This window comes from Poromitra crassiceps, assembly GCF_964638095.1.
Source record: "Poromitra crassiceps genome assembly, chromosome: 1".
NCBI lineage: Eukaryota > Metazoa > Chordata > Actinopteri > Beryciformes > Melamphaidae > Poromitra > Poromitra crassiceps.
The window spans coordinates 45,819,669-45,963,847 of NC_139623.1; the positions used below are offsets into that span (position 1 = coordinate 45,819,669).

The following is a 144,179-nucleotide window of genomic DNA, read 5'->3' on the forward strand; positions in this document are numbered from 1 at the left end:
AGGATGTGACTTTGAGCCAGCAGAAGCCCTCATCTCACCACCATGGAGTCAGGTTCAAACATCTCACCACCATGGAGTCAGGTTCAAACAGTGGCTCAGACCAAACACTCTGCAGGAGGCCTGCACGATATGGACCAAAGATCATATCTCAGCATTTTTAGGCTGAATGGCGATACACAATAATCTCTGTATATAATATACATATATATAATATCTCTGTATCTGCGTGCGTGCGTGCTTGCGTGCGTGCGTGCGTGTGTACAAATCAAATATCACAATATTTTTGACCAAATACCTCGATATTGATATTGCGACAATATTGTAGGGATGACTATTGGTGCTTTCACAAAATTATTTATTTTTGGCTAAATAATCATCAGTAATGTGGATATAATGACTAAGTAGGTAAAGGCAGATATTAGAACAGCTACAACAGTCTGGTAAGTTCAGAAAATGACACCACTTCACTGTAATGCAGCCTTTAAAACCAGGAAAAGACAACATGCCATATTATGATATTACCATAAAGTCTAAAACAATATCACGATATCGATATAATATTGATATTTTGCCCAGACCAGTAAGCTATTGCCTTAAACAATGTCAGCGTTTTCATGTCCATGTCCTCATACTCCTCCCTATGTGTGGATACGAGTATGTGTTTCAGTCCATGTCCTCATAGTCCTCCCTATGTGTGGATAAGAGCATGTGTTTCAGTCCATGTCCTCATAGTCCTCCCTATGTGTGGATAAGAGCATGTGTTTCAGTCCATGTCCTCATAGTCCTCCCTATGTGTGGATAAGAGCATGTGTTTCAGTCCATGTCCTCATAGTCCTCCCTATGTGTGGATAAGAGCATGTGTTTCAGTCCATGTCCTCATAGTCCTCCCTATGTGTGGATAAGAGCATGTGTTTCAGTCCATGTCCTCATAGTCCTCCCTATGTGTGGATAAGAGCATGTGTTTCAGTCCATGTCCTCATAGTCCTCCCTATGTGTGGATACGAGCATGTGTTTCAGTCCATGTCCTCATAGTCCTCCCTATGTGTGGATAAGAGCATGTGTTTCAGTCCATGTCCTCATAGTCCTCCCTATGTGTGGATAATAGGCTATTATTAGCATGTGTTTCAGCCCATGTCCTCATAGTCCTCCCTATGTGTGGATAATAGCATGTGTTTCAGTCCATGTCCTCATAGTCCTCCCTATGTGTGGATAAGAGCATGTGTTTCAGTCCATGTCCTCATAGTCCTCCCTATGTGTGGATAATAGGCTATTATTAGCATGTGTTTCAGCCCATGTCCTCATAGTCCTCCCTATGTGTGGATAATAGCATGTGTTTCAGTCCATGTCCTCATAGTCCTCCCTATGTGTGGATAAGAGCATGTGTTTCAGTCCATGTCCTCATAGTCCTCCCTATGTGTGGATAAGAGCATGTGGCACTAATGGAAACTCTATTTTGGGCTAAACCCACTGAAAGATTAAGGATATTATTAATGCATGCATATATAAATGTCATGAAGGAGTGAACGATGGAGGGAGTCTGGAAAGAGACGACAGTGCCTGATATAAAGGGCTAATTATAGACATATAAAGGGCTAATTATATACATATAAATGGCTAATTATAGACAGATGTGGCAGAGACTCGTGGCTGAGACTTAGTGGATTATTGTATTATTATTCAATGACACAGGATTTTAACTCCGCTGACAACTTCCACACGGTGTGCCCAGCCACCTGCCGCCGCACTGCGGGGAGGTGCGGACGTTAACCAGGCTCAGGGGCGGAGCGACCCTATCAGCCCAGAGGGGGCGAAGCTCTTAGGGGGGCCCCATCAATTTTTTTTTTCTTTGAAGGCCAGGCCAGGCAGCGAAGAAAAATTTGCCTTTTTTGCATGTTTGAATCGGTTTTAGCCATATTTAGTGGAATATCTCATTTTAAACACACCAATGTTATTGTCTATTGATTGAATTCCTCTCACACTCACACCACTGACTTTATTTAATAAACTGTAAAATAGCTGATAGCCCCTATATCCGAAAACACAATTTGTCACTCATTGAGCCAAGTAATATTATGTCCAAGAAAGCCTACAGTGAAGCCACTTTACAGACAAGCTTGTTCTGAAGAAGAAAAATAATGCCTGGTGGCCTGGTGGCCTGGCCTGCAAAAAAAAAAAAAAAAAAGAATTGATGGGGCCCCCCTGATGAGTGGGCCCCGGGGCGGGCACACCCTCTGCCCCGGTGTACGCTCTGCTACTGACCAGGCTACTTAGAGCAGCATTTCTCAACTGGTGGGTCGCGACCCAAAGGTGGGTCGCGGGGCCGTTTTGATTGGGTCGCGGACATTGGCCAAATTTTTTTTTTTTTTTTTTTTTTTCATATTTTATTTGAGTTCAATTCAGATTATTGAAACTGGATTAGCCTGACCAGTTTTACTTGTTTAACAAGTTGAAGCATATGCTCTGCCTGTAATTCAAGAGAAATCTGCCTTTTCATTTCATATTTAATTTTAGTTCAATTCAGATGATTGAAACTGGATTAGCATGGCCCCAGTTTAATTAAAAGTTATGACCAGTTTAACTAAAAAGCATATGATTCCTTTTTATTTCATTAGTTAAATTCAGACTATTGAAACTGGATTAGCATGACCAGGTTAACTTGTTTTATTATTATTATTAACTTGTTTAAAAACATATAGGCATGTAATTCAAGATAAGTCTGCCTTTTATTTCATATTTCATACAGTTCAAATAAGACTTTCTGAGCATGACCAGTTTGACTTGTTTAAATTTAAAAACATATAGGCCTGTAATTCAAGTCTGCCTTATTTCAATTGGTTTTTAGCCCTAGTTGCACTTCTGTTGCACTTTTTTGTTCATTTGAGGTTTATAACAGTGCATGAAGGCATTGTGCATTAAATTAATGCGCTATTTTTTGTGCAATAAATTTGAGTGGTTTAAAAAAAATCTGAAATTTGGGTCGCAACTTCATGACAAGGAAAATAGTGGGTCCTGTGGCTACACCAGTTGAGAACCACTGACTGAGCTGGCAAGGGAGCGAGAACAGTCCTGAGAGCCAAAGTCACGCCCTCTTCCAGGTTCGGCATATGACCTAAGATATTTTATTCCCCATTAATTTTTCTATAGAGATGTTGTAGAACGCTTTTAAAAAGTAGTTTTATTTCATCAAACCAAGCGATTCAGATATATTTAGAATCAGGAGAGACCATAACAATTTCACTCGGACCAAAAAACAACAACATTGGATTTTTTTTTAATACGCCTTTTGTGTGTGGTTCGAGTTAAATGTTATATGGTCTCTATCCACCTTATTTCTAGCTGCCATGATGCCTATGGGTTTTTCTTCTGGTGTACCGGTAATCCTCCCAGCCTTGTTGCTGACAGCTTGACACCCATCTGGGTGAACGGAGCAAATCACTAATCAGGTCCAGCTTGGCAAAAATCTCGTCGATAAATATCCCTTTAAGAGCGCAGTGCATCTGCATCATGTGTAATCGCCTACTGTGGCTAATAGAGATGTAACGGTATATGAAAATTTCACATCACGTCATTATCGTGACCAAAATGATCTGTCGTTAATTCCTAACCGATTTCTGCCATTAAAAATTCTCTCTGTCTGCACTCACTAATGATCTGTGTCAATTAGGCTATGTTCTTATCACCATTCAATCAAAGAGTATAAAACTTGAAGTGTGAATGTACATATTTGGCACCTCACTCGCATCGCGTCCGACACCATCTCCCTATACTGTAAGTCCGAGAAAACAGGAAAGGTAGGACAAAGGAATATAGCCTATTGAGAGTTAGTTTCTCTTATGCCTCTTATTGAGCCTATAGGGGCCTATATTTATTAGGGATGGGCATCGAATTTCGAATTTTCGAATAATCGTTGTTATTATCAAGGTCGACTTTTATTATTGAAAGTCGAAATTCGAAAATAAAAAAAATGTATATTTTTTTTTTTTTTTTTTTTGTGAGTGAAATGTTGCATTGTCTCCCCTGATTCTAAGTATAGTCGAATCGCTTGGTTTGAGCAAGTAAAACAATTTTTATAAGCATTTTAAAGAAGAATTTCGTTTTTTTTTAACCTGGACCCATCTCCTGGCAATAATTATTAGGAAAGACAGGCTCACACTTGGCCCCAAATCAGCTCCATTTTACAACTGACTTGGACGCTATTGATCTCAAAACAACGCTAGGACGGCCAGAAACGCCGCGGACATCGCTGGGTGAGTGGCCAAATCATAATTATTGCCAGGAGATGGGTCCAGGTTAAAAAAAAACGAAATTCTCCTTTAAGCAAGGTTTATGGAAAAATGAATGGCGGATGAAATCCCATGAAGAGGGAGAGGGGGTGACTTTGGCACCCCTTTGGCACTCAGACCTGAGCCTACTAAATATTTAATGAACCACTCATGATTGTCAAAATTGTTTTTTATTTTCGAAAATGTCAATGTCATGTAACATGTTCTTTACTTCAGTGGTGCAATGCTTGTTTGAGCTAAAAATCCACAGCAGAAGCTTTTTCTATTAATTAATAAAGCCTTAGACTTAGAATCAGGGGAGACGATGCAACATTTCACTCACAAAAAAAAAAAAAAATACATTTTATTTTATTTTTTTTTATTATTTTTTTAACATTTTTTTTTATTTTTTGGAATTTCGATTAAAAGTCGACTTTGGCCAGCGAATTTCGAATAGTGTTTTTGCTAGAAATGCCCATCCCTAATATTTATATCATAAGCATTTTATCTTTTAATATTTCATCTTATTGTAGATCATAATTAGGCCTACAACTTTCACCTAATGATTTTCACTTTGATATGCTATGGCGTATCAGCATGTGTTGTCTATTTGGGTAATTTTAAGAATGGCTTTAAATCTGTTTTTGCAAATGAACTTTTCATATAGAAATAAATAAATACTGTAAATTACCATTAACAGCCACATGGAAAAACAGACTTTATTGATACAAGAGCGATCATTCAAAACATTTTTTTACAACGAAATACAGGCCCATTATGATAGGTTAGTCCTACATATATTTTCCAAACGCATTCACTGCAAATAAGTTACCAACCATATCTCCGCTTGTCACAACAAAGGGAGACCGCGCACTTCAGTTGGACGGCGGTCTTGGATTTCGGCTTTGGAAATAATTTGTGTGGGATAAGGTGCGTATATGTGGGCACTTCTCAGTGACCTCTCTTCGCCACTAAGCAACTGGGGGCGCTGGACTTAAAGATGGGTCAGGGTTTGCGTAGATTATTTGTTTACTTTTAAACGGTTTTCTTGTTTTGTTTTTTTTACATCTATACGTCTGTGTGGGATACCTTTACAAGATGATACTGGGTGGGGAAACACGGATTGGATCGAGTAGATAGTCACTGGACAGGTTAGTCATTTTAGTAGGGATTCTACGCCAGGATTGATAGATGAGACCCCAGGAGAGTGGGAGGGTCGTCACACTTTTAGATGTTTTATTACAGAAAGTGTATGAAACCCATGACCAAAATAGTCATACATTCAGTCGCTGTGTTACTTACGGGTGGAATTGTAGTGAAATGAAATGCCCGGTATTACCTTTTTTGCTGGGAGTGGGGACGCCCTGGAACCCCCTCAGGGACCCATGGGGAGTCCCTGGACCCGACTTTGAAAACCACTGGGCTAAAGTCTGTACTGTGTAAGTATTAGGGCTGCAGCTAACCATTACTCTCATTTAAGCAATATCACATGAGAGGGAGTGCTGTTGTTGGCTAATATCGTCACGGCTGTGATTCGGTCGTAGATAATCACAGCCGTGACGATATTAGACAGCATGACCTCAAGTGTGATATTGCTTTTATACAACAGTTGTACATCATAAATAAAGCTATTCATCAAGTAATAATAGCATTTTTGTCAAGTAATTTGCGACAACTGATGATTTCTGTCTATTATTCGCCTCCGCCAACAAAAACAGTTCCCCCAGGATTGCACTAGTATTAGTTACCAAGCAAGCAGAAACAGTAATATTTCCAACCGGTGAGAGGCAGCAATGTGCCGCAAGGCATCTAGACTGCCGCAAAGCTATTAGGAGCAGCAGAAGAAGAAGCTCGCCTGATAGCTCGCTAACACATTAGCACTAGTATTTTAGCAAACTATCAGAAACAGCGTTATGTTTATGATGTTTTAATAATGTTACTAGACACATGTAACTCTATAGAGCCCCGTTGTAAGGTCAGTTTATCAAAATAACACATTTTTAAAACGGTTTTACTTTGTGGAGTAAATCAGCAGCTATAACAGGCTGGAGGAGGCTCACACCATGGATGTATACAGTCAATGATTTAGAGCAGCTGTGAAGCGGAGTGATATACACACAGTGAAGCGCCAGTGCTGTTATCGTGAAATATCAGCACTGCTAGGATCCCTCTTGTCCAATCCAATTGCTCGGCCGGAACTAACTGTTGTATAATATCAATTAATCTCTCGATTATTTTCTCAACCAATCGAATCGTCGTTTGGCCTGTAAAATGTCACAAAATGGTGAGAAATGTTGGTCAATTTCCCCCAAAGCCCAAGATAACATCCTCAAATGTCTTCTTTTGTCCTGAGCAACAGTCTACAAGTCCACAAACCAAAGATAATCACGACTAAGGAGACCAGAAAATATTCACATTTAAGAAGCTGGAATGAGAGAATTTTTTTTATTATTTTTTATTATTAATGTTATTATTTTGTCCTTAACTCATTGAGTGCCAGCCACTTTTGGAGAACGGACAGTGCCAGAGTTTCAGAGCGTTTTCTGTGATTTCTCGAGGCCCACAGAATATTGTGTGATATTACTATGTAAACACCGAACACGCACAAAGAACGATGAAACTCTATTGTATCAGCAGCAAGAAAAAGTTTATTGATATCATTTTCCGTTCTTTAGCTATCAGCCAGAGAAGATAGGTCAAAAACAGCAAAAACAGGCGTTTCCATCTAGAAGCTGAGATATTGAGCCTTTTGTGAAATTAAGCATTTCAAGCAAATCACTGACTCTGAAACTAATATTTTCTGACCTGAAACATCTGAACAGTAATTTCCTTCAATATAACAGCACCCCCACCCCCCTCTACTGCAAACTCCTCCTCCGTGGGTGTGTCTCTGGTGGCTCTGCTTGCTCTGCTGCTTGTCAGGCGAGTCTCTGCTGCTTGCGGATCCACGTCTGGATCGGGCTCACTCGTTTCTGGGGTTTCGGTTGTGAGCTGGGATGAAGCTGCGTCCGATTCTGGGCTTTCTGGGCTTTCTGCTGCGCGTTTCAAAGTGTGCTGCACCCAGAGTCTATTTTCTGAGCCCCCCACCGTTGTGCGCCGGCTCCCAGCGCGACAGCGAAAAGCCAAACCATTCTCATGAGAATGGTTTCATCACGGCTTTTTCTGCTGTTTTTACTCAACTTTCTCTAATCTGGAGAGCACTGTCGCCACCTAATGGGTCGGTAAAATAGGTTATATACATTCAACATGCCCCAAAATTTTACAGGAGATGTATTAGGCATTGATCCACGTCCCACCGTCAAAAAACGCAATTGACGACAATTGTCGTCATTGGCACTCTACGTTAGTAATCGAATTGACGACGATTGTCGTCATTGGCACTCAATGAGTTAAAAATGAGTCTACTCTAAACAATGAATTGATTATAAAAATACAGTAGTTGGTGATTCATTTTCTGTCAATCGATTAATCAACTACTCGTTGCAGCTCTAGTAATGATGATGGGTTCAAATTTGGCCTCAAATTTTGACCTTTGCTGCTCATCCCCAAATCATCCCTGTCTTATCTTCACTGTTAACTACCAACACAAAAAACAAAAAGGCCAAAACAAAATCTAAAAAACGAATCTTTTTTCCAAGGGATGCCTGGCTAAGGAAGCAGCATAAAGACAGACATAAAAGTTGCAGACAGACAACACGTGAAAAGAAGCCAAATTCAATCAAAAAATATAATAATAATAATAATAATAATAAAGGTAATAATAATAATAATAATAATAATAATAATAATAATAATATATAATAATACAACTTTGGCTTCCTGCCATTCATCATTAGATAGTGTTGAATAAAGAACAGAAGTGATTGATAGAAAATTATTTTCAGGGATAACGCTTTCCTGACCTGAATTGTCCTCCTGATGACCACAGCGCCTGGCTGGCGATAGCGCCATGGTAAAAAACCACAGAGAGACAATAGGCCAACCTGCCTGGAATGAGTCCCCTGTGAGTTCAGCTCTAGCTGGCCCTTTGAAGACGGGGTCAGGATGTGAATGCTGGCAATCTGCCAACTCCTCTGATTCAGGCGAAGTCTCCCTCAGGCCGGACGGGGAATTTCCATATAGTCACGCAACGTGGATGCACAAACATGTTGTCCTTTTGAACGCTGTTATATAGATTTAGGTTAGCAGAGAATTGTAAACAAATGTCCCCCACTGAACCTGAATAGGATGCACAGCTCAACCATTATGTGATATGCAGTAGCCAACATATTTGTGATGTGTATGATGAGGTGAAGGAGTAGAGACTGAATGGGTAGGAAGGAGTAGAGTTGTTGTTACATTTTGATAAAATGATTTAACCCAAGAGAGTTGATTTCCTTTGATACAACTAACATGGCTTCCATAGTTTAATAATGCTGCCATGTAAATGAGCATTGTTTGATGTGTGGACACAGAACATGAGACAGAGTTAGAATGTTCGTCACATCTGACACTGTGACTGATATGTTCTTCTAAGTGATGCTGTTGCCATGGTAACACATCGGCTTTCCGTGTCTCGGTAATGTTTCCATGACAACATTATCAAACAGTCCGTGGCAGCCATAGAGAGCCGCAGTAACGAGTCCGGAAATCATCGATGCTAACAGCCCTGGTTCAACACAGTTTTCGCCTATGGGAGTTTTGAATGGGTTTTTGGCGCGATGCTTCTAATAATCTCTCTGGGCAACGCTGGCTTAATCAAACGCGAACCAGTGTTTAGTAACATCATCTTCACACACGAGGACCACTTTTACGAGTTTTGAAGCTTTTACTTGCCGTTAAAAGGACGGCTAGCTAGCAAACGGCTAAATGAGACTACACTTTTGAGTCGATGGGGATATATACGTCAATAACGTCACCACTTCAAAGGGCGAACACGGAAATTCTCTTTCCCTCACCTGGTTCAGCCCGTTCATCCCGGGGTAATCAGTGCACACATCAACAACAGTCCAGGTTGAGTGCTGACGTGACGTGGAAGCCTATGCGACAGTGTGTAGTTCTGGATTAGCTTAGCTGGAGCATTTTACTTCTAGGGCTCGCATTTACGCTTCAAAACTCATGAAAGTGGTCCTCATGTGTGAAGATTATCCCGCTGAACCTTGGTTCGCGTTTGATTAAACTTGCGTTGCCCAGAGACCTTATTTGAAGCATCACGCCAAAAACCCATTCAAAAATCCCATAGACAGAAACAGTGTTGAACCAGGAAGTTCGGGACTTCCGCATTCAGCCTACAAAAATACGTCATCCCTGCGGCTCTCTATTGTGAGCCTCCTACCCAAATGACCAATCTAATCTAGTTTATTTATAGAGCCCTTTATCACAGTCAGGTCTCAAAGGGCTTTACATACATGTCATATACATGTCACATACAATACTACATCATACATACTGCATATACCCATGATATAAATCAGTGCTTGTCAAGCTTTTTCACGTCAAGGACCGCAAATGTAGGAAATACACTAGCAGATTTTGAAATCTTAACTGTGATTATGAAAAGACTGGGAGTTTACACTACACGAATGGTTCATTAAGACTTTTTATCACGACTGAAAAACTCACTGAAATACATTACACGACTGGAATCACAGATCAAAATACACTACCCGACTGTGCCCCCAGCAAACTCACATCTTTCAAGTTATAAAGTGTCTTGAACCCACAACACAAATAACCAGCAAACTCACGTGACCACACTACCACACTAACCATACGGAAGCTAGACATCATTTTAGTTTCAAAATAAAAGCGCCAATGTATTACTGCATGACTCACTATGGGTTAAAATTGACTTTTCGAAGCCACAACATTACGTTAATTTAAAACAGGTTTCTATGCAAATGTGTTCTTTATGTCCTCTTTGGTACTTGGGGTATTTCGGATTAAACCATTAAACACACAAAACGGTTGCAATGGTATACTTTTATTTTGAAATTCGTAACGGGACGTTTAGGTTTTATTCTTTCTAACTTAACCGTGAGCAAACCGGCATAGCGTCTTCTTCCCTCATTCACGTGTGCCTTGGTGTCAGAAATATCTATTGTATGAAGACTAGCTATTTGACTGCTTTTGGCTCATTGCCTCCTAGTTTTCCATTGGATATTGATAGGATTCCACATGCATGTGTGAGTTGAGTTGAGTTGAGTCGGGTCGTTGAACCAGTTTACACTACAAGAGAAATTCAAACATGTTTGATATAATCGTTGTGGCTCCGACGGGCTCTGACTGGAGTCGGGAGGCAGTTTACACTTGACGATTATAAATCTGTACCCATAATACACTAACAGATTTTGCTGCTAATTGGCACAACTGCCCACAACAACTGCAGACTACAGTCAACAAAGACAGACTGAGCCCAACTGGAAATGTAAAATCGGAGGGAAACTCTTGTAGTGTATTTTAGGTATAAGCTGACACAAATTAGATCACGGACCACCACTTGATAAGATTGTGTCCCAGGGTCCCCCATCTGATATTTGAGCTTTTGTGACGACCCTCCCACTCTCCTGGCCCCATCTTTTACAGGAGCCTGGTGTTGGGGTCGTTAGGCTGATTGGTTACACCTGGGCTCAGTGCACTCATTGGGCTTAAGACCTCCAGACTATTCAGTCTCTCCCGCTCCTCACCGATGCACCTTTTGCTCTGTTCATTTGTGTTGTCTAGTTATGAGCGTAGATTTGACTGGGAATGACCTTTCCATCCATTTGAATTCCGTGGATGAACATCTAGCACACCATTCCTGAAAAGCAATTGTATTTGTTTTGCACCATTGCAGATATCATTGTGTTGCGTAATCCTTTCGCCCTCAGCGTTATGGCTGGAGCATGGCTCACTGTCTTATCTGGGTTTTCTTAGCTGAATCTGTGAAAAACTGTTTGCTGTGTGGCGACTTGTAGCGTCATGGAAACGCAGAGTCGTAGCTGTACACAAACACGCACGGCGGCCAGACAAACACGCTTCCACTGTTCCTGTGTGACGCTGTAATGCGTCTGCTCTGAGATGAGGACAAAAGAACGGTCCGTTTTTGTTAAGGAAGGTTGACCAGGAAATGGGCCCTGTCTGTCTTCTCTGTCCTTATCTGACAACATTCTGCGTGGGGAAATGGCCGTTCATCACCCTCTGCTATCAAAAAGAGAAATGAATTAATCCAGGCCTATCTGGCTAGCAAGCAGAGCCAAGGTGGTTTTAATTGATCACTTCTTATAATTGCGTTCTGCTACAGGTCTGCAGCAGCCTGACATTTGTGATTGATGGAGGCTAAATTGTTGTCCAGTTGATCTGACTTTACCAAACTGTCATAACTGAATGTGCTTGTATTTGGCATTGTTGTAAAGATAAACTCTGTTCCCATTTCAAATTTAAATTGTGAATGTTTAAACACCGATCCAATCAGCTGGGGCGTAGCCTATGACTTCCGTGCCCTGCACGATCTAACGTGATGCTTCATTTAGGTTATTAGGTTATTTGTTTTAAACCAAATAACATTTTCAGCCAGCTCCTTAACGCCATAAAGGCCAGGCTAGTCAAACCTGTTCATAAAGGCCAGGCTAGTCAAACCTGTTCATAAAGGCCAGGCTAGTCAAACCTGTTCATAAAGGCCAGGCTAGTCAAACCTGTTCATAAAGGCCAGGCTAGTCAAACCTGTTCATAAAGGCCAGGCTAGTCAAACCTGTTCATAAAGGCCAGGCTAGTCAAACCTGTTCATAAAGGCCAGGCTAGTCAAACCTGTTCATAAAGGCCAGGCTAGTCAAACCTGTTCATAAAGGCCAGGCTAGTCAAACCTGTTCATAAAGGCCAGGCTAGTCAAACCTGTTCATAAAGGCCAGGCTAGTCAAACCTGTTCATAAAGGCCAGGCTAGTCAAACCTGTTCATAAAGGCCAGGCCATAGATATTATATTACTATAGATGGGTCACCGCAGACTCCGCCAATTCTAACAAATGGTAGCAGCAAGTCTCCTAAATGGGCGTGGTCAACCATTGACTCAGGCCTGCCGAAAGTCTCCTAAGTGGGTGTGTCCATGGAAAGCCATGGGCAAAACCCCTGTGACAAAATGACAGGAAGTGAGTTGAAGTTGGGTCATCTTGCTTGAATTCAGGGATTAACAAGTAGTCAACTGACTATTGACTGTCAATCAAATACATATATATTTTGTAATTCTTTAGTTTATTCATCTACACATTCATGATTTCACTTTCACTTATTGGAATTACTGATTGATTGATTGATTGATTGATTGATTGATTGATTGACATGACCTGGGACTGCTCTGCTCTTGCTTGACCTCTATCCTGTATCAGACAAGCTCACATACTTATTTTTGAGAAGAAGAAGAAGAACTGGAAGGACAAACCCGTCTTTATTTGTCACACGACAACCCAACCCACGCATGTGACCAGCCACAGACACACACACTCGTGCTGACGGTGGCCGGTGAAATACTGTATAGTCTGCATTTATCCCATCCAGGCTTGTCCTTCCTCTGGGGGGCAGGCTAGGAGAGGCGGGCAGCTTTCTTGGTGTACAGCACCCGGGAACCAACTTCAGTTGTGGTCGTCACTACTGCGTATTTCTTCATATTTCTTCTGCATATTTTTAGTGGGGGTCCATACCGATGTTTTATGGAGGAACCCCAGGAGAACATGCAAACTCCACACAGAAAGGCCCTTTTGACGAGATGGCCCACCTGGGCAGTGGGTACTGAGAATATGGGGGGTACACCGACCCTCAGCACCCACAGGCGTCCCAGACGAGAATCGAACCCAGGACCTTCTAGCTGTGAGACGACAACGCTACCATGCGCCACCGTGCCCCTGTATTATTGCACCTATATGGCTGATAAATAATTGAGTGGAAATGACTGTAATTCCCGCTGCCACTCTCTTAGAGGTGAAGACTCTGCTCTGACACAAGGGTAATTACCTGACTGTTTCAGCAGTACATTATCGAGCTATACTTTATGAAGACAATGGAGAAAGTTATTATCATGCATTATTTTAGCATTTGTCATTGAAAAACTGTATTAAAATCCCTATAGGGTTGTTGCATTTGATACTAAATGGTAAATGGTAAATGGCCTGCATTTATATAGCGCTTTTATCCAAAGCGCTTTACAGTCAGCAGGGGACCTTCACCCAAGCTACTAGCTTCAAGGGCAACATCTACTGTAGATCATTCAGGACCATGGGCCTTTTGTAACTGTACATATTTTTGTGTCTTGAATTATAGTATTAGAATAGACTACAATCTACATCGTTAACCAAGGGAGCAAAATTAATGAATCAACAACATTGATATTCACAGTGCCTATATACAATAATTCGTATAGCAGCACTAAAACAAATTACACGGAACTGGCTGGAAACTAAACCACCAACTATTAATAAATGGAAACTAACAGTTGAAGAGATTAAAAAAATGGAAGAAATCACATACAAATTGAGGAATAGAGAAGATGAATTTGAAAGAAACTGGAGTGGGTGGCCCCTGGAAATAGGAGTGGAAAATTAAAACAAAACGTTGCTCATTTCGGGTCTGGAGGTGGCTGGATTCCTCCACCCGTTCGCACTGGGCCTGTGGGCGCGACCAGTATCCAGAGGTTTTCTCTGGGTGCTGGTCGCGCATGGAGACCAGGTGTGGATGAAAGGTGATTGGGGTAATGAGTGCTGCAGGTCCCCCCCCCCTCCCCCCCGCCCCTATATTTACTTTGGTGTGTGTGTGTGTGTGTGTGTGTGTGTGTGTGTGTGTGTGTGTGTGTGTGTGTGTGTGTGCGTGCGTGCGTGCGTGCGTGCGTGCGTGTTGGGTAATTAAATGCTTATTTCTTTTTTATGTTATTTTCCCCCTTTTTTATTTTTATTTTTATTTTATAGTTTTTCTTTCTTTCTTCACACTTTTGGTGATGTACACAAAATATATACAAATTATAAATGTCGCAGGATGAATGGAACAATGAAAACATGTTGAATGTCAATGATATACCTGCAATAAAGTATAAAAAAAAAAAAAAAAAAAAAAAAAAAAGATATTCACAGTGGGCGGGGCTTTCAATTGTAGTTATTAAAAATGGTCAAAGAAGAGAAAGAATGTGTAGCCATCTGTATTTAGCCATCTACACCCTGCTGTTAACCAACCATGTCATCAACGCTGTACCTGAGACAATTAGAAAAGCAAACTTCAGACACACAAAGCGGCACAGAATGGCTTCGCAGAGCATCTAATAGGCAATTGCCATGAACTGTGATATTTCCACGTTTTAATGAGCTTCACGAGAGAGAGCGCTAGTGAAGCAATCACAAAATTAGCTTTCTCTGAAGAGCCGATTATGTCAAATCTACGACGTATTTTACCCAATTAACTCCATGTCACTTCTAACCTTTTCAGCTCATCTTTATGGAGGCTGCATAGTAAACTGACAGCTGAAGGTCGGGGGGGTCAGGGGGCAGTTGTTTCCAGCATGCTGCTTTATTTTTAGATGTGTAAATTATACATGGCATTACATACACTAAAATGATGCATTACTACTGAGAATACTCCAATTATTCTCGAGTACTGACTCTCACTGCTGCCCACCACCATACTGATGCCTGTTTGCCAACTTTGCCAAGTTCACTTAATCCTTAGGCCATGTTCAGACTAGGAGGCCAAATCCGATTTAATTAATAGTGACCTATTAATGACTTTATCCAGATTGGTTTTATGAGTCTGGACGCTCCAAGTCTGATTTGTGTCACTTGTCCCAAACCACATATGGAGGTCATTTCCAATCTGCTTCAAATGTGCTTTTGACTGATGTCTTCAGTGCGGACGCGCAGATCCACCAAATCTGATTTCTGCACAGAAAAACCATGTTACCAACATATGTATTTACTGACACCCACGTCGTTACCATAGCAACCCATGCAGATAGGCTGTTTAGGTCTGGACACACAGATCCGACTTGAAAATCAGATTTGTGGCAGTGCGGACACACTCCCAAATCAGATTTGGGAAACCAATCAAGAGAATGATGATTAATGACTTTATCAGCAAATCGGATTTACCTGTAATGTGAACATGGCCTTAAGACTTAGAGCAGTGGTTCTCAAACTGTTTCACGTCAAGGACGTCTAAACACACAAATTAGACCACAGACCCCCATTTGATGAGATTTTGTCCCAGGGTCCCCCATCTGATAAGATTTGAGCTTTTGTGACGACCTTCCCACTCTCCTGGTCCTGTCTTGCAGCAGCCTGGTGTTGGGGTCGTTAGGCTGATTGGGGGCACCTGGGCCCGCTCTCATTGGGCGTAAGAAGACCTTCAGACCATTCAGTCTCGCTAGCCTCTTTTGTTCTGTTCATTTGTTTATTCAAAATATAAGTTAAATTGGTGTATACACCAAAGTAAAAGTTTAATCAATAATGTATTAACTAAAACTAGAGGGAAATAACTATAGACAACACAAACTACATTAAACAACTAGACAGAACAAAAGGTGCATCGGTGAGGAGGGGGAGAGACTGAATGGTCTGAAGGTCTTCTTAACACGTTGAGTGCCATAGCCGAGATATCTCGTCTTACATAATCCAACGGTTAAGTGCCATAGACGAGCTATCTCGTCTTACATAAACATTTTTTTTTTTTGACGGTGGGACATCAATCAACCCCTTTTACGTCTTCTATATCACTATCGGAGGAAGAGAATGTGTATAATCTATTTTACCGACCACTAAGTGGCGACAGTTCTCTCCAGACAGAGACAGAGAGAAAGCCACAGCCACGGGACCCGTGGACCAAAAGCAGCCGCCTCCCGCGGAAATGGCTTGGCGATTTTACAGTCAGAAACGAACGAGCCTCATTCTCATACTGTAGGCGGGGACGCTTCGCGCTGCTGCGGTGGGGGGTTCCAGAAATGGACTGGGTGAGCAGCATAAAGCCTAGAGTCGCACGGGGCTTCATCGGGGCTCTCAAACCCAAGAGACAGTGAGACCTATCCACACTCGCTGCCAGGGAGAGAGGCTGCTCAAACTCGCTGCTCAAACTCCCAGCAGCAGAGCACTCCGCAGCACAGACGGAGGGAGGAGTTTGGAGACACACACACACTCTCTCTCTCTCTCTCTCTCTCTCTCTCTCTCTCTCTCTCTCTCTCTCTCTCTCTCTCTCTCTCTCTCTCTCTCTCTCTCTCTCTCTCTCTCTCTCTCTCTCTCTCTCGAGAGAGAGAGAGAGAGAGAGAGAGAGAGAGAGAGAGAGAGAGAGAGAGGAGAGAGAGAGAGAGAGAGAGAGAGAGAGAGAGAGAGAGAGAGCGCACAGAGTGGGAGACAAGGGCACCCATAATCACAGGCACGTGAGGTGGTTCTAAAAATCCATTTATCTCCAAACTCTCTGAAAATCTCTGAAACCATGCTGTACTCAACGGCTAATATCTACATAACTACTAACTCTGCAAACTAACTATTTTAGACAGAGAAAGCACACATTCTATTAGTTATTTGATTGGTGTTCACGAATTCTTAACAGAAAATAATCCTCGGCTCTTGTAAAATGAGCCAGAATCCTCAAAAAAAACCTGGCACAACTTACCTACAGGATTGAAAAAATGGCTGGCACTCAATGTGTTAAGCCCAATGAATGCCCCAACGGCTCCTGCAAGACAGGGCCAGAAGAATTTGTTCTATCTATCTATCTGTTTTAGTACAGAAAGTGTATGAAACCCATGACCAAATATATTCTGTCATTGTGTTACTTACTGTATGGTTGGAATTCTAGTCTAGTGAAAATTAATTATTACCGCTTTTTGCTGGGGACCCCTGGAAAACCCCCTCAAGGACCCCTGGGCAGGGACGTGGGAAGTGGGGGTGCTTAGGGTGCTGCCACACCCTCTGCTGTTTTGTATTGGAATTGCAATGTCAACAGAAAATATGTATTAAAATGTGTTTTATATGCTTTATACTGCGATATTTAGGGTTTAGTTGAAGACTATGAGCAAAGCAAAGAGGGTGGAGATGTTATTTTTGATGTTTGGTTTATAATAATAAGATGAATGAAGAGCAGAGAGGATGAAACGCGTTGCGTTTTTTGTGCCCCATGTCTATTTCCTTTGAAGATGTACATTGTTTGTAAACTGGTTTCAGTACACATGTACTTTATACTTTGCTATTAAATCTCTCCTCCTATCTTCCAAAAAGCAATTTTTTGTCTTGTTTATCCTATTTTTGGCCTTCTGCGCTTTCTTGCGCCACTTTTTTGCTTCTTCCTAATAATAATAAGATAATAAAATATAATAATAATAAGTTCAGTGTTTCTGCCTGTGTTGCTGTCGTAGTGTAAAACGACCTAAAGGCAGAGCAGGTGGTGACATGAAAGTGAGTGAGGAAAGGAGAAAATACTGAATAATGGCATCACAACAATATAATCTCATGTTAATTTAAAATGAGATATTCCTCTAAATAGGGCTAAAACACATCCGGAAAACATTTTAAAAAAATCTGGCAGCGCACTTGCGGGCACCACCGAGATTCCCTTCCTTGCAGCAACCCCTACTTAAATAGAGTTCCAGCGTCCCTGCCCCTGGGGGTCCCCGGACACCACTTTGAGAACCAGTGCCTTAGATGGCTGACTTCTCAGTGGCTGTTAAAAAACTTTTCCATATTATTAGCCGGCCTGTTCCAGACATGACTCACTAAATAGTATGTTGACAGCTCTTCTTCTGACAGCTGTTGTTACTCCAAACACGGCTCAAGGCTGTCAACATATTCCTGGTGTTTTGTAGAAATATGACGTGGTGTGTAAAGGTTTGAGCTGAGTGTTTGGTGTTCCTCAGGGTGCCCGGTCCGGTGTGGGATGTTAGTGGACTGGTGGCGAGCCTTGGCTGACGGAGCATGGTGAAACACCAGCCCTTACAGGTCTATGAGAAGCAGCACTTTTTGTCCTTCGTCACTGGGATCTATGGTTGCCGCTGGAAACGCTACCAGCGTTCCCATGACGACAGCTCCAAGGTAAGAACATATTATCACCAAGTATGGATCGAATAATAATGATCGTAACAATTCTAGTAATAATGGGATTGTTCTATTATCAACAACAGCAATAATAACTAGAATGTCTACATTTCCTACCGAAAATGTAATTGTGCTTGCGTCCTCGCCATGCACCGCCTGGCTTGCAAGGTCCCTGCCCATGCAATTAGGGGGACTAATGCTGCCTTCCAGACACCTGGGACGTGGGTGTTTCCCATTGGAAAAGTCCCAGTCCCCACCTTCAACACAACCCTTTGAAACTGGTGGAGCCTGGGCCGGTGGAGGTCAGGAGTTTGGACTTAACGTCCCCAGATCGAGATGATGGCTTGTGAGCTGGAGGTGGATGGATGGAGTCTATATGAGTGTGACAGGAGCATCTATGAAAGGAGAGCAGAGCAGTTTTCACCTGTCCACATGCAGCAGCATGACCGAAGCGTCAGATTAGCTCGCGAATAGCGGCCAAACCGCTTGACAAAACCCTTTGCCAAGTCAGAGCATGTCCTCAATGAGCCGCTCATTTTGAGGTATGGCATGTCTATGTCGTGTGAAAGATGTGGGAGTTATTACGCGTGGAACTTTGTGGCAGATATATTCCGGGCCTTGCCCCCCTTAATTTTCCACCCCGAGTCCTACGCCGCCATCCGTGAGTGTTGCCCCCCTTAATTTTCCACCCCGAGTCCAACGCCGCCATCCGTGAGTCTCTACGAGTTACGGTTGCGGAGATACGTTGCTGTAGCGCCCCCCATAGGCAAACAATAGCGCCCCCTACACGCCAAATGACACTATCTCTTCTGAAATCAACTCAGAAGTGTCAAGTGTCATACAAGAAGGAAGGCTGGCCATAATGAGAATGAATCCGCACTTCCTGCCGCCCTTCAAAATAAAACCATTTAGAAGGGACAGGCACTGAATGCTGATATAGCGCCCCCTAAAGGCTAAATGACAAAATACTTCTGATATAGGCTCAGAGTACATCCCTCCACACCTGTACCAAGTTTGGTTAGCATCGGACGATTTTTGTGAAATAGGCCCCACCCACAGAAGATTGGAAGTGGATTATATCGCAATGGTGTGTTTTTTTTTTTAACTTCCAAATCAGTGTTGTGCAGGACACTCCCAACATGATGTGTGCGTTGGTTTGGTGAAGATTGGACAAAATTTCAAGGAGAAATGGCAAAAAAACTGTTTTGGACAAAATGCAAAATGGCCGAAAATCTAGTCAGACGGAAATGGGCGTGGCCTAGTTGAGTAGATGCGGGAGGACCCAAGGAATCCAGGGAAAAAAGAATTTTGATGATAGACCCTACGGTTCAAAAGTTATGGACCAAAAGGTAAGGAGGGCTGTTATAGCGCCACCATATGGTCAATTGGTGCAATTTTTTCGGGGATAGTAAAAGACCCCTCCGTGCACCTCCCTACCAAGTTTGGTAGCTCTAGCTGTTATGGTTTCTGAATGACAGCTAATTTACTGCAAGATTTTGCAAGATTTTTCCAAACCCCATGCAAGTCAATGGGGAAAAAAATGGCGCTTAATGGCGAATTGTGGCCAAACCGCTTTCACAAACCCTTAGCAAAGTCATAGCATACATGTCCTCAATGAGGCGGTCATTTTGAGGTCTGGCATGTCTATGTGGCGCAAAAATTGAGGGAGTTATTACGCGACAAACTTTTTGGCAGATATAAGAAAAATAATAAGTATGTGGGATTTCAAGATTGTGCCTTGCTTGTCAGCAAGCACAATAATAATAAGTATGTGGGATTTCAAGATTGTGCCTTGCTTGTCAGCAAGCACAATAATTATTGCTTTTATCTCGGAAACGGAAGGTGCAATCGTGATTCTGCCCACCACTAGCGTACTTTTTCACCCCGATTCCAACGCCGCCATCATTGAGTCTCTACGAGTTACGGTTGCGGAGATACGTTGCTGTAGCGCCCCCCATAGGCAAACAATAGCGCCCCCTACACGCCAAATGACACTATGTCTTCTGAAATCAACTCAGAAGTGTCAAGTGTCATACAAGAAGGAAGGCTGGCCATAATGAGAATGAATCCGCACTTCCTGCCGCCCTTCAAAATAAAACAATTTCGAAGGGACAGGCACTGAATGCTGCTATAGCGCCCCCTAAAGGCTAAATGACAAAATACTTCTGATATAGGCTCAGAGTACATCCCTCCACACCTGTACCAAGTTTGGTTAGCATCGGATGATTTTTGTGAAATAGGCCCTACCCACAGAAAGTTGGAAGTGGATTATATCGCAACGGTGCATTTTTTTCAAAAACTTCCAAATCAGTGTTGTGCAGGACAGTCCCCACGTGATGTGTGCGTTGGTTTGGTGAAGATTGGACAAAATTTCAAGGAGAAATCGGAAAAAAACTGTTTTGGACAAAATGCAAAATGGCGGAAAATCTAGTCAGACGCAAATGGGCGTGGCCTAGTTGAGTAGATGCGGGAGGACCCAAGGAATCCAGGGAAAAAAGAATTTTGATGATAAACCCTACGGTTCAAAAGTTATGGACCAAAAGGTAAGGAGGGCTGTTATAGCGCCACCATATGGTCAATTGGTGCAATTTTTTCGGGGATAGTAAAAGACCCCTCAGTGCACCTCCCTACCAAGTTTCGTAGCTCTGGCTGTTATGGTTTCTGAATTACACCTAATTTACTGCAAGATTTTGCAAGATTTTTCCAAACCCCATGCAAGTCAATGGGGAAAAAAATGGCGCTTAATGGCGAATTGCGGCCAAACCGCTTTCACAAACCCTTAGCAAAGTCATAGCATACATGTCCTCAATAAGCCGGTCATTTTGAGATCTGGCATGTCTATGTGGCGCAAAAATTGGGGGAGTTATTACGCGACACAAAAGTGGATAGCAACTATAATAATAAGTATGTGGGATTTCAAGATTGTGCCTTGCTTGTCAGCAAGCACAATAATAACAGTAATAACAATAATAACAATAACAACAACAATAATTGTAGGTGCTGCACAGCAATGGGTCGTGGCCGGGCACAGACAGAAATGCTCACTTCATTTTTTGCAAGTCCAAGTCAAGTCTCAAATCTTTTAGCTATAATCTGCTGCATGCAATCCAGTCTGCTTAGAACACTGCCATTAGTGACAGGGCTGAGGCAGAAGTAAGGCTGCAGCAGGTGAAGTGCATGGCAGTTGAACAGAGAAGCGGAGAGAGAGAGTAGGGACAGTGGAGCTAGTGGGCAGAGAGAGATAGACTGAAACATTGCTTATTTATACTTTGGCATGTATGACATCACCGATGACATCATAGCAACAACTATGACATCACCCACCCAGTCTGCTCAGCCAGGAAGGATGACATCATTGATTAAATCATCACTGATGACATCATTGCTTCAGTGACATCACATCATTAGTGTAATTACGGTAATTACGGTGCTCTTTAGGCTATTGATACGTCTCAGGAATAATTCAACACATTTCCATCAGTGTGGTTCTGAAGGCCCAAGAACCAGAACCAGGTCAGGTTTTGTCCGTGGCAGCACACCTAACGTGTAATCACCCACAGCAAAGCTTTTATTCAGCCCCAGTTTTAGATTTATTGGGGTGGGGTGAACTGGCTGGTTTTGATTTCGATTGACCTCACTTATTCTGGCTCATGTGTATGGGTTTGTTTGTAAATGCTTCGCGAGTACATTGTGTGTGTGTGTGTGTGTGTGTGTGTGTGTGTGTGTGTGTGTGTGTGCGTGTGCGTGTGTGTGCGCGTGCGTTCGTGCGTGCAGTTATGCAGTAGTGTGTGAATGGAATGGATACAGCATACTTTTTTGCTTTTTGTTTACCTCCTTTACTCTTCTTGATGGTCATCATTTTGCTTGCTTGCCTTTTTGATGTATCTTTTGGCTGGGTTGTTAATCTCAGTTGTTTCAGGCCCGCATTGAGTGTAGTTTACATGGTTGGGCGGCGGTGGCTCAGGAGGTAGAGTGGGTCATCCACTAATCAGAAGGTCGGTGGTTCGATCCCCAGCTCCTCCGCATGTCGAAGTGTCCTTGGGCAAGACACTGAACCCCAAATTGCTCCCGATGGCTGTGCCAGCACCCCAGCTTGCCGCCTTCGGTGCCGCCTTCGGTGTGTGAATCGGTGAATGTAGGCACATTGTAAAGCGCTTTGGATAAAAGCGCTATATACATGTAAATGCAGTCCATTTACCATTTACATTTACCATTTACCATGGTGGACTGATTTAATGGTTAAAAAAGGGGTTTTAAAATTAAATTCTGTCCTGCTGTGAAAAGTGGTGACAATGTAATGACAATGTAAAAATGTGAGGTTAATTTTACTTTAAATGTGAAAATATATTCAAGAATGTTTACAAGAAATATGTCAGAAAGCAATCTACTGATATGATCAAATCTTTTGGAAGTCGATTTTATTGATTCTTTCAGTATAAAACAAACTGAACAATAGAGTTTTTCTGTTTACATTTCGTAAAATGCTTATAGAATTGGTTTACTTGGTCAAACCAAGCGATGCAGCTGGAACCAGGAGAGACCATAGAACATTTCACTGGGACCAAAACTTTGCGGTTTGGTCCCAGTGTTTAAACCGGAAGTGCATGGGCATGACTTTGCCTCTCTATATTAGAAATCTCGCGCGCTATGCACGTGAGATTTATAGGCTCACCCACTGTGCCTATCAGTGCCTATGACATCATCAGTGATGTCATAAGATGATTTTGCTCTTATGACACACCTATGACATCATCAGTGGGACAAAAATTTAAACAGACAGACATGGATTGCCCACTTGCCCCTTATATATATAACCCTATACATATATACAGTACATACATACATACATACATACATATATATATACATATCTATATATATATATATATATATGTAAGGGATAATGTATTGTGAGCCGGTGATTACTGGCGAAATAATGACCGACAGGTGAATGATTGAGCCCGACGCGCAGCCCGCTCCCACCTGAAGGTCTTTGTGTGTCGGCTCCCAGGTCAAGCAGAGTCCTCAGCGTCTCCTGGTGGCCACAACAAGCAGCACAGTGCAGCGAGGATCACTGCTGCTGGATCACTTCTGCTGGATCACTTCTCTAACACAAAGAGTCAGTGCTGCTGGATCACTTCTCTAACACAAAGAGTCAGTGCTGCTGGATCACTTCTCTAACACAAAGAGTCAGTGCTGCTGGATCACTTCTCTAACACAAAGAGTCAGTGCTGCTGGATCACTTCTCTAACACAAAGCGTCAGTGCTGCTGGATCACTTCTCTAACACAAAGAGTCAGTGCTGCTGGATCACTTCTCTAACACAAAGAGTCAGTGCTGCTGGATCACTTCTCTAACACAAAGAGTCAGTGCTGCTGGATCACTTCTCTAACACAAAGAGTCAGTGCTGCTGGATCACTTCTCTAACACAAAGAGTCAGTGCTGCTGGATCACTTCTCTAACACAAAGAGCCAGTGCTGCTGGATCACTTCTCTAACACAAAGAGCCAGTGCTGCTGGATCACTTCTCTAACACAAAGAGTCAGTGCTGCTGGATCACTTCTCTAACACAAAGAGCCAGTGCTGAAAAAGAAGATAAAATCGATGTATCAAGTGCGCAACAGTAAGCATACTGGATTCAAGAGACTCAAGCTCAGCTGATTACAACGCTGACTCATTTATCGGCTCGTTTATTCATCTGCCGACAAACACGCCAACAGACAACATGGATTCCCCCCCGGGCTCCAGTACACCTGTGGAGCTGACCGGCCTAGAGCAAAACAACCTAGTTGCACTCGCAAGTGGGGAAGACCGAGGCAATCGGAAAAGAAAGAGGCTGTCCAGCCATGAGCTGCTACAAAGGCCCGAACTCACAGACACTGAATATAGTCTCATCGTGCTGATTGAAGAGAAAATGCGCCTACTCGATAAGCTCAACAAACTGGACATGTTGGACGCGCTGCAAACAGAAATAAAAGAATTGAAAGAAACAATCTCTGCTATGAGATGTGAAAATGAAGAGCTGAGAAACGGTTACCGGAGTATGGAAAGAGAAATGTATGAATTGAAAAAAGAAAAGGAAACTCTGAATGAAGCCGTGACGGATCTGCAGTACAGATCGATGAGTGATAATTTAATTATCACAGGCATACCTGAAGTCCTGGGTGAAGATGTGGAAAAGCAGGTTAAATCATTCTTCCAAAAGGAGCTCCAACTCTCAGAGGAAGAAGTAAAAGATATCTCCTTCACCCGTGCACATCGGCTGGGGAAAAAAAGAGCGTTTGCGGAAGCGGCCGCTTCCACAATTATTGTCACTTTATCACCAAGAAAGAAGAAAGGGGAAAAAAGCAATTTTGGTTGCCGATAGGCTATGGGCCCTATTCTCCCACAGGCCTTCGGCACTAATACGGGCCTTAAACGCAAAAAAACGTGCCTTGCGCCTGTTTTGGGACGATATCAATATGGCTTTACGCTGCCAAATGCGCTTTAGGCCGAATGGGCGTGGCGCAGTCCCAGAATGGGCCAGAGTGGGCGTGTCGGCGCTAAATACCGGCGTACTGCTATCTTCCGACCTGGCGTACATTTAGCGCTTTGCGCTTTTGAAAACCAGGCCTATTCAGAGTGCGCCAGTTGCGCGGAGCGCTCCCCTCTGGCTCTCTCCCTCCCCTCTGGCTCTCTCCTCTGTCACCCTTCTCTGTGTCACTCTCTCCCTCTCTCCTCAGTCTGCCAGGCACAATACCGACTGTCTCTGACTCCCTCGCTCAGAGTCCCATAGAAAAAATAAGCTGTAAGTTCACTGCAATGTGAATGTCCCAACATGCATCGTGCTTCTCCATTTCGCTACTAAATAGCAACCAAATGAGCCGAAAACCTATATTAAGGGAGGATCTAAATAATGTGTAATGGTAAGACAACCTCCAATTGTAGAACATTTCAATATTGGACCAAATCTGAGGGAGGGCCACCGCTCAACCCAGCCAAGTATCGGCCAAGGTGCTGGAAAAATAACTAGAGTTACAAATATAAAAGGAATTTCCGCACACTTGAATCTGTACAGATTTCACATTTATTAAGCGAGCTTTCGGTCGACTAGACCTTCATCAGAGCATACAGATCACAAATGACAGGCAGGCTTAAGACTCCTGCTCTGGTCATCAGCAGTATGCCAAACACCTGTGCACACTCAGGTAGAATCAACACCTTCTGGGATTTGTAGTTTTTGGTGTTTGTAGTTCTCAGGCTGTGAGTCCCACTGAAGGGACCTACCAGACTAACTGAAAAAAAGTGTAGTGGAGGATCTAAATAATGTGTAATGGTAAGACAACCTCCAATTGTAGAACATTTCAATATTGGACCAAATAAAACATCAAAATGAAAACACCACCCTATGTGAAACATATATGTCCTACTGGGGCTATAAATATCCCTTGTCGATTTAACGTGATTTAGATAAGTGACAGCGGAACGCGCTTCGGAAGCTTCTACTGTCATCTGCTATACTGTGATGTCCGCTCCAATAACTTGGCCCTACTCCACATTTAGTTTTACAATAAAAACACATTTATGCAATGACTTTACATAATGTAGGCTATATTTATGTGCATCATCCTTCCTGCAGCAGGCGAGAGAAAATGATATCTTTCTGGACAAACTTTCACCAATCTAATAGGCTATATTTTTCTAGCTGATGCATTTAGAACATTATTTCCACTTTGATCTTGCTATAGTGTAGCGTATTTACATGCTTGCGGTATTTAAACTGCAGTTAGATTGGTTTGAGAAGCATAATAATATGGAATAATAGCCTATACTGGAGACAGACAAGACTGGATGAAGGGAGGGGGGGGGGGGGGGCAGAGCGCTTGGCTTTCGTCTGGTTTTGCGGGACCAGTGGAATTGGAGCTAAAAAGGCAAGTGTGCGATTCGTTTATTGCACTTATCCAATGAACTGAAGGTGCATAATTTTACGCTTAAAAGGCGTGGTTGTAATGGTTGAGGCTGCGTCTAGCGCCAAGACCAAGATATCAAGTGCGCTGGTCCACGCCCACTGCGCCAGGCGCTCGGCGTAGAAACTAGGCCGATGCAACGATAGGGGGCTATATGTGAACGATAAACTATATATGGATCCAGATCTCACTCCCTGGCTTAAAACACGACACTGAGCCCACTGTGGCCTTTTTTGGCGAATTAATTGGTATAAGGCCAGGCTGTATCTATTTTCTTTTTAAAAAGTAAATTTTTGGACTAACCTGGATGGCAATTTTGTTTGTCTAAATAAGTAAAACACCAAAAAAATAAGGAGAAAAAGGAGTCTGCACTATATGCTGTCAGACTCGCCAAATCATTCTTTTGTTTTGGTTTTGGTTTAGTTTTGTGAAATGAAAATACACGTTTTGTTTATTTGTGTTTTGTTTTTCTGTTTTATTTGTTTTGTTTTTGTTTTATTTCCTAGTGTTTTTGTCTCTCTCTTCCCTCAGCCAAATTCCCTTTATTCCCTCTCAGAGTTTTTGCCCTTATTTTTGTTTTGTTTTGTTTTCAAGAATCACACATCAAATATATGGAAGACTAAAGTATGCCTGAACTATTGATATCAAGCTTTAATTGCAATGGATTAGCTGATAAGAAGAAAAGGAGAGACGTTTTCACGTGGCTTGCAGATAAAAACTTTGATATATTTTGTCTTCAAGAGACTCACTCTACTCAATTGGATGAGACTATGTGGAGAAAAGAATGGGGGGGTGATATTTATTTTTCACATGGATGTTCAAATTCTAAAGGTGTGATGATAATGTATAAAAAGAAGGTGGATATTGTGATCAAAGAAACGATAACACATCCTGCAGGTAGAATCATTATACAACATATTTTTGTGGACAGCCTGGAATTTGTACTGATAAATCTGTATGCGCCTAACTCAGACGATCCACTTTTCTTTGAAGACATTGTCAATAAACTGCAAGGAAAAAGTCTTCACGATAAGAATTTAATAATGACAGGAGACTACAATACTGTATTGGATGTTGATTTAGACCGAAAAGGCACACAAACTAAGAACTATCATTTTAAAGCATATAGGGCTCTATCGTTGCAGCGGCGCAGTTTCTAGGCCGAGCGCCAGCCGCAGCGCAAAGCAGTGGGCGTGGAAAGGCGCACTTGATATCTTGGTATCGGCGCTAAACTCAGCCTCAACCATTATAACCACGCCTTTTAAGCGTAAAATTATGCATTGTCCGCTCATTGGAGAATTGCAGGGAAGAGACACACGCTTGCCTTTTAAGCTCCAATTCCTGGACAAATCCGGTAAAACCAGACAAAGCCAAGGGCTCCGCCGCCCCCCCCTCCCTTCATCCGGTCTGTCTATCTCCATATATAGGCTATTATTCCATATTATTATGCTTCTCAAACCAATCTAACTGCAGTTAAAATACTGCAAGCATGTAAATACCGTAAAATACCAATTATTAGCCCGGCGTTAATTGACAAAATATGTAGCCAGACCCCGCGTCAATATGGGACCTGCGGCAGTTTGGGACCTGCTTTAATTATTTTTGTACAAAAATATTGCTCAGCAAAGATTGTAAATAGTATGAAATTGTTTATTTAAACCATTTATTTTAATGAGTTGGCTACAGTCAGCACCCCACACAATTGCTTGTCTATGGGGAGAGCCGCGCCTCCCTCTCAGCGCAGCAGAGCACATTGCATGCCAGTTCTGGCCTGTACATGAAATCAAATAAAATTTGAGCTGAACTGTGACCTACCGGTATTTACCACTAAACTTTCTCCGCTGAAGGTGAGAGAACATGATCATCATGTGAGCAGATTATTTGTTGCATGCGCTGCCTCCTCCGCTGTTCATCACTCACGGAGCACCCTCTTCAGTAGCGCACATGTGAAAGAGCGGTGAAATAAATACCAATTAGAAGCGGACTTCTATGCCCGCTGGCAGGGAAATATACCATAGGCACATTTCTCAAAATAATTATTACACCAGAGATGTCGGTTTTAGTGTATAAAAATCTTCAGGAAATGCCTACACAATTTTCAGAATCATCAGATGTTGAGGGAAAACGAATTTTGATCAGCAAGTTTCGTGCATGTGTTTTTTTTCCTCGTTGTTCCCGTTTCCTCGTTGTTCGTATTCTTCATCCGATTTTTCTTCTTCATTGTGTTTGGGAGATGCATTCAACAGGATGTCGCAAAGGTAAAAAGAAAACATTGAAAAAACTAACCGGGCGTCAAATTGGGACCTGCTTTTATGTACAAAATATGTATCCAGACCCCGCTTATATATGGGACCCGCGGCAATTTGGAAGTCGGCTTCTAATTGGTATTTTACGGTACATGCCTATAATGTCAATTATCTGAATGAAATAATAATACATATTAATTAGGAATATTAGTAATATTAGTAGCCTAGCTAATTTCGGGGGGGGGGGGGTAATAAAACGTAGAGCTATATTACACATAAATGGGGATTATTATGATAGCCTAAACTAAATTTATGAAACTGCATTACAGCTTCACCCAAAGCCTGAGAAGGGTTGCAATCTTATATTCTATTGTATTCTAAAGTATTTTTTTCTATATATTGTATTCTCCATTCACTTTCCTGTCCCCGGTGCACAGAATCCTGCTTTAGGCCTGCTTTTCAAAAGCGCAAAGCGCTAAAAGTAGGCCAGGTCGGAAGATGGCTGGAAGATAGCAATACGCCGGTATTTAGCGCCGACACGCCCACTTCGGCGCATTCAGGGACTCCGCCACGCCCATTCGGCCTAAAGCGCATTTGGCAGCCTAAAGCCTATTGCTATTTTCCCGAAACAGGCGCAAGGCACGTTTTTTTGCGGTTAAGGCCCGTAATAGCGCCGATGGCCTGTGGGAGAATAGGGCCCATAGTGCCATCTCTAATATCATGACTTCATTAGACTTAACTGATATATGGAGACTGCAAAATCAGGCAAGCAGAATAGACTTTTTTTTAACATCCTTCTCTTTGACCACAATGATAATTAAAGTTGGGATTAAGGAGAGATTTAGGTCAGATCATCACCTCATATTTTTGAGCATTTGTACCACTGCCTCTCAAAGGGGCCCAGGCTATTGGAAACTAAACCAACAATTACTAAAGGATAAGGAGTTTATAGACATAACAAACAAATTCATAGAACACTTCTTTATAATAAACAATAATACAGCAGATCCTTTGGTTATATGGGATGCGTTTTAAATGCTCACTGAGGGGGCACTGCATTCAGTACAGCTCCAGAAGGATAAAAAATTGTGTAGAGAAAGAAAAAACACTGATAGCTGAAATAGAAGACTTAGCACAACAGATAGATAACAATGTAAATGTGACAGAAGACCAAAAGCGTAGTCTTGAGTACAAAGAAAAAGAATTGGAAAGAATATACTCTGAGAAAGCAAATATTACATATCTAGGAAATAGAATAGAATGGTTAGAAAAGGGGGAAAGACCAACAAAATACTTTTTAAATCTACAGTACAAAAATGCTGTAAAGAAAAATGTATTGAAACTTATAGTAGGAAATAAAACTATTGAAGAACCAGTGGAAATTTTGACGGAACAATATAAATATTTTTCGGAGCTGTACTCATTTCAGAGTCCTCTGGTGGGGGTATCGCATCAAAATATTGGTCTCAACCTTCCAAGGGAGGCCAATGTCATGTTAACAGAAACCGACAAAGAATCTTGTGAAGGCTTTATTACAGAACAGGAGTTGCACCAAGTTGTTAATGCTTTAAAAAAAGGTAAAAGCCCGGGAGCTGATGGCATTCCTGCCGAATTCTATGAAACCTTCTATGAATCTGTTAAAATACCGATGCTTGATACTTTTAATTGGTCATACAGTAAAAAAAAACACAACAGGAAGGTTTAATTTCATTGCTGTTAAAACAAGACTCTGGTGGAAAATACAAGGATCCGCTCTCTGCATATTTACCGTAAATTCCGGACTATAAGACGCACCGGTCTATAAGCCGCGGGACCAAAATTGACTATTTTTTTCTTCTATAAGCCGCACCGGTCTATAAGCCGCGGGTGTTTTGATGTTTAATTACCATATGAAAGGGTTCGTGCACAGAGAGGAATGTCGGGAAAGAGATGGATGTTTGGGGAAGCTCCCATTTATTAACATTTCAACAAAACAAAACAAAAGTCAGGTCACTAATCCCCAGACAAAATCACACAACAATAGGCTATATGTGCAGCAAACCTGTAACCAGAGAAGTCAAGTCACTAATCCTCGTCTTCCTCTTCTTCCTGCGTACTGAAACCACCAAAGTCCTCATCTTCAGTGTCGGAAACGAACAGGTTCAGGGTGGCTTCGTCAACCACTCTCCTCTCTCCTTCATTGTCACTCAAAACCAACGAACTCCTCTTCGTCACTGTCGGCATCGAACAGCCTCTGAAGCCTCTGACGGCCCTCAGCGCCAGCTGTGGCGGCGTCATCCTCTTCATCCCGCAGCAGTCCAGCGTTTTGGAACCCGTTGGTGATTGTGGATGTTTTCACACTCCTATAATATTCCGCTTCTACTGCTCGTCTTGTTGTGAATATTCCTTGATCTTCCTTTGTGTGAATTCGCCGAAGTTTGTGATTTTCTCCTGGTAGTCGGGGGAGGGAGTTGGCCGAGTGGCCGTTTGCTTACCGTAATTACCATATGTAAGTGGTCACGCACAGAGGGGATTGTCGGGAAAGAGATGGCTGTTTGAGGAAGCTCCCATTTACCGTATTACCGTAACATTTCAACAAAACAACATAACACAACACCACCGTTGTTTATTTTTACAGTGCACACAGTGTCCGCGGTGTGGTGAAAAGAGGGCAAGAGAGGAAATTAAAACAGAAGTGGATTTATAGTTAGAAAGAGTGCTAAAGAAGAGAGAATTCCGTTTTTTATTTTTTTATTTTAGTTACTCACAGTACTATTGACCAGTCCAACTCAAAAGATATTCGGCAGTTTCACTTTGAGCTCTTGTTCCGCCGCTGTCCATCAATGGTTATGACGAGTCTCGCTGGGTACAGTACGCCAAAGCGATATCCATTGACTCGATGATGCTGTTGTATGTTGCGCGTTTCTGTTGCACCAACGCGGACGGTGAGGGGCTTCTTCCCCGCAGCCTGGAGGATGAGTTGACGGTCGGGCCAGCGGAGTAGGCAGATGAAGATGGCCCTCGGTGGCAGGCCGGGGTCTGGACGTGGCCGAGGCGCCCGGTGTGCCCTGTCCACCTCTGGTGGTTTCTCGCCTTCCTTCAGGTCCAGGATGTAACACAGGATTTTGCCACGAAAGCGTCCATGTCACCCATCTCAGCTCCCTCTTTTACATTGATCAGGCGAATGTTATTTCTTTTACTCCTGCTGATTAAGTCATCAACCTGCGTGTGCAGGGTTTCGATTTTGCATTTTATCCATTTTCGGACTCACTGTGTTGTTTTTGTCCTCCAGTGCGCGGATGCGCTTTTCCGCATTATAAACTCTGTTCACGGTTGCCTTAGTTTCTTTAGTGAGTGAGTGGATGGACTTCTGCACGTTTTCAAACTTGTTTTCAAGCTGCTCAAAACCTCTGAGCGATGTCGGACTTAATCGATAGTGTTTCACGGAGTAAAAGTTTAGCCCAAGCCGTGTATCTCCAGCCTCCAGCAGGTGAGTCATTTCCTCATTCATGGCGTGATTGCTTCGTCTTTTTCTTTCTGCTTACCTGTGTTGTGTTATGTTATGTTATGTTATGTTGTTAAAAGAGGGCAAGAGAGGAAATTAAAACAGAAGTGGATTTATAGTTAGAAAGAGTGCTAAAAAAGAGAGATTTTTTTTTTTTTTTTGGAAAAAATCCATAGATAAGCCGCACCGTTATATAAGCCGCAGGGGCCAAAAAACGGGAAAAAAGCCACGGCTTATAGTCCGGAATTTACGGTATTTATTTTATCAATAGAAATGTTAGCTCTGAAAGTAAGAATGAATAAGAAAATAGAAGGTCTGAAAATATATAATCTGGAATCAAAAATCTCAATGTATGCTGATGATGTCAATTTTCAAATCTGACCAAATGTTTCTTCCTTCACTGCAGTGGTTGATGAGTTAAATGCATTTTCAGCTATTTCTGGTTTGAAACCTAATTATGAAAAATGTACTGTGTTAAGAATTGGATCTTTGAAGGGTACAAACTTTGAGCTGTGTTGTAATCTGCCATTAAAATGGTCAGATGGTCCAGTGGATGTTCTAGGTATACATATCCCTAAGAACATAGAACATATTACAAAGGAAAACTTTGAAAGGAAGCTTCATAAAGCTGATAGACAACTACAGGCTTGGAGAATGGCAAATTTAACTTTATATGGAAAAATAACGGTGATAAATACTTTAGTTATTCCTCAGTTTGTTTATATTCTTATGTCATTACCTTCACCAGGAGAAGAGCTGTTTAAAAAATATGAACAACATTGATTTAAATTTTTATGGGGTGGAAAACCAGACAAAATTAAAAGGGCTTGTCTATATAATGATTATGAGCATGGTGGGCTCAAGCTGTTGAGTCTTAGAGCTCTCAACTTTGCACTGAAAGCATCTCTTATACCTAAATTTGTTTTAAATCCACAGTGGTTCTCAGCAAGATTGTTGATATCATTTCATTCACTTTTCAAAAAAAACTGTATCCTTATTTTCAGCTAACTCCTTTTCAGTTTACTTATTACTTATTATTAAAGAGAAAGTATTTTCCATATCTATCAGGCTTTTTAGAAGAGGTCATGGTCAGCTGGCTTCAATACCAATATCATCAACCTGAATCATGTTGTGAAATTCAAAGCCAATTGTTATGGTACAATAGAAATATTTTACTTAAGGATACACCTATGTTTATTGAATCAATGTTTGAAAAAGGAATATTATTTTTGAATGATCTTTTGAATAGTGGGGGTGAAATCATGTTGTATGACGAGTTCACAGTAGTATATGGTAATGCTTGTGACTCCTTTACATATAATCAACTTTTTGCAGCTATACCTCAGACCTGGAAAAGGAAGCTATATTAAATACAAAACAAATGGTATGCTGCCCTGACATAAAGGATACAACATGGATAAATAAGAAAAAAATAAATAAAAAAATGTATCAGTTTCATATGTATCTTAAAAAAATATGTGCAGCACCAGTAGCCATTCAGTCAAAATGGGAGAATATGTTGGACATGTGTATCCCATGGGACAAAGCTTTTTCTTGTATTTACACAATTAATAATAATTTTACAATTAAAATTAATCTATAGGTACTTGCCTACGAAAAAGATGCTTAAAAAATGGAGCATCCAACAGTGTGACGTTGCATTATTTTGGATTAAAATTGAAGAATGGATTTCTGTTTACAGCACACATTTCTATAGCTGTCCTCTAACTATAATGTTTGGGGATTTAAGGGATGATGAAGAAGGAAAAGACCTGAATAAATAATGTTGTAATTATGATGGGGAAAACATATATATTTAAAGCTACGAAAATATACCAACTAGATATTGAACGTTTTAAAACATTTCTAAAATTTCAGTGGATTCTTGAAAGGGATATTAATAGAAATAAAAAACAGAATTTAATTTACGAACGTGGGTGGGAAACTTTGAGTCGGGGTGAGGGTTGGAGCCAAATGGACATAGGCTGAGGAAATGGTTTTGTACTTTTTTTTTTTTTTTTTTTTTTTTGGATTTAAACTTTTGTTTACTTTAATGTATGCTTTTCTGCTGTATAAGCAATAACTATTTTCTTGGTATGTATGTATGTATGTTTTTTGTCTTTTTCCCTTTCATGTGTCTGAGCTGTTTTTGTTTTGTTCATATGTTGTTTGAAAATGAAAAATGTATAATAAAAAAAAAAAAAAAAAAAAAAAAAAGAGCCAGTGCTGCTGGATCACTTCTCTAACACAAAGAGTCAGTGCTGTTGGATCAGAGGCCAATCACAAACACACAGCTGCCTCTCTCCCCAGCCAATCACAAACACACAGCTGCCTCTCTCCCCGTTTACAAAGCATCATGTAGTCAGACGCACAACGCTTGTCTGTTAACAATGAATGCTGTCTCCACACTGACACAGTGATATCTCACCCTCGCCATGTCTGTATATTTATGAACAGCTTAATGTCTTCTAAGGCTCAGCTTATCACTGCTCTGACTGAGCCTCTGCCACACCAGTACTTACAGTACTGTTGACAGTGGTGGCTCCCCTATAGACGGTTTTCACCAGAGCGCAACCCCACAGCACTTCCTTTTTCTCAGCATTCGGCAAACTGCTGAAATATTCACTCGACATAGTTACTTTTGTTTTCGCCGCTCAGCTGTATAGACGGTTTTCACGGAATGATCAGTCCTGCACTTGAATGTTTTTTTTTCTTTTATGTCCATAGCAAACACTGCAACAGGAAGTGAGCGGGGGTTCAATTTAGACTGTTTTTGTTGTCAAGTTAAAACCGTCTATAGTCACTCCAAGAGAACTGGATTGTGTGCAATAGAGAGCCAAAGTGAACGTCACTTCCTGCTTCAGCACTGTACCAGAGATTTTCATCCGCCATTTATTTTCCCATAGACATTTCGTAAAATGCTTATAAAAATAGTTTTACTTGGCCTCTCTATGCATGTGTGTAGTACACCCTGCTTGCATATTAATGATATTATCAACTTTTATGTGGTGGAATAATGTAAATAGAATATTTGTTTGTTGTTCGTGCAAGCTGGGTCAGCCACACTTATATCCCTTGATTAAGCCCTTGATTGTCCATAGTTTGGTTTTTGAATTTTCTCTTTTATACCAGAAATGGTTTCACTCTCAGATTGTAGGTAGAGACACCACTGACTGATGTTTGTGATTGTTAAATTAAGGTATTTCTATTACTAGCTACTACTGGGACTATTAGCTGGTTGCTATATAGAGATGTGTGATAACTGTACAGTAAGTTCCCGATAATACGATTCCCCTGTGAATGCTAGTTTTGCAGTCCATTATGCATTCTTGTTCAGTTGTTGTTCAGATATAATAAAGTGCATAATTAATGTGCATCACTATACTGTACTGTATAATGAATGCAGAATCACGGCACAATTTAACCATGTACACTGATTGTGACAGCTTTTATTTAATTTTTAATTTTTTATCTCTCAGTAACCTCAAGCTCAACTGACACTGACCTTGTCCCCATACAGAATATGCTGCAGACTAGAGTACCGAGGTAATCAGTTAACGAAGGAAAGTAGGACGGCTCTGTCATGCTTCCATCAGGATTTATGGGTGGCGTCAGAAGTGGGGTGACCATGGATGTATTAAAAGAACTGGATAGGGGACGAGCCACGCCCACCCATGCATTTGGACGAAGGCTGCTCACTGGCGCATGAAGCCATCATGGGGGAGTTTTCTTCCTGGTTTTACTTACTAACCAAGGCGAAGTGCGCATGTGTGCCATGACGTATTCCATGACGTCTCCCACCCCTCCCACCCATGGATGTAGATGGAGATGAAGGAAATACACCCGTATACGGCTCTTAGTGGCTTCTGAAGAAAAAATGCCCCATAAAAAATTATTTGATAATTAAAAGAGTAATTTTATACTTTGAGTGACACCCGGAAAAAATCACCCTGGGTTTTACAGCTGCCGGGGTCCCCATGCAAGTGGATGGGAATTTTCCTTTCTGGGCTGCATGGCGTCACGTGACTTGCAATACAGAGCTTCGCCACCATGTTCAAATGGCTTCACAGCCCAGCGCTATTCTTGGGGGCTTGGCTCTGACCTTTGGAGGCCATACAGGACTCAGGAAGTGTTAGCTCAGACTCATGCTATGACTGATAGGCTTGTCTCAATTACACTTGGCTGAGGCTCTGTTTAAGACCCCACACACACACACACACACACGCACGCACGCACGCACGCACACACACACACACACACACACACACACACACACACACACACACACACACACACACACACACACACACACACACACAGCCACTTGTACATATCAGCCCTTTCTCCTTCCAACTGGGTTCCCACTGTGTATGGAATTTGTGGAATAGCATGGAATTTAAAGAGGGCTATTCCAGACAGGGGAAGTCAGGCAATTTGAGAAATGCTCTGGCAAAGTCGAGGAATTTTACAAACGGGTCATTTTACAACAGCAAAGCAGAATGTCTTTCACATTGTGCTTCACACACATTCATTGCATTAGATGGTGGGTTTCATCTGTTTTGCTCCACGGGAAGGACAAGGAATCCGATTTCTAGGTCATGGAAGTGCGTTGACTCGGGTTATGAAAAGCCATCGAAAGGCAACTGGCTTTTACATCAGGGTCACAGTGGGAGAACCCTGCCTTAATGAATCATTACTTAACGCTGTTCAGGCAACCCTATCGATGTGTTCCAACCTATTTATTTATGTCGATGGTTCCAACCTGCAGCCGCGAAAGTATGGGCAGCGTTGTTTGCGGAAAGATGAACAACGTGACTGGCTCACTGCCTCACAGCCATGTCCTGTCACCTGACTTACAGCTTGCTGCTAAACCAATTAAAAACAGCCCCTGCTACTTTGTCATATCCCCATCTTCTGCTGTCCTGTTTTTCCTGGCCGCACCAGACTAGAAGATACTGTATCCCCAGCTAGTGTGCCCTCTCCCCTCTAGGTGGCTCTGCTGTCTAAAAGTGAGACCTCTTACATATCTTTGTGTTGAGAGCGGTTAGCATCGTCAGTGTAGCCGTTTGCTCCCTGTCCACACGAGTCTCATTATTTCCAATAGCTCATATTAGCCTGGTGGAGGTGGTGAGGCCAGGCACAGTGAGGCCAGGGCCAGGCCCAGTAGGGCCAGGCACAGTGAGGCTAGGCACAGTGCAGCCTGGTGGAGGTGGTGAGGCCAGGCATGGTGAGGCCAGGCACAGTGAGGCCAGGCATGGTGCAGCCTGGTGGAGGTGGTGAGGCCAGGCACGGTGAGGCCAGGCATGGTGCAGCCTGGTGGAGGTGGTGAGGCCAGGCACAGTGAGGCCAGGCATGGTGCAGCCTGGTGGAGGTGGTGAGGCCAGGCACGGTGAGGCCAGGCATGGTGCAGCCTGGTGGAGGTGGTGAGGCCAGGCACATTGCAGCCTGGTGGAGGTGGTGAGGCCAGGCACAATGAGGCCAGGCACGGTGCAGCCTGGTGGAGGTGGTGAGGCCAGGCACGGTGCAGCCTGGTGGAGGTGGTAAGACCAGGCACAATGAGGCCAGGCACGGTGCAGCCTGGTGGAGGTGGTGAGGCCAGGCACCGTGCAGCCTGGTGGAGGTGGTAAGACTAGGCACAGTGAGGCCAGGCATGGCGCAGCCTGGTGGAGGTGGTGAGGCCAGGCATGCTGCGGTGCAAAGCTGATCAATGCTCAACAGGATCTGGTGACTGGCCGGCCGTACACTCCCCTCCCCCCACAGCATTAGCTGCTAATCCTGTTAATTACTGAAGAGAGGTGTCCTTGAAAGCAGCAGAAACGCGCTTCTATACCTTTGGCCCACAAGTCAAACCAGCTAGAGGACAGCTGAGAAAGCACAATAGTGATTCAACCTAGGGCTGAGCGATATATGGACAAAATCAAATATCACTATGTTTTTGAACAAATACATCGATATCGATATTGCGACAATATTGTAGGGATGACTATTGGTGCTTTCACAAAATATTTGCACAATGAGATCAGCAATGTGGATATAGGCTAATGACTAAGTGGGTAAAGGCAAATAATACAACAGCTACAACAGTCTGGTAAGTTCAGAAAATGATATTATTTTATTGTAATGCCAGTAGGCCCCATCTTATACCCGGGAGTTGAACATTATAAAACACATTTCCTGGCATACGCAGGCAGTTGGACAACCTGGTAAGTTCTGAAAATGTGTCTATTGTGTTATTCCAGCTATCGTTATCGGTTGTTAGGTTATAGTAATATTAAGCCGACAAATAATGCAAAACAGCCTGCTAACACAAGCGACTAATGCTAGCCTGCATCCGCTAAAACCATTGTGTATTAAAATAACCGATAACGTAGCTGGAGTAACTAATAAAACACATATTTTCTGAACTTACTACTTCAGTCGCCAACCAACGTTACTTCCTCGCGCACCTTTCTCAAAACAATGTCCTTTTTATTGCGGTCCATCGATATGTCTGGTAGATAACAGATCAAGCAGTACTGTGTCTTGTCTATGTAAAACTAACGCTAGATCTATAATATGAAGAGCCTGTCCAGCCAATGACGGCTTGAGACTGGCTGCCACAGCTGTCAATCATCCCTTTTTATATGTCAAATAACTAATTAAAAACAAACTGATCCGAAAAATGACCACTTGCACTTTACACATGATAATAACTATCTAAAATGATACAAACCACCGTTGGAAAAAAAAAATCTGACGTGTACAGTGATTATTTCTGTTGTGATTTCCCCATCCACTAACATGGGGAGGCGGGCCTTGTGACCTATACTGGCACCTGCCGCCAGAGTGGTGATCTAACATGCAGCGGCTTCACTGAACGGGACCAGATCCTCTGTCCATTTATATATGCCGATGGTCCCGACCTGTAAAAAGTGAATTCGGTTAACCAGGTCGTCCAGCTCAGAATTACAGATTGGAAATTCGGGTATCATCCAGAGCTCCGCTTTGTCCGAGTTGACGTCATAGCCACATCAAAATGGCAACTTGTGTCGTTAATGGTAATCACAGAATTATTATAAAGGTGTTTATTGACGTTTTAACACAAAATTTGATGTCTTAATTATGTAATGTTAACGTTAATGTGTTTGTGTCATCTATGTTTCCCTCTGATGTTCTCTTAGCATTGTTAGCTAGTAGGTAGCTACAATGCTAACTGAACACAGGTTGCTGTAGCAACCTATAGCCTGTGTTGGGATTCCCCCAACACCCCCCCCCCACCCACCCACCCCCCGAACGGGAAGTGTAGCGTGAACGCAAATATGTCTGGGGTGGAGGTTCCGTGTTGAAACTTCCGAGTTGTCTTGAATGCGGTATAAACACCCGTTGTCTGGTTAAAAAAATCAAAACTTAGTCTAACAAGTCCTCACAGTGCATTGAATTAAATGGTGCATCTTGCTGTCTTGCTTTCCAGTGGGAGTGTACATGGTTGGTGATCTTGTGCAGCTCCTTCCTCCTGCTGCTCTTCTGGGCATACTTCTGGTTGGTGGCTCAAAATGATTTCAACGAGTTCAACTTGTGAGTCCCCTGTCATGTCCCGCTTTGAGAAAACATGTGACCCGGAAGTGAAAAGCTGCCTCACCAAATCTCCCCTCTCCTACCTCAGGTCAGTGTACAACCGCTCTGGAGAATGGAAGGACGAGACCATCCCCATCCTCGCATCCACCACCGTGGGATTCAGCTACATAACCTTCCTAATGGTAGCCACGCATTTCATACCATGATGCAGTAGATGTTTGCATACTTTTGCTCCTGATGGTTAAGAGCAGTGTAACTTGCTGAACTTTGCTTCTCTTCCAGATTTTAGCATTTTTTCATATTTCACTGGGGCAGCAGCTGAACCTCTACTGGGTTCACAAGGTACTGTGACTTGTATTTTCTGACTATAGCGTATGGCCCCTCAAACTATTCTGTTATCAGACTGGTGAGTTGAACCTGGTGTGTCTGGTTCTGTCTACAGATTGGAGTGTTGGCTACGCTGCTCACCACCATCTCCGGTGTGGTTTCTGTCGATGATATATGGGGGGGCGAGTGGGACATCGTCCTTATATCTCTACAGGTCAGTCTGTAGGAGAATACAAACCACATGAATGGGATTTTTATCATGTTTAATCTCACTATACACTAGAGCCCGACCGATACTGGATTTTTGAGGCCGATACCGATATTAGGGAGTACAAAAATACCGATATCGATATATCGGCCGATATATATATATTTTTTTCAGATTTTTTTTATCCAATTTCTTTCCCCCATTAGTGCTAATTTTTAATTTATTTATCCTGGTTGCTGCTCCACCCTCTGCCGATCTGGGGAGAGCCGAAAACTGGCTCCATGCTTCCTCCGAGACATGGGCAGTTAGCCAGCCGCTTCTTTTCACCTGACAGGAGAAGTTTCACCGGTAGGACATGGGAGGATCACGCTATTCCAACGAGTTCCCCTCCCTCCGAACAGGCGCCCTTAACGACCAGAGGAGGCACCACATCAGCAACCCTCAAATATCGAACACTTGACAAAGATATGAGTTGACATGAATTTAAATATGTAATGTAGGCAAGATATTTTACAGCTTATTAATAAACTCAATGCAATGAAACAGTAAACTTAACTGGGAATTTAATAATTATAAATAACTAGTATAGTGGCATATTATCTCCCCAAACTTCGTCTTACACCACTTCTTATTGCTGAATAGTGAAACTTATTCTTGTACGCGTGTCCATCCGTTCTACTTTATTCATGTTTTCCATTTCCATCCAAATGTAATAGCCTATGCAGCAAATTACTCACCAATCCAGGGACCTTTATGGTGCATCATGTCGATTTATTGGCAGAAATCCTTGTCCAATACAAGAGAAAACACGGCAAAAATATATTCCAAACAGTCCAGTAAGATACTCCAATAGCATCACATTAGGCTACAGCTTGGAACAACGGTCACATTGCTCATATTAGTCACGTTAATCAGGTTAATCACGTTAATCACGGTCAAAAAGTTGTGTCGTTCCGCACTAATCAGCATCTTCTTCCACACTGAACGCTCTAGAGGTTTTCACACTACTTCCCAATAATGCACATGCGCAGTAAATAACAGATATATGTAGAAATAAACACAACTATAAAAAATGCAGGATAAACAATATTCTATAAATGTTGAACTATACTGAAAGAGCAACATACCAAAGTTCTTAATTAAAAATAATTAACCAAATATTAATACAAAATTAACTAAAGTGCAATTCACATGAATTTGGCTCTTACATTTCCGGCCCCAATAATTGTAACACAGAAAGGCATTCAATTATTCACAACAATGTAATACAAAAGAGCCAATATAATTTACATACTTAACACAATGGCAATGTTTCGTAGTTTTCTTTGTAAACGCCTTTTTTCTTCTTTTTTTTTTTTTTTTTTTACATACCTTTTTTTTTTTTTTTTTTTTTTAAACAAACTTTCAATCACCGTAAGTAGGTGTCTTACATGGTCATGACACTAAGTGTCTGCCTCACAAAGAAGGCACAGCTTGTCAATAGGTCTCTCTAAAGTGTTAGTTTTAGTCTTAACCACCACGCGACGAACCAGTCCCTTCGCGTCCTGCATGGTTTTAACTAGGGATGTTCGATATTGGCTTTTTTACCGATATCCGATATCCGATAATGTCCAACTCTTAATTTCCGATACCGATATCAACCGATATCAACCGATACCGATATAAGCTGGCTTTTTTTCCACCAAAATTTCACATAACAAGTTACATAATGTAGCTTAATGTAGCTGAAGAGTTTAATATATAATATGCATGTTGTGTTAAAGTTGTAAGTGTTAGAGAAGCGAGCTTGTGACCAGAAGGTCGTCGGTTCAATCCCCAGGACCGGCAGGATAAATCTGGGTGGGGAAAGTGAAAAGGCAGCGCTTGCCCCTCCCTCATTACCACCACTGAGGTGCCCTTGAGCAAGGCCCTTAACCCCAACCGCTCCAGTGGAGCTGCTCAGTGGAGCTGCTCAGTGGCCAACATATCAGACTGTGGTTGTACTGGTCAGCTTCCAGGTATGAATGTGTGTGTGAATGTGAACAGGGCACTCCTGAAAAAGAGAGCATTGCTCTCAGTGAGACTCCCCCTGTATTTAAAAAAAAAAAAAAAAAAATATCGGCATGAAAACCGATACCGATATTTTCCGATATCGATTTTTTTATGCTAATATCGGCCGATAATATCGGACATCCCTAGTTTTAACTACAGTACTTTGCCCAAAACCCATGAGTTACGGGGGGCAGAATCATCCATAATCAAAACAATGTCACCAGGAGAAAGATTCTGCTTAGCTGTAACCCATTTTTGGCGCTCCTGGAGAAGAGGCAGATATTCATGTACCCAACGCTTCCAAAACAAGTCTGCTAGATACTGAGTCTGCCGCCACCTGCGGCGAGCGTACATGTCATCATTGTGGAACAGACCTGGAGGCAGCAAAGGCTCCCTTTTCATTAACAACAGGTGATTGGGAGTCAAAGCATCCAGATCATTTGGATCATTAGATGACGTTGTGATCGGCCTATCATTGATAATAGACTCCACCTCACAGAACAGAGTGTGAAGACACTCGTCATCCATTGTCTGCTGTTGTAGAATGGAGTTCAGGATTTTCCTCACTGTTCGGATTTGTCGCTCCCAGACTCCCCCAAAGTGAGAGCCGGCTGGAGGATTGAAAATCCATTGTATTCCCTTTTGCATGAGAGTGTTCTGTATTTGTGCTTGGTTCCACTGTTGTATAGAATCCTGTAGCACACGCTCTGCACCAACAAAATTAGTGCCATTGTCTGAGCGGATGATAGAGACCTGCCCTCTTCGGCTGATGAAGCGTCAAATTGCCTGTAGACATGAATCAGTGTCCAGTGTATGTGCAACCTCTAGGTGCACAGCTCTCGTAGCCAGACACGTAAACATCACACCGTATCTTTTTACAACGCTGCGTCCTCTTTTGACCTCAAATGGTCCGAAATAGTCCATGCCTACATTTGTAAAAGGTGGTTTGTCTGGCAACAGCCTATCTTGTGGTAGGTCCGCCATTTTCTGTTGTCCAGCTTTGACGTTAACTCTCCTGCAGATGACACATCTTGAGAGGTATTTCCTTACTGCAGAGTTGGCTGCAGGAATCCAGTATCTCTGCCGTATTTGAGAAAGCATGTAATTTCTTCCTGAATGTCCGATTCTCTCATGTATGTCTTGTAGGATAAGATTGGTCACATGTGAATCCTTTGGAATGATTGCTGGGTGTTTAGCTTCCAGCGGCATTGCTGATTTGCAGAGTCTACCTCCTACTCGTAGTAGTCCATCCTGTAGCATAGGATCCAGGCTGTAGATACTACTTGTCTTTTTCACATGGTTTCCTCTCTTCACTGTGGTGATTTCCTCTTGAAATCCTTGGGCTCTGACAGAACTTGATGATTTCTGTCTCTGCTTTTATCATGTCCTCTACAGTCAGTACTTGTTTCTTTAGAGTTGTCTTGTAGTTACACATTTGTTTTTCCAAACTGGCTGTTTGGCTTCTTGTACTGACTTGGTTAGATTTCATCTCCTTTTGTTTTTTACTCAGATCAAGCAGCGTTTCTTTGAGTTTGAGTATCCAAGCTACAGCTTTTTTCAACTTGTACCACTTGGAATAATGTTTGATCAGTTTGTCCACTGGGTCCTCGTTTTCAGCTGCGTGAGTGAGGTTTACTGTGACTGTTTTCTTCACCTCCATGTCATCCTTTTCTATACTTAGCTCATCTGGCCTTTCTGGCAAGAGCTGCTCTGGGTCTTTCAAGAGGGACGGGCCTTCAATCCAGGCTTCATTGGTCATGAGCTTTTCTGCTGACAGTCCTCTGGATGCACAGTCTGCTGGGTTTGTTGAGGTGTTGATGTACTTCCATTGACAATACTTGGTTGCGTCTCTGATAATAGCTATCCAGTTGGCTACAAATGTTTTGAATCGAATTGTATCGTTTTGAATGTATTTCAGAACTGTTGTACTGTCCGTCCAGAATGTTGAGTCTTGCAACTCCATCTGCAGCTCTTTTCTCATCATTTTGTCAATTTTCATTGCCATGACTGCTGCAGTCAGTTCCAAACGAGGGATTGTGGTCTGTTTTAGAGGCGCCACCCTTGACTTTCCCAACATGAAGGCGACATGAACACGTCCTGTTTTGTTTGTGAGCCTCAGATACGATACTGTCCCATAACCACTTTCGCTTGCGTCTGAAAAGTGGTGTAGCTGGGCAGTCGCAACAGATCCGTAGTCAGCAGGTTTGATGGCCCTGCTCACACTGAAGTTTGTCATTTTACTCAAGTCTTGTAGCCATGTGAGCCATTTCTGAACTAGCTCCTCTGGGATGTCTTGGTCCCACGTCAACTTATCTTTGCACAGCTGCTGCAGGTACATTTTCGCTGGGAGTATGAAAGGCGAGAGAAACCCCAGTGGATCGTAAATGGAGCTCACGACTGAGAAGATCCCTCGTCTGGTGACTGGTCTGTCTTTTATGCTAATTCTGAACTTGAATGAGTCAGACTCTGCACACCACAGCACTCTGAGAGCTCTCTCCACTGGCAGGATATCTTGACTTAAGTCCAGGTTTCTCACCTCCTTCGCTCACTCTTCATCTGGGATAGCTGCCAGAACAGCTCGGCTGTTACTTGTCCATTTTGTTAGGTGAAAACCTCCAGTGGCACATAGAGCTATGAGGTCTTTGTAGAGCTTGATGGCTTGCTCCTCCGTGTTGGTAGATCCCAAAAAGTCATCTACATAGTAGTTGCTGAAGACTTTTTCTGTAATGTCAGGTGACACTTGACTCTTATTGTCTTCTGCAGTTTTTCTGAGCGCAAAGTTGGCGCAACTTGGTGATGACGTAGCACCGAAAAGATGTACGACCATCTTGAACTCAGCCATCTCTTGACTAAGATCTCCTTCCGGCCACCAGAGGAAGCGTAAGAGGTCTGTGTCTTCTTCATGGACCCTTACCTGGTGGTACATGGCCTCGATATCAGCCATTACAGCGATAGGCTCCTGCCTGAACCTAGTCAACACTCCAATCAGGCTGCTCGTCAAGTCTGGGCCCTGCAGGAGTTCCCTTGGTACGTAGCGGCACAGTCAAATACCACTCTTAGTTTCTTTTTCTGAGGGTGGTAAACCCTGTGGTGAGGGATATACCAAACTCTACCGTCCTGACGGTTCAGTTGTTCTTCTGGCACTTTGACTGCGTACCCTTTCTTTAACAGCTCATTCATGAAATTTGTGTACTCCTCATGGAATGTAGGATTTTTACACAGTTTCTTTTTGAGGTTGAATGCACGCTGAACAATGGCACTGCGGTTGTTTGGCATTTTTACATCTGCCTTCTTCATAGGTATGTTGATGTGATAATGTCCATCAGTGTGATGTACAGACTTAGACACAGAGTCCATAAACTGACAATCCTCTTGCGACATTTCCAACTTGTCATCGCAGTCACGTTCTGGAAAGTCAAAGCTGTACTGCTGCTTGAGCAGCTGTTCCACATTTTCAACAGAGATTCGGTTGACATGAACCCATGTGTGGTCATTGTTTCCTGAGTCATTGTCTTTGTATTCTTTAAGCGGGCCATTGACAACCCACCCAAGGGCCGTTTTGACAGCATACGGTCCATTGTCTTGGCTGTTTATCCCCTGCCATGGTTCAAGTGCCTTATGCACTTTGGTTCCTATTAGAAGTCCTACTTCAGCTTCGATGTGTGGCAGTTTCACTTCTCTGAGGTACGGCCACCTGTCAACATCCTTTTGCTGTGGAATATTCTGCTTGTTCACAGGAATACTCTTTTGAGTGAAAACTTTGGTAGACAGATGAAGTTGTTTTCATTTAGGCCACTCACTTCTAAATCTGACAGAATGTTGATTTTCACTCTTGTCGCTGGGCTCATGGTATTCAACATGATCTCATTTCGTCTGCCAGTCAGGTTTAACTGTTAGTGCGTCTGTGCAAAACGAAGCTGAGCTGCCGGGGTCCATAAACGCGTAGGTCTCCACAGATGTGCTGCTTTTCTTAGACTTGATCCTAACGGGCACGATAGCAAGGATGCAGTCATCTCCTCCGGCCCCAGTACATGCACTTGTTTCATGACTGAGAGAAACCATAGCACTGGATACAGTTTTTTCTTCTGTTGTGACATTTTCAGCCTTGAAATCATGTGCCTTTTCTTTCTGTGTGTTACCGTCCTTTGAGAAGTGTAACATACTTGGATGCTTCTGAGAGCATGACTGGCATGTCATTCGTTTTTTGCATTCCTTACTTAAATGTCCTTTCATTAGACAGCCAAAGCAAAGTCCACTTTTCTTTAGGAATTCTATCTTGTCTCTATGTGGCTTTTCCCTGATTAGACGGCATTCCTCCAGAGTGTGTTTTTTTCCACAAAACACACATGGCTTGGTGAGACCACTGTTGCGTGATTTGAGATCAGTTGTGATTGTCATTGGTTTGTCTTTCTGTTCACCTTCAGTGACATTAATAGCAAAACTGCTTCCTTTCTTTCTATCATTCCTCATTCTTGTTTCTTGCTCTGACCTGTTCTTTTCCTTACGTATAGTTGCTGCTGCATTAAGGAGAAGGTCTCCAAAGAGCGGGTCTGTCATGATTTTAACTTGCCAATCCACAAAACTGACTAAGTCTTTAAAATTAGCTCTTCTCTTGCTTTTCTCTTGGATGTCAAACGCAACAGCTCTCCATTTGTCTATGATCTTGTATGGTAGTTTTGAGATTATGATTTTCATATTTGAAGGATTATCCAATTCGTCCATGTAGTCAATGTCCTCCATGGCATTCTTGCACTCCAGGAGATACAGTGAGAAGGTGCTCATTGCCTTTGCGTCTTCTGGCTTTATCTGAGGCCAACTGAACGCCTTCTCCATGTAAGCTGCTGCAATTTTCACCTCGTTTCCATAGCGATCCTCCAGCAACTTCACTGCCTCTCTGTATCCTCGATCAGCTGACATGTGTAAGCAGCTCTTTACAAGGTCTCTTGGTTCTCCTCTGCAGTATTGCTCAAGAAAGTAGAGTTTATCTGCACTACTTTCGGCCCTGGAGTCAACAGCGTGGTTGAAAGCCCTCACAAATGACTTAAACTCAAGTGGATCTCCGTGAAACAGAGGAATGTCCCTTTGTGGTAGACGAGACAACTGTTGGTTTTTTACAAGCAGCTCTGTAATGTCTGTTTGTCTTTGCATCACTCTGTGAAGGTCGTTTCCCTCAGCGAAATGTCTCAAGTTTACAGCAGGTGCTGGGTTTGCCTGTGACTTGACCTTTGATCTTGCTCCTAACATCCATTTCTCATCAAGCGGTGGGTGTCGGTGTATAAAAGATGGTGAAGTATGTTTATGTTCATCTTCTTCTTTCAGAGCTTGACTATGCATGGTCTGTAATTTAACCCTTGATGTTTGTGACCTATGGCAATCACCCTGGTTTTCTTCAAATTCGTCATAAACTTTAATTTTAGCATTAGATTCTGCTAAAGCTGTTCTGAGCATTAACTCTTCTCTGTCAGCTTTGATTTTAGCTTCTTGTATATCTAATGCCCGCTTCTCTTTCAGTGCAGCTACCTGTGCTTCAATAGCTGCCTTGTTTGCTGCTTCTTTTAGGCGTGCTGAAGCTGTGGAATGGGTACTAGACCTAACAGACCCACGCTGTGATCTAGTTGTCATTGACACACTGTCTAATGGAGTTACTTCTTTGTCATATCGTTGAGCATCCTTCAAGCGAAGCTTAACATCCTCCAACCATTTAACTGCTTCTGCGAAATATCCACGAAAATGCCCTCTTTTAGGCTCAAACCAGTATTCTTGATCTGCATTTTGTTCTTCCACCCTCAGGAATTGTAGAACTGAATCATTGAGCTCACAAAAGTCTGAGAATGCAGCTTGAAATTCTTCCAATGATTTCTCAACAGCCTGGAAGTTACTATCATCCAGGGATTGCGGAACCGCCCGGGCCACATGGGCCCGGGCCCGGGTACATTTCAGTTCCCCAATTTTTTTTTTTTTTTTAAGATTTTTTTTTTTTTTTTTTACAATTAAACCTCATTTACTTATTACACTCGACTGGTTGTTTTTCAGATGTGATGTGAATCTAAAGTGAACTAAACAAGTCAGATCCACTATAAATGTTTTTCAGTAGATGCTGTGATGTAGCCACAAGAAAGGTGCAATATTAATGTTTTTCAGGAGATGGCGATGTTGCTAGCTATAGGTTCTAAACAAGAAATATGGTTCAAATGTTTACAGTAGTTTTCCTTTCTTGCTGCACTACAATGTTACAATGCTGTGAGACAGGCCCGGCGTTGGAGGGGGGCCTGACCGGGCCGGGCCCCCCCATTCCCTAAACTGGCCCCCCCATTCAATTTTTTTTTTTTTTTTTGTGTGCTAAAAACGTTTTTCCGTTTTTCTGGACGGAATCTGGCTGTCATTAGGCATTGATTAACTGAATGCTATTGCTAACTGTTACTTTGAACCTCCATTTGCAATGATTCTGGCTGGATATTAACTATTGTAAATTTGTCACAATGAATGCAATTTGTGCACAATGTGTAAATACATTTGATATTAATTGTTTAGGCCTAATTATTTGTAAAGTCACAACACATTAGAGATGTGTGTAGTTCTTCATAGATTTAGCCTCTTCATTTTGCTCTCAAATGCACCAGGTCGACAAATTTTACTTTAAAATGTACAAAATCTTCTTCCGGGGGAGAATCCCCCCAGACCCCCCTTGGGTAGCTTGCCCCCCCCAAGCTAGGGGCAGGCCCCCTCTGTAATTTGGTTCTGGAGCCGGGCCTGCTGTGAGACGGAGCTAAACACAAAAGATGCAATATTAATAGTTTTTCATGAGATACTCAGTATTTAATACTAATACTAATACTAATAATAGAAAAGGAGAAGATACTGAATAGTGACATGACAACAGTATAATCCTAATGTTAATTTAAAATTAAATATTCTTCTAAATATGGATAAAAGTCCAAAAAACATAAAATTTTCTTTGACGCTGCCGAGATTCCATTCCTTACAGCACCCCCTACTTAACACGTTCACTGCCATTGACGAGATATCTCGTCTTAAGAAATCCAACGGTTGACTGCCAATGACGAGATATCTCGTCTTAAATTTTTTTTTTTTTTTTTTGACGGTGGGACGTGGATCAACGCCCCCCACGTCTCCTATAAAAATATTGGAGCCACCGAACGTGTACAACCCATTCCACTGACCCACTAAGTGGCGACAGTGCTCTCCAGACTAGAAAAAGCCGAGCCAAAACTGCAGGGGAACGCGCGAGGAAACCATTCTCTCATACTGTAAAATGGATTGGCGAAAACGCTTTCGCTTTCGCGCATTATCGCGCTGGGAGCTGGCGGTGGGGGATTGCAAATTTGCATAATAGATTATGCGTGCAACACACTTTGAAACACCGGCAGAAAGCCCACAATCGCACGCAGCTTCATTGCAGCTGAGCTCACAACCGAAACGACTCATGCAGACTCGCCCAAAGAGCAGCCGCCAGCAGCCAGGCAGCACAGACAGGCAGAGCCTCGCTTGTGACAAACGCTGCAAAGCCACCAGAGACACACCCACGGAGGGAGGAGTTTGAAGGAGAGGGGGGTTTCCTGCTGCTATGGAGGAAATTACTGTTCAAAACTATTGTTTAGATGTCTGACGTCTTACGCCAAAAATAAATGGTTAAAGTGACTGTTCTATCGAATTTCACAAAAAGCCATTTATCTCAGAATAAATTTTCAGACGCTGAAACCATGCTGTATTCTACTGCTAATGCCTACATAACTACTAACTCTACAAACTCACTCTTTTAGACAGAGAAAGCACACATTCTATTAGTTCTTTTGAGATCATTTGTGTTCACAAAATCTTAGCAGAAAAGAATCCTCGGCTCTTGAAAGATGAGCCAGAATCCTCAAAAAAAAAACTTGGCAGAACCTACCTACAGTATTGAAAAAACGGCTGGCAGTGAATGTGTTAATAATAGTTCCAGCGCGGCTGCGAAAATATGGTGGCGCATTGTGTCAAGTGTACTGGCTCGGGGAACGGTCTGGCCCCCGGTCCCTTAGGTTTCTGACAATGTGGCCCCCTGAACAATTTAGTTGAATAGCCCTGCTGTAAAACCCAGTCGCACTCATATTCTGGTTTATTTCAAGAAAAACATTTTGGCTAGTTGAAATTAATTGGCTCGTAACTTTAAAATCTAGCAGCCATATTGGCTGGTGATAAAAAAAAGTTGAATCTCAAACCCTGCAGTGAGAGCAGGTGGTCACATAGCAGTGAGTGAGAAAAGGAGCAAATATATGATTGTTAAGACTGAATACTGACATCACAACCGTCTAATCCTAATGTTAATTTAAAATGAGATATTCCTATATGAATCTGGCTTCAAACGACCAAAATCTTTATATGATGATAATAATAATAATCAATGATGGTGGTTCACAGACGTGTGTGTGTGTGTGTGTGTGGGGGGGGGGGGACACGCCCCCCCGACACGCCCCCCGGCCCCCCCAAGTTCAGATGCGTTCCGCTATCCCTGCTATCATCTTCCTTGAGATTATCAATGTCTTTCACTCTCCCAGTCAACTGTGCTAGTTTAGCTCTCCTGGCTTGTATAAAATGGTTCAGCTTTGCTTCAAGACCTTTTTCTGTATACGTGACTGCCCTCCTCTGGTCAACTTCGGTAATGCCATCTTCAGGCGTCAAGTCCTTATCCGCCATCTTTGCCATGTGCCAGATGAGCCCAGCGCAGTTGAAAGTGAAAGCAGAAACGTTAAGTCTCTCTTTGGTTTGTAACAGTGTAACACTTTATTGAAGGGCAAAATTAGTGACAGGCATCTATGTTTCTTGTTCGTCAGACGGTGGAATTGCAGTCAATTGATTTGCGTGAATATTTTTCCACAGGTGGGGTGGGAGCATGTTGCGCAGGATTGCATCATCCATCCGCGCACTGAGTGAACAGAACTTTTTGACTTAATATAGTGGCATATTATCTCCCCAAACTTCGTCTTACACCACTTCTTATTGCTGAATAGTGAAACTTATTCTTGTACGCGTCTCCATCCGTTCTACTTTATTCATGTTTTCCATTTCCATCCAAATGTAATAGCCTATGCAGCAAATTACTCACGAATCCAGGGACCTTTATGGTGCATCATGTCGATTTATTGGCAGAAATCCTTGTCCAATACAAGAGAAAACACGGCAAAAATATATTCCAAACAGTCCAGTAAGATACTCCAATAGCATCACATTAGGCTACTGCTTGGAACAACGGTCACATTGCTCATATTAGTCACGTTAATCAGGTTAATCACGTTAATCACGGTCAAAAAGTTGTGTCGTTCCACACTAATCAGCATCTTCTTCCACACTGAACGCTCTAGAGGTTTTCACACTACTTGCCAATAATGCACATGCGCAGTAAATAACAGATATATGTAGAAATAAACACAACTATAAAAAATGCAGGATAAACAATATTCTATAAATGTTGAACTATTCTATATACTGAAAGAAAGAGCAACATACCAAAGTTCTTAATCAAAAATAATTACCGGTAACCAAATATTAATACAAAATTAACTAAAGTGCAATTCACATGAATTTGGCTCTTACAACTAGAAATACAAAAACACAATAGAACAAATAGTTAAGAAAAAATATCAAATATACACAACATGCTGTCTATTACTTAAAAAAAATATGGCAATATCGGCGCACCATATCGGCCGATACGATATATCGGTAATTGGCCAATATCGGCCGATAATATCGGCGAACCGATATATCGGTCGGGCTCTACACTGCTTACAGTTAACTCCAAATGACTGCACTAAGTATTTACTGTATACTGTATTTTCTTTTGTTTTAAATTGTTTTCCCAATTTACTTTGCTGCTCAATATGGGTTCTCTTAGAATCAAAAACACCAGCCTGATATCAGACTGAATTATCAACTTGAGTCATTACACTCCATTTCCTTCTTCAGTCTGACATTGCCTCCACTCCAAGCGATTTTCCAACCGATTATCTTTGAATAATAAATGCTTTCAAAGCAGAGTGCTGTTGGGATTTCAAAGTAATTTGGTACTTTTAATTGATTTAGAACAGCCTTATAGTAGCATCTATCTTGTCTATAGCGGTTGCCTTTGTTGTTATTACTCCTCGATGCACTTGACAACAGGAAACAGCCTGACAACGGCGTTAGTCCTGCCCGTGGCGCTGTTTATTGTCGCTGATTGGGTAAAACGTTAGTCCCCCTCGGCGCTCATTGGACCGAACATTTTTTCAACATGACAAATGACTGCATGTCATGATGGAGTGGGCAGATTCAAAGGTCTGGACCCAGGCAAAAAAACAATAACACATAATAGTGAAAGGAAAAAGTGACCACAGTAGCCTGTACTACGTAGCTAGATTAATGCCTTATCCGAGTAAGTTTGAGTTTGAACCTGGTTTAGCCGTACTACAAAGCAAGTTAACTTCTAATCACCATGGCAACTCACGCTGCAAAGCTAACCTGGTCCCGACCAGGTTAGCTTCAGAGGATAAGATCAAAATCCATGACAGACCCATATAATCGGCTCTCTGGAGTCACTCACCATTCATATAAGATCGCCATATGAAAAATAGATTGCAGTCAACTGAGAATAGAACAAGAAAAACATTTGTGGCTCTGTAGGCTACATAATTAAATTAAGCCTACTTACCACTTTATGTCTTAACAGCTCAAGATGCGTGGAGAAATATGATCACTATTAATCACCGCGGCGCATATCATGAATGGAGCCTCAAATGGAGTGAGGGACGGTGATATTCTCCTATGCCAGAAAAGCCTATACATATAATATAGATATGGGATAAATATGGGATAGCCCCAATACTAAATATGCAGGCTACTCTTGCATGTTTCAGCTGGAACTGTGTCCTGTAGGCTGTATGCCAATATATGAGCAAAAATAGGCTAGTTTTTATCAATGAAAACTATGCCCGCATCGTCTCAATTCAGTTCAGCAGTTTTCTCTTTTATATTAGGCTATTAGGCTTTATACTAGGCTATTTTATATATGAATTATTCGATCAGTGCAACCACACACATGAGTGATAGAGATCATTATTCATTGAGCATGCGTTTCTAAATCTATGGTCTAAATAGGCTTACAGATTGTGGAAATGTATAGACTGAGATTACACATTTACATTTGTTGCTGTTGTAGGAGACAGAAATCGCTGATCAAAGTAAATCAAATGACTGATGTGAATACAAGCTGCTGCTTTAGACAGCCCTTCAGCAGACTATATCCAACGCGGATTTTCATTCTGACATTAAATCGCGGATACATTAAATATCCGCTAAAACTCTGATCACAGTGCGCTTTCATTGAACAAGGAAATGGGTGTGGAAATGGGTGTGGGCGTGGATCAACTCAGCTGTTCATAATGTGATTGGCTAGCGCACCTCTTTCGCGTGGACGCTCGCCTGTGCACGAGTGAAAAACGTGCGCGTGCACAGGCAGATCCCAGCTTCAGTTATCGAGTAGAAAACCAGCGTCGTAGTATCCTTAAACTAGATAGCTTTGATCCTGTTCAGTCAAACCAGATCAAAGTGACAGATCGCGGGTCTGTTAAGATAGCTTCGTAGTATAGGGTACAGGCCTGAAAGTGAAAGCCAGTAATCTGACCAAGTAATCATTGGGTCAGTTGTATTGCAAATTTGTGCTATAGGTAAATGTGTGCTATGGGACATTACAAATCTTACTTATTGCATTTTTAACACAAATAGCAGAGCCCTTTGCTTTATATGTTTGTCCCCATTTAGCATTCTGGTTAATAAACGAAGAGTTCATTTGCAAAAACAGGTATCTCCGTTTGTATTTTTTATGGTTTCAAATTAGATATTAATGTATTTATATTGTAATACATTTATTTTTGGTACATTTTTACTATCAATCACAACTAAAACATATTCATCTGGTAATTTTCACATAAATTACCTCAAAAATGTTTTGTATGTGCAGTACAGGGAGTATCAAACAGGTGTTGTTTATTCATTTTAAGAATGGCGTTTACCCTGTTTTTGCAAATGAACTCTTCATTAACACAAATACTCTGGTATTCTTGGCTAAATAACCCACGAATACATCTGTGTTTTGTCCCCAGTCCACAGCACCTTTCCTGCACATAGGAGCTCTAATAGCCTTCACAGCCATGGCTGGATGTGTGGTCCGCAGGGAAAGGTCCAGTAAGTCTCCTCCTCATGTCTGTCTCTTATAAAAAATAAAAAATAATCACTGAGACAATGTGAATGTCACCTCAAATGTTGTAATGACATTTTGGGGGGTGATATGGACTCATGCAGGCTATTTTATGGTGGTATCCTGAGTTTGAATAACGTCACACTTTCCAGCCTTTGCACTTAATATACTCCTCTATGTCAATTCTCAAAAGCCTTCAGCTATCAAGTATCTATTCAAGGCAAAAATTGAAAAACCATGGCTCCCTGAAAACACGATATATGTTTACAACACAATCAATGATTTTTAAATATGTTAATGGAAACATCCAAACACATGAAACCAGACATGAATCACCAAAAATAGGCTGTGAAATTGATACTTGTGTGTGGTGATGGTCTGACCCTGACATCCTCGCCCTCCCCAGCCTTCCATGTGGCGGTGTTGCTGATCTACATGGCCGTCCTCCTGGCTCTCTATCTGGCACCGCTCACGTTCACCTGCCCCTGCATCATGGACCGCAGCCACCTCAAGCCTCCGCCTGACGTCATTGGCCGACGAGGAGCGCCGATGGTGAGTGGCTGTACTGTCAGACCCCACTGTCCTGTCCTGTCCAGTTAAACGGAGGCTCCGGAGCTCAAAGGGTGGAGCATGGCACAGCTGAATGAGTAAAAGACGTAAACGGACTGTGCTCTACTGACTTTAAAACAAAAAAGCATGCATGCATGTTATGTATGTATGCATGATCTTTGAGCGTAGAGCGTTGTATTCAGACCAGATCCAGCCACATGAGGAAACTGTGTGAGGGGCTGTTAGCACTGCAGAGTCAACAACACACGGCACTGTCCCTTCACAGCTGGGTGAGCAAAGACTGTTCCAGATCACTAGCTGTAAACACATATACAGTGCTGTTCAGAACCGAATTGCCCTGCCCGACTGAAGGCACACACACACACACACACACACACACACACACACACACACACACACACACACACACACACACACACACACACACATATACACAAACATGCACACACACCACCTGGCTTTCACCTTCCTTAGCCTCCATCAGGTGTCTGGAGATCTCATTTTGGGAATGATGGTAGGCCAAATATTCAGACAAGTAGTAGTAGTAGTAGTAGTAATAATAATAATAATAATAATAATAATAGATGGGGCTTATATAGCGCTTTTCCGTAGCTCAAAGACGCTTTACAATAGGTTTCACAAAAACTAAACACTGGGGGGGGCGGGGGGTGACGTTAGTGAACATATAACGACAGAGATTACTCTAAACACTGAGTACTATGTGGGGGGGGGGGGCGATATTGGTGAGACAAGACAGTAGACAGAGACAGCACACAAACAAGGATGGGGGGAGGGAGCAGAGGGACTAAGGGAAGGCGGTGGAAAAGAGATGGGTTTTGAGGCGGGAGTGGAAGACTGTGAGGGACTCTGAGGTTCTGATTTCTTGGGGAAGGGCGTTCCAGAGTCTGGGAGCTGCCCGAGAGAAAGCTCTGTCCCCAAAGCTGCGGAGTTTGGACTTGGGGGTGGAAAGGAGGTCGGCTGAGGAGGATCTGAGGGACCGGGAGGGTTGGTAGGGGGAGAGGAGGTCTGTGAGGTAAGGGGGGGCCAGTTGATGAAGGGCTTTGTAGGTGATGACCAGGATTTTGTAGTTGATGCGGAAGGAGATGGGAAGCCAGTGGAGTTCTTTGAGGACAGGGGTGATGTGGTGCCAGGATTTGGTGTGGGTGAGGAGTCGAGCTGCTGCGTTCTGAACCAGTTGGAGTCTATTGATGAGGGTGGAGTTGATGCCATGAAGGAGTGAGTTGCAGTAGTCCAGGCGGGAGGAGATGAAGGCGTGAATGAGAGTTTCAGCAGTGGAGTGTGAGAGGGAGGGGCGAATTTTGGCAATATTACGGAGGTGGTAGAAGGAGGATTTGACAATTTGACGGATGTGGGGTTCAAGGGAAAGGGTGGGGTCGATCGCCGAGATTGCGTGCCTGGGAGGAAGGGGAAACAGTGGTGTTATCGATGGTGAGGGTGGGGTTGTTGGTTTTGGAGAGAGTGGACTTGGAGCCGATGAGGAGAAGTTCTGTTTTATCACTGTTGAGTTGTAGAAAGTTTTCTTGCATCCAGGATTTAATAGCAGACAGGCAGGAGTTGATGTGGGAGAGGGGTGGGTTGTGGGGGGAGGTAGTGCTGAGGTAGATCTGGGTGTCGTCGGCATAACAGTGAAATTCCAGGTTGAAGTGACGGAGGATCTGACCGAGGGGGAGGATGTAAGTGATGAACAGAAATGGACCGAGTACAGAACCTTGGGGGACACCATGTGAGACTATAGAGGGAGCAGAGGAGTGGTTGTGTAGGGAAATGAACTGAGAATGGTTGGAGAGGTAGGAGTGAATCCACCTGAGTGCAGTACCTTCGATACCGAGATCTTCCAATCTGGAGAGCAGGATGTTATGGTTCACGGTATCGAAGGCTGCACTCAGGTCGAGGAGGATGAAGATGGTGAGGGATCCGGAGTCGGCAGAGGTGAGGAGGTCGTTGAAGACTTTAATGAGTGCTGTTTCAGTGCTGTGGAGGGGGCGGAAACCAGATTGGAGGGGTTCGAATAAATCATTGGAGTGCAGGTGGTGTTGAAGTTGGGTGGCTACTATGCGTTCCAGGGTTTTTGAGAGGAAGGGGAGGTTGGAGATAGGCCGGTAGTGATTGAGGCAGGATGGGTCAAGACCGGGTTTCTTCAGGATGGGAGTGACAGCAGCAGTTTTGAAAGCAGAGGGGACAGTGCCATGGGAGAGTGAGGAGTTGAAGAGGTTTGTGAGGTAGGGGCAGATGACAGGAAGGCATGATTTCAGAAGGGGGGTGGGGAGGGGGTCAAGGGAGCAGGTTGTGGGTTTGGATGAGCTGATGAGTTTGGAGACGGTGGAGGCAGTGACAGGGGTGAACCGGGAAAGACGGCGGTGGGGGGGGAGGCTAGGAAAGGCAAGCGGGATAGAGAGGAGAGAAGCAGGGGTAGGGGCAGCTGGGGGGGACAGAGGGAACAGTGATTGGTAGATGGTGGTGATTTTGTCAGCAAAGAATTGAAGGAAGGCAGTGCATTGTTCAGATGAGGAGGTAGGGAAGGCGTCGGTACGGGGCTTGAGGAGGCTGTTGACGGTGGAAAAGAGGGTTTTGGGATTACGGCTGGGGTCGTTGATGATGGAGGAGAAATAGGCAGACTTGGCGGCAGTGAGGGCATCTTTGTAGGTTGAGAGGTGGAGTTTGTAGGCTTCGAGGTGAACGGTGAGTGGTGTTTTCTTGATGAGTCTTTCCAATTGGCGGCCGGTCTGTTTGAGTGTGCGGAGTTGAGATGTGAACCAGGGTGCAGAGGTGGTGAAGGAGACGGTTTTTGTTTTGAGAGGGGCCAGCAGGTTGAGGGAAGCAGAAAGTGTGTTGTTAAGGTTGTTGGTGAGATCGTCAGGGGAGGTGGGGGGAGGTTCCTGGGGGAGAGTGTTGGAGATCAGATCGGAGAGTTGGAGGGGGTCAATGGATTTTATTTTCCGGAAAGTGATTTGCCTGAGGATCTGTGGACGTGGGGTTGGGGATGGGACAGTGAACTGGATGATGCTATGGTCTGACAGAGGGAATGGGGACGGATGGATGTTGTGAACTGGTTGATTGAGGGAGCAGACGAGGTCGAGGATGTGGCCTTTGACATGGGTGGGGAAAGTGATGTGCTGGGTGAGGTTGAAGTTGTCCAGTAAGGTGGTGAATTCAGAGGTAAACTTGGAGGTCGGTGAGTCGATGTGAATGTTGAAGTCGCCAAGGAGCAGTAGACGGGAGGAGAGGGATGAGGCAATTGTGAGAAGTTCAGACAGATCAGATAAAAAAGATGGGTTTGGTTTGGGGGGCCGGTAGATGAGAATAACAGTCAGTGAGAAGCAGGTTTTGAAGGCAAGTGATTCAAATGAGGAGACAGTGGGGAGGGTGAGTTCTGAAGTCCGGAAGTTCTTGTTAAATATCACTGCAAGGCCACCTCCACGGCGGGAGGGGCGGGGTTTAGAAATGTAGTTAAAGCCAGGGGGGGATGATTGGTTGAGGGAGAAGAAGTCATCAGGTTGTTGCCAGGTTTCAGTGAGGAGGAGAAAATCAAGTGAGTTGTCCAGTACCAGTTCATGCAGGAGGGGGGCTTTATTGTTGAGTGATCGGGTGTTGAGGAGGGCAAAAGTGGTTGGATGGGAGGGTGGAGTAATGGGGGCAAACAGGAGAGGTCGGAGGTTGTCGAGGTTGACAGTGCGGGATGTTACAGTGGAGGGGGGACGGTGGGAGCTAATTGTATGGATGTAGGAGACCGGATGGATGTTGGGGATAGTGGAGGAATGAGGATGGGGGGGGGTGTCTGGGGCTGCGGTGGAGATAGCGGCGGCGGCGGAGGATGCCAGCAGAGCGAGTGGGAATGAGTGCATCATGGTGTAGCCTGTAGTTATTATTAAGAAGCAGGAGTTCATGGGAAGAGTAGTGGATATGAGGGGGGAAGCTGGGCTGAGGGAAAAACAGGTAGGGAGTAGCATGGAGTAAAACAGGGGGTAGGGTGAGTAGGAGCATGAGAAAGTTGAATGTGGGACCCATAATGGCAGCAGAGGGGTGGGAAAGTGGGGTGAAAGTAACGTTAGCACGGGCAAGCGTTACGTTGCTACTCACGATACAGATGAGTTTGTGATGAATGAAGCCAGGGAGAGTGGTGTCCGGAGGGTCCAGTGAGTGAGGTAAGAGTAATGGTAGTCCGAATGAGCGGAGGGAAAGAGTCGGGGTGAAAATTATGAGCAGAGAAATTAGGGACAGAGCCGAGGGCAGCTACCAGACGTTAGCTAGCCGGCTAGCCAGGTGGAGCTAACAGCCGGATTAGCAGAGGAGCGTAGGCAGGGGGGGTAAGGAGACAGTGAGACAAGTCGGACAGAAACGAAAACGGTATAGGGAAAGCAAAACAAAAGTCGATAAAAGAATAAAGTAACGTTACAAAACAGGGAAAAGACAAATAGACAGACGAAGAAGCGGCAGCCACACACGACGCCAGCAGTACTCTCCGACAAACACAAACACAGTGACGTAGTGACGTAGGTTGCCAAAGGACGTAGTAGTAGCAGCACCATCATTTACAAACAAAAACATCTGTATTTTCTGCAATGATATACTTTCAAATTAAAGGTACATTCAGCAATGTTTTTGTGTTAAAATAAGTGTTAAATGGCTCTATATTCTGAGAGCAATCACTGAAATAGAGTGTTTGGCCAGGAACTTGAAACCCCCAACCCACCTCTGTCCTCTATCTCTCTCCTGTAGTCCTGCATGCAGGGTGGACGTATCTCTGCAACCGTAACACGTAGAGACTCACAGATGGCGGCATTGGATTCGGAGTGAAAAAATACATATAGTTCTTTATAAGCATCGCGATCTGACCCGTTTCCCAGAAAATGTCAACTTTTCTCGGATTGGATAGTTTGAGGTCGGCGCCAATTTTTATCCAATCAGAGAAAAATTTACATTTTCTGGGAAACGGAAGGTCGGATCGCGATGCCTATAAAGAACTATATGTATTTTTTCACCCCAAATTCAATGCCGTCATCCGTGAGTCGGTTGCCGAATACGAGATAAGATGGTATGTTCAATAGCCTTTGCAGGTCAAATGATACATTTATTACAAGCCGTTACATAATATTTTAAGTATTAGTATAAGTCTAAAAATGATACAAAATAAATCTCCATACAATTGTTGTGGTTACAGCAACTTGAATGATTCCTCCAAAACACACATCTCAACTGGTTTCTATGACATTGTTGGAGCAAAATAGGTTGTAAGCTTCATCAAATAACATGTAATCACTTCCCACAACATACGTTTCCCCTATGGTTGAAATTATGTCACATGCAGGTGTACTACAATAACCAATGTTTGTATCTATGCCTTTGACTGGCAATGTTTGCCTCAATGTGGATCTTTGTAGGGCTAAATCAAGTTCTAAAGTCCAATCTGTCTTTGTCGGTGGGCATTTTGAGATAAGATAGGATGACACTTCCAGTAGAGCAATGCTTCTCAAACTTTTTCACATCAAGGACCCCTAAACTGACATAAATTAGACCACGGACCCCCATTTGATAAGATGTTGTCCCAGGGTCGCCCATCGGATTTTTGCTTTTAGATGTTTTTTTTTGGAATAATATGTTTATTACATTTTTTCCTGTACAACCATCAGCTGTCATTGCAAGTATTACAATACAGGTTCTGTACAACAAACACAACAAAACAAATACAACCCTCCCACACACACAAACCCCCACTCTCTCTCCCTCTCGCTCTCAACATCCATCGATCAGTGGTACCCAACAAAGCAAAGACAACTTTGAACAAAAAACAAACATCAAAACAACATTTCCAGAAGAAACCTGGAATCCACCACACACTGCAAGTCTTCAAGATCCCTGTCCTGAGTCCGCCTCCTGCATGAGCTCCCCTATATCTGCACTTGTGATGAAATCATTAAATGGTTTCCATATCCACTCATACACTTCCAATTTGTTTTTCAAGGTGTATGTTATTCTTTCCATTGTCATACATTGTGCCATGTTCCTGATCCAGACCCCAATTGAAGGTACATCAGTTTTCTTCCAATTAAGAGTGATTATACGTTTTGCCTGCAGTATACACGAATCCTGCGAAGTCGCAGATCTAAACAAGCTGCCATTACTGCGGTGACCTACTGCGGTGGCTCCAGGGGGAAATACATGGCGCGCGCGTTTGAATGCAAGCTGTCCTCGAGTGTAGCCTTATATTTTTCTACATTTACATTTTTATTCAACGTTACTTTTGACAATGATGCCTAGGAAATTGGGAAGAAGCTGTGCCGTTATCAGCTGCCCCAACAGTAGTGGCAAACTTCAACTTTGGAAGAGAATAGAATGTGAAATAGCGTTACACAAGCCTTTACTAGCGTTAGCTACATGAAGAGTGCCCCTGTCTGAAACCATAACGTTACATAAACATACAAATATAGATTCCCTGGACGTGCAATGGACCGAGCTGTTCGCCAGAGGTGGATCAAGAATATTAACAGAAAGGACTTTGTTCCAAATAACAACAGCATGGTAGGTTTTGGTTAAGTCGTAAATCGCTAACGTTATTTCACCTCATAATGAGTAGCATGCAGCTGCCAGCTGCCTAGCCTAAGCTAACAGTGATTATGACATGGGTTATGTCAACATTATGATGGTTGTTGATGGACAGGTCCTTTCAGAATGATGTGTTCATCATCTGGTAGATTGTGCAATATTTGGCCAATCCATCCCGAGCTCAGGTCATTTTCACCCTCTATGAGAGACCTGTAGTTGGCATTCTGTTGCTCATCACAAGCCAGGCGATTAATAAAATGCTCTTGAATGCCTATAAAAACACAAATTCGTATTGTTTTAATTTTTACTAATGTAATTGGTGTGCAATGACATGCAACTTGATTGTTTATGCTAGCTAGCTAGTTACAGTAACGTTAACATTAGCATGTTTACACATAGCGTCACTTGAAATGCGTCTCGTTAAGTGGTATTTTTTCCGCTATTTATAATTTGAATAATTACTATCCCCATCCATAATAAGGTCCTACCTTAATCAGTAACTTGGGGCCACTGTCTCACGTCATCACACCAGCTCATGACGCTCATGATGCTGTGATTCATTTGGCATAGCGTGACTGCAGTCTGCAGCAGGCAGCAGCACAGTCTAGCTGCGGGGACCTGCCCCCGCAGTCATGGCGTCCCTAGATGGCGGCCTACACAAATTGGCCGTAGGATTCGTGTATAGCAAAGTCAATACATTTATATTCTTTGGTTGTCAAATTGAGACCTATTGGGTATAGGTGAAGTAATATCATTTTAGAATCTAATTGAATATTCACAGACAAAATGGTCATGATTTTATTGATCACCTCTCTCCAGAATTGTGTTATTTTTTCACATTCCCAAATACAGTGAATAAGTGTCCCTTGGGCCTCATTACATTTAAAGCAGGTGTCAGGTATATTACAATTATATTTATTTAATTTGACAGGGGTTACATATGTCCGCATCAACCAATTGAATTGCAGTAACTTTAAATTAGTGTTGGCTGTTTGTGTCTGAGCTTCCAGACAGACTGTGTTCCAATCTTCAATTGATATATCCTCCTCTAAATCTGCCCGCCACGCGTCAAGTCTGGATATCGAGGACTCGCTAGAACCAGATGCAAGATAAGTATAAATTAATGAGATCAATCCCTTACTATTACAGTTTTTGGTTATAATTTCTTCTATGGATGAAAGTACAGGAATTTCCAATGAGCGGTTTTGCATAGAAGAAATAAAACTCCTCAATTGTAAAAACTTTAAAAAATGCTTCCTTGGAATATCATATTTTAGAGATAGTTCTTCAAAAGACATCAAAACCCCTTCTTTGTACAAGTCAGATATTTTCTTTAACCCTTTTATTGCCAAAATTTTGAATCCAGCATCCAGTTGACCTGGTTTAAATGTAACATTACCCCAAATTGGACTAAACTGCGACAAGGAACTAGATATATTCATATGTTTCATTACCTCATACCATACATTGATCATATTGAGGACTATAGGATGGGCAGTATGTGCTCTTAGATGTTTTAACTTGGCTGAGTACATATATAGGCACAATGGGATCTGGACAGAACATGACTCTATCTCCATCCATGATGGAGTAACTTCAACAGAAAAATAGAACATCACGCCCCCTATTCTCCCACAGGCCTTCGGCGCTAAAACGGGCCTTAACCGCAAAAAAACGTGCCTTGCGCCTGTTTTGGGACGATATCAATATGGCTTTACGCTGCCAAATGCGCTTTAGGCCGAATGGGCGTGGCGCAGTCCCAGAATGGGCCAAAGTGGGCGTGTCGGCCTTAAATCTCGGCGTACTGATATCTTCGCACCTGGCGTAAATTTAGCGCTTTGCACCTTTGAAAACCAGGCCTATTCAGTGCGCCAGTGCTCTTCTGCCTCTCCCCTGTCACCTTTCTCTGTCTCTCTCTGAAACCAGGCCTATTCAGTGCGCCAGTGCTCTTCTGCCTCTTCTCTGTCACCCTTCTCTCTCTCTCTCTGACTCCCTCGCTTAGACAGGCACAACACACTTCCCATATAGGAAAAATAAGTTGTAAGTTGTCTGGCCTGTCCCAGCATGCATTGTGCTTCTCCATTTCGCTACTAAATAGCAACCAAATGAGGCGAAATAGATATAAAAGGTCGATCTAAAATAATGTGTAATGGTAACACAGCCTGCAATTGTAGAACATTTCAATATTGGACCAAATAAAACATCGAAATTAAAACACCACCCTAAGTGAAACATATATGTCCTCCTGGGGCTATATATATCCCTTGTCGATTTAACGTGATTTAGATAAGTGACAGCGGAACGCGCTTCCTACTGTCATCTGCTATACTGTGATGTCCGCTCCAATAACTTGGCCCTACTTCACATTTAGTTTTACAATAAAAACACATTTATGCAATGACTTTACATAATGTAGGGTATATTTATGTGCATCATTCTACCTGCAGCAGGGGAGAGAAAACGATATCTTTCTGGACAAACTTTCACCAATATAAAATTAATCTCATCATATAGGGATAGGCTATATTTTTCTAGCTGATGCCTCTAGAACATTCTTTTCACTTTGATCTCAAGATTCAAGATTCAAGATTCAAGATTCAAGATTTTTATTGTCACTCCATGGTACAAGTACCACGTGTGAAATTCTTGTGCAGTGGACTCCGTTTACGACATAGTACAAATAGGCAACAGCAATAAGTAATAGGCAATAAGAAATAGGCATCAATAAGCAATAAGACAGCAATAAGGCAATAAGAAATAGGCATCTTATAAGCAATAAGACAAGTCGGTGGCTTATACGACAGTGGCATATTCATTGCACATAGGTGCACATGTCATGTGCATACGTTAGACGTGTTCAGACATTCCAAATTCGACATTTTATACATACATGTGCAAATAGCATGTACCTTATTAAACATACACTTAAATTTACAATTAAACGTTAGGCACCTTATTAAACATACACTTAAATTTACAATTAAACGTTAGGCATCCGTAATAGTAGCAGCTGCAGTACGGTACTGCGGTACGACTACTGCACTATTTGTGCATATTTAGGAGTCTCGTGGCCTGCGGGAAGAAACTGTTCCTCAAGCGATTTGTGCGTGTTTTTGGAACCCTGTATCTCCTCCCTGAGGGTAGCCGGGAGAACAGGCTGTTGTGGGGATGGTTTGTGTCTTTGATGATCTTCAGGGACCTCCTGAGGCACCGCTGGTTATACAGTTCGTGCAGTTCTGGCAACTCGTCTCCTGTTACGTGCTGGGCCGCGCGCCTCACCCTCCGTAGCGCCCTGCGGTCCATGGTGGTACAGTTCCCGTACCAGGCGGTGAAGCAGCCAGTCAGCAGGCTTTCAATGGTGCCTCTGTAGAAGTCCCTGAGGATTTCTTTCCTTAGCCCAAACTTCTTCAGGCGCCTGAGTCCGTGTAGTCGCTGTTGGGCCTTTTTGACAACAGTGGCGGTGTGGCCGGCCCAGGTCAGGTCCTGGTGGATGTTGACTCCCAGGTACTTGAAGCTGTCCACCCTTTCCACCACTGTGCCGTTGATGGTGATTGGGGGGTGTGTGCCCCCCCCTCTCCTGTAGTCCACAATGATCTCCTTGGTCTTGGAGATGTTCAGAGAGAGGTGGTTGTCCTGGCACCATTGTTCCAGGACCCTCACCTCCTCTCTGTAGGCCGTCTCGTCGCCCCCCGAGATCAGCCCCACGACTGCTGTGTCGTCTGCAAACTTCACGATGGTGTTTGAAGATCTTGCTATAGTGTAGCATATTTACATGCTTGCAGTATTTAAACTGCAGTTAGATTGGTTTGAGAAGCATAATAATATGGAATAATAGCCTATAATGGAGACAGACAGACTGGATGAAGGGAGGGGGGGGGGGGGGGGGGGGGCAGAGCGCTTGGCTTTCGTCAGGTTTTGCGGGACCACTGGAATTGGAGCTAAAAAGGCAAGCGTGCGATTCGTTTATTGCACTTATCCAATGAGCATGACGGTGCATAATTTTACGCTTAAAAGGCGTGGTTGTAATGCTTTAGGCTGCGTGTAGCGCCAGCACGACGATATCAAGTGCGCTGGTCCACGCCCACTGATTTGCGCTGCGCCAGGCGCTCGGCCTAGAAACAGCGCCGATGCAACAATAGGGGCCTATAGTTCTTATTTGCGCTGACAAATAATACCAATAAAGATTTGGACATTTTAACCCTCCTGTATCATATGGAAGATATAACAAAGACAGACGAACTCTAGGACCTTTCTTTTTCCATGCTTTTAGATGTTTTATTACAGAAAGTACATGAAACCCATGACCAAACTAGTCATAGATTCTATCATTGTGTTACTTACTGTAATGATGGAATTATAGGGAAAATAAGGTATCCCCCTTTTTGCTGGGAACCCCCTCAAGGACCCCTGGGGGTCTTTGGACCCCACTTTGAAAACCACTACAGTAGAGGAATTAAGTTATCGCAGCAGCAAAGATAATGGGATAGATCAGAGAAGGAAAACATGTATATAAACACTAAAACAGAATAGAAACAATAGCTGACTTGTTATGTAGACTGTACAGGGTTACTAAATATAAAATATGTGCTGCACACATAAGTACAGTATGTATAAACATACTGAACTGAAGGGATGAATTTACAGCAATGTCGGCATTGTATTCACAAATAAATGAAAAGATGGGGACCGCACTCAAGGAATATCGTTTTTAATTTTCTTTTTCTTTAGCAACAAAACGTTTTCCGCCGTCCGGCCTTCATCAGTGTGCAAATGTGTGGCATTGTATTCACGGCATTGTATTCACATTAACAAGTGTGCAGGAGTCCATATAAGAGCTACTGTATACACCTTGTCAATTCCACTTTTCATTTCTCGCCCGTGTATTTTCAATTAATCAAGCTTAAATGTCTCTTTGTACTGCTAACATTTTCCCTAGATACCATATCTGTGTATGTTTTCTGAAGCACAGTGAATTATAGCCCTCTCTCTCTCTCTCACTCTCTCTCTCTCGGTCTCTGTCTCTCTCTCTCTCTCTCTCTCTCTCTCTCTCTCTGTCTCTGTCTCTGTCTCTGTCTCTGTCTCTGTCTCTCTGTCTGTCTGTCTCTCTCTCTTGCTCTCTGTCTCTCTGTCTGTCTCTCTCTCTGTCTCTCTCTCTCTCTCTCTCTTTCTCTCTCTCTCTCTCTCTGTCTAGCTGGCTCCAGAAAACACGCTGGTGTCCTTCAACCGGGCCCAGCAGCAGGGGGCGCACTCCCTGGAGGCCGACGTCTCTGTCAGGTTATGAACCACACATTAATAACACGCTCATCCTGGATCATTTGCACTTCATGAGTTGAGCGCATGTTGAAGTGACTATAGGTTGTTGGTTGGGGAAATATTTTCCGCCATTTCTCAATTAACTTTGTGTCCTTTAACTGAATTAAGTCATGCTTTTGGAAAACTGAAGCAGCTCCTTTAATGTTAGCCCCCATTCACACAGGACGCCGAAGCAACGCTCAACCTAAGCTCAACCTACGCTGAACCCACAAGTTTCATTTAGGCGTCCTTGCTAACACGCGAAGCCGTTCACACCACTCGCGCGCGTGTCCCGCTGAAGCCTCACCGAAGCCACGCTCACGCCTTGCTCAAGCGATTGTTCAGGATTCACGCCTATTTTCCAAGTGTGATTCATCAAGCCAGGCATGAAGTCAATGGGAGTTGTGGGCGGGTTCAAGGCGCGCCAAGGAAGCGCTGAGAGGAAAAGAGAAGGCTTCTTGTGTGAACAGTTAGGCGTCCGTTCAGCTTGTGCCTCCCTCAAGCTTCAGTTCTACTTACGTTCGGCATCCTGTGTGAACAAGGGCTTAGACACCCCCCCCATTTTCTTGAACCAAAAGCATTGCCTAAATCCTGGATGAAGCACAGAAATACGAGTGGTAAACCTTCTGATGGCTTTGTCTCTTCCTCCTTTGCAGTTTGGACGGCGTTCCCTTCCTGATGCGGGACCGCACATTGAGGCGGACCACGGACATCCGTAAGGTCTTCCCGGCCAGACAGTATGATGACGCCTCCTCCTTCAACTGGACCGAGCTGCGGTCTCTAAATGCAGGCCGCTGGTTTTTGGAGGTACTTGGATTGCGTTTTTTTTCCACGTCGTGTCCCGTCAGTTATGGATGAGTTATGACACCACATTCTTATTCATCAGATTCTATTACATTAAAATTGAATGATCCCTGTGGGGACATCTAGGACTATAGCAGATGGGGGGGAGGTGTCCAACACTGACAGCCACAGTAGAGCATGTTGAGGATGTGTCAACGTACTGAATGTGTGTGCTTCATGCTGTCAATATGGATGTAGCCACCCTGACCTCACAAGCTGGGTTTCCATCCAAAGGTATCGCAACTTTTAATAAAATTTTCAGAAAGTCGCCAAAAGAAAATGCGATATTTTGCACGTTTCCACCCACTACCGTTATGCGTAATATCAGGAATGGTGAAGAGGAGGGGCAATTAATTGACGTGATTAAAACATCGCCAGAAGCCAGTCAAACCCTCAAACGAGGGAAATTAACCCCGTTCTCTGAATAAATGTGAGGTAAAGAGAAAACATCCCAGCCTGATATTCAGACTGAAGTTGAGGAAATCATGATGGAAAGCTTGGTGAGTGCACTGCTGTCTGCCTCTTCTAACATTACACGTGCGTGCCGTTGTCTCGCTATGAAAAACATCACATATTAATTTAACGGTTCTTGATTATAGAGGTACGTAAAATGTATTACCAGATGCCACTCTTCAATTCGGCATATATATACAGATGCTTTCCAAAAAATTTGAATATCATGGAAATACCATGGATGACCGTGGGCTTCAGCGGATTGTCAAGCAAAGACAATTCCAAAATTTGGCGGAGATTCAGAGGGAGTGGACTGAGGCTGGAGTCAGTCATAACTGAGAAGTAACTGCTGATTTTCTTCACACTATTCTAATTACTTGAAATTCTGTTTTGGGGGTTTTCTGGAGCTGTAGGCCAAAATTATGAAAAATGAAACAAATAAAGGCTAGAAATATTTCACTGTGTGTAATGAATCTATAACATTTTTCTATAATCTATAATCACTTTTTGAAAGGAATTATGGAAAAAACAAACTTTTCCATGATATTCAAATTTTTTGGAGAGGTTTACTGTAAGTGAATAAAATGTCAATTCTGGATGTGAGTCGTCTGAAATCCTGCTGTCTTCCTCCGTTAAAACTGCATGTTTTTGAATGGAGTTTGGTTACAGATTCGCTAAAGCTGTTTTCACTGCATTCACTTCCTTTTATCGATACACCCTTTTCCGCCTCTGTCAAGCATGAAAGTTCTGGTGTTTCCACTCAGGATTTTAATTTGAAATTTCGCATAAAACAGGTGGATGGAAACCCAACTACACATTGGTTTGAAGACTCCTGATTGTAGAGTCCTGTCCCTTGATTTTGGCTTTTTTCATATAACCAGATGGTCCATGATTGGCGAGCTGCACGATCACTGGACAGGCGACCTGTCAATCACACCCCAACACAATGTCTGCTTTATCATCTATTTACTCTAAATGGGACCGTAATTTACAAAATGAACATCAAGCTGTATTGAAGAAGACTTGGAATTAGCGATTGAGACCATAAACTCATTAGGTTTAAGTGTTTGCTGAGGTCATAAATCAAGTGAGAAGTAGGATCATTCTCCCATTGACCAATATACAATCTGACTTATCTTTGCAGCCATAGACTGTTTACGGGTGACTTATATACATATACTGTATATAAAAAAGAATCACCCCCGTAGTTGTCATGAACTGTGAAATTAGCTAGAGACCAAGACTGTTTTTGTATCAGGCTGTAAACACGTTTATTTCTGCTGTAGGTTCGGGTATTTTAACAGGGAGTATCTGGCCAATAACATGAGTGTGAACGAGCCCTGGCTCGACCCCATCCTGTGGTGTTGCAGGGTGCCTGGTCTGTGCGGATGGACTCGCTTTTGCAGCCACCCTCAAGTGGCCATTCGAGGAACTGCAATTTTCGGCACTTCCAAGTTGCCTTTATTTTTCCGCTACAGAGGTTGCCGCTTGTGTTCTAAAGAAGGCACAGAGCCATTTAATCTCTGCCCCTCTGCCTGCCTCTAGAGCGACCCCTACTGGACGGTCCACACCTTGACGGCGAGGGATCGCAACAAGATAGGGAACCAGACGGTTTGCAGCCTGGTGGAGATGCTGCGTCTGGCGGCCAAGGCCAACCGCTCCGCACTGCTCAACATCCGCAGGCCTCCGCCAGAGCACCCGCGCTCCCGCGCCTGGTTCATGGACGCCCTGTGGGCCGTGCAGAAAGCAGGAATCTCCCAGAAGAGGGTGAGGACTGTAGGTCCCTCCAAATCAATCCTTTGATGACTTAAAGGTGCTGCATACATAGCAATCATTACCATATTGATTTATTAGTATAATTATTGTAAACAAACAAGACTTTTTGCAAGATGATTGGCAGCCTCTACACTGCATTTTATATTGTGTGAGACTGGTTTGGATTTGGAGGGAAATCTGCTGGATTGCTTTACGGCACAAAACAGGGGGAGTTCTTCCAGTGTGAACGGCGCTAAAGCTTTCAGTTTCTGGCAATGGCAGATGGTGGAAGAAGGGAAAGGGCAATGGAAAAAATGACATCAAAACATGCTTATGCGCTTCAGTAATCCAAAAGAGAAAACAAATGCATGTAGAGCCAGATTTATGGGAAGTATAGTCTTTATTAGTATTTTCAGAAACACGAGGGATTGCACAAGGCCAGATTGTTTTCAAGTTGATTTTTCCATCAATAAAGTAGTTTTTAGTTTTTTTCCATAATTCCTTTCAAAAAGTGAAACTTTGGTAGATTATAGATTCATGACACACAGAGTGAAATATTTCTAGCCGTTATTTGTTTCATTTTTCATAATTTTGGCCTACAGCTCCAGAAAACCCCCAAAACAGTATTTCAAGAAATTAGAATAGTGTGAAGAAAATCAGCAGTTACTTCTCAGTTATTTCAGAGAATGAACGTGTCACACTCTAATCATCTAATTAACTCAAAGCACCTGCAAAGTTTTCCTATGTCGTTAAATTGTATCTCAGTTACTCAGTTCTTTTCTATGATATTACATTTTTTTGGAAAGTATCTGTGATATATACAGTATATATATATATTAGGGCATTCACAGACTAGTCGACTAGTAAAACCACTAGTCGACACTGTGCTTAGTAGTCGACTAGTCGTTTTAGCAAAAAAAAATAAAAAAATAATAATAATCTTTAAGAAAGAACATGAGGTATTTACACGACATACATGGACTATCATATCCCATATCCCATATCCCCCACAAAGAACATCAAAACACAACAAAACAAAACAAGAAAACTGCATAAAATACACAATAATCCAAGAACAAACAAGACTATTGGACAAACAACCAAACCAAAACAATGCATTCAAAGTAAATACATAGATCTTGCCCTGTTGGCAGCTAGGAAATGCATAGCTTTAAATTGGAAAGCATCCAATCCCCCAGCTGTAGTTCACTGGTGGAATGAACTCTCAAGTTACCATACGTTGGATAACATTTACTACAAGAGCAAAGGCAGATTCTTAGACATCCCCAAAATATGGCAACCACATACAGAGTTTGACTTTAAGAACTTTTTACCCCAGTGTCATTAGGCTTATCAGGATAGGAGCTGAATGCATTGTTTTTGCTTGGTTGTTTGTCCAATAGTCTTGTTTGTTCTTGGATTATTGTGTATCTTATGCAGTTTTCTTGTTTTGTTTTGTTGTGTTTTGATGTTCTTTGTGGGGGATATGGGATATGATAGTCCATGTATGTCGTGTAAATACCTCATGTTCTTTCTTAAAGATTAAAAAAAAAAAAAAAAAAAAAAAAAAAATTAAATTAAATATTAAATAAATAAATAAAAACGGTTAGTCGACTAGTCGACTACCTTTAGGGACGACTAGTCGACTAGCAAAATTCACTAGTCGTGAATGCCCTAATATATATTAGGGCTGTCAGCGTTAACGCGTTAATCGCGATGCGATTAAGGGCCGATTAAGGGCGTTTTTTTTTTATCGCGTTAATCGCATGCCGCTATTTTGTCCCTTCATCGCACCCGTACTTGTAGTCAAGCCGGTCCCTGCCTTTTCTGTCTCCTGCCTGTGCAGGCATGGAAGAGAAAGACAGCAATATGCTTCTAAATGGCTCATTTTACTTAAAAAAAAACTCCCAAATGGCACAGTGGACAAGTCAAGAGTAGTTTGCACCTTGTGTAAAACGGAATTAAAATATCACCGAAGTACATCGAGTTTGAGCTATCACCTAAAAGCTAAGTATACCGGAGCAGCTAGCAGCCAGCTAGCTAGCGAGAGACTCATCACTCATTCTTCCTTCAGAGTCTCGGATGCACGGGTCCTCTAACCACTGGGAGGTCGGTTCCAATGACTTTGCGCGATATACACGTTAGCAATATACACGTTAGCAATATACACAGTTTCCAATACCGAGCCATTATTCACATGGAAGTGCCAAAGTTTTTAGCTCAGACACAGCCTTCTTCGGCTGTGTCATTCTGGGTTTCGACTGCTCCACAGTGCCGCCGCCGTAAGTATCGGTTCTGGAGCGTGTACTGCACTGTTTACAATTGTGCATTTATTTTCTATTCGAGATATATTTTGTAGACATTGTTACCTCCTGTCTACATTGCACTTCTATTGAATTGAAAATAAATCTAAAATTCAAGATCACAAAGTACATTTATTTGCATTCATTTGATTCCCAATCACGACACACTGGTAAGAATTATTAATATCTAATTAAAAATGCTTTGAAATGCAAAATAATGGCATTTTAAAGATGCGATACAAAGATGCGATTAATTGCGATTAACTATAGTTAATCTATCTAACTATAGTTAATCGCAAGATTAATCGTGATTAAGAAAATTAATCATTTGACGGCCCTACTATATATATATATATATATATATATATATATATATATATATACTGTATGTATATGTATATATATATATACTAGGCATCTCAGGCGCTGAGAACAGGTGTAATGGAGAGGTCAAAGCAAGACAACAAGGAATGCTTTTGCATGTGGTGGCCACAGACAGTTGCCCTCTCCTTATCCTTCCTGACCCCCTCCCCCTCACCACCACCACCACCAGCAGCATGAGGCAGCACAGCACCCGCAGCCCAACCAGGCGGGACAGCACCCGCAGCCCAACCAGGTGGCACAGTACCCGCAGCCCAACCAGTCGGCACAGCACCCGCAGCCCAACCAGGCAGCACAGCACCCGCAGCCCAACCAGGCAGCACAGCACCCGCAGTCCAACCAGGCGGCACAGCACCCGCAGCCCAACCAGGCGGCACAGCACCCGCAGCCCAACCAGGCAGCACAGCACCCGCAGCCCAACCAGTCGGCACAGCACCCGCAGCCCAACCAGGCAGCACAGCACCCGCAGCCCAACCAGGCAGCACAGCACCCGCAGTCCAACCAGGCGGCACAGCACCCGCAGCCCAACCAGGCAGCACAGCACCCGCAGCCCAACCAGGCGGCACAGCACCCGCGGCCCAACCAGGCAGCACAGCACCCGCAGCCCAACCAGGCGGCACAGCACCCGCGGCCCAACCAGGCAGCACAGCACCTGCGGCCCAACCAGGCAGCACAGCACCCGCAGCCCAACCAGGCAGCACAGCACCCACAGCCCAACCAGGCGGCACAGCACCCGCAGCCCAACCAGGCGGCACAGCACCCGCAGCCCAACCAGGCAGCACAGCACCCGCAGCCCAACCAGGCGGCACAGCACCCGCAGCCCAACCAGGCGGCACAGCACCCGCAGCCCAACCAGGCAGCACAGCACCCGCAGCCCAACCAGGCGGCACAGCACCCGCGGCCCAACCAGGCAGCACAGCACCCGCGGCCCAACCAGGCAGCACAGCACCCGCAGCCCAACCAGGCAGCACAGCACCCACAGCCCAACCAGGCGGCACAGCACCCGCAGCCCAACCAGGCGGCACAGCACCCGCAGCCCAACCAGGCGGCACAGCACCCGCAGCCCAACCAGGCAGCACAGCACCCGCAGCCCAACCAGGCGGCACATCCACATGCGCCGCCGCAAAAAGCTTCACCGCGCCCCTCAGCACAGTCCCCAAGAGCACGGAGGAGACACAAGGAGGCCGAAATAATGTAGCTTACTACTTTGAATAACAATCAATGTAGAAAAAGTAGGGGTCGACTTGTGGTAGTTACGTGGTTACGTTGACACGTCGACTAGTCTATGCAACCAGCCCCTAACGGTTCATTCACACAGACAACCTACGCCTTGCCTTGCCTCAACCCACGCCTACGCCGAGCTGGGCGTGAACCTGTTACACGCTTTTGCGATCACACCGCACGCCTTTTGCACGCCGAACCTGGAGCCGAGTCACAAGCGCCTCTCCTCTCTCCCGACTGTATTTTTTCACGTGTTGTCCAGAATTGTCATGGGTAGCCTCTAGGTAAAATAAATCGGATATATTTAATGTTCTATTGATGCTGGATATGTATAACCAGGTCTGACTATAATCGGACATTTTAGAGAGGTGATCTTGCAAGAATAGGCTATGTGCTGGCAGCCTGGCACAACAACATTGTCCATCTTGCTTCTTCGGTCGCTATTCTCTCTCATGAAGATTTGTTTGCCGACGGGGAGAAAGCCCCACGTGATAGCCACCCGTCAATCTCTCTGTCTCTCTGCTCAACATGTTGTAGTAACTCCATTTTATTTTGAAATTCAGTTGACTTTGCAATTTCCGACGGATATTGTGCGTTTTTCTTTCATGGCTTGACAGAAGAAGCCTGCCTGCACGCGCCTTGTCGGCTTCAAAATAGAACTCACGCCTATTCGATAAAATCGGCAAGGCACAGGCAAGGCGTGGGTACACGCAGGGTTCACGCTCAGGCGGCCGGTGTACACAGCCTCGTTGACTAAAACGGACGCCTATTAAAAAGCGTGGGTAAAGGCAAGGCATAGGCAAGGCTTGGGTCGTCGGTGTGAAACCAGCCTAAGAAACACTACCACTGACATAAGATAGAGGCTACCAATCATCTTGACCACAGGCTTACTTGCATTCGACTAAGGTTTTCCAGTTGTGTTACATGTGGCACCTTTGAACCATAAAACCATTGTGTCTTCTCACAAATGTCCTCTTCAGTTTGATCAGTGGCTTTCTGTGCTGATAAAGCAGTGTAAAGCAGTGGTTTAAAGCAGCGCACCTGTCATCCTCCTAGGTGACGTTGACCCCCGGCACGGACAGGGGGAGGGTGCGAGGCCTTCAGCAGACCACGCATGAGAAGCTGTCAGTGGAGGATATGAGACAGCGGGGCATCTCCAGCCTGACCCTCCACTACAGCCAGGCCAGCCACAAAGACATACAGTAAGACCCAGCACTCGCCAAGGCACTCTTCAAGCAAAACGTTTGAATAGCCTTTATTGTATGGCTAGTTCAAATGGACAGTTGAATATACCTACTTGACCGATTTATCAGGGAGTGTAACACCATTCAATTCAGCTTTATTGAAAATTCCCACTTATTCAAGTGCACGATAAAAAAATTAAACTTTTTCTTGGGGTCAAAGTCCAATGCAATATTAACAGGAATAAAAGTGACTGTTAGATGAATTCTAGTTTTGAAGTCAAGCTGTCAAGTCAAGCATCATGCTGGGTGATGTCAGGTAGTACTATCAAATTTCTAACATTAACTTTAACCAATAATATCATAACATGACAGCTGTCAATCAATCTTCAGGGCTAGGAGAAAATTCTGAGCAGGCAACTTTGCTGCCCACTAGGGCTGGGTCAGTTTGAAAATTTTAAAACCGGTTCGATATTGCCGTCTAAACCGGATCGAACTGGTATACCGATTTTTTTTTGTACCGTAATTAAAAAAAAAATTTTTTTTTTTTTTTTTTTAAGCAGGGCTCCCGAGTGTGGCCCATAACTATCTGTAGTGCAACTTCAGTCCACCTGATAGCGATAATACACCTCTAAGCTGGTATTGTCAACCAGCAATGATACTGAATAAAAAGAAGCAGGACACCTGTGTAACAAACACACCCTGTATTTATTTCTCATAACTATTCAGCTCAACTTTTCTTCTAAACATCAAAATAATAAATGAAATAAGACTTCTGCCTATAGTGCAACTTGAGAAAAGGCTAATAAAAACACAAGCAGTGCAATCAGAATGGATTGGCTTACAGCTGAGCTGCCTTATAAACTTCAAAACTCACAAATTCACACAATATAGGGCCTAGGCATGGGTCGGTTTGAACATTTTGAAACCGGTTCGATATTCCCCAAAAAAACGTATCAAAGCGGCTGCAGTTGGTGGCGATAATGCACCTCTAACCTGGTATGCTGCCAACCAGCACGAACACTGAATACAAATAAGCAGAACCTTTTAACTGTAACAACACACTGTTTTTATTTCTCATAACTATTCAGCTTAACTTTTCTTCAAACATCAACATAATAAACAAAATAAGACTTTTGCCTACTAGTGCAACTTGAGAAGAGGCTAATATGAACAATAGTGCAATCAGAATGGACTGGCAAAAAAAAAAAAAAAAATGTTTTTTCGGTTCGCACGTGATCAAACCGGTTTGGGCTCGTACACCGAACCGAACCGGTAAAACCGGAAATCGACCCATGCCTACTGCCCACATGGCCAGACCTTTCTACACCATAAATGTTAATATACTTGGCCAGGCAATAAGTATGTAATATACAAAATAAAACGAACGGTAATGTCTTCATTTAATGCAAAAGGACATGTAACTGGCTCATTAACTCGCCTTCCAGGAATATCGTTATTTACCGCGGCTCGGATGCTTCAAGGCGGGCAGCCAGCACTCTCCCTCGGCTTGGAAACGGCTATCCGCACAGAGGCAGCCAGCCACCCAGTCCTCTGCTCCGAGGCACGCACAGTGAGCCAGCCAGCGAGTACACACTCCGCAGGGCTGTATTCACATTATATTGTGTTTGTACATGGAATGTTGAAACTCGACCGGTTGGTTTCAGATTTATCTGGTAAAATACATTATTTTATTTTTATTTATTTTATTTTATTCGTTTATTTGACAGGGAGAATGCATATCAGAAAAACATGCCAGAATTAACCAAAAAAGCTAGTTTTCATCTGTAGTCCCTGCATCACAGATACAAGAAATACAAAGGTACATGTCACATACACAGAATAAATAGAATCATCTGAAATATTGCATACATGTCACACACACACACACACACACACAAAAACAGGCAGTCATCGGAATTAGTGGCTACATAATTGATTGCTAATGAGCCAAGTTTTCAAATGGGTGGAGAATGACCTGTAGGAGGAGCAGTTACGGATGTATTGTGGTAATGAATTCCAATCATGGGATGCCTTAACTGAGAAAGTTTACTGGCTGAAAGTGCTACGTCTGAAAGGGATTGTGCAGTCTCCTCGTTTGGTGGCTCTGGTGGTTTTTTAAGGTGAGGAGTGCGGACTGACTGCTCTCTCTCTCGCATTGCTCCGACCGAGGCACAGATCACTCGCCTGCTTATGTTCACTCAAGTCCGCGTTATTGTGGATCCCACTCGAAATGGGGGCACAACAGTCTGCATGGGCGCCTCCCGGCACTTGAATGCTGCGTAGGGTGTGTTCTGCCCTCAAGGCCAGTGCGATCCATAATAACTCGTCAACTCCAGTCCCTAATCCCAGACACGGCCACTTTCCAACGGTCTAATCAAGCTCCTCCACACGCTATGTCCCGCCTTTCTACCCTGTTTCAGTCAGAATGCGTCAGCTCGACTTTAAGGTAACGCAAAACTGAAAAAGACAAAAAAAGAGCAGCACTGTAACTCTAGCATATGCTTGACAGAGCAGCACTGTAACTCTAGCATATGATTTACAGAGCAGCACTGTAACTCTAGCATATGCTTGACAGAGCAGCACTGTAACTCTAGCATATTATTTACAGAGCAGCACTGTAACTCTAACATATGATTTACAGAGCAGCACTGTAACTCTATCATATAATTTACAGAGCAGCACTGTACCTCTAGCATATGATTTACAGAGCAGCACTGTACCTCTAGCATATCATTTACAGAGCAGCACTGTACCTCTAGCATATGATTTACAGAGCAGCACTGTAACTCTATCATATAATTTACAGAGCAGCACTGTAACTATATCATATAAATTACAGAGCAGCACTGTAACTCTAGCATATGATTTACAGAGCAGCACTGTAACTCTATCATATAATTTACAGAGCAGCACTGTAACTATCATATAATTTACAGAGCAGCACTGCAACTCTAGCATATGATTTACAGAGCAGCACTGTAACTCTATCATATAATTTACAGAGCAGCACTAACTCTAGCATATGATTTACAGAGCAGCACTGTAACTCTATCATATAATTTACAGAGCAGCACTGTAACTCTAGCATATAATTTACAGAGCAGCACTGTAACTCTAGCATATGATTTACAGAGCAGCACTGTAACTATCATGTAATTTGCAGAGCAGCACTGTAACTATCATATAAATTACAGAGCAGCACTGTAACTCTATCATATAATTTTTCATATAATTTTTTAAATACAGGGGGAGTCTCACTGAGAGCAATGCTCTCTTTTTCAGGAGTGCCCTGTTCACATTCACGCACACATTCATACCTGGAAGCTGACCAGTACAACCACAGTCTGATCTGTTGGCCACTGAGCAGCTCCACTGGAGCGGTTGGGGTTAAGGGCCTTGCTCAAGGGCACCTCAGTGGTGGTAATGAGGGAGGGGCAAGCGCTGCCTTTTCACTTTCCCCACCCATATTTATTTACAGAGCACCACTGTACCTCTAGCATATGATTTACAGAGCAGCACTGTAACTCTAGCATATGATTTACAGAGCAGCACTGTACCTCTAGCATATGATTTACAGAGCAGCACTGTACCTCTAGCATATGATTTACAGAGCAGCACTGTAACTCTAGCATATGATTTACAGAGCAGCACTGTAACTCAAGCATATGATTTACAGAGCAGCACTGTAACTCTAGCATCATTTACAGTCAGACATACATTTTACATTTGAGGCAATTTGCTGACGCTATCATCCAGAGAGACTTATGGCGAGTGCCACAGAAAAATAAACTCTCTCATCGAAAATGACAAGGAACCAAAAATAAGGATTGCAAAGTAGTTCAGTCACTCAGCACCTTTCCAGTGTCCCTGCAACCACAGAGCGATCACACAAGAGCAACGTGAAGGGAAAATAGAGTGAGGAGAGGATTATGATTTGTATTTATTAATGTATTTATTTAGGATGTCGACATGTATTCCTCCTCTCCCTAGGGAGTATCTGGCCAATAACGTGAGTGTGACAGTCTACCCGGTGAACGAGCCCTGGCTCTACTCCATCCTGTGGTGTAGCGGGGTGCCTTCTGTGTCCTCCGATGCCCCCCAAGTCCTCCGAAAGGTGCCTTACCCCATCTGGCTCATGGTAAACAGATCTTCTCTCTCACTCTCTCTCCTCCGGCACCACACACATGCACACACACACACGCACGCACGCACGCACGCACATACAAGCACACGCACACACACACACACACACACACACACACACACACACACACACACACACACACACGTTTGTACAGCTATAGACCATATTCACAGCACGGCCATCTTGAAATGATGTCACCCGCTGTTTGGGAACACAATGAAACTCTCATCCAAACCCCTGTCTGAACATGGGAGCAGTAGACCAAAAGTTTGAGTTCTGTCACACCAATTTCGTTTGATCACATTGATAAATGGGCAGATGAATGTGTGTACAGGATTAAAAAGGGCTACAGCAACTGGATTGAGTCTTATATCCACGATATTCAAGGAAGCGCAGCCGATGGTCTAAATTGTAAACTGCAGTAGGTTACACCCTCGCACCGAACAGATACATCTGGCGCTGTGGAGCAGTTGAACCCGAAATGACACAGTCGAAGAAGGCTGTGTTTGAGCTGTCACCACTGTCATGCTAACCTATAGTTAGCGAAGGTGCTAACACTAGCGTCAATGTTAGCGCTACTAAAGTTGTCAGAGGTGTCACCTCCGACACAATATTGTTATCCAAGATGCCATGGTATTCCTAAATATTGCGTAGTTTCACATGTATTCACATGCCAGTGCCTAAGTTTAAGCTCAAACACAGCCTTCTTCGGCTGTGTCATTTTGGGTTCAACTGCTCCACAGCGCCAGATGTATCGGTTTGGTACTCAGTGGTGCAAGAAAATTGTTGATCCAATCAGAGAAAAGTTGACATTTTCTGAGAAACGGAAGGTCCAATCGCGATGCCTTTAAAGGACTATGTATTTTTTCACTCTCCCCGAGTCTCTACGAGTTACGGTTGCGGAGATACGTCCGCCCTGCCTGCAGGACTACAGGAGAGAGATAGAGGACAGCGGGGGGTTGGGGGTTTCAAGTCACTGACCAAACACTTTATTTCAGTGATTGCTGTCAGAATATAGAGCCATTTAACACTTATTTGAACACAAAAACATCGCTGAATGCAGCTTTAACATCACACCTAAATGCCTAAGCCTTACCCTAACCCTAACCTAAACCCAATTATAAGCTAAACCTTAAAACCAAGTCTTAACCTTTCAAACAGCCCTTTGAAGGTGTGTGAGAAAGTGAGGACCGGCCAAAATGTCCTCACTTTCCTAAAATGTCCTCACTTCCCAGGTATAAAACTTGAATTGGTCCTCACAAAGATAGCTGTACAAGCACACACACACACACACACACACACACACACACACACACACACACACACAAGACAAGACAAGACAAGGTCAGCACACGGCGAGACGAGAGGACAGCAGGAGAGAGGACAGAGACTGACGAGGGCCCAGCAAGACCGGAGGGCGAGGAGAGCGTGGAGAAATATGAGGGAGCCCAGCGGCAGACTTCAGCTCAGCGTGGGGCTGGCGAACAACAGGACCCTGGGAAACAGCAGAGACAAGGGCACTCATGTGAACTAGAAAGCAGCTGTCTAGCAGGTGCCCATGTTGGGTTGAGGAGACATGGCTGTGGTGGAGGACGGGGACCTCCGGTGGTGTCTGCTGGAAACTTGACTTGTCTCTCTCTCTCTTGTCTTGCAGAGCCAGAAATCGTACTGCTTTATCTGGATCACGTCAGATCTGCTCTCCATCGCCATAGTCTTAGGGATATTCTCTTTTCAAAAGTAAGTGGAGGTTTAGCTGTTTGGAAATATATACACACCTACTGTATACAATATATACACGCCTACTGTACACAATATATACACACCTACTGTACACAATATATGCACACCTACTGTACACAATATATACACACCTACTGTATACAATATATACAGGCCTACTGTACACAATATATACACACCTACTGTACACAATATATGCACACCTACTGTACACAATATATACACACCTACTGTATACAATATATACAGGCGTACTGTACACAATATATACACCTACTGTACACAATATATGCTGTGATGATTTGTGTGTCACCTCTGACCTTAGCTTTCCTTCCTCGGACTACTACGGCCTTAATAGGCACACTTTTCAAACCACGGGGGTGAGAGATCATGAGACCAGCGGATCTCTTCCAAAAAGATGCAAACCAATTGTCTTACTTTCGCTTAGGGAAAAGGCATATTTTAGTTTCCGGATGAATAACTGCTATGTCTTCCCTTTTAACCTCTAAGCCCTAGATCATATGGTTATCTTCCCCCCCCTTCCCGGACTCCGGGTGGGCAGTCTACTGAGATAAGTGGCGCTAGACGCCTCTTCCATTTACATGTGGAAGAACCTTGACCTAAATAGTAGAATTACCTAATATCCTGTGGAGGGGGGCTGAAGCCCCCGGACTAGTCTGGCCTTCCTTTTACCAATAGAGGGGGCTGCAAAGCTATCACACAAGAGTACCTCTTACCTTTGAGAAGTTGAAGGTCTCCTCACAGATGTTCAAAAAAAAAATAATAAAATTAAAAGTCCAGGGTGTGATATTAGGTTTTATATAAGAGTCTAGTAGTTATTACAAAGCAATTAAAATCATTGTTCAGTACATGTTGTCCAATATACATGTCATTGTTGTTTAGATCATTCTCTTGTACATTATCACCCTTTGTCTTTACAAGATTTCTTATCTGAGATGGCCAACCTGTCTAAATGGAACCTTGTGTATCTCTGATATGTATCTTGTTCCCATCTAATGTGGCTCTGGTGGTCTCCTCTCTCTCCCTTGTGGAGTCTATATCTGGTCTTTGTGCTCCAACCGTGTATTAACGGGGGATTTTCCTGCACAGGCACTCGGACAGTGCTTCTTTTACCCTAATTCCGAACTTATTAATCTAATGGCCTTCCTAACTCCTCTCTCTCCCTTGTGGAGTCTATATCTGGTCTTTGTGCTCCAACCGTGTATTAACGGGGGATTTTCCTGCACAGGCACTCGGACAGTGCTTCTTTTACCCTAATTCCGAACTTATTTCTCTAATGGCCTGCCTAACACCTCTCTCTCCCTTGTGGAGTCTATAACTGGTCTTTGTGCTCCAACCGTGTATTAACGGGGGATTTTCCTGCACAGGCACTCGGACAGTGCTTCTTTTACCCTAATTCCGAACTTATTAATCTAATGGCCTTCCTAACTCCTCTCTCTCCCTTGTGGAGTCTATAACTGGTCTTTGTGCTCCAACCGTGTATTAACGGGGGATTTTCCTGCACAGGCACTCGGACAGTGCTTCTTTTACCCTAATTCCGAACTTATTAATCTAATGGCCTTCCTAACTCCTCTCTCTCCCTTGTGGAGTCTATATCTGGTCTTTGTGCTCCAACCGTGTATTAACGGGGGATTTTCCTGCACAGGCACTCGGACAGTGCTTCTTTTACCCTAATTCCAGAACTTCTCTTAATCTAATGAGACCTGCCTACAGCATCTATGCTCTATCCCTGGTGGATTCGAGAGCGTTTGCCCTGAAATCCTCCTCCTTATATTTGTTTTTCTAGGGGGTGTGTTTTCCATGATTTTGCTGAGTCGTCATGAACTCAATCACCTCAATCCTAATTGGATGCCATTTGGTCCCACTGCACGTGACTGTCCTGGCTCTCAGCCAAGCCACCTCCTACAGTATCAGTGAATGCTCTGCCATACATTTCTCCCAGCTCTTCCTTGGAAACATTAGTTATCATAGGCTTACTATAACATTGCATTAGTAGATTGTCATTTCAACATTGCTCATGTAATATAGACCACTTCAGCATATAATTAAATCCATTATTATTATTGAGATTACATTTTTCACACTCTTCGAAGTCCATGGTCCCTTTGTCAGTACATTTCGTTTCTCAATTTTCCATGTCTCATCATGCAACTGAAAATCCTCTACTGGTTAACACACTGCATTTCATTGATATAATTCAATCCATGCTTCACGTGATATATGGTTGAACATTGCTCACACTATATATATATAGGAAAACTTAACACTCATGTTATAATGTGTTTCATGTGCTCATATAGGTACTATATGTGATTAGTTAACACGCATAACTTAACACTCATGTTATAATGTGTTTTATGTGCTCATATAGGTACTTATGTGAATTGTTAACAAGCGTGTAGAAAACCTTAGGTTAGTATTTCACTATACTCTGCTGAGATCGTTTCTTCCTCCGTCGGCCTTGTCACATCGCTGCAGCCAGATGAGCAAAAGTTCATTTCAAGTCCATCAACGATAACAATGCACACCTACTGTACACAATATATACACACCTACTGTATACAATATATACAGGCCTACTGTACACAATATATACACACCTACTGTACACAATATATACACACCTACTGTATACAATATATAAACGCCTACTGTACACAATATATGCACACCTACTGTACACAATCTATACACACCTACTGTACACAATATATACACACCTACTGTACACAATATATACACACCTACTGTACACAATATATACACACCTACTGTACACAATATATACACACCTACTGTACATAATATATACACGCCTACTGTACACAATATATACACACCTGCTGTACACAATATATGCACACCTACTGTACACAATATATACACACCTACTGTACACAATTATATACACACCTACTGTACACAATATATACACACCTACTGTACACAATATATACACGCCTACTGTACACAATATATACACACCTGCTGTACACAATATATACAGGCCTACTGTACACAATATATACACACCTGCTATAGACAATATATACACACCTACTGTACACAATATATACACACCTACTGTACACAATATATACACGCCTACTGTACACAATATATACACACCTGCTGTACACAATATATGCACACCTACTGTACACAATATATACACACCTACTGTATACAATATATACACGCCTACTGTACACAATATATGCACACCTACTGTACACAATATATACACACCTACTGTACACAATATATACACACCTACTGTACACAATATATACACACCTACTGTACACAGCATTAATGGCACCAGCCATTTCTTAGTGCAGGTGCTACAGGGCCGGTTAAATGTTGTGGAGTAGCTAGCTGTGTTTGTCTGTTTGTGTGTGTGTGTGTGTGTGTATGTGTGTGTGTGTGTGTGTGTGTGTGTGTGTGTGTGTGTGTGCGCGTGCGTGCGTGCGTGCGTGCGTGCGTGCGCACGAGTGTGTGTTTGTTAGTGTGTGTGTGCGCACGTGCGAGTGTGCGTGCGTGTGTACGAGCGTGTATACTTATGGGAAACTAGATCTCGATTCAATGAAGGACCTACCAGCTATTTCCTTGTTTGCTGTCATAATGATCTCAATGAACATAATGATCATTGTCAATTACCGGTGCTAAAAGAGGACAAACTGATGAACTTGACCCACTAAGCTATGCTGCTTTCACCTTATGCACATAAGGCACATAATGTCATGTATAATTTATGGTACATCATTTAAGATATATACTGTAATTCCCTCATAAGAAACCAATAGCATGTTCAGGATCAGTCGTTCCTCAGTGTCCGTGGGTCCTTAAAAATGAAAAGCTCTAAAGTTATCTAAAGTTAAAGGAACATTCCAACATTTTGGGATATTCACCGATTTGTCATATTCCCGATATTAAGACAAGAATATAGATATAGATGTAGAATATAGATATTGAATATAGATGCCTTTCTCTTCTCTGTGCATGCAATATAAAGTGTGTTCCATGTGCCTCTCCTGCAAGTGAGCTTAGCACTACAATGAGAGTCAATGGTACAGCAGCCTACCCCCGTTCAGTCACCAGAAATACACATTCCAACAGTGCCAAAACACTCATATGTACATGTTGTGACTCGTGTACTCACCACTACATGTTGTGACTGGTGTACTCACCACTACATGTTGTGACTGGTGTACTCACCACTACATGTTGTGACTCGTGTACTCACCACTACATGTTGTGACTGGTGTACTCACCACTACATGTTGTGACTGGTGTACTCACCACTACATGTTGTGACTGGTGTACTCACCACTACATGTTGTGACTGGTGTACTCACCACTACATGTTGTGACTCGTGTACTCACCACTACATGTTGTGACCGGTGTACTCACCACTACATGTTGTGACTGGTGTACTCACCACTACATGTTGTGACTGGTGTACTCACCACTACATGTTGTGACTCGTGTACTCACCACTACATGTTGTGACTCGTGTACTCACCACTACATGTTGTGACTGGTGTACTCACCACTACATGTTGTGACTCGTGTACTCACCACTACATGTTGTGACCGGTGTACTCACCACTACATGTTGTGACTGGTGTACTCACCACTAACATGTTGTGACCGGTGTACTCACCACTACATGTTGTGACTGGTGTACTCACCACTACATGTTGTGACTGATGTACTCACCACTACATGTTGTGACTGGTGTACTCACCACTACATGTTGTGACTGGTGTACTCACCACTACATGTTGTGACTGGTGTACTCACCACTACATGTTGTGACTCGTGTACTCACCACTACATGTTGTGACTGGTGTACTCACCACTACATGTTGTGACTGGTGTACTCACCACTACATGTTGTGACTGGTGTACTCACCACTACATGTTGTGACTGGTGTACTCACCACTACATGTTGTGACTCGTGTACTCACCACTACATGTTGTGACTGGTGTACTCACCACTACATGTTGTGACTCGTGTACTCACCACTACATGTTGTGACTGGTGTACTCACCACTACATGTTGTGACTCGTGTACTCACCACTACATGTTGTGACTCGTGTACTCACCACTACATGTTGTGACTCGTGTACTCACCACTACATGTTGTGACTCGTGTACTCACCACTACATGTTGTGACTCGTGTACTCACCACTACATGTTGTGACTGGTGTACTCACCACTACATGTTGTGACTCGTGTACTCACCACTACATGTTGTGACTCGTGTACTCACCACTACATGTTGTGACTCGTGTACTCACCACTACATGTTGTGACTCGTGTACTCACCACGCTGTGAAATAACAATCCAAAATGATGAGTAAGTAAATACATAGTCGAAACCTCTTTCCAAGCATGGCCGCCTGGCGCAGTGATATGCACACAGTGCCTCGGGGGGGACTGATGATTGAAGGTGGAGGGACTGACTGATGATTGAAGGTGGGGGGGACTGATGATTGAATCCGGGGGGACTGACTGATGATTGAAGGCGGGGGGACTGACTGATGATTGAAGGCGGGGGGGACTGATGATTGAAGACGGGGGGACTGACTGATGATTGAAGTCGGGGGGACTGACTGATGATTGAAGGCGGGGGGGACTGACTGATGATTGAAGGCGGGGGGACTGACTGATGATTGAAGGCGGGGGGACTGACTGATGATTGAAGGCGGGGGGACTGACTGATGATTGAAGGCGGGGGGGACTGACTGATGATTGAAGGCGGGGGGACTGACTGATGATTGAAGGCGGGGGGACTGACTGATGATTGAAGGCGGGGGGACTGACTGATGATTGAAGGCGGGGGGGACTGATGACTGATGATTGCACACAGCAATCGTTCCTCTTGTCCCTTTTGTTTTGTTGATGGTAGTAAGGTGAGTTGCCATGGTGCTTTTCATACTGCAGAGAGAAAGAGAAGAGAAAGGCATCTATATTCTCCTTTTACTATCGGGAACATGGCAAATAGGTGAATCTCCCAAAATGTTGGCGTTTAAGGTCTTAAAAAGTATATATTAAAATGTTAAAATGCCTGAAATACTTATATATTCAAATGTTAAAATGCCTTAAATACAGTTAGTAGAGCTCGTTTTTCACCATGTTTCTTTGTGCAGCATGCTCACTGTAAGATGAATACAGCACCGACTTATAATATGCATCTCATCTACTTTACTAAGCACATTTGAACTTTGTGTTTGTTACCAATTAATTTCCTGTTTCTTTTACTGCCCATGTAGTTTCAGAACTTCTACTTCTACTTTGAAACATTAATCAACATTTGAAATGGCAAAAACGGAATGTGTTGAAGGTTGTTCTGTCCTTGCAGGTGTTGACGTATATCTGCTCTCCTTTCATATCGCTAAGCACTAAATCCTCAGCAGAATCTATGCTGCGTTAACACCGCTCTCTGCCCCGAGTCGGACCGCACCTGAGCTGAGCTTCGGCCTCCTCCAGCCTGCTGCTGCACTGCCTGTTCACTCTGCTCTCCCTGCCTTATCGTCCTCTCTCTCCATCTCAGTGCCTTTTGGCTTCTCAGCGTGTAAATGAAATCTGGATAATGTGGTCAAGCACTATCTGATTGCAATCTGATGACAGAAAACGCATGTTAATGCCAGGTGTAAATGGCCTCTATGTCTCTCTCTCCTCTTCCTCCTCTTATACCCTTCTTTGTCCTGTGCTCTGGCTGATCTGCATGCAACCTTCCTCCGCCGCCCCCTGCTGGCATCTGTCAGCTATCATATGATCAGGTAAACTGGTGCGACTGCTTTGGCCTTTGTTTCTGCCTCCTTGTCTGTCCTCATTCTGCCCAGTGCTCCCATGCTGACGCACACACTTCCCTCCTCCTCTCTGCCATTGTACTTGTTCAGCTCATCTTTATCAGTATATAGTGTGTTGTATAGTCTGTATGATATGTATTACTGTATCTGAAGGGTCTGCCTCACTATCCGAAAAGGCCCAGTCTGGACTCAGACTGTAGATTACCATAACAACTTGACAGAGTACTCACGTGTCCTTGAAATCCTTGAAAGTTTGTGAATTTGAGGGGGTGGGGGATCAAGGCCTTGAAGTTTTTTTTAAATTGACACAATAGACATGGGTCATTAACAGAGGGGAATATCTGCACTTCAGCTGATGAACCTTGCAAGACCGGTGCCTCTCAGAAAAGGGACTGAGCGATCACAGATGAAGGATGACGCTGAGGAAGACATGAAACGTCAGTTTGTTTACACAGCTAGGCAATAAATTGCTCCAATTGACCATGTGCTCCAGAATTCATCCTTCATCTGTGATCATAATAATAAATGTCTAAAAAATACATAATAAATAAATAAAATTGTATTTGATTAATTAATAATAATACAAATTAATAATTGTATAATAATAATCTTATAATGTTATAATAATAATAATATAAATAGGCTACATTCCGCCGTCTGTGTGTCCTGTGTGTGACTGATTGAAGTGGAAAGATGCAGGTTAAACAGCAAGCAGGCAAGCAGTAACACTAATGAACCTTGATCCATGTCTCAAACTAGGCTGTGTTGGGTCCTTGAATTTGAGGTCATAGGGTCAGGAAAACATTTGATTTACATTTGATGTCTAAGGGGCACTTTACACGAGGACGGTTTCCTATGGTGACAGGGAATTGCTGCGAGGAGCCGATGGCTGTACCCGGTCGGCATTTAACGTTAGTTACAAAAGCACGTGGACAGTGTTTTCTCACTGCCAGTAGCCTACAGTAGGGTTTGACAGATAGCACACTCAGCGCTCCCGGTCCTCGCTGCTCGTTAAAGATTTCCAATAGGCGTTATTCTGATAAACTGGTCACATATATGTTACATTCTCACCCGACAAATATTAAAACTTTAAAACAGTTTGGGTTTTTTTTTATCTTGAAAAAAGCGTTTTGGCAAGTCTAAATGACTGCGGAAGGCGTACTCTACTTCCGTGTCTAAAACCGGAAAGACGATTACGAAATTACGTCATGCAGAAGCGTCCTTGTATGGGCAAAGAATAAGGTGATCACACCTAGCGACCTGGCATGTACATTACGGCGTTTTAAAAATTCAACAGCGCTCATGTAAACAGGGAGAAGGTGTGAAGGAAACGCTATTGTGTCGTTTCTTCCAGAAACTGTCCTCGTGTAAAGGGCCCCTAAGAAGGTGTGGGAACCCTGACCTGAATGGTTTTAATGACACAGCTGGTAAGGCTGTGTAGCCATCTCCATGTGCTGTTAATGGTTTGGATCTGTGTGTGTGTGTGTGTGTGTGTGTGTGTGTGTGTGTGTGTGTGTGTGTGTGTGTGTGTGTGTGTGTGTGTGTGTGCGTGTGCGTGTGCGTGTGCGTGTGCGTGTGCGCGTGCGTGCGTGCGCGCTGTGCCAGGTGGAGGATGAGCGGGGTACAGAGCTATAACCCAGAACAGATTATGCTGAGTGCCGTGGTGCGCCAGCCCAGCCGGGACGTCAACATCATGAAGGAGAGGCTCATCTTCTCAGGTACAATTTTGACATGCTTCCTGGCTGATCATCGCATTGGATTTAAATGGAGCAAAAACACAAGATCCAGGTGTAAATGCAGCCGTCTTGAAGGTGGTTGGAGATGCATTTGGGCCACATTAACAACAAAGTGTGAATGCAATGCTCAACTACGTACGCATGGATCCAACCAGGAGGTGAATACAAATCAAACCGATTTTGGTGACCTGTCCCTCGCTGGAGCTATCGTGCATTCCTTTATAACTGGGAACTGGTAATCTTACGACTTCAAAGGTCATGAGCTGAGACGGTGATGTCACCAGAGCTGGTATTTCCCATTCCAAACTCGTAGGACCCCCGACCTAAAAAATCCAAGATGGCTGCGCCGTGCAACAACAGTAGTTATAATCATAGTAATGTTGTTTAGCACTTCTGTTTTGTTTGTGTCTCATTAAATCAGCTGTACACACAGCACTGCATAACATCTATCTGTGTGGACATGAGGCTGCAGTGTTTGTATGCGCAAAATACCGCAAAATGCCATGTTATCAACTGTTATTGCTAACAATGGCTAGCCTGGCTAGCGACTGGATCTGACCAATGAACAGTGAACTTCCCAGCTCAAGTTTTCTGCAAATGGAATGCTAACAAAACGGATGTGACGTCATTTAGCCTCAACATCCCAGTTATTTTGCGATAAAGGAATGCGCCACTATCCCCGGAAGTGTTCCTCGTCCGCAGCTGACATTACTGTCTTTCAGATGCAAGCAAGACATTGATTAGAGGCACGGGATTGAACCCATTTAGTCAAGTCAAGTCAAGTCAAGTTTATTTGTATAGCCCTAATTCACAAGCATGTCCCAGAGGGCTTCACAGAAAATATGTCTAGCTAATTCTAGCTGAGACAACAGTAGCAAATTACAGTAGTAATGATAACACATTGAACAATTGATAGAGAAACATAGAAAATATAGAAATATAGGATAGAGCAGAGGAGCGAGCAGGAGAAGGGAGGGAGAGCAGGGGGAATGTGAGAGAGGAGAGAGCAGGAAAGTGATGAGGTGGGGAGGGAATGGGAAATGTTGGGGAGTAGAGGAGGTGGGGAAGGGGGAAAGAGGAGAGAGCAGGAGGGGGGAGGGAGAGCGGGGGGATGTGGGGGAGGAGAGAGCAGGGAGAGGGAGGAGGTGGGGAGGGAATGGGAAATGTGGGGGAGGAGAGAACAGAGAAGGAGAGGTGGGGAAGGAGCAGGGGAAGTGGGAAAGAAAGAGAATGGGTGCCATGCTTTAAAATAGAATGGATGCCATGCTTTAGAATAGTGGGGGGGGGAGTTCGGGAAGGGGAGGAGGTAGGGAGGGAGAGCAGGGGGAGTATGAGAGAGTATATGGAAAGAACAGGGAAAGGAGGGCTAGCTGACACAACAGTAACAAATTACAGTAGTAATAATAACACATCGAACAATCATATGATAGAGAAATATAGAAAATATGGAAATATAGGATATAATGGGTGGCACGCTTTAGGGTAGAATGGGTGCCATGCTTTAGAATAGTGGCGGAATAGTGGGAGAGGATAGAATGGGTGCCATGCTTTGGGGTAGAATGGGTGCCATGCTTTAGAATAGTGGGGGAGGAGAGATCAGGAGAAGGAGGAGGTAGGGAGGGTGCAGGAGAGGGAGAGCAGGGGGAATGTGAGAGAGGAGAGAGCAGGAGAAGGAGGAGGTGGGGAGGGTGCAGGGGAGGGAGAGCAGGGGGAATGTGAGAGAGGAGAGAGCAGGAAGTGGCATGGAATGGGGAATGTTGGGGAGGAGAGGAGGTGGGGAAGGAGCAGGGGAAGGGGGAAAAAGGAGAGAGCAGGAGAAGGGAGGGGGGATGTGGGGGAGGAGAGAGCATGGAAAGGGAGGAGGTGGGGAGGGAATGGGAAATGTGGGGGAGGAGAGAACAGGGAGGGAGAGGTGGGGAAGGAGCAGAGGAAGGGGGGAAGAGAAAGAGAATGGGTGCCATGCTTTAGAATAGAATGGATGCCATGCTTTAGAACAGTGGGGGGGGGGGGAGAGTTCAGGAAGGGGAGGAGGTGGGGAGGGAGAGCAGGGGGAGTATGAGAGAGAGTATGTGGAGAGAACAGGTAAAGGAGGGGATGCCATGCTTAGAGTAGAATGAGTGGCATGGGGGAGGTACGGTGGTGCAGTGGTAAGCACTATCGCCTCACAGCTCGAAGGTCGTGGGTTCGATTCCCACCTGGGGACGAGGTGAACGCTAAAAGGAATGCGTGCCCGTCCGCATGTCCTCGAGTGCCCACCGCCCGGGTGGGGTCGGCAAAAAGGGCCTTTCTGTGTGGAGTTTGCATGTTCTCCCCGTGCCTCCCGGGGGTTTCCTTCATATAGGAACCCCCTTCACAAAAACATGCAATATCCTGGTTGCTAGTGTGGTTCCTCCTCTGGTCGTTAAGGGCGCCTGTTCAGAGGGAGGGGAACTGGTTGGAATAGCGTGAACCTCCCACGTGCTATGTCCTACCGGTGAAGCTTCCTCTGTCAGGTGAAAAGAAGCGGCTGACTGACTGCCCATGTCTCGGAGGAAGCATGGAGCCAGTCTCGGCTCTCCCCAGATCGGCAGAGGATGGAGTAGCAACCAGGATTGAGAAATCAAATGAGCACTAATGGGGGATAAAATGGGATAAAAAATCGGGGGGGGGGGGGGGGGAGAATGAGTGGCATGGCGGGAGAAAATCAGACAATCTGACTACTCTAGACATTAACCGGAACTAACTAGGACACAGGGAATCTAGCTAATCTACAGCCTAGTCTGGCCTGTCCTATTCGGGTGGCTGTAGCTCAGGAGGTAGAGCGGGTCGTCGATACTGAACCCCAAATTGCTCCTGATGGTGTGCCAGCACCCTGCGTGGTAGCCTGCCGCCATCGGTGTGTGAATGGGTGAATGAACCTACTGATTGTAAAGCGCTTTGGATAAAAGCGCTATATAAATGCAGGCCATTTTATTCTGCTATAGTCTGATTTTAGCCTGAACACTATAACAGGTCTACAGCCTACAGTTAGGCTGTAGCTAATCTATCGCCTAACCTAAGCTATTCTAACCTACCGGCAACCCTCGACCAGTGATGGAGAGCACCGATGCCCCCCACCCTGGCCCCCGCCCCCACACACATAAGGCGTGGGAGAGAAGGCCAGGCCACAGCGGCACCCCCCTCACCCCCAATGGCTGATTTGGGTGGGATGTGAAATAGGCTAATAGTTTATTACAGTACATAGCCTATAGTCAAAATGGTCAAAATACATTAAACTTTTTTTTTATTTAATAAATATGATATTGGATATTTTTAGGGACCATGATGGAAATAAGTGTTGACACTTTTTCATATCATCCTTTGGATTTTGTCATTCTTTATCCAAAATAAAATCAATCAATCAATCAATGATATATTGACTGCCAAACTGGAATTTGATTTTCATTTCAGAAATCTGCTCACCTTAAGATGGCGGGAAGCCCAGATATTAACGGATTTGCCAAAAATGCAGGTGTTTAAGAAAGCAACCTCTTTACAATGTGTATACCAAAATACACATTAAAGGGAGGTGCAAGTGTAATCCATCTGAACCATATCCAGACACAATCCAGATACAATAAACTTACAAATGGCAGGTGTAAACAAGGCCATTAAGAATATCACAGGAATTGGATTTTTTGCAGTGTCAGTAACCTCTCCTCTATTGTCGTTTCAGAAATTAACAATGGGATGGGCAGCTCCGAGGACCTTTCTCTGTACCCTGCCAATGGATATGCCAGCTACTCTCATGGAGGCCTCAGCCGGTGAAGGCACCACACCGCCACAGCTGGAAAACCTGGGGTGTTCCTCTGACCTTCTTAAGGTCAGAGGTTAAACGAATGCTGGTTGGAAGCTTTGCCCATCCAAATGTCTCTGGTAGATTTTGGTACTGCAGGCTAACACTGTAGCATTATGCTATGTTGAGTGATAGTAGAGGACTAGCATTCTCCAAATTATGAAGACTGACTTTTTTATGGTCTGTAGATATATCAATTTTCCAAAAGAATTTGAGCTATTTCAGGTGAGCAACTAGCCTACTCTGCGCAGTGATTTTTAGCTGTACAGTCTCCCTTCACCCACCACCTTATGGAAACGGGGAAAGTAGTCCCTAGTAGTGGTAGAGCAAAAAAATACAATATTTGTATGTATTTTATGTACATTTGTACCAATCTCCTACACATATGTCAGACTTTTACTAAATTATTCATCAGCCGCATATCATTTGATATGATTGTTTATCATTTAGCTTTAGAGCTGCTCCAAATCGTCATTTTCTGACTTTTGCCCCAGTCTTAACATGGGTTCAAATCACCGTCATTAAACACTTTGAACCAAGCATTCCAGTCTCACGTTGCTGTCAGACAACTCTCAGGCCAGAAACATCTGACTACCATAAAACAACCATCTGGCAAAAATAAAATAAAATAAACAAAAATCCAATAATTTCTCTTCAAACTTGAGTGACCTTTTCAAAACTTTTATTTCAGGTAATGAAGAATGTAATGTAATTTACTTTGCTGTTGTTTTATAAGAGAGGAAATGGGTTGTGTATTTCTCTGTACTATAAATTGATGTAAATATGAGTTGTTTTACATGAATTCGTTTTTTTTTTTTTTCCCTCTGAGAGGATTTTCAATGGTTTGGACTTGTGAATTGTATATTGTATGGCTGCATTTATTATCATTATGACTATTGTCCTCATTTTCGAAAGAGATGGAGTATTTTCTTGCATTACAGTTTCATGAGAATGAGAGAATCCTTTTTGATAGCGTAGTCGTCATATTGTGCTCCACATTCTGATCTTGTTTTTTCATGCCTCTTTTCTGTCATGCCATGATTGATTGAATCATTTTAGTCGATGTTAGCGATCACAACGTTCACGTGGCTGCCTTTTTGTTCAATTGATGGATTAGGAGAATATTGTCGAGGTTCGTCTTAGTCTGCTTTAGTGTGGAATACGGTTCAAATTACAACTCCTCTTTCAGGATTTCAGACCAGTCAGCTCTCTCAAATAAAAGTCATGTTTTCCCTTTGAAAAATGTGCATTTATTTATTTATTTTTATATTCTGGCCGGGCAAGATGTAGGCTACACAATCAATCTTAACATCATTATGTCCACAATGGAAATCAACATTCCAAAAATCATTTGATTCACTTACAGTACATTAGGCTTACTATAATATAACCACCAAATATTGGTATAAATAAAGTGCAAAGAAAAAGAAATACCATGTACATTTCCAGGGAAGATTAGATGGACAGTATACAGGATCTTTTGAAAGTTTTAACGATCATTACTAAACGCTGCCAAAATAACTATTCAAAACAGAATCATAAAACACTTCGCACCCAATTCATCCATTTTGTGTCTAAAAGGCAGGAAGTAAAGCAAGCAGGACATTAATGAGGGTTTCCAACTTCCAATCCATTTGGTGATCCAGTGCCGGGGCCCTCATTAATGTTCTGCTTGCACCTGTGTTACTTCCTGCCTTTTAGACACAAAATGGGTGAATCGGGTGGGAAGCATGTGGGAAGTGAAAAAGGTTAATGGGACACAGCCTTTTTCTGTATGCCCTTACTTTAAATGGCCTCAAGGGGGTGCAATAAGGGTGCGGCTTATCCCAAAATTGGTATAACCCTACAGGTACATTGTTATGTGGGAGTGTCTGTGCTTGATTGTTCCTCTCCAGGCCCTCCCCCCTGTGCTGTGGCACCTGTGCAGGAGAGCACAGGTGTACTCACTCTGCCAATCAGAGGCTGCAGCTTAAAACCATGGAGAGACAGACAGTCAGCCCCAGTGGGCCATCTGACAGCTTTGTGTGCTGCGTGGTGCTTAGGCCTACAGTAGCACTTGTGGATCGGTGTCGGTCAAAAACCTTTAACTCTTTTAAGTGCCTTTTAAACATAAAATCTGGATCATGTCAGGCTAGAGAGAGCAGGATATTTTCAGGTTTTGCCTTTCTAAACATGAGGGGTCTTTGTTAAGAAACAACTGGATATGAGCCGTTTTTTCTGCCAGTGGGCGGGGGGGGGGCGGCGGTAGCATGTATCGAAAACAAGAAGTGTGATAGGAAACAGCTTTAGCGAATTTGTAACCAAACTCCATTCAAAAACATGCCGTTTTAACAGAGTCCATTGACAACGAGGGGTGGCATTGTGCCAAAAATGAGGCAGTCAGAATAGTGGTCGCACCGTCGTCAATCACTGTGGGTGATTTAAGTGGCATTCAAGTCATATCTGCCTAGTTTTAAATGTATTTCTCCCCACAAAAGTTTGATAGCCTATCAGTCAGTCAGCTCCTATCCACTCCGCAGTGTGGACGCACAGTCACCACTGGCTGCCTCACACAATAGAATTGGCTGCATCACGTTAGCGACAAATCTGGAGACTTCAAAAAACATGCCGTTTTAACGCAGTCCATTCGACAACGAGGGGTGGCAATGTGCCAAAAATGAGCGCTTCGCCTTTGTTAGGCTACATAAAGCCGCCCAGTCAAAATAGTGGTCGGACTGTCGTCAATCACTGTGGGTGATTTAAGTGGCATTCAAGTCATATCTGACTAGTTTTCAATGTATTTCTCCCCACAAAAGTTAGGCTTTTTCTGACATGGGAGCAAGCAAGCAGCGCAGCAGTAAGCGTCCCTCCTGATGCACTGGACCTGGCTGCCTGACTGCAGCTGATAGCGCGTTGGGATCACACGGCCAAACAATTCAAGCCGTTTTTGCAGCACTTGAGAAAACTGTGAGTTTGCTCGTTGATATAAGCGATTGCCCGAACGATTCATTAATTAATAAACTAGTGAACGTGAAGTGAAGTGAGTCACACCCGCCCACTCAGACGGATCTGCGGATAATGACCTGCCAGAGTTAAACAACAGCTCCTTTTGCGCTAATCCGGATCTTACACCGGCGAGCGAGGTGAATAAGATACGGACTCGCGGGAGTGCGCGTAGGCCGGCTAATTGTTGTTTAACATGCAGGCCAACCGGCTAGGAGCAGGTTATAATACGGATTCCACCGCATGTTAAGAAGTGGCTAGAGAGTGTGTGTGGATCGGTGTCGGTCAAAACCTTTAACTCTTCTAGATTGTGACTCTCAGACAGAGTGGGGTGCCTGTTGTGACTCTCTTTGAGAGTGTGATCATTCTATTTCTTTAACCTTAGCTTTTGTGTTATTAACCACTCTTCCTCTGTTTCAGGAAGCAGTCCTCAGTTGGTTCGATTTGCACCTTTTTATTTAACCTTATTTTAGTAATAAAACCTGATTATTGTAAATTATCTCCATCTCCTTTGTCCCCCGGTTTGTTGTGTTTATTATGTTACATCCTTTCTCCCCCGGTCAAACTTGGGAACGTAACATACATTATCCCTTTTTTTTTTTTTTTTTTTTTTTTATCCTTTATTTAACCAGGTTAAAAACCCATTTGAGATCAATGATCTCTTTCACAAAGGTGACCTGGCCAAGAAGGCAGCACAACATGTCAACAGTACATAGAAACATACACAATACAGCAATACAATAATATAAAATGTGATTCTACAATTCTAATTGCAAAGACATCGACCAATGGTCTCACGTTCCATATCCTTCAGGATCCCGCCAAACTCAGCATGGGAGACCAATTCTGGCAATTTTAAATCCTTCTGAAGGGTATTCCAACCTAAGGGGGCAGCGTATTTAAAAGCTCTTTCTCCCCACTTGGTGCGAGGATGCGGAGCAGTCAACTGGAAATAATCCTGTGAACGTAGGCCATAGTGGCTGTGGCTTCTGGACAGATATGTCCGTAAATAAGACGGGACAAGCCCAAGGAGAGTTTTATAAATAAAACTCAGCCGGTGTGTACGCCTGCGTACATACAGAGATGGCCATTCAACTTTTTCGTACAAAGTACAATGGTGGGTAAGCCGTTTACAACCAGTGACAAATCTCAAGGCACTATGATACACAGTGTCTAGTGACTTTAAACATTGGGCAGAAGCACCCATGTACAACAAATCACCATAATCTAACAGAGGCAGGAAGGTTGACGATACAAGATATTTCCTAACCCCAAAGGAGAAACAGGCTTTGTTTGCTCCCATGGAGCTCATACCTAAACCTTAAACCCTGCCCAGGTGGTACCCTGCCCAAGGGGCAAGCAGAATGTTTGGTTTGAACAAGTAAAACAATTTTTGTAAGCATTTTACGAAATGTCTATGGGAAAATAAATGGCGGATGAAAATCTCTGGTACAGTGCTGAAACAGGAAGTGTGGTTCCACTTTGGCTCTCTATTGTTTTGATTGGTACAAGTGGGTGTGGCCTATTGAATAGAAGGAAAGGGTACAGGTATAAGTTTAGAAGAGCTTAGGCATGTAGGCATAACAGGCCTTGGATATTGCATTCTCTCAATGGAAAGTCATGCATTCTATTGACCATAATCACAGAATTGCGCACAAAGAAAAACGAAATGTATTAAATAGACAAAATGCTTTATTTCCTAAACAAATGAACCTCTCAGAGCTTCCGTTCTCACATACATTCAGATCGCATTGCACTTTGTTCACACATTCAGTTGCAGCCACTCGGTTGAAACCAAGACCAGAGAAGGTAGCAATCAATGAGAAATCAGCCTTTGAGGTATAATATAAGTCATAAACAACAACTTAACAGCAACATAAAAAAGCAAAGCAATAACGCGTGGACTTTTCTTTCCTCTCTTTCAAGTCGCTGACATCTCACACATGTGGCAGCGGGAGTCTCTGGGGCAGTTGTTCATACCTGCCTTGACGTTCTCACCAGCTTCTTGATTGTCCTCATCCTCCAAGTGGCTATCAGCTGTAATGAAAGTAGAGAAATAAAAGCCGGGTTGGCTGGATGGACTGTCTGTCACAGAGTCAAATCAGCCCGCCCTCACATGGAAAACGACCACATTGGTCGATTTTCAAGGTGGTGAAAACGACCAATGTTAACGAATGCGACCTCTTGTGCATGCGTGCAGCGCATACGCCAGAGTCGGGGAGCTGTAACCAGGAAGTAGCGGCGACCTCTGGCGGTCTTTAACGTAACAACAGTCTGATATTAAATAGCTCATAAGGGTGAAAGGGTGGATCGTAATGTCTTTGTCTTTTAACTTTCTCGTTGCGAGAGACCGCCTCGCTACGAGAGACCGTGCGCCTCCCAAAGTCCGTTTTTAACCATAAGCTAATGCATAACCCTAACCTTAACCAAGTTGTTTTAGTTGCTTAACCTTAACCAAGTTGTTTTAGTTGCCTAACCTTAAAGGTTCCATTCCGTGCAAAAGCTGTTTTTACTTGTAAATGCATACTGCTGTCATCCCTCCCTGTAATGAGTGGTCACAAGCTCAGAACTGCCACAGTTGGATTTGTCCCTATCCAGCTTCCCCCTGCAGTCTCCTTCAAGCCACGCCCCCTAACGCTCTATTCCCCAGACGGGGTATTGGGACGTCACGATGGTCCTCAAGCATACTGCGCGCGTCTCTCTCACACAAGCTCCCTGCACCATTTTGTCTATAGCCACAAAATTAACTCATTGAGTGCCAGCCACTTTTGGAGAACGGACGCTCCCAGTGCCAGAGTTTCAGAGCGTTTTCAGTGATTTCTCGAGGCCCACAGAATATTGTGTGATATTACTATGTAAACACCGAACACGCACAAAGAACGAGGAGACTCTATTGTATCATCAGCAAAAAAAAGTTTATTGATACCATTTTCCGTTCTTTAGTTATGAGCCGGAGAAGATAGGTTGTTTTCAGCAAAAACAGACGTTTCAAATTAGAAGCTGAGATATTCAGCCTTTTGAAGCATTTCAAGCACATTCACTGACTCTGAAGCTAATATTTTCTGATGTAGTGACGTGGTGTAGTTGTGTGGTGCCCTGCGTGCCCCACCCCCTTCTCCCCCCCCTCAGCTGCAAACTCCTCCCCACACTAACACACAGCCTCACGCAGCCAGCGTCTATTTTTTGGAGCGCTCCGTTTTTGTGCGCCGGCTCCCAGCGCGACACCGAAAAGCCAAACCGGACTGCTGAGAATGGTTTGGCCCTTCGGCGTCGGGTGCTGCTTTTCTGGCGGCTAATCGTGTGGAGAAACTATGCAGCAGAGACAGAGGGGCTCAGTTGTGGGCACGGATTGACTGCTGTTCGCAGCTAACGTTAGCTCCAGCCAGAGCAATCTATATGGCTCTGGCTGCAGCATGCATCGGTTTCTCTTTCATCACGGCTTTTTCCTGCTGTTTTCCTGACCTTTCTCTAATCTGGAGAGCACTGTCGCCACCTAATGGGTCCGTAAAATAGCTTTTACACATTCAACATCCACCATACTTTCACAGGAGATGGATCAGGCTTTGATCCACGTCCCACCGTCAAAAAACGCAATTGACGACAATCGTCGTCATTGGCACTCTACGTTAGTATTTGAATTGACGACGATTGTCGTCATTGGCACTCAATGAGTTAACACTTCTAGCTGGAGCGACGCCAACTGTGATTCAGCAACTGCGGAGGTGCATTCGGTAAGTCTAGGCATTTTGAGATGTCCTCTTTAGCGTAGCGTTGCTAACGTTAGTTGTGGACACAACGTAGCGTGCTGGTCCACAGACGCTAATCTGATTGGCCGCTGGGAGCCTGGGGCGGGCTCTCCCTCAGCGGCCAATGGGAACTGTTAGTTCTGAATATATTATAGAAACAGACCATTCTTGGGATGCAACGAGATGAGGAAGGGACAACTCCGTCACAACAAACGGGGTTGCTATATTTTCGACAAATTAATCCAGAATCATGTTTTATGGACCAGAGACACACGTTTTTAAGAGGTTACAGCTGCACGAATTGGGACCTTTAACCAAGTTGTTTTAGTTGCCTAACCTTAACCAAGATAGTTGCTTATACTAAACCCAAGTTGTTTTAGTTGCCTAAACATAACCGACGTTGGTTTAAACATAACCGACGTGACGTTTTCAAATGAACGGTTTTGCTCATATATGTCGTTTTGCGAGTCATGGACTTATTCTGTCGTTTTGGTATGAGGACGTGTTGTGTAAAATACACGTGGTTGAACTGCCTATCTGTCTACAGCAGTGTTTCTCAACCAGAGGACCTCTCACATCGTGATATCAGAATGATAGCCCATCATTTATTTGGGAAGGTGGTCCTCGGAAATGTTTTAACAATCAGAAGTGGACCTTGAATAAGGGTTGAGCTCCCCTGGTCTACATCTGCTGTCCCCGTATATCCTATCCTGTCATCCCGCTCTATTCTCAGAAGTTATCCTGTTATCCATAACCTCTTTAGCTGCGGCCCTGTTGCTCACAAAACCCCCTTTGCCCGCCTTTCGCGGGGATGTTCATGGTCTTATCTGCTCAAGGTTTAATGTCAGTTGTCTCTGATCCTGTCTGGATCCAAACATGTCCGCTTCTCTTATTCCAATTATAACACCTTGCAAAAACGGCCGTGACGTCGCTCTCCTCGGACGACCTTTCTGTTTCTCCCCCCGTGAACTGGCGTCGCTGGAGCGAGTGGGCAGCAGCGGTGAGACTGTGCTGCTGCATCATGTGCTCTGGATCAGTCACATTCACTCCTGTGAGGTGACGCTCCCTCAGCCTCCTCAAGTCAGCTGCTGCTTGGTATCCATTCAGCCGTAGAGAGGAGTACTCCTGGAAAAAACATCAAGCAGAACAACTATCTTCTTATGAAACAAGAGGTTGCTGTTCACAAATCAGTGCCATATTCTAAGAATAAGGTTAAAATGACACACCCCCAAACGGAGTGGTTTTAACAGCTCCTGTAGTGTTTCTGCTGTAGATTTCTGGCTCCTTCTACGAGTCTGTGTCTTCTCATGTGTCTCAGGTCTCTTGTCTGGCAGCACGTCCACATAGATGAATTTGAAGTTTCCTACTTTGTCGTTCAGCACGCCTGTCCAGATTCCCATGGGGGGCTTGACGATGATGTCGATCACATCTCCCACCTGAATCAATGACAGGAACTTTTTCATCATCTAGCCTACTTGTATTAGTACATCAGTAAGACAGTAGGGTTAGTATATATTTGAACCTTCATTTATACAGGGAAGGCCTTGAGAGCAAGCTCTCATTTACAAGGATGCCCTGTTGCAGTGCATTTAGACATAAACAATTACAAAATTACAGTACAAATACATAACAAGATAAAAAAAAAAAAAACATTAAGAAAAACAAGTGCAATCCCTATGTAACGTATCTTCAAGAAGTACTCTGAATGACTCTATAGAGACCAATCGCTCCAGTTTTAGAGAGTCCTGGAGCCTGTTCCATTTATCAGGAGTGTAAAAGGAAAAAGCAGAGGGACAGATGGCTATTTATTGATAATATCATATTTGCCAGTTTGTTTTGTCCACATCTCATATGATATGATGCAGTTTGCTTGCATATTTATTGTATAGTTTGGTCAATAATGACCCATGATGTAACTGCTGTTTCAGAGATTTTCCCACCCGGCTGCCAAGAATACAATTATTGGTCGAAATCATGGAATACCTGTCTTTTTTGCCCCCTTTCCTTTCCTTTTTCATAAAAAAATGTCTTATTTCAAGATATTGGAATTGCCCCTTCAAAAAGGCCATGTCGGTCTCGAACCCGAGAACACATCGTAGACTGGGATTGCTTGTTTTAGTTCCATCCATGTTCCAAACTGGTTTACCTTGAGTGTGAGGGACTCGGTATCGTACGGACTGGGCACAAAGTCTGTGTGGACCCTGGCTCTGCTGCACAACTGACTGCTGTGCCTCAGGCTGCCTCTGTTACTGGAGCAGTCCGACCCACTGGTGACTCCACCTGGGGGACGGGGCCGCAAACAAACAACATGGATAGTATAAAGGTGAGTTACACTATAGGACACTCAGGTGTACACGCAGAGTGTGTACGTCAGTAGGCTGTGGTGTGAAGAGTACAGCTTGTCAGCTCTGTGCCTGAAGGTGCAGCTTACTGGAGGAGCTGTGTCCACTGTTGAGGCTGTAGAGGCTTTCCAGGGAGTCAGAGCGCCTGTGTTCTTTAGGACCTGGGCGCCCAGCACCGACCTCCCCCTTGTCCTCTTCATCTCTCTCTGCGCCTTCGCTCTGCGCACACAGTCAAAACAGCAAGTCACCATTTTGCTCTGCTGAACCACCGCCTTCTTACTCTGTCACTCCCTATCTCGTCTCCCACTGCAGCGCATTAAGGAGGAACAAAGGAGGAGGCCAGACAACCAGAAAGCTGTGTCGGGGGAAGCCAGCCAACCAGAAAGCTGTGTCGGGGGAAGCCAGCCAACCAGAAAGCTGTGTCGGGGGAAGCCAGCCAACCAGAAAGCTGTGTCGGGGGAAGCCAACCAACCAGAAAGCTGTGTTGGGGGAAGCCAGCCAACCAGAAAGCTGTGTCGGGGGAAGCCAGCCAACCAGAAAGCTGTGTCGGGGGAAGCCAACCAACCAGAAAGCTGTGTCGGGGGAAGCCAGCCAACCAGAAAGCTGTGTCGGGGGAAGCCAGCCAACCAGAAAGCTGTGTCGGGGGAAGCCAGCCAACCAGAAAGCTGTGTCGGGGGAAGCCAGCCAACCAGAAAGCTGTGTCGGCCGCATTTGATTCCTCATGTGCCGAAACGCCTCAGTATCCCAGGTTTATGCACAGGACATGCAGCTCGATCCTGTGGCAAGCAAAGGACTTAATCCAGCAAGAGTTGCCTTGCTTCTTCTAGCTGCAGGCCTAGGAGGTGTGTGCTGCACCTAATCCCCGTATACCTGCTCAGCTCCGTTCCTGTAAAGGAGCTTTCACACCACGGAGTGCATCTGCATGACGCCATCACCATACAGTACACTTTTGACTGGCTCACATTCTGGATGGGATGTGATCCAGACGAAGTATGATTGGGGATTTCTGGATTTAAACCTGAGGTCACCTCTATACAAAATACAGAGTGGAAATAATTAGATTGCCTTGCTATAACAGCACGAAATGGAGAAATAAAAACAATCTTGAAGCATAATGGTTGACGGACTGGATTGCATTAGCTCATTTAGTGCACTATACAGCCTGGTCACCAGAATAAAATGTCGGCATTGTACATTTCTGCAATCCACGAATACATAGAATACGGTTTCTCAACCAAATTATACAATATATAATGTTACATAACATTTCTAGATACATGTATATCAACGTTATACGCGTCATAGAGTCTGCTATTGGTGGCTGGTGGTGTTGTGGATGGGGTGCATAGTGTGAACACAGTGTGAACATAGTGTGAACATAGTGTGAACACAGTGTGAACACAGTGTGAACACAGCACAGTGTGAACACAGTGTGAACACAGTGTGAACACAGTGTGAACATAGTGTGAACACAGTGTGAACACAGTGTGAACACAGTGTGACAGGCCCCTGACAAGCTGCCTCTCACCCTTCCCTGTGGCAGGCCCCTGACAAGCTGCCTCTCACCCTCCCCTGTGGCAGGCCCCTGACAAGCTGCCTCTCACCCTTCCCTCCGGCAGGCCCCTGACAAGCTTCCTCTCACCCTCCCCTGTGGCAGGCCCCTGACAAGCTTCCTCTCACCCTTCCCTGTGGCAGGCCCCTGACAAGCTGCCTCTCACCCTCCCCTGTGGCAGGCCCCTGACAAGCTGCCTCTCACCCTTCCCTCTGGCAGGCCCCTGACAAGCTGCCTCTCACCCTTCCCTCTGGCAGGCCCCTGACAAGCTTCCTCTCACCCTTCCCTGTGGCAGGCCCCTGACAAGCTGCCACTCACCCTTCCCTGTGGCAGGCCCCTGACAAACATCCCGCCTGTCCTCTTGCACACAGTCTGCGACGTGGCCTTCACCAAGATCCTCGATTGGGTCGGGTCGGCGGTCTCCACCTGCTTTTCCTTTGTGGGAACAAAACACATTGTGAATAGGCCGTGACATAAACATCGTGTATATTAGCTTAAAATGTCGGCCGGAAATCCAATTTGCGTGCTGTCTGTATAAGTTGGAGACAGCTGAATTCCTAGATGGACATGCTGGCAGATGGAGACGGTTGCTTCTCTTACCGGACAGCCTCCATTATCTGGCGGTTTCATTAGGGAATGCTGTTGGAAGGCGTCAAATCTCCCAAATCTGCTTGACCCCTGCAGGGCAAAAGAGAGATTAAAATGTGTGTTGTACGGTGACAGATGGCCACATTATCTGCCCTCTACTGTTTACATATATTCATGTCATGGCATCACAACAATTATTGTTCATTGCCCAGTTTCTGATTTGTGTTGAGGATTAGTTTAGCCCCTGGTAGCTGCGCAGTTTTTACATAATGGTGTTTCTTTGTTTTGTTTTTTCCCCCTTACATACTTTTGTGTAGAATCCCTATTATATTAAATATTTTGTTGTGTTATTTTAAAATAATAATAATAATGAATTGTATTTGTATAGCACACTTTCATATCAAAACTGACATCCCAAGGTGCTTCACAAGAGAAAGTACACAGAATAAAAATAAAATAAAATAAAAATAAAAACACTTAAATAGAGGAATTTAAAAACAGGCCCTAGTCGAACGCAGCGTGAAAAAGGTGGGTCTTTAGGCTGCTTTTGAAGGCAGCAAGGGAGTCCGAGGCCCGGATGGATCCTGGGAGCAGATTCCACAGGCGTGGCCCCAGTGCACAAAAGGCACGATTTCCCATGGTTGAGAGCCTTGTGCGTGGAACGTGCAAATACGCCTGGGCCACGCCTACACCTGTGTCACCCCAGCGCAAAACTGGACGGTGGAGGCAGATGATAGCTTAAGACGCTGGGAAGATAGCAATAAGAGGCGCGCAAACGATAGCGGCGTACGATGATAGGGCCCTTTATGTTTAATGTAATTTGTCTCATTGCTTCCTATTTTATTGTGAATCTTGCCTCCCAGAGGCGTCCCAGAGTTTGCCTGTGTGTGTGTGTGTGTGCGTGTGTCTGTGTGTGTGTCTGTCTGTGTGTCTGTCTGTGTGTCTGTCTGTCTGTCTGTCTGTCTGTCTGTCTGTCTGTCTGTCTGTGCGTGTGTGTTTATCTTCCCAATGAGTTTGGCCGATCAATCTGAAATTGCGCGTTGGCTTAGGCAGGGACTGATAATAACATTTTCCCAAATTTCAGCTGTATTGATGCACAGATCCCGGACGTCTGCACGGCGGGTATGGACTAGTGACTGATCATTTGGATAACATCTCTGCAGCTGCACTGCTCTGTGTTGTCCCATGCCTTGTGTTGTGTTGTGTTGTGTTGTGTTGTGTTGTGTTGTGTTGTGTTGTGTTGTGTTGTGTTGTGTTGTGTTGTGTTGCCTTGGCGCATGAGGGGAGTCGGTTCAGTGGTAAAACTTTCAAACTGCAAGGTTATTGTTTGCAATTGAAGGGGGGATTTTTACACACATTCACAGTAAAAAATAAGTAAATCAGACAATACACAGGCAGGTAATAATGCCACTGCAGTTGTGGTCTTGAAGTCAAATCCCGAGTCCGGCTTGTCCGAGACCGAGTCGAGGGTGAGTCCGAGACGAGACCGAGACCATCAAAATGTCTTGAGACCAAGAGCAGTCTTGAGTAGCCTACTTAACACTAGAATGTGTCTTTCATTTTGAGAAAGACTAGCACTAAGTAACAATACCGCTGATGTGAGACAGAGCCTACCAATAGTCTTGATCTTTGTCTCATATCCATGTTTACAAAAAGCATCTGTATTAAGGCAAAAGCAAAATGGAGGCCGGTGCTGCATATCTTACTGTGGCTTTTAGACCTTTGATGGAGCAGATCTCTCGTGGGGGAGACGGATGCGTCTGTTTGCTGCCCAGTTCCTCCACCAAACTCTCAAAACGATCCCACTCTGTAGTCCGGGGCAGGGCGAAGTCCAAGCTGTGGACCCAGGGTTCGTGGCGAGGCTGGTGGCAGGTGTGACAGGAGGGAGTCCAGGGCTGCCGACAGCCTGAGGAGCTCCACACTCCCTCCTCTTCCAGATCTTCACAGAGCTCTTTGGCCTGCTGTAACTGCAGTGGTGATGGGGCAGATTTAGAGGTCTTCTTCTCCGTCCTCTTACCCAGGCCAATGCAGCTTAGCACCGGATTGTCGTCACTCAACACGTCTGCAAAACGATCTGCATACAGGATAATATATAAGCTACTACACCTTGACAATGGGCGGCAGTTGTATACCGTTGAAGAGTATCATCCACAAAAACTCACCATTATTCTCTGGAATATTTTTCCCTTTCCCAGCTGCACTCCGGCTTCCCTTCTTGGCTCGCAGTGTCTGCAGCTTGCTCAGTCCTCCTCCAGATTCTGCTGCCGCAGCCTCAGCTTCACTACTCTATAATAAAGGAACACTAAGTTAGAGGAATATTACAGGAATGAAGTCCGAAAATGATAATAATGATCTTTTAGTAATAAGATTTGTTAGTCGTTCTTATTATACTAGCAATCTTGCGATTCGCGTGCTCGATTCCCAGGCTCGCCCGCCGCGCAGCTCGTGGCCTCGCCCGCCCTGCAGCTTGCCCACTGCACGTCGCATACATAGCCTCGCCTGCTCTATGACATCACTGATGACATCAGCCTCGCCTGCTCTATGACATCACTGATGAGCTTTTCTCACTCTGGTAGTGGGAGAAAAGCTCTGTTACAACTATCCACCGAAAATACCAAGCAGGCCTGCTTTATTGCACAATCCAGATCTTCGTCAAAACTTCCATTTTATTGCTAGCTTGCTTGCTAGTGTTACACCATTTACACAGCGACAGCAGTAGTGGTGTAGAAAAATGTTCATTTATTGTACTTCACATGGTCGGCAAGGCTGGCAAAAAAGCTGATGTCTGAGAATACAACCGTATTGGACACACACTTCTCCAAGACTGACTCAAAGAACTTTTATGGAAAGAAATGACAGCTCCATATTGCCCCATTGCAACATCAGCGCCCAGCAGCCTCGGCCATTTTTTATTTTTGGAAGCGTGACAGCACCAAAAGAACCTCGCACAGGCTCGCAGTGGTCAGCTGCGGTAGCGCTGGCCCCTATAATCAGCCTCTCTAAACAGTAACTCAACGAACTTTGGGGATTCACATCTTTTCCAGGCGTACTGCAAATCTTGATTGAAGTGGTGTAGTGCAGGGATGTAAAACAACAACCATATTGTGGAAACTAAGCAAAATTTTTCGTTTTCTTTGTTTAGTTTTTTCAAGATAAATACCTAATGAAAAGGACCCGAGGTTCAACTCCCGTTGAGTTACTGTTTAGAGAGGCTGATTATAGGGGCCAGCGCTACCGCAGCTGACCACTGCGAGGCGCATTCTGTTTCCAAAAATGGCCGGAGTGTCGGCTCTTTCCTTCCACGCTCTTTGACTGACTACTCTTACTCATCTTCTTCTACGGAGGCTTGCAGTAATTATGTCACAGACAGCTTACACTGCCACCTATTGGCGAGTGGAATAAAGTGTATCTAACAGAAAATGACAGAATACTAATGTCAGGAGTCAGGGCCGTGGTATTCTATAGGAAACTGTGTACGATTCTGAAGAAAGACTCCTCAATGTCTGCTAGCAATTTTATTTCCACAAAGATGACAACACCCTGCGGGTGACATAACAACACATGAACGAATGCATGACATAGCACTATAACATGAGTGAACATTGTTAACATAAATCTTGTCACATAAAGCGTATAAATAATAGCAGACTTACATCAAACAAGCAATCACATGCTGAAGAGAGAGGAGAGACAAAGTGCACACTTGCACAGGACCGGAAGGAAAAGGACGTGGCAACAACACACTCTAACCTAGACTGTTCCACAGGCAGTACTGCACTGCCCCCGAGTGTCCGGGAGTAAACTCCTGCATCCCCCCCAGACCGGGAAGCCACGAACCACCGCGGGTTAACGGTCTCAGTTCAAAGTCCATCGGCCGGTCTCCGGCTCGTAACGCTTGGGCGGCCCCCTGGCGCGGGCCGGGTGGGCGGGCCGTAGCGGCGACGGCGCAGGAAGAGATGCAGCAGGGGTGGGCCGCACTGGCGACGGTGCTGGGAGAATTGCGGCAGGGGCCACACCAGCGGGAACAAGGGGCGCGGGGAGAGACGTCGCCCCGCCTGAGGGCGCCAGCAGAGAGGGGCCCAAATCTGCATCACGGGGCCCGTCTGTCCACTGCCGTGCGTCACCCTGGGGCACCACCGGGCCAGGGGGGGTAGCCGGGGGCAGACATTCCAGGGAGGGAGGAAGCGGAGGAGGCGGCGACGGCAGCTGCTGGGTATAGGGGGTGACCGGCGTATAGCCACGGAGGAACCGCCGATTGCGCAAAGTCAGACGTCCCGAACCATCGACTCTCACCCGATACTGATCGTGGCCAAGCGACTCTACCACCACCCCGGATCTGTCCCACTTGTTGGGGCTCGGGCCCTGCTGATTCTGGACGAACACCCTCTCACCAAGAGCCAGAGGGCGGAGCGGCCTCGAATGAGCCCCCAGAGACTCGGTAGTGCGGGACATCCACGTCCGAAGGGCATCCTCCTTTGCAGCCCATGCCTGACGCCAGAGCGGACGGATATGTGGGTTCGAAAACTTCTCAAGCCGGTTGACGAAGGAGAGCGACCCTCGAAGGGGGTGACCGAAGATGATCTGCGCCGGTGAGAGGTTGCAGTCCGGGTCGGGTGTGTTGCGCAGCTGTATCATCGCGCGCAGGAAGCGATCCTGGTCGAGACTGCCCGCCGGGCTTCGCAGTCTTGACAGCGACCTCCGCTCTCCCGTTGGACTGCGGGAAACTGACGGATGACACACGATGCCTGATCTGCCACAGGTGGAGGAAGTCCTGAGTGTGGCTCGCCATGAACTCTGGGCCGCCATCGCTCGAAAGCTCCTCAGGCACACCAAAGGTACGGAAGAATGAGCGGAGGTGGCGAACGAGGCCAGCCGCGCCTCCAGCATCAGTCCCGGCCGCAGCGCCCAGGACCTCCACCCAACCCGAGAGCCGATCCCCGACGACCAGGTAGTGGCGGCCCCCGTAGTCAAAGAAGTCCGCAAAAACCCCCTCAAATGGGGCCGACGGTGGCGGAGATGGCAGGGGGGGCGTGGCCGCCTGCGATGGGGCATTGCGGTTGCAGTCTGCGCACCCGTTCCTGACGGCGCGGATATCCCCTGACATCCCAGGCCAGTAGACTATGGCCCGGGCGTGCTGCTCCATCGCTGAAACCCCCTGGTGGGCGGCATGAAGGTGCCGAAGGACCCTCTCGCGGAGGGACAGGGGAACCACGACGCGATCTTGGTACAGCAAGACCCCGTCCTGCGCATAGAAGGAGTCACAGGCCGGTGACAAACTCGCCACGGCAGGGTCATGCGCGTCCACCCCGTTCCCGTGCTCAATCATGCCCAGTAGGCGGCCGAGGGATGCGTCAGCCACTGTCTCTTGTGCGAGGAGGGGGCAGGAGACGGCGCCGAGCTCCTGAGCATCGGTGCGGATCGAAGCCATAAGCGCCAATTCCACGGCGTCAGGCACGCCCGGCGGTTCCAGAGAGAGGCCGTTAGCCGAGCCCGAGGGGGAAGGGTGCCTCGAGGCAGCGTCAGCGGCATGGTTGCTCTTGCCAGGAAGGTGCACAACCTCGAAACGCCACGGGAGGGTACGCTGCTTCAGCCTGAACAGGCGTGAGTTCGTGATCTCGTCGAGAGTGCGGTCCCCGAAGATCTTCACCAGGGGCTTGTGGTCGGTGACCACGACGAGGTTGTCGCATCCCTGCGTGAAGTATCGTGTCTGCTCCAGGCCCCAGGCCACGGCCAGGGCCTCCCCTTCAATAGCCGCATATCGCTGCTCCGCCGGGGACAGGAAGCGCGACCCAGCGAGTGTGATTCTCCAACCCCCCGGGCAGCAGTCCGGCACGCCTGAGGCACAGCTGCAATGCTGTTGGAGAAGGAAGTAGCCAATGCCTCGCCTGGACCAGTCGGGGCGGAGGCAGGTGCGCTTCTGCATGTCGTAGATCTCCACACCTTCGCGAATGGCCCCAATTATGACATGCTTGGACGCCTGGAAGGCCTCCTCCAGCTCAGGTGACCACAAGAACTTGCAGCGTGGGCTGAGGAAGGGCTTGAAGGGGGCCATAGTGTCGCGCAACTGGGCGTAGTTAGTCACCTGGTTGACGAGGCCGAACCAGCTCCTGATATCCGTCGTGGAGACCGGGCGGGGGAAGTCCCGAATGGCATCCAGGTATTTGGGAAGTGGCTCGATAGTCGCCTCCGACACCCTGAAGCCAGCAAAATCAACGCTCCTCTGCGCAAATTGGAACTTGTCCAGGTTCAACACGACGCCCGACCGCCCGACACGTATCAGGAAGTCGATGGTCCTCCACCAGTGCTGCTCCAGGTCTGTGTCGTAGTGGACCGTGTCATCCACGCAACGTTCCTTGCGTTCAAAGTCTGAGAGGACAGCATCGAAGCGGCGGTTGTAGCCATCACCCGACGACAGAAAACCCTGTGGCGCCCTGGTGTAACGCCACCGGCCAAAGGGAGTGATGAAGGTTGTCAGATGACGATCAGACTCGCGCAGGGGCACACTGTGATAACCATTCCAAGCGTCCGTGACCGTCTTCCAGGTGCCCTTCGGAACACGACGTGCAAGGTGGAATGGGGACTCAGTTGCGAAAGTTTCACGCTGGCAGAACTTATTGAGCGGGGAAAGGTCCACGGTTCTGCGGGGGATCCGTCGTGCTTCCGGGTAACCACCATACGGTGGCACCATGTAACCGGCTCGCCGTATGGCACGCGCTCGATGACCCCGAGGGCCTCGTCCCGGAGAAGGTCATCGCGGACCCTGTGCTGCCAGTGGAGAGGCACACCGGCTGCGGTGTGGCATGCTGTAGGAGTGGCGGCAGGGTCCACGTGCATCTCGATGGGCGGCCCCTCCATGCAAGGCAGCGCCCGATGGGGGCACGTGTTAAATGTGGACGAGGCGTACCTCTCAAACAACCACCTCTTCATCTGGTCGTTGTTCTCAGGCGTGCAGGGGAATGGCAGTGCCGCGGGGCGCGACGGAGGGACAGCGCGCTGTGGGCACGCGCACCGGGCGCCATGGGGGTCATGGCCGTCGCAGCCGTCGTTGGCATACCTCACTGCGTTGACAGACAAGGGCAGGTCCGGCGAGGAAGGGGGGACGGAATCGCGCTCGTCCCTGGGTTGCCCCGCACCACCTGTCGGGAAGTCCTTGGGCAGGAGGCCGAGGTTGAGCAGCGACCCATAGGAGAGGTACATGCCCCGGACCGAGCTGCTTACATACACCATGGAGCGGCAGGACGACCCCCCGCCGCTCTTGGGGACCGCAGAGAGTCTAGCGAAGAATGCGCCATCAATGGCTATGGGGGAGCGGTTGGCAGCCGAGAGGCTGAGGCTGACAGGGTGTAGGTCGTCACGCGAGAATCCGCAGGCGAGGTACTCCTCTAGAGACCAAATGTCCGACTGCGCACCTGTGTCTGCGATAGCAGACACCTTCACCTTGATCCCCGATGGCCGACGGCCGGTGCCGTCCCCCTGACTGACCGGATTGTCAACCGAGACGGTGATCAGTGCCCGGGGGTGTTCCCTCAGCCTGGCCCGCCTCCATTCGCCCTTGGAGAAGATATGGTGCTCGAGTCTGACTGGTGCTGCCGTGCGGCGTTGGCGACGGCTCCCGTGATAGTGGCCTGGGTGCGCCTCAGACTGAATGGTCGAGAGCTGGGAGATCGGCTCCGACTCCAGGGCGGCCTGTTGACCGTCAGACGGCGTCTGCAACCGCTCCTCGGACCCCATGGTGGCCTGCTGACCGTCAAATGGTGGCGGCCGCCGCTTGCGTCGGCGGGCCCTGAAACAGTCGATACAGAGCTGGTGAGGCTTGGTATTCCATCCACGAGACCCCTCTGTGAAGACAGGAAAGGTGTTCTGACATCCTGGGCACGCGGCTCGTCTCGCCATATCAGCTGGGCTCGGGGCCAAGGAGGGGCTCCGCTGTGGGCTTGGCTGTGGGCTCAGCTGTGGGCTCTTCCTCGAGCGCTGGAATGAGGAGACAGCCGACAGGGCGGATGACGGGAGGGCATTACGAGCCATTTCCTTGCCCTCAACGAGTGCGATCACATCGTTCACTGGCTTCGTGAGAATGTCATGTGTGCCTAGCGCCTCGCGGCGTATGTCTGAGTCGTAGATCCCATTGACAAGGACATCGCGGATGATGTGATCGGTGTAGCTCACATCCCTGCCGCATTCACAGACAGCAACGTAGGAACATGTCTCTGCCTTCCCACGCACTCTGGCGGTAAAGGCGCGGAATGTCTCATCGCGTTCCTGACGCAACTGAAGCAGCTCTGTGCGCAGGACGCATGTGGCGACCGGGACAACGGCCAGCGAGCGCATAGCGGCGAGTAGGTCAGCCAAAGTCCCGGAGGCGGCATCCGGGTCCGCTTTCAGTAGGCTGTCACCAAGTTCGGGCCCCGCACACTGAAACAGCTGGAACGGGGCCTGGGCTGCTCCTATGCCCGAGCCTGTGCAGAAGACATTCCAACGCCGGGCGAACACATTCCATTCCTCTGTCGAGATGCCGGTGTCGACTCTAGGCCGCTCCAGCTTCGGGCCTTGGTGAGCTGGAAGCCGGGCCGCTGCATCCCGATGGGCATGTCCGTGGGTCGTCAGCAGCGCGATGGCAAGTCCCTCTGAGACGTCTCCGGTCTCAAAGTCGCAGCCGGGGAAGGGGCATTTGACCAGCATGATGGTGTTGTCATGAAGAAAGACTCCTCAATGTCTGCTAGCAATTTTATTTCCACAAAGATGACAACACCCTGCGGGTGACATAACAACACATGAACGAATGCATGACATAGCACTATAACATGAGTGAACATTGTTAACATAAATCTTGTCACATAAAGCGTATAAATAATAGCAGACTTACATCAAACAAGCAATCACATGCTGAAGAGAGAGGAGAGACAAAGTGCACACTTGCACAGGACCGGAAGGAAAAGGACGTGGCAACAACACACTCTAACCTAGACTGTTCCACAGGCAGTACTGCACTGCCCCCTAGTGTCCGGGAGTAAACTCCTGCAGATTCCAAGGGCCCTTGACTGACAGGGGCCCTAAAAAAATAAAAAATAAATGAATATCCTAGTTCCTAATGATTGATGATGAAAATATATATATATATATATATATATATATATATATATATATATATATATATATATATATATATATATATATATTTACAGTGCACCTGAACGCAACATACAAGATACCCGCTGAATAAGTGTCCAAATGTTCATGTCATTCTGGCCAATACTCCACTTCTGTTATAACATTTCAGTCTGGAATATGGAATATATTTCAATAATCTTTATGACTAAAAGGCTAAAAGTAATCTCATGTATAAGAAATGACTGTTCTACATTGAAGTAAAAAATGTAAATAATTAACTTGTTGGTTTTGGATTTATTTCGCTTCAAGAGTGCATTTTTGTTCGTGTGACCCTCAACACAGGCTTTGAGAATCCCGGGCCACTTACTGATATGTATGCTTAAATTAACTCATATTCTGGTTTATTTCAAGAAAAACATTTTGGCTAATGGAAATTCTAATTGGCTGGTAACTTCTAGCAGCCATATTGGCAGGTGGCCAAAAAAGCTAATTTCAAGGCCTGCAGGGAGAGCAAGTGGTGACATAGGAGTGAGTGAGAAAAGGATAAAATATTGGTGTTTAAGACTGAATAATGACATCACAACTGCATCCCAACTGCAACTACATCCCCGCAGCCTGCTTCCAGTGAGTCAGACTACATTATGTTCAGAGCTTATCCCCGCAGCCTGCTTCCAGGGAGTCAGACTAGACACACACAATGTGGGTGAAGCATTACCAAGGCAACACTCCGCTATCTGCACAGCTTTACAAATAATTATCATTTATGCTACTAAAACTGATTGGTTCACTGTGTGTAAGATGAGATATTTACACTCCAATCGTAGGCTCTAGGTCAGTGGTTCTCAACTTGTGGCAGGGTACCACTGGTGGTACGCCACGGAGCTCCCTTCCTCTCATATGGTGGTCATTTCTGAGGTGGTACTTGGTGTAAAAAAGGGAACTGTTCTAGGTGGATCCATAGATAGTTCCTCCTTTTAAGTTAAGTTCAATGTAAGAAGTAGTTAAAGTCCCTGGAAACCAGAAATATTTCTTTATTATTTAGCATTTTGAGTTAATCACATCACAGGACCCTATGTTAATAAGCCACCAGCCAAATTTGAACGATGATGAACGTCGCAAAGTATATAAATTTAGGTTTGACAGCCATGGCAAAACTCATGAGATTTCATTATTTTTTAGAGTGTACTTTCTCCCGCGGAATGTGTGGGCGTGTCCCATCTACAGCAGGGAAATTTCTGTCTCTCGGAGAGCGCGAGAGAGAGGGGGGAGGGAAACGGAGAAAGAGAGATGAGTGCACACACCGTGTGTGTGTGTGTGTGTGTGTGTGTGTGTGTGAGTGTGTGTGTTCGCGCGTTGCTCCGCGGCTCTGTCTCTCTCTCTCTCTCTCTCTCTCTCTGAGAGAGAGAGAGAGAGAGAGAGAGAGGTGTCGGGTTTCAGGCCATTCTCTGAGTGTGTGTGTTCGCGCGTTGCTCCGCGGCTCTGTCTCTCTCTCTCTCTCTCTCTCTCTCTCTCTCTAGAGAGAGAGAGAGAGAGAGAGAGAGAGAGAGAGAGAGAGAGAGAGAATGGCCTGAAACCCGACACCTTGCTAATCTCACAAGCATAGCGCTTGGCAGACTGCATACAGAGGAGACGGACAGCGAGGGAGCGCTGTCACTGGGGGCAAAGAACGGACTTGCCATAGGTGGGTGCGGATTGCGCGCGTGTACAAAGGTTATATAGAGCTTATGACGTCATAAGCTCCTGCGTTTTAGCACCTCGCGCACTGCTGTCTTCAATGAGGAAGTACTTTTTAGAATCTTGTAGAAAAGTGGCGATTTTAAGGCTTTGGGTTGAAAGTAATGTATAATAATTTCGGAGGCACAAAATTACTAACATAAGACCCTAAATAACATAGTTAGAACGTTTTTGTGGATTTTGGTTTCCAGGGACTTTAACGTTAGGACGGATATATTTTACAGTGTAGCTCTACTGGGAGGTGAAACTTGGAAGGTGAGCGTGATGTGTGAAGTTTTACCTGAGCTGGCAGGCCTGTCTCTCTGCGTTCTGAGTCCACTTCCTCCCATCTGTCATCTCCTGTCAGCGTGCAGCTCTGACAGGGAGCTTTACGCCGCTCTGATGAATAAATCCACACAGGTTAGACAACGCCTTTTATCCTTGACTGTGCATTCAGATCATTGTGCAGTAAACAAATCAATAATGTGATTCGCTACTTGATTGGAGATGCCTTGTCAATATCATTGAGTACATGCCCCCCCCCCCCTGATAAGTTCTGCAATCTACAGTAACTGCATGCTTCTCTAACCTAATCTCTAACCTTATAAACCAGAGTATCCTAGTTTAAGGTGAGTAGAATGTCCCCGATTTTCAGGGACAGTCCCCGTTTTTGGTGAGCTGTCCCCGCCCGGCTGGAGCTGTCCCCAAAAATGTCCCAGATTCGTCCGCGGACCGCAGCTGACATTACTGTCTTTCAGATGCTCAAGTTTTTGATAGCAAATCGCAGCATGAATTTTTCTAATGGCGTTCCTCGAGGTTGTGTCCTAATGTGGTATTTTGGAGGGATATCAGTCAACCTGCACCGGAGTTTATCAGTAGCCTACAACAGTTACCATGCTCAAAATACATGACACCGCAATTGCGGTGTCATTTTTATTGAACAGATAATAATAATGGATATTTTAACGATATATTGACTGCTGAACTGGAAATGTCCCCGATTTTCATTTCAGAAATCTGGTCACCTTATATTAGTAAGCATTGTTTTGCTCAGGTACAGTAGACATAATTCCTATCCTTACCTCTGATCTGGACATTATTTTGATGAGGTAAGTCTTTCTTCACACTGGATGACATCCAGTACACATGACCTTTGTCTGTAACAGACAGGGTGGAGAGGAAATAAGACAAGCAAGTGACAAACGGAAGGATTTTAGCTGTATGCCAAAAGTTCAACATGTAGCAATCAACAGGTTTGGCTAATACATCACTTTTAAAAGCTTGGATCGATGACTGTGATCGCTTTTGTACCAACCTAATGTTTCCTTGTCAAAGGTTGATGTTGGTACACATGACCTAAAATGGCAAGTGACAAAGGCAAAGTTTTTTTCTTCTTCTAATGGGAAATTAATTAATTCTAATTAGTCAAATACAAGCAAAACAACAACAACACACACACACACACACACACACACACACACACACACACACACACACACACACACACACACACACACACACACACACACACTAAAGAAACTATTTAGAAATAATCATTCATGAACTATGGAATGGTTGATATGATGTTTACAGTTTTCTCACATTGAGAACAAAAAATAAAATAAAAGCTCACTCTCAGCCAGATCACATCCATTAACTGTGTGTTTCTTATCCTTTTCTCTGTTTAAAACATTTAAATAGACAGATTTATCAGCCAGGTACTGTGGTATAAACACACTAACTGCTACTACTCAGATCTGTCTCCATCGAATATTGACCCCATATAAAACTTGCATTCTAAAGTCCCCTACCTTCTACTGGTCCTTTTCCTCCTTGATGTAGTAGTCTGGGGTAGGCTCTTTGGAAACAAAGAGAGACACAATGTTTACGGCCCCATCAGTGTTAAACTTTCTGATGCAAATATGGCATAAATTAACAAAATAATAAATATGATGCAATTAAGATGTTATGCAACTTTGCATTTACTTTCAGCAAAGTTCAGCATCCAGTAATAGATGTGGCAAAAGCTTTATCTCCTGTCACCCCTCCAATGCGTTTTGACTTTTGACTGGCAAATTCCAAAGAGAATGGGTTCAGCTCTGGCATCAGTGGGGCGAGGCTGGATACAAATCGGTGACCTGAAGACTCCCATCAGATTCCAAACTCATGTCACAAGAGCTTTCAGATTGGGGTTGCAATGGGCTACATGCACAACTCCACTACTTCCTGAATTTAGTACAGCTTCTTTATTTCCTGTCATCACCTATTGGATGAACTGATTAATGTCAGGTGTGTTGCAGTCACAACAATGATCAGGCACACCTGATTAATCAGTTCATCCAATAGTGTAGGACAGGAAATAAAGAAGCTGTACTAATTTCAGGAAGTAAAGAAGTTGTGCATGTAGTCTATTGGATCTAGGTGTGAATAATATGGAAAGAAAACTTACAGAGTTGATGCATGGATCAGAGCCCCCCCATTCAGGCTTATGCCTCAGGAGAGCAGGACTGTACTGGCACTTGGGAATGATTTGCTTGTAGGCTGGTTCATATATGTTGTCTGTGGAGCCCTCCTGCACAAAGAGCAAACAGGCTGCAGTGACAACAGTAACTTCCAGACTAAATATATCCTGTTGTTGAGGCTTGTCAAGGAGCAATTGCCTGGGATCAACCATCGGTCTGACTACACAGCGTAAAAATCTATAAAATGCTTCCATCAGGGAGAGATGCACATGTCATCTAAGCGTGCTTAGACATCCTCACTGCTTGAATTATTCTGCCTTGTGCACCTGTACGCTCAGATATATCTACTCATGGTCCAATGCACTTTTGATCTAAGCTGACATGCTGAAAGTTCTATGTCTGAGGAGGATAATGCAGGTCAGCATACGGATCAAGTCCACCATGAAAATATTAGATGGAGGGACTGGGAGAATTATTGGTTGTTGTCCAAAACCAAAAAAATGCGATGTGATATGCAAACATTGGTCAGAGGAATAACAAACCCGAAGCTTATGTGCACAACATGGACAGCGTTGACTCTGTTCATGTTCTTGTTCAGTATGTACCATCCAATCAAATGTCCCAAGACCTTTGACTCCATGTGACAAAGTGAGAGACTGCTCAGCCTCTCGTGGTGGGTCTTGCGTCAGTGTTGAAACCCGTTTTACCCTGACCCCACTGACAGCCTCTTTGTCCCGGTCAGCTCCTCTGCAGCTGGCTGGGCTGGACGGGTAAGACGCCAAATCATCTAAACCTCAAGACTGTGACACCGTGTGACACAGATAGAAGCTGCTACGCCCTGACATGCTGCATACATAAGACAACAAAGTGTCAACAAATGGAGTGCATGTTCAATATATATATATATACATATATATATATACGAATACGAATGAAGCCATGTTATGTCTTGTTATTCTTGTTCATTACTACCAACAGAACACAAACCTATTCTTATTTGCATGTGTTCAGGTGAAGAGAACCTGGCCAATAGGATGCTCAGTATGCATGACACGTATGTTTAGCAATTGAGTTATTATCTATTTGAACACTGAACATTTCAACCTATTGTCATACATAATAAAGAAACCTGATCACATTGACAGGGGAATGTTATTAAATTAACGATAGACAACTTTTACATTAACGCACATGGACTATTAGCTGCAAATTGCTATGTTAATAGTTTATTACAGTAACGCAGGACGTTTTTTCATTAGATGTAACAAGTCAACAAAAAGCAACATACACAAATACAATCCAGCAATACAAGACTGTGTTGCTTAGGAAGAGGGAAAGCTGTTGGCATTTTTGTCTCGTTCCCTAGAGAGCCTATTTCAGGTCCTTGTCCACAACAATAACATCAGCAGCCTCGCCTCGCCCACGGTGACACACAGACTTTCTGCTGCTTATACCAATTATCTCAAGACTTCAGACACTAAAGAACTTTTCCTCAGACAAAAGGTCCCAGAAGGCTTTTTAGACATGTAGTCTTACCAGCGTGACGCAGAACAGGTTCATGGTTGAAGGTTAGAGCCAGACTCCGGCCAAACACAATGGAGGGCTGAGTGGAGACGAGCTGAATGCTGTTTGGCAGGACACAAAAAACACACTTTCACACACACACACACACACACACACACACGCACGCACGCAGGCACGCACACACGCACACACGCACGCACGCAAACACACACACACACACACACACACACACACACACACACACACACACCATACAGCCCTGCGGGCTGTGGCTTAATCCTAGTTTGAAATCCCTCACATAATCCAATAGATGTGAGCCATCGCTTTCCAACACGGCCCCCAGAAAGAGCTGTGACACTTTGAACACGCAGCACAGACAACACAACACGCAGCACAGACAACATGCAGCACAGACAACACGCAGCACAGACAACATGCAGCACAGACAACACAACACGCAGCACAGACAACACAACACGCAGCACAGACAACATGCAGCACAGACAACATGCAGCACAGACAACACGCAGCACAGACAACATGCAGCACAGACAACATGCAGCACAGACAACATGCAGCACAGACAACACAACACGCAGCACAGACAACATGCAGCACAGACAACATGCAGCACAGACAACACGCAGCACAGACAACATGCAGCACAGACAACACAACACGCAGCACAGACAACATGCAGCACAGACAACATGCAGCGCCGACAACACAACACACAGCACAGACAACATGTGGCACAGACAACACAACACGCAGCACAGACAACATGCGGCACAGACAACACAACACGCAGCACAGACAACATGCAGCACAGACAACACAACACGCAGCACAGACAACATGTGGCACAGACAACACAACACGCGGCACAGACAACACGCGGCACAACACGCAGCACAGACAACATACAGCACAGACAACACAACACGCAGCACAGACAACATGCAGCACAGACAACATGCAGCACAGACAACATGCAGCACAGACAAGACAACACACAGCACAGACAATATGCAGCACAGACAACACGCAGCACAGACAACATGCGGCACAGACAACACAACATGCAGCACAGACAACACGCAGCACAGACAACATGCGGCACAGACAACACGCAGCACAGACAACATGCGGCACAGACAACACGCAGCACAGATAACACAACACGCAGCACAGACAACATGCGGCACAGACAACATGCGGCACAGACAACACAACACGCAGCACAGACAACATGTGGCACAGACAACACAACCCGCAGCACAGACAACATGCGGCACAGACAACACAACACGCAGCACAGACAACACGCAGCACAGACAACATGCGGCACAGACAACACAACACGCAGCACAGACAACATGTGGCACAGACAACGCGCAGCACAGACAACATGCGGCACAGACAACACGCAGCACAGACAACATGCGGCACAGACAACATGCAGCACAGACAACACAACACGCAGCACCGACAACATGCGGCACAGACAACACAACACGCAGCACAGACAACATGCGGCACAGACAACACAACACGCAGCACAGACAACATGCGGCACAGACAACACAACACGCAGCACAGACAACATGTGGCGCAGACAACACAACACGCAGCACAGACAACATGCAGCACAGACAACACAACACACAGCACAGACAACACGCGGCACAGACAACACAACACGCAGCACAGACAACATGCGGCACAGACAACATGCGGCACAGACAACACAACACGCAGCACCGACAACATGCGACACAGACAACACAACACGCAGCACAGACAACATGCGGCACAGACAACACAACACGCAGCACAGACAACATGTGGCACAGACAACACAACACGCAGCACAGACAACATGCGGCACAGACAACACAACACGCAGCACAGACAACATGCGGCACAGACAACACAACACGCAGCACAGACAACATGTGGCACAGACAACACAACACGCAACACAGACAACATGCAGCACAGACAACACAACACACAGCACAGACAACATGCAGCACAGACAACATGCGGCACAGACAACACAACACGCAGCACCAACAACATGCGGCACAGAGAACACAACACGCAGCACAGACAACATGCGGCACAGACAACACAACACGCAGCACAGACAACATGTGGCACAGACAACACAACACGCGGCACAGACAACATGTGGCACAGACAACACGCGGCACAGACAACATGCGGCACAGACAACATGCGGCACATACAACACAACACGCAGCACAGACAACATGCAGCACAGACAACACAACACGCAGCACAGACAACATGCAGCACAGACAACACAACACGCAGCACAGACAACATGCAGCACAGACAACACAACATGCGGCACAGACAACATGCGGCACAGACAAAACAAAACGTGGCACAGACATGTGGCACAGACAACACAACACGCAACACAGACAACATGTGGCACAGACAACACAACACGCAGCACAGACAACATGCGGCACAGACAACACAACATGCAGCACAGACAACATGCGGCACAGACAAAACAAAACGCGGCACAGACATGTGGCACAGACAACACAACACGCAACACAGACAACATGTGGCACAGACAACACAACACGCAGCACAGACAACATGCGGCACAGACAACACAACATGCAGCACAGACAACATGCGGCACAGACAACACAACACGCAGCACAGACAACATGCGGCACAGACAACACAACACGCAGCACAGACAACATGCGGCACAGACAACACAACACACAACACAGACAACATGCGCCACAGACAACACAACACGCAGCACAGACAACATGCAGCACAGGCAACACAACACGCAGCACAGACAACATGTGACACAGGCAACACAACACGCAGCACAGACAACATGCAGCACAGACAACACAACATGCAGCACAGACAACATGCAGCACAGACAGCATGCAGCACAGACAACATGCAGCACAGACAACACAACACGCAGCACAGACAACACGCAGCACAGACAACATGCAGCACAGACAACACGCAGCACAGACAACACGCAGCACAGACAACAAACACGCCTTTGTCTGAAATGATTAGAATGACCGGGGACACCTCGGCATTCCGAAATGTCGGCACTCCGAAATACCGGCATTCTGACAAAATTGAGATCTGTCTCTCCATTGCGAAAGAACCCTAACCCTAACCCGGGGGACCGGCTGGAGCTAACCTCTCCCAGCCCCCATGTCTAAACCTAACCTCCCCCAGACCCTAACCCTAAACCTAACCTCTCCCACCCCCCACGCCTAAGCCTAACCTCCCCCAGAACCTAACCCTAAACCTAACCTCTCGGCGAAACATTTTTTGGAGATAAAAAGGGCCGCCTCTCCGAAAGCATAGAAGTCAATGATCGGAATGCCGACACTTCGGAATGGCGAGATGACCCCAGAATGACCAGATAGAGATGATTCCTTCATGAAACCTTCACCGTGTTCAATTAGACTTGTGTTCTTGTCAAATCTTATTGTGTGTACTATGTGTATGTATGTATATATATATATATATATATATATATATATATATATATATATATATATATATATATATATATGACATTGTGATATGTGATTTTGCTTTTATACAACAGTTCTATTAAACAAAGCTGATTAAAAAAATGACAAAAAGCTGAGAAAATATATGATTTCTCTATTTATTCCTCCGCCAACAAAAATAGTTCCCTCAGCTTTCTGCTTTGCCGAAAATGTAGCCTAATCAGCCTAATTAACTGCAGGCTGTCTACTTTACTACTGTCTACTCTACAGCTGTGAAGCATTTTGTTGATTAGGGCAGCTAATCTACACACAGTGAAGCGCCAGTGCATTATCATGAAATATTGGCACTGGTAGGATCCCTCTTGTCCAATCAAATTGCCCGGCCGGAACTAACTGTTGTATAAATATATATATGTGTGTGTGTGTGTGTGTGTGTGTGTGTGTGTGTGTGTGTGTGTGTGTGTGTGTCAGACAGCAGTTCCCAATCAGATTGGCTTTCTCAGTTACCATCAACAAAGGTCAAGGGCAAGAGAATGATGGAGTTGGCATCTACCTCAGCCAGTGTTTGATCATCTACCTCAGCCAGTGTTTGATCATCTACCTCAGCCAGTGTTTGATCATGATGGGGAAAGTGAGCCAGCAGCATGAAAGTACTTATTGAAGGTTCAGGTTCAGGTTCAAAAACTTTAATGTCCCCGAGGGGCATTTCGCTTTGCAGACAGTAGACACGACACATAGGCAACAAATTAATACATCATACATACGTCATACATACAGTAACACAGCACAGGATAGATCTAAATCACCTGCACTGTCACCATAAATCATGGAAAGAAAGTCTCTCTTCCTGCAAGAGACACGATGACATCTATGACTTTTGGTTGTTTAAAAACCTAATGGCAGAGGGAACGAAGGACAGCCTGAATTTGTTGGTCTTAGTCTTTGGGTGACTAAACCTCCGACCAGATGGAAGCATCTGGAACTCAGCATGTAAGGGGTGCTGAGGGTCCGAAACCACAAATTGTGCCTTTGAAGTGACCCTCCTTTCACTGAATGTCATTGAGGGTAGCCCCGGAAATCTTACAGCAAAGTTTGACAATTTTTCCCAGTCTGTTCTTGTTTTTAAGACTGAGATTACCAAACCAGTAGATCATGCTAAAAGAAATTACAGATTCAATAAAAGCAGAGTAAAACATTTTCATCAGTGTCCTGTCCACATTAAAACTTCTCAACTTCCTTAAAAAGAACAGTCGTTGATTTGCCTTTTTGCAGATGGCATCTGTGTTTGCATCGAAATTGAGTTTGTCATCAAAGACAGTGCCCAAATATTTATATTGCTGCACTGCTGCTACTGGCTCACCCATGATCACACAGGGAGCAGGAGCATGATTAGGAACAGTTCTCCGAAAATCAATGAACATTTCCTTGGTCTTAGCCACATTTATTTCAAGGAAAGACTGGTTGCACCATTCAACAAAGTCATCAAGGACTGGGCCATGATCTTGTTCTGCACCATGCAACAGGCTCACGATCACAGAGTCGTCAGCATACTTAAGGACAAATCTAAGTGCATGAATGCTCTGGCACAGGTTTGTATACAAAATAAATAAAAGTGCTGAAAGCACGCAGCCCTGAGGGGATCCGGTTGAGGATGAAAGTTTACTGGACAGGGTTCCATTAACCCGGACCCTCTGAGATCTGTTGGTTAAAAAATCAACTAGCCAACATACTAGACTAAAATCCATATTAAAATGAGATAAAAGCCTGTGAGCAAGAACATGTGGCTGGATACAGTTAAAAGCAGAAGAAAAATCAATAAAAAAAATTGTGATTAGGAGGGAATAACAGACAACATTTATAAGGAGCTGCTGTCCTGCACTCATACAAACATTTCCCTAACAGAGTCTCCACCGTAGAAATCGAGCACGCACAAGCGCGCAGTTCTACTGTAGTAGTACGAGTAGTTTCCTCTGCAATTCATGTCAGGCTTGTAAGGCATTTTCTGATATATCTGTATAACACACACACACACACACACACACACACACACCACACACACACACACACACACACACACACACACACACACACACACACACACACACACACACACACACACACACACACACACACACACACACACACACACACACACACACACACACACACACAGATTATTCCTCCATAAAGTAGGTGGGTAACTGAACCTAGCTGGCAGATTGCCACACTGTCCATTATATAATATAATTTACATTCATCTCTTTATTTCATTTAGATATAAAACATAATGATTGAAAGTATGAAACTATGAAAGTGCAATGTCAAAAAAAAAAAAAAAAAAAAAAAAAGTACAAATTTTAAAAAGCATCCGTGAGTTGTGTAAATGTAATTACTCTCATGACTCAAAACTCAAAGTTTAGGACTTGGACTTGACTCCAAGTCCTAAACTTTGAGTTTCGAGTCTTAAACAAGTATATCAGATGAGGAGGGAGCTCCTCATCCTAATATAGATATACTGTAGCTCTGTTCTTCAATGATAACTTTTGCCTATTGTGTGAGAATTCACACACAACATGATCTCATCAAAGTTTCCATCTATTGTTTCATGCTGTATATGGACACTTAATTTGTCATGACAGTCAGCAAGCAAAGTGACACCGACTCTGCCAGGTGTGACATCACTAATGATGTTACTGATGATGTCACCAATGATGTCAGTGAGCGGGCCACATAAAATGAGGTGCCAGGCCAGATTTGGCCCCCGGGCCTTGAGTTTGACACATGTATAGCTGATCCTGTTTTTACCATTGCGCAGCAGTTATATGTTTTTACTAAGTAATGAGTTATGTTATATGTTTTATACTCTTATCATACATTTATAGTGTATTTTATGATTAAGTCAAGTCAAGTCAAGTCAAGTTTATTTGTATAGCACATTTCATACACAGAGGCAATTCAAAGTGCTTCACATAAAATGGTTGACAGGAAAAGAAAAGAAAAGAAAAGAAGAGAATAAAATGGACATTTAAAAGCATCACAACAAAACTTAAAAAAAAGAGTATAAAAATTAAAAAAATATATAATAAGAGCCCCTTAATTGCAAAGAAAGTGCCTTACTTATGTATTCATGACCATTCATGTCATGAAAGCACTATATACGAGGGATCAGCCGAGCAGCATTTTGGTATACAAACTGTGTCACTGGGTGGCAACGGCAATGGAACCCTATGGAGCCTGCAGAGTTTGAGTGTCTGACTCTAATCGGCTGACCGTGTTTACAATTTAAAAACTGCGACAGTTCACACAACTTTAACATGACATGCATAATTATACATCAAACTCTTGAGCTAATTCTGCTCTTACTCAGAATGTCAAAATATAAGCGATGTGATGTATACTTTTTGAGATATTAACGTTTGTTTGGCACAACTCATACTAGTTAACTCCCGCGGGGTTACGCATTTTTGGGTGGCAGTGACGTCACGCTGATTCGTCCTATTCACCTTATGTTCCAACACAGGGGTCAGCCAGTTACTTCCTACTTCCCACTTCCTACTTTTGATTCTGATGAAAAGTGATTCTGATTCTGTGTTTACACTTCCTGTGACAGTACAGTACTAGTGAGCCGGTAAAACAGATGTTGTTTTGAACAGGAAGTCATAACACAACTGGGTCAAGTGGGCGGGGCTACATAAGGTGATCGCAGAGATGAATATACTTTCTACATCAATACCAACTCTGGCCCCGTTCCAATACCCATACTTGTACTTCTTTCTTGTAGTATGTACTGCCGCTGCCCTCACAAAGTATGGATTGTAGTGTGCAGCATGCATGCAAAATGCATACTATTGGGACACACTACATCTGTCGTCACGTGGGCTTCCTGAACTCCGACCTCTTGCTCACTTCCGCCGACGTCCGCAGCGCCACATTTGAGTTTTTTTTTGTTTTTGTTTTTAATTCAATAAACAAAGTCTGGCAGTAACAAACAGTACATTATACAAAAAATTCAGACTAAACATTTACAAAATTGGAACAGACAATCAAATAAACAAAATAAAATAAATAAAGCAAAAACATTAAGTCAGAGATCTAAACAGGAATCAAGATATGCATGTTTTGGTACACACCATGCTTGTTTGGTTTTAACATATTTCAAGACTTTCTTAAAGTTAATTATCTCATTCATGAACACGCAGCTCAGTCAGTGCGACGTAACTCCAGTAGGTGGCGGTAATGCACAAAAAGTTGTTTGCCAACCGCCATAAAACATTAGAAGAAGAAGAAGAAGACATAACTTCCTGCTGCGCAAAGGATTGTGGGGAAGTTTGGCTGAAGCAGCATGCATCGATGCATACTCCGAAATAGGAGCTGATGTAGTACAACATCCTGGTACTCTTGGCATACTGCATCTGACATACTATGTATTGGGACATACTAAATCTTTTTTTGCCTACTAAATAGTATGGAAGTATGGGTATTGGAACGGGGCCATAGACTTGAAATCTGTTGATTGCCTTATGCAAGTAATGCTTTGATACAACTTATTGATGTGAATACAAAATGAATGTGAACCAAATGAGTTTCCCTATCATTGGTTGGCAGTTGCTTATTATTCTTTCTATGGCAGTTCATATCACAATCCTATAAGTAGCTATTAGCGGTGCGCTGTAGCATATTTAATATGTTATGGCTGCTGTCGGTCCATTCTGATGCCTGCTGCAAAACATTTACCAGGCGGAGTGTGAACACAGAATTAATGTGGAAATCCTGGTCTGGTTTCATGCCAATAACCCAGGTGCCTACAATGACAGCAATTGACATTCCTGTAGCCTACAGGAAATAAGCTTAATCCATTTAAAGATAACGACCCTATCCACATGTCAAAGCATAATCACGCTTTAAAGCACACTTTTATGCCCATTCTAATGTTTGAAAAGGGATTTGAATGCTCTTGGTTGGGTGGGACGTGTGTCGGTGCGCTGCCCTCTACTGGAATTGGTCAGGAATAGATGTTGCTAAATTCAGAGACTCAGTAGGCCTTACTTTAATCATTGAATGTTCCAACCTCATCATCAGCCATGGCAAAAAATTGTCTCAGCATCAGCTAACAGTTTTTTGCACAGACTAGGAATCTCCTAGGGTGGAGACTCTGGAGATGATGCGCCACTTGCCCTCTTCTCCCTACTTATTCCCACCACTTACTCTGGAGATGATGCACCACTTGTCCTCTTCTCCCTATTTCTTCTTCTTCTTCTGTGGTGTTTTATGGCAGTTGGCATCCTTTATGTTGCATTACCGCCTCCTTCTGGATTTATCCATCCCACTGTTTCCCTCCTCCTCTTCTCCCTACTTATACTCACACCACTTTATAGCCTCAGCCAGGAAGGGATGACATTAGCGTTACACACCAGAACGCTGTGAATAGGTTTTAACCAGTGGGCACACTCTGCCCCTTTCCCACGAGGATGTGGAAGTAACCCCGAAAGCTGTAATTCCTCGAATAGCCACTTGAGGCAGGGCTCAGAAGTCCCCTCGTTCCCCTTCACCCCTATCCACCTTATTTTTGAATGCCCCACTGTAAAAAAGAATCGTGGGTACAAGGTCCGGTTTAACGTGACTCATTGTTGCCGCTTGCCATTTCCTTTGTTATACTCTGGCTGCAGACCCGAATTATAAACCGGAAGCTGGAGTCCGTTATAAAAGTTATAAATATAGTCACGTTATAAACAACTAACCAACGCTGGAGGTCCGTATGGAAACTCGAAATGTGTGTTACTCGAAATGGTTAAAAGTTAAATCAATTTGGTGGCGTTTTACTGCCATGTAACATAGCTAGCTAGCCGCTAACATTAGCCACAGTTAGTAGTCGACTACCCACAATGCATTACGTTATCCCAGCACCCGAACGACACGGCTGTAGAGCAGAATGGCTCTGCTGTAAAAGGGTAAAATCCTCATAGAGGTTTTTTTTGTCGGGGGCTGGGGGGTTATCTAAATTGGTTACACCGGAAATAGAACCCATAGTTAACGTAAGGCAAAAAAGCCGCCAAAAATAAGGTGGATATGTTAAAATGCCCCACTTTTAAGCATCTTTACAGCCTGGGCCTTAACACGGTTTTGGTCTATATAACTAATTTCACCTTTTCATAACAACTGTAGGGGGGTCATTTCTTATATAACTCGCCCATTTGGAGTAAAATAGATAGAAAAGGGGGTGATTGACAGGTCGCCTCTTCAGTGATTGCGCAGCTTGCCGATCACGGACCAATAGCAGGCGGAGCTGCGGCTCTGGGAAACTCCCATCTCACTTGAGCTGCGTAAGGACTCAAAGCATTCCCTCCCACTCTGCTGACGAAAAATCAAGATGGCGACGGCCACCATTTCAACTCTAAGCAGGAGCCCAATGTAGAGAAACAATGGATGGATAAATCCAGAAGGAGGTGGTAATGCAAATAAAACACCACAGAAGAAGGTATGACATCACACTTGCTCGAGTGACATCGATGACATCACAATTGCTCAAGTGACATCACTGATGACATCACTTCCTTCACAAATCGTGGTGTCTGTGAGTATGGATTGAAAGTATTGCTGGATCTACCCTTTTGGGGGGGAGTCCGAGCCGTCGAGCAGTGAGAGAGGTCACCGTGCTGGCACGAGAACATGGAGGTCGAATAGGAGAGCAAGGCGGCCGGGGGGAGGAACACTGACGAGGGGGCGGACCCCCGTATATATATTGTAGTATATTGAGAGATACCAGTGTGTCCAAGCTTTTTGCTTTGTTTGCGAAAAAGAAGAAGAAAAAAGCGATGGTTCATTGGAGTCAAGGGTTTTTCATTATTACAGCAGAGTGGTGTAGTTGTAGTAAGATATACATGGCTCTGCATTACAGTCGCCATGCTGGCTGTTATATCTCCCTCCTCAAGATGGCAGTGTCACACCTACTGATTTCAAAGGGGCTCTGAATCTTCACATCTATCACAGAAGCTGAATTCTTGCAGCCAAATCCAGGTTGTCAGTAAACTCCCCTTTCTAATATAACTCGGTGGTTAAGAAGCTCTCTAATACATGTTTAATGAGTGCTATCTTTCATATGATCACATCATCTAGTGTGCTTATCTATATTATTGATCATCATTCAGTCATGTAATATGACTAATTACAGGTTTTAGTCTTGAAAGAATGTCCACCTTGGGATTACGTATTACTTTTGTGATTTTTACACATCAAACCAAACCAAACAATAATAATTTTTATGGCAGTCTGTATCTAAATTCCTGTTATGCTTTGCATGTCATTGCAATGTTAAAGCACCATTAGGCCTACACATCCACCTTACATCTGGTGCTGAGTGATAGACTGCTGTAGGTAAGGGGTTGACCTCTGGTCTTAGGCAAAACACCGGCAGTACAATTCTCATTGACTCCAACATAATCTGAACGGGGGATGGAGACTGCACCTTTGACCCCGCTCCCAACCTCCCGTTTACCCAGCATTCCTGCGCCGACCTTTGACCCCCAGGGTGCATCGAATCTGAGCCCGGGGGCGACGACCTGGTGGCCTTTCTTGTGACCTTTTGAACGTTTGACACCCCCCAGTCAAAAAGTGAAACAGTTTGTCCCCTTGGAGTGAGTGACCTCCCGTCCCCTTGTCCAGCGAAGGTATGAGAGGACGTTGACCCCGCTCAACTTTTCATTAGCGCTGACATTATTACACTGCTTCCTCCCTGCTTGCCTTGTCAGCACGCCGGAGAGAGAGAGGGGGATGGTGGAGAGAGGGAGAGATAGAGAGAGAGGGGGGGGGGGGGATAGTGGAGAGAGAGAGAGAGAGAGAGAGGGGGGTGGTGGAGAGAGGGAGAGATAGAGAGAGAGAGGGGGGTGGTGGAGAGAGGGAGCGATAGAGAGAGAGAGGGGGGGGTAGTGGAGAGAGAGAGAGAGAGAGGGGGGTGGTGGAGAGAGGGAGAGATAGAGAGAGAGGGGGGGTAGTGGAGAGAGAGAGAGAGAGAGAGAGGGGGTGGTGGAGAGAGGGAGAGATAGAGAGAGAGAGGGGGGGTGGTGGAGAGAGGGAGAGATAGAGAGAGGGGGGGGGGGGGATAGTGGAGAGAGAGAGAGAGAGAGAGAGAGAGAGGGGGGTGGTGGAGAGAGGGAGAGATAGAGAGAGAGAGAGGGGGGGGTAGTGGAGAGAGAGAGAGAGAGAGAGAGGGGGGGGGATAGTGGAGAGAGAGAGAGAGAGAGAGAGAGGGGGGGTGGTGGAGAGAGGGAGAGATAGAGAGAGAGGGGGGGGGATAGTGGAGAGACAGAGAGAGAGGGGGGGTGGTGGAGAGAGGGAGAGAGACAGAGAGAGGGGGGATAGTGGAGAGAGAGAGAGAGAGAGGGGGTGGAGAGAGGGAGAGGGAGAGGGGGGGGTAGTGGAGAGACAGAGAGAGAGAGAGAGAGAGAGAGAGAGAGAGAGAGGGGGGGATAGTGGAGAGATAGAGAGAGAGAGAGGGGGGGGATAGTGGAGAGAGAGAGAGAGAGAGAGAGAGAGGGGGGGTGGTGGAGAGAGGGAGAGATAGAGAGAGAGAGAGGGGGGGGGGATAGTGGAGAGATAGAGAGAGAGAGGGGGGGGTGGTGGAGAGAGGGAGAGATAGAGAGAGAGAGAGAGGGGGGGGGTAGTGGAGAGAGAAAGAGAGGGAATGGCAAAGAGAGAATAAGGCGAGAGAAAAGAGTGGGAAAGGTAAGAGAGGAGAGAGTGGGGTAGCAGATGCCTTAAAAGGCAGGACAGAGAGAGATAGAAAATGAAGAGATAATATAGAGAGAAAAATGGAGAGATAGAGGGATGTAAAATGAGGGCAAGAGATAGAGCCAAGGAAAGATAGATTGGCAGCATCTGCTGCGTTGACTGAAATGTCACCTTTAAATGGCTTCCCTGTCCTTGATGCCGGACCTCCCTATCTGATCCCCATTCTCCTTGGGAGTTGTAGTTCTGATGACTTATGTAGGACACAAAACAGATCTCTGAGAAAATACAGCCCCGGTTCAAGATAAGCATTCAGCAGATGGAGAAACAATCTCTGCTGGCTCCTGTGTGCTCGAGTTCTACTCGAATTGACCATTTGAATGTTAAGTCAAAGGTTACTGTGCCATGTATGAATAAGATAATTGGATTTTGTGGTCTGCTGATATTGAGAGCTTACTGGGTGATGCAGCAATTCGCCCCAACAACTATCATTCATTTTTTTGCTTGTTTTGCCCAGTAAGGCGCACCTCTGCTCATTCTGGCCACATTTACCATACATCTTGGTTGAATACTGGATAGATAGACATTTGTTGCATTTATCTTGTATTTCATATAAATCTCATGAGGCTATCCACCTCACAGCTAGAACAACGCATCCACATCTGGAACGTGGCAGACCTTGTTAACTGTCATTTGACGTGAGATGCAGTTGACATGTGTAACGGATATGTGTGTGTGTGTGTGTGTATGTGTGTACGCGTGTTTGTTTGTGTGTGTGTGTGTGTGTGTGTGTGTGTGTGTGTGTGTGTGTGTGTGTACGGTAGGATGGGTGGGGGTTTGGGTGAGGGATCCACCGCATTTTGGTGCTACAGTGGAATTCGCTTATAGTGATCATGGTTATAGTGATCAACCACTTATACTGATCAAAAAGCTTGGTCCCTGTTGTAGAATGGAATTCACCACCGCTCATCTGCTATATAATATATATAACAGCTTATATAAACCAAATTGAATGAAGCCAAGACTTCAGGAAGTGTCTTATAAAAGTATATTTAAAGCCATAACATTCTCCTATAAACTGCATTAGAGGAGGACTGAATCTCAATGTACCATCTGATCAATGTACAGAGTCCAAATATTCAGTGGCGATGTCACAATTCGACATACGCTTTATAGGCAAAGGAAGGCAGAGAGAAACAGAGAGAGGAGGGGTGATGACCTGACTTGGAGCCTACAGGGCTGCCTGTCTGTATCAGCAAGGTCAACCTCATGCAGTGGGTGAAAGTTTGTTTTGACCTCCATGTGCTGTGGAGCAGAGGGTGAAGAAATATCCTCTGTATGTGCGTCTCCATTTCTGCATGTGTGAGATGTCTTATGACTAATAACTCATAGCATTAATTATGTGTATGCAATTATAGCTTATTGATTAGGAAATGCCAATGGAACTTCAATGTTCCACATCAGTCCCAAATCATTCCTATACACATGCTGTTTAAATAATTTGCTTATAGCTTATTCGTTTATATGAGCAATGCTCCGCTTACAGTGATCATTTTGGGCCTTCTGACACGTGAGAACAATGGGAAAAAAAATTAACTACAGTAATATTATTATCTTTTACTCACAAACTGCCAAAAATGAGCCAACGAGAGCAGCAATACTCTGTATTTAAAGTCAATAACATTCCAGTAGGCCAAATAATGGAGCTGTCAGATTACTTTATATGTACTCTATTCATGTAATAAATATACAAATGTCAATTAGATGGTAATCTGCATGAGAAATAAAGAAAAAGAAAAGAAATCGGTTATAATGATCATCCGCTTATAGTGATCAATTTGACCCTTGCCAAGGTGATAAGAGGAGTGCCCTGTAGTCAGATCATGCTGACATCGCCTCCATGTGGTGGCTTGCTACAGAGCACATCGTAATCGAGCACATCGAGCCTTACAGTAATATAGCAAAGAAGAGAGGACAGCCAGACCTTGTCTCCGCGTCTCTATGACCGCCGTTTACGCCTCTTTTACATCATCTATTGTGTCAGCGTAGCTCGCTAAACTCTTTTACATCATCTATTGTGTCAGCGTAGGTCGCTAAACTCTTTTACATCATCTATTGTGTCCGCGTAGCTCGCTAAACTCTTTTACATCATCTATTGTGTCAGCATAGGTTGCTAAACTCTTTTACATCATCTATTGTGTCAGCGTAGGTCGCTAAACTCTTTTACATCATCTATTGTGTCAGCATAGGTTGCTAAACTCTTTTACATCATCTATTGTGTCAGCGTAGGTTGCTAAACTCTTTTACATCATCTATTGTGTCAGCGTAGGTTGCTAAACTCTTTTACATCATCTATTGTGTCAGCGTAGCTCGCTAAACTCTTTTACATCATCTATTGTGTCAGCGTAGGTTGCTAAACTCTTTTACATCATCTATTGTGTCAGAGTAGGTTGCTAAACTCTTTTACATCATCTATTGTGTCAGCATAGGTTGCTAAACTCTTTTACATCATCTATTGTGTCAGCGTAGCTCGCTAAACTCTTTTACATCATCTATTGTGTCAGCGTAGGTTGCTAAACTCTTTTACATCATCTATTGTGTCCGCGTAGGTCGCTAAACTCTTTTACATCATCTATTGTGTCAGCGTAGGTCGCTAAACTCTTTTACATCATCTATTGTGTCCGCGTAGGTCGCTAAACTCTTTTACATCATCTATTGTGTCCGCGTAGGTCGCTAAACTCTTTTACATCATCTATTGTGTCAGCGTAGGTTGCTAAACTCTTTTACATCATCTATTGTGTCCGCGTAGGTCGCTAAACTCTTTTACATCATCTATTGTGTCAGCGTAGGTCGCTAAACTCTTTTACATCATCTATTGTGTCCGTCCGCGTAGGTCGCTAAACTCTTTTACATCATCTATTGTGTCAGCGTAGGTCGCTAAACTCTTTTACATCATCTATTGTGTCCGCGTAGGTTGCTAAACTCTTTTACATCATCTATTGTGTCCGCGTAGATTGCTAAACTCTTTTACATCATCTATTGTGTCCGCGTAGGTCGCTAAACTCTTTTGATTTGATTTGATTTGATACTTTATTGTCCACCATGGTGGAAATTTTTCTTTGGCTTCTCTTCCCATCGAGATACATTGTGCACAGTCAGCACACCATAAAACATAAAGACATATAACATAAAACACACATGTACAAGTTAAGACATAGATAGTGCAAATAAACATATGATTCCAAATACAAACACCTAACTAAAAATGGCTTCCTACCTATCTAATTGGACGGAAAATAATTACATCATCTATTGTGTCAGCGTAGGTCGCTAAACTCTTTTACATCATCTATTGTGTCAGCGTAGGTCGCTAAACTCTTTTACATCATCTATTGTGTCAGCGTAGGTCGCTAAACTCTTTTACATCATCTATTGTGTCCGCGTAGGTTGCTAAACTCTTTTACATCATCTATTGTGTCAGCGTAGGTCGCTAAACTCTTTTACATCATCTATTGTGTCAGCGTAGGTTGCTAAACTCTTTTACATCATCTATTGTGTCAGCGTAGCTCGCTAAACTCTTTTACATCATCTATTGTGTCAGCGTAGGTTGCTAAACTCTTTTACATCATCTATTGTGTCAGCGTAGCTCGCTAAACTCTTTTACATCATCTATTGTGTCAGCGTAGGTCGCTAAACTCTTTTACATCATCTATTGTGTCAGCGTAGGTTGCTAAACTCTTTTACATCATCTATTGTGTCAGCGTAGCTCGCTAAACTCTTTTACATCATCTATTGTGTCAGCGTAGGTTGCTAAACTCTTTTACATCATCTATTGTGTCAGCGTAGCTCGCTAAACTCTTTTACATCATCTATTGTGTCAGCGTAGGTCACTAAACTCTTTTACATCATCTATTGTGTCAGCATAGGTTGCTAAACTCTTTTACATCATCTATTGTGTCAGCGTAGGTCGCTAAACTCTTTTACATCATCTATTGTGTCAGCATAGGTTGCTAAACTCTTTTACATCATCTAATAATAATAATAATAATAATAATACATTTTATTTGAAGGCGCCTTTCCTGACACTCAAGGTCACCGTACAACAAAAACACAATAAGTACACAGTTAAAATATAGTATAATAAACATAATAATAACAGTTTGGCGGACAGAGGTTATGACAGAGTTAAATAAATGGAATTAGAGGGAGTAAGAAAGTTTAAATAGATGGGTCTTTATAGCAGTCTTAAATTCTGTGATGGAGTCCAGTGTGCGAATATGGGGGGGAAGGGAATTCCAGAGTGTAGGTGCGCTAAACTTGCTAAACTCTCACTCGGCATGTGAGAAGGACCTGGCACCCATTGTGCTGAGCTTGACGGGGGGTATTTCTAATAGAGCTGCTGATGAAGACCGGAGGGAACGGGCGGGAGTGTAGGGCTGAAGGAGGTCTGTGAGGTAAGTGGGGGATAGATTATGGAGAGCTTTAAATGTTAGCAGTAGGACTTTAAATTTGATTCGTTGGGGGATAGGGAGCCAGTGTAATTGAATGAGCAGGGGTGTTATATGATCAGTGGATTTTGAGCGGGTAATGATCCGTGCTGCAGAGTTCTGGATGAGTTGAAAACGGTGGGTGAGTTTGGCAGGGATGCCTGTTAGAATGGCGTTACAATAGTCAATACGGGATGTGACCAGGGCATTGACAAGTACTTCAGTTGACTGTTGTGATAAGGTGGGGCGTAATCTGGAGATGTTTCGTAGATGGAAGTAGGCGGACCGGGAAATGTTATTTATGTGTTTGGAGAAAGAAAGTGTACTGTCCGGGATAACACCAAGGCTCTTGACCTGTGTGGAGGCAGCTATGGTGGTCCCAGCAATGGGGAATGAGCAGATGTTTGTTTTGGTGAGTGTCGATTTTGAGCCAATGAGAAGTAGTTCTGTTTTGTTATTGTTCAATTGTAGATAGTTGTTGGTCATCCATTTCTGTACGTCTTGAAGGCAGGCAGTAAGAGTGTTGGGGGGAAGGGTGTTAGTGGGCTTGGTAGACACATAAAGCTGCGTATCATCAGCATAGCAGTGGAAATGGATGCCATGTTGCCGGAAAATATTACCAAGGGGGAGGAGATGTGATAAAAAGAATTGGACCCATTACTGATCCCTGGGGAACACCATGTTGAACTGTGGAGCTTTTTGACCGGGATTTTTGAATCTGGACGAAATGTGTTCTGTTGGCAAGGTAGGAGGCAAACCATTGGTGGACGATGCCTCCAACTCCAACACTAGCCAGGTGGTCCATGAGTAATTGATGGGATATGGTGTCGAAAGCTGCGGTAAGATCCAGGAGAATGAGAATGGAGAGCAGTCCAGAATCAGCTGCGCGGAGGAGGTCGTTGGAAATCTTAACTAAGGCTGTTTCTGTGCTATGATTGGGACGAAAACCGGATTGGAATTGTTCAAAAAGTTTATTGTCATCAAGGTGAGTCTGGAGTTGGGATGCGACTACTTTCTCGAGGATTTTTGAGATGAAAGGTAAATTGGAAATAGGTCGGTAATTATTTAGGTCACTTGGGTCTAACCCAGGTTTTTTCAGGGTTGGTCTGATTATAGCAGTCTTTAGTGATGGGGGAACTGTACCAGTGGACAAGGAAGAATGTATGATGGAGGTTACCAGGGAAATAATAGAGGGCAGGCATGCTTTGACTAATGTTGTGGGGATAGGATCCAGGTGACATGTGGCAGTGTTGGACTTGGTGATGAGTTCCATGATTTGATTCTGAGTTGGCAGACTGAAGTTACAAAGGGTAGTGGATGGGGGCGTAATCATGGATATGGTATTACTAGGTGGAGAGCCAATCTGCATACTGTTAGCAGAGGCTAGTTGTTCATGGATTTTGGTGACTTTGGAGTTGAAAAATGACAGGAAAGCAGAGCATCGTTCATTGGAGAGGTTATTGTTAATACTAATTTCTGGTGGTCTGAGTAGCCGGTTCACTGTGGAGAAGAGAGTCCTGGTATTCCCTTTGCCTGAATTGATGATGTTTGTATAGTAGGAAGTTTTAGCTGTAGACAGAGCAGTTTTGTATTGGAGTATATGGTCGAAATACATTTGTTTATGGACAGTAAGTCCAGTATTTGTATAGAGCCTCTCCAAGCGTCGACCTAATGTCTTAAGCTGGCGTAAATCAGGTGTATACCAAGGAGCTGTATGGGTAAATGTGACGGTCCGAGTTTTCAGAGGAGCAAGGGTATTAAGTGCAGAAGATAGGCTTGTGTTGTAGTAGTCCATAAGAGATACGGGTGATGAGATGGGAGCGGGTGTGGGGTTTGAGGTGATTAGGTTGCTGAGATCTTCTGGGTTGAGCTGTCTAATGTTACGGTAGGATATAGTGCGAGGTACCCTTGATTTATTGAGCGATAGCGTGGTGTTGAATAATATAACTTTATGGTCAGAAATTGGTAATTCGACGTTGGTGATATTGAAGGGTGTAATACCGGAACAACAAACTAAGTCAATAATGTGGCCTTTATTATGGGTTGGAAAGTTAATATATTGTACAAGATCAAAGCAATCTAACATTGCTTTAAAATCTTTTGTGAACAAATTATCTATATTGTCAAAGTGGACATTAAAATCTCCCATTAAAACGATATTAGGAGACATTGCACTAAGGGTGGTTAGAACGGTTGAAAGTTCAGTGATGAAGATATTTGATGGTTTGGGTGGTCTGTAAAGAACAGCAATAATAGTGGGTGTAGAGCCATGAAGTTTAGCAGCCAGTAATTCAAATGAGGAATGTTCATCAGGAAGAGAGAGTGGGGTTAATTTTATGCTCTCGCGATAAATCAGCGCAAGACCGCCTCCTCTGCCTGAGGAACGGGGTTTGCATGTATAAACATAGCCTAGTGGGGTAGCGGAGTTTAGATGTAGAAAATCATTCTGTGGCTGCCAGGTTTCTGTGAGACATAAATAGTCCAGTTTGTATTCTGTGATGAAATCATTAATCAGAGTGGCTTTGTCGGAGATAGAACGGATGTTGAAGAGGGCAAATTTATGATTGGTCAGCTGTGTATAAGCAGGCGATTTGGGTAGCGGGGTTAGTACACTATGATCTACACGGCGAGTGACACAGGGGTGGAGAGCTCTGTGCCTGATAACGGTCTCTATAGGAAACGTTTCCGGTGTAGGAGTAGATGACCGGTATGGCCAGCGGGGGGAGCTAGCGGGGGAGACTGTACTCTGAGGTGGGGGGGAAGTGTGTGGTCTGTTTACTGGGGCTAGTGGTCATTCACATGTGGACGAGTGAACGGCGTACCGTATGTTAGCAGCTAGCATGCTACTGCCTAATCGGTTAGGGTGAAGACCGTCACGAGCGAATAGTGAGGGACGGTCCCAAAATAAATTAAAGTTATGAATAAACTTAATGTAGTGGAAACTACACTCGGACTGAAGCCAGGTGTGGAGGCTGAGGGTCCGGCTGAACCGTGCATCTGAGCGGCCCACCGCGGGGATCGGACCAGAGAGGAAGATGGATTTTCCGCTACAGTTGAGCAGGGCAAAGAGGCGGAAGAAATGTGCTTTTGTCAACACGGACTGCTCGAGGATAGTGTCATTGGTACCGACATGGATAATTATTTTCGTGATGCTCGCTGGAAGTGAAACTAACAGACCTGGGAGTTTTTCAATTATATCGAGGGTTGTTGCTCCAGGAAAGCAATGTGTGATCGTATTCACGAAACGGATATTTCGTATAATGGAGTCTCCAACTATCAGTGTAGTTGGAGGGATGAGTGGGGCCAGAGTGGATGGTCGCGGGCTTGGGGACTTGGAGGAGTGGTTCGAGCGGGCGGCGGACTGATTGGAGGTGGAGCGGGCAAACAGATTCGCCAGGGGAGTGGACCGTCTAGAGATCGGTGCACTTTTATGGGACAGCGACGGCGAGGACGATGCGGGATGGAGGTTCGCTACGAGTGGGGGAAAGTCCTGCATGTCGAGGATACTGAACCGATTTGAGAGCTGAAGTCCAATGGGGGGCGAGAGGGGGGGTGATGTATCCCCTCTATTTGAGACCACAGTCCAGGACTCCTGTCTGGGAGTGGAACGGTGCAACCTCGGGTTTGGAGTGAAAATGGGCTTTCCCGGTCTCTTTGGCTTAGCTCCTTGCTTAAACCAGAGGACATCGCTGGGGGTGCGGGCATCCGAGATGGTAGAGTCCAGCTGAGCAACAGCTGGGGCAGGATGACCGGTGACGGCAGCACCCAGAGAGACCACCATGGAGTCCAGTAGCAGCTCTTCAGTCCGGAGCTGGTGGAGATCATGGATACGATCCTTCAGCTCAGCGATGGTTTGAGACAGCTGAAGGCAGTGATCACACCCAGGTGAAGAGGTGAGTGACATGTTGGAGCCAAACGATAGCTGAAACACAGAGAACAGCTACGGCAGCAACAGTGTAATTATGCGAATAATGTTGATCCAGTTTCCGGGTTAGCAGTTAGCTAGATGGTGTAGCTAAGCCGATGCAACGTAAACTTACACGCGAGGACTCCACAACGGGAGTCCACAGCGGTGTCTTGGCTCAAGCAGGGATAGGGTCAGATTTAGATCATCCAGGGAGTGAAACTTACCGATACGGGCCCAAAGACTGGGCCCGCTGAGTTGAATGAGGATTCGGCAAGTTTGGCAGTTGTCAGGCGGTCACACAAAAACACCCGATTTAATCCATAAAAGGAATGTCCAATGCACAGATTAAAATACGCAGGTAAAAACACCGATGTGAGCGAAGCATGGAGCGTTTTCACCAGTATATAAATAAGAGGTTTCCAGGCTCTAATTATTTAGAGAGTTCCTGGCTCTTAGCGCAGTAGCTTAGCCGAAGCTGCACAGCTAAACTTGGACAGCTAGGATTAGCCTGTTGGGGGCTAATATCCCGAGCCGAGTAGTCCGGCCGGTCGGGGCTCTATAACAGAGGGTTCCCCAGACACGGCAAACAAAAGCAAATTCCAGCTCACTGTGAATATGTCCGTGGAGGGCTGAGATCTCTGATGCTGCTACGGGTTAGCTTAGCCTCCGAAGCTAGCTGGGCTGAGTCAAAGACGCGGCTCCCGGCGGTGGGTTGTTTTAGGTCCAGAATAATGCAACCCAGATGTCCGATTACAAAAACGTAAACGTAAACGTTAAGATAGCGTGCAGTAGTATCAATGGATAAAAGGTGCAGTGTGAAATTCTGGCTTAAAACCGGATAAAAATGTTAAAATTTGACAGAGCTTCTGGCGGGCAAACTCAAATGCTGACTACCCACAATGCATCCTCAGTCAATAATCTATTGTGTCAGCGTAGGTTGCTAAACTCTTTTACATCATCTATTGTGTCAGCGTAGGTTGCTAAACTCTTTTACATCATCTATTGTGTCAGCGTAGGTTGCTAAACTCTTTTACATCATCTATTGTGTCCGCGTAGGTTGCTAAACTCTTTTACATCATCTATTGTGTCAGCGTAGGTCGCTAAACTCTTTTACATCATCTATTGTGTCAGCGTAGGTCGCTAAACTCTTTTACATCATCTATTGTGTCAGCGTAGGTCGCTAAACTCTTTTACATCATCTATTGTGTCCGCGTAGGTCGCTAAACTCTTTTGATTTGATTTGATTTGATACTTTATTGTCCACCATGGTGGAAATTTTTCTTTGGCTTCTCTTCCCATCGAGATACATTGTGCACAGTCAGCACACCATAAAACATAAAGACATATAACATAAAACACACATGTACAAGTTAAGACATAGATAGTGCAAATAAACATATGATTCCAAATACAAACACCTAACTAAAAATGGCTTCCTACCTATCTAATTGGACGGAAAATAATTACATCATCTATTGTGTCAGCGTAGGTCGCTAAACTCTTTTACATCATCTATTGTGTCAGCGTAGGTCGCTAAACTCTTTTACATCATCTATTGTGTCAGCGTAGGTCGCTAAACTCTTTTACATCATCTATTGTGTCCGCGTAGGTTGCTAAACTCTTTTACATCATCTATTGTGTCAGCGTAGGTCGCTAAACTCTTTTACATCATCTATTGTGTCAGCGTAGGTTGCTAAACTCTTTTACATCATCTATTGTGTCAGCGTAGGTTGCTAAACTCTTTTACATCATCTATTGTGTCAGCGTAGCTCGCTAAACTCTTTTACATCATCTATTGTGTCAGCGTAGGTCGGTAAACTCTTTTACATCATCTATTGTGTCAGCGTAGCTCGCTAAACTCTTTTACATCATCTATTGTGTCAGCATAGGTTGCTAAACTCTTTTACATCATCTATTGTGTCAGCGTAGCTTGCTAAACTCTTTTACATCATCTATTGTGTCAGCGTAGGTTGCTAAACTCTTTTACATCATGTATTGTGTCAGCGTAGCTTGCTAAACTCTTTTACATCATCTATTGTGTCAGCGTAGCTCGCTAAACTCTTTTACATCATCTATTGTGTCAGCGTAGGTCGTTAAACTATTTTCCATTATCTATTGTGAAAGCATAGGTCGCTAAACTCTTTTACATCATCTATTGTGTCAGCGTAGGTTGCTAAGGGACTGTCCGTTATTTATGAGAGGGGGGGTATGGTGCAGGGGCGACTTTGTTTTCGTTTTTTTCCTTCACCCTCCCCAGATCTATAAATATTTTTCCATGTCCCTCGCTGAGTGACTGGAGATAAATGCATGACCCTCCCTCCACCATAAATAACCACACTTTATCATATTCACACCTTTTCTGATGATTTGGCTACGTTTGATAGCGCCCTATGACATCGGGGGAGAGAGGGGGCGCGGGGCATATAACATTTAGTACCCAGCCCAATAATGGCCTCATCTCCTAGTTATAAAGCCGATCACCGCTCAGTACTGCTCAGTCCCGCTCCAGTTTCAATCACAACATGTTCGAAACAGAATGCATCAGTGTGTGGCTAATTGAGCCACATGTCAAATCTCCCAGCATGCATTGAGGGTAATACATTGACAAGAAATAGCAACCAAATCAGCCTAAATAGGCTAAGTGGTAGATATAAATAATGTTTATGTTAGCACAACATGCAATTGTAGAACATTTCAATATTGGACAAAATAAAACAATCAAAATCAAAACACAACCCTATGTGAAACATGTATGTAATCCAGGTGCTATATATATCCCTTGCGGATTTAAGGTTATTTGGATGAGTGACACTGATGCACTGTGATGTCCGCTCCAGCCTCCAATAAGACTTGGCTTACTTCATGTGCACGCCCACTATTTTCTTGCCAGCTGCTGCCAGAGAGAAGGAAGAGAAACGAGCATGCAGCCGACTCCACTGAGCTCATGTTATTTGTAGTGAGCAATGCCCATTGCCCAGGCGTTTAAACGCAAATTAAACACCCTGGCCTTTTTATCTCTTTTATTCTTTTGAGCGGAGTGGTGAGTGCGAGCGGGTGAAATCTGTATCGAGCGGCGAGCGGTCTGGAGCGGAGTCCAGTCACCATACAGGTAAACCATAGATATAAATAGGGGAGTAAACACGAATTTTGGAACGAAAAAACGCATTTAAAAATATATACAAAATACAAAAAATTTAAGTTGTATAACCCTCCCTAAAGCCAAAATAAAAAACACAAGTCCCTCCCCAGTACTCAAAAAAAGATTTGATACCCCTCCCCCTTTCTGCACCATACCCCCCCTCTCATAAATAACGAACAGTCCCTAAACTCTTTTACATCATCTATTGTGTCAGCGTAGGTCGCTAAACTCTTTTACATCATCTATTGTGTCAGCGTAGGTCGCTAAACTCTTTTACATCATCTATTGTGTCAGCGTAGGTCGTTAAACTATTTTCCATGATCTATTGTGAAAGCATAGGTCGCTAAACTCTTTTACATCATCTATTGTGTCAGCGTAGGTCGCTAAACTCTTTTACATCATCTATTGTGTCAGCGTAGGTCGCTAAACTCTTTTACATCATCTATTGTGTCAGCGTAGGTCGCTAAACTCTTTTACATCATCTATTGTGTCAGCGTAGGTCGCTAAACTCTTTTACATCATCTATTGTGTCAGCGTAGGTCGCTAAACTCTTTTACATCATCTATTGTGTCAGCGTAGGTCACTAAACTCTTTTACATCATCTATTGTGTCCGCGTAGGTTGCTAAACTCTTTTACATCATCTATTGTGTCAGCGTAGGTCGCTAAACTCTTTTACATCATCTATTGTGTCAGCGTAGCTCGCTAAACTCTTTTACATCATCTATTGTGTCAGCGTAGCTCGCTAAACTCTTTTACATCATCTATTGTGTCAGCGTAGCTCGCTAAACTCTTTTACATCATCTATTGTGTCAGCGTAGCTCGCTAAACTCTTTTACATCATCTATTGTCTCAGCGTAGCTCGCTAAACTCTTTTACATCATCTATTGTCTCAGCGTAGGTTGCTAAACTCTTTTACATCATCTATTGTGTCAGCGTAGGTTGCTAAACTCTTTTACATCATCTATTGTGTCAGCGTAGCTCGCTAAACTCTTTTACATCATCTATTGTGTCAGCGTAGGTCGCTAAACTCTTTTACATCATCTATTGTGTCACCATAGCTCGCTAAACTCTTTTACATCATCTATTGTGTCAGCGTAGGATGCTAAACTCTTTTACATCATCTATTGTGTCAGCGTAGCTCGCTAAACTCTTTTACATCATCTATTGTGTCAGCGTAGGTTGCTAAACTCTTTTACATCATCTATTGTGTCAGCGTAGC

At 44.4% G+C, this 144,179-nt stretch overlaps 1 protein-coding gene across 1 annotated transcript; it reads left to right on the plus strand.

Moving 5' to 3' along the window:
* Nucleotides 1-18,153: 18,153 nt before the first annotated feature.
* Nucleotides 18,154-93,109, plus strand: gdpd5a (glycerophosphodiester phosphodiesterase domain containing 5a; the record flags this gene model as incomplete). The annotated part of the gene is made up of 16 exons (XM_083633764.1): nt 18,154-18,270; nt 39,398-39,501; nt 39,590-39,683; nt 39,784-39,843; nt 39,944-40,042; nt 54,199-54,280; nt 54,700-54,845; nt 66,616-66,698; nt 67,373-67,523; nt 69,558-69,779; nt 74,729-74,874; nt 78,847-78,994; nt 80,655-80,737; nt 87,543-87,557; nt 89,193-89,305; nt 93,018-93,109. The coding sequence occupies 16 exons, from the start codon at nt 18,154-18,156 to the stop codon at nt 93,107-93,109; spliced, it is 1,755 nt and encodes a 584-aa protein (XP_083489890.1).
* Between the last annotated feature and the right edge of the window lie 51,070 nt (nt 93,110-144,179).